The sequence below is a fragment of the Musca autumnalis genome, unplaced genomic scaffold, assembly GCF_047663935.1.
Source record: "Musca autumnalis isolate F117 unplaced genomic scaffold, ASM4766393v1 scaffold_3, whole genome shotgun sequence".
In the NCBI taxonomy this organism is placed as follows: domain Eukaryota; kingdom Metazoa; phylum Arthropoda; class Insecta; order Diptera; family Muscidae; genus Musca; species Musca autumnalis.
Genome location: NW_027411866.1, coordinates 127,427,284 through 127,571,462, shown reverse-complemented (window position 1 = coordinate 127,571,462; position 144,179 = coordinate 127,427,284). Strand labels below are relative to the sequence as shown.

The 144,179-nt window shown below is 34.3% G+C and overlaps 3 protein-coding genes across 34 annotated transcripts in view; 1 reads left to right on the top strand and 2 right to left on the bottom strand.

Moving 5' to 3' along the window:
* LOC141397704 (sperm-associated antigen 7) overlaps positions 1–2,615 on the top strand; it is a 3,167-nt gene extending 552 nt beyond the window's left edge. The window contains exon 1 of the mRNA XM_073974340.1: positions 1–2,615. This exon is cut by the window's left edge and continues 552 nt beyond it. Coding sequence (XP_073830441.1) covers positions 1–658 — 658 coding nt within the window. The 3' untranslated portion in view covers positions 659–2,615.
* A 4,925-nt stretch (positions 2,616–7,540) lies between these two features.
* Positions 7,541–11,179, bottom strand: LOC141400067 (XK-related protein 4). Its single transcript, XM_073979483.1, has 5 exons — positions 10,484–11,179; positions 10,243–10,404; positions 9,762–9,892; positions 9,546–9,698; positions 7,541–8,366 (listed from the first exon to the last, which is right to left on the bottom strand). Exons 1-5 carry the CDS (start codon positions 10,906–10,908, stop codon positions 7,918–7,920), a joined length of 1,320 nt encoding a protein of 439 aa, XP_073835584.1. The 5' UTR covers positions 10,909–11,179; the 3' UTR covers positions 7,541–7,917.
* A 30,555-nt stretch (positions 11,180–41,734) lies between these two features.
* LOC141399667 (high mobility group protein DSP1-like) lies at positions 41,735–129,417 on the bottom strand. Of its 32 annotated transcripts, none has more exons than XM_073978809.1 (7): positions 129,118–129,417; positions 127,634–128,160; positions 94,192–94,812; positions 55,333–55,857; positions 43,486–43,649; positions 43,174–43,348; positions 41,735–43,098 (listed from the first exon to the last, which is right to left on the bottom strand). In XM_073978809.1, the coding sequence occupies exons 2-7, from the start codon at positions 127,655–127,657 to the stop codon at positions 42,874–42,876; spliced, it is 1,734 nt and encodes a 577-aa protein (XP_073834910.1). In that variant the 5' UTR covers positions 127,658–128,160; positions 129,118–129,417; the 3' UTR covers positions 41,735–42,873. The 32 variants fall into 32 exon arrangements, with proteins under 32 accessions (XP_073834910.1, XP_073834935.1, XP_073834930.1 ...); XM_073978834.1 differs by having other exon boundaries at positions 55,333–55,500; positions 94,192–94,791; positions 129,118–129,367; XM_073978829.1 differs by having other exon boundaries at positions 55,333–55,500; positions 129,118–129,254.
* Positions 129,418–144,179: the final 14,762 nt, after the last annotated feature.

Below are 144,179 nucleotides of genomic sequence, written 5' to 3'. Positions count from 1 at the left end.
GGTACATCGTTCCATAATCCATGAAGTTGCAGAATATGGTGGTTTTATATGCATGAGTTTTGGCTGTGAAGATGTTGATCGCTATTCGGTGGTGTACAAAAAAGAAAATGCTCCAACAGAAGACGAAATATCAGCACGACGCAATGGTGATGGTTGGAATGAAGAGGTGGCCAAAGAATATGCTGAACGTAGGCAAAAACAAAAGGAGTTGGAGGAACAAAAAAGACTGGCCCGTGCTTCCGTACAACAGAATTCATCATCATCGAGTTCTTCCGCCCAAAGTAATAATTCGAGCAACAATAACAACAGCAGTCCCAATGGTAAAAATACCTCCAAAGAAACCGAAATTAAACCCACATTTAATTATAAAGATAAATATGCTCATCTTATTGGTCAAGAGGCAGCATTGGAGGCTGCACGGAAGACTGAAACAAATGCCTCATATGGCTTTGTACCGAGTAAGAATAAAAAAGATGTTCGTTCTATTGAACAGACGTTAGCTGATATACAGGCCAAGAAAAGGCTTAAATTACAGCAGCAACAACAGCAGCAGGAACAACAGCAACAAGGGGATCAAAAAGCCGAAGAACAAAAGTCAGCCACACCAGCAGCAGCAGCTAGTAGTACATCAACTGTATTAGAACCAAATTTACATTGATTTTTAAAATAACATCTAAAAAGAGTTCCTATATACGTATAAGGAAGAAGAATGTACTGAACATAAAAATGAGGAAAACTGATGGAAGGATGCATTTTTGTAAAAGGTAGAGGTTGAGAACTTGCTATATAGAATGCTATTTAATGACCAGTTTCTCTAAGATGATCCGAATTAAATTTTGTTCGAATTACTATCAAACTCCTATTACTGTAGAATTTTGGACATATCTTTTCTTTACCGACCCACCGCAGAAAATTATGAAAAAATTACCACAGATAGTGCTTTTCATGCCGATTCCAGCGATGTATTTTGTATTTTGTTGGGGAAATGCATACTTATCGAGCCTTAATTCGCTTCTGTCCATAGGAGAAAGTCTTAAATCACCGGCTACTTAAGAAAACTTGCGATTTAAAGGAAATTGTTGTATTTTTTCTTCGAAAGGGTCGGTAAAGGAAATTTTTTCCGAATTTTGTTTGATTTAAATCAAAAATTAATCAAACATTTAAAAAAAGAAAACAATTCGAATCGTGTTAGTGAAGGTCAAAACATTTGTTTTGGAAGATTTTAAAAAAGTAGGAATTTTTGTTTTTAAACATAATAGAGACCTTTTAAATTTTCTTTGGTACCTCTTACAGACGTTCTGTGCAGATATAAGATAATAATGTTGAAGTTCTTCATGTGGATCGATGGTAATTTTTAGGATTCATGTGGATCGATGGTAATTTAGTTGATGTTTTAGATATTTTCCATACAAACGTTTGGGATCTATCCATATAGGGGCCTTTTTAAGGTCTTCTGTAAGAATCGAAGGTCTCTCTGAGATCTCTTAGAAAAGAAGATTCTAGAGCCCCAAACCGCGAAAATCTTTTAAATTGTTCTTGGTTGCCTACTATAGGTACCTCTTAGAGATGTTATATGCAGATAGAAAATCATTTAGATGCTTTCTATATGGATCGAAGGTAATTTTTAGGTCTCCTGTGCCGTTAGAAGATGTTTTTCTTGGAGAAGACTAGTTTGCAGATAGAAGGCCTTTTGTTGACAGTGTTCTATAAAGATACAAACCATTTGAGAGGTCCCCCGTAATTTTTTTTAAATCTACTTGAAGCCTACGATGCAAATCAAAGACCTTTTAAAGCACTTCTGTCGAATTCTTCCTTATAGAACGAAGACCTTCAAGTGGCCTTCCATACACATTGTTACATCCATTACCTATTTGTGTGTTTCTTGACCTCAAAAATACCCAGCATTCGTCCCTCTTCCCAATGTATTAATATTAACAATTTCAGTACATTCTTCAAACTCTTAGGTAATAACCAAAAACAATGGCCATATAATTAATTTTTAATTTAAATACTATATAAAAATAATTAACAACAAATTGCAATTCTAAAAACAACAATTTAACAATTTTAAATTGTTACCATTTTTTTTGTAAAACAAATACTCTGACCCCTTCAATGGTCCTGCGATTCTTTTCAAGGTTTCACAATCAAATGTAATATTGGGAATGGGAATGAAAACAATGAAAGAAAAAATCAAGAACGAGCAAAGCAAAACACTGCAATATTTTTTACTCCTTATGGATAATTGTTAATTGTTGTTAATTTAAAGAAATAAAATGCAAAAAACGTAACGAATAAATTACATTACTAATATTTTATTGAAGTAATAATGGAAAATACTACAAAATGTTTCATTTTTATAATTAAGATATTTCGTTAATACTTAAATTTCCAAAAAAGGAATTTTTAGTTGATTTTAAGTTGTATAAACTAAGCACAACATACATGTTTATGTATGTATGTCAATATCATAATTTTCATTAATTTTTAAGAAATTTTATTATTTAAAAAAAAGAGATTTTCTTTTCATTTGTGTCTTCATTTTTAGGTTCTAGTTAATTTTTAGCTTGTATCAATGAAAGAATAAACAAATAAAATTTTAAAATGTAAAATAATACTAAAATTGACAATTTAAAATTTATGGGGAATATGTGTATGTATGTGAGTATATTTATAGCTCTGTTCCAGAACTAAAAAGTTTTTACAACTTTTACCACTTTTACACATTTTGCGTTCCCGTACACAAAATTTATATGAAAATCGTTTACGACTTTTACAAATTTAACGACTTTTACCACTTTATAAAGTACGGGAACAGGCCATATGTTGCTATTTGGATCCTTTGCATATATACTTGCTCCAAGATGAGGCGGCTGCATCGTCCGAATCTTATTTGGACTATACCCAGTCGTGTTTGCCTTGTCTCTTGGCATCCTTCGCCTGAGCAACAGACTCGTTGATGTAGTAGAAGAGGGCGATTGTCGTGTTCGTGGCACTAGGAAACACTGAACAATGCATGTGTGTCTCGTATTCCGAAAACGACGAAGTTGGAGACACGCTGGAAGATGTTCTTAAGCAAACAAGCAACAACATAAGTCCTAACGCAGTAATACTGGATGCAACTAAGGCCAGAGCAATCTCGCTAATGCTCCCATTTCCTACATCCATTACATCTCACCGGTGTTGGCATGTGGTGGATTCTGATAACGTAATAGATGCATGGCCCGAGGTTCTTCCTTGTCCCGCCACGTACCAAAAAAGCTCGAAGCAGGCATACCGGGATATGTTGCCGCTCCCATATGAAGACAAAAGCATAATTGTTGAGGTGACGGAGCAAGATCGAATATACCTTCGGGTCAATCCGGTACTTAGGACCGGCTGCCGTTGGATTGAACGTTCACGTTTGTACGTGCATATCAGCCATTTTAGCTGATGCCGGCAGAGTCTTTTAGTGCTTTTGTGCCACTATCTCATGAAACATGGACTTTATCCTTAAAAAATTGTACCATAGTAATTGGGGGCCGCGAATATAATTTCCGACAAGAAATACCATTAAAATGCATTTTTGCGAAAAAAAAATTAAATTTTGTTCGAACCTGATCCAAGTATGCCTGGAAGAAATATTTCGATGAGCAAAGTGTGGACCAGTTCGGTTATTGTCTTCTAGAGGGGTGCGCACTATTTTGCGAAAAATGTGGGGAGATAGACGAAGGAGTTGACCGATATGGCCCATCTTCGAACTTAAATAAGTTAACTAATATTTTTTGCCATACTTTCTCACTCTCCTACTTTAATACTTCCCGTCCTTTTTTCTCTCTCTTTTCAGATGAGAATGATAACAATGAACCGCTGGCCTACCTAAAAACTTCAAAATGCCTGAAATCGGACGGTACCGTTATATGGGGGCTTCCGTGGACCCATATACTTGTTTTGGGGGTAGAAAATGACAGACTGCGAAAATGGGTGCAAATAAATATTTTTCGGCTGATACTAATTTATAAGACAATTTGATGCATACATTAGGAACGGGCAATGTAATTTAAGGATTTTTCAACCCACGGGAACGACATAGACCCATCGAAATGATATTTAAATATTAAATTTTGTAAGATTCATTTGTCCTATGATTGTTTTAATTAACTACAGCCTTGACTTTGAAATCGGTCTATTTGGATATAGCTCCCAAATACAATTTATAAAAACATTGGCGCACGGGAATGGCAAAAAAAGGGACGCAACTAAAATGTCTCAAAATCATAATTTAAAAAATAAAATTATATTTATGAAATTATTCTTCTAGAATAACTCTGCGTACTTCATTTACATATATAATATACTAGCTGAAGCTGGTGCGCTTCGCTACGCCGACTAAGATAAAATATAAAGGAATAACTATACTTATATTAACTTTAAATACTACCATTTGTAATAGTTTAATAAACAAATAAAGGAGATAAGAAAGCGTCTCTACCCGTTCAGTGCTGTGTATGGTGCATGAAATCGGTCGGAAATATATATGGGAGCTATATCCAAATGTGAACCGATTTAATTACAATTTGGCATACTTATTTCTAGACCAAATTCTGTCACACATTCCAAATTTCGTGGAAATTGAACATACACAGCGTGATTGATGCATACAATACACGAAATCGGCCGAAAATATATATGGGGACTGTATCTGTGACCGTTCGTTAGAAATCAGCATAGAAAATCTAATTTTTTTGGATGTACCTCCGATCCTCCAAAAACTAATATAGCATATTTTATTTACAGGCGATATTGCAATATACTCTCAAATTTTCAGGATGACGGGTTCAGCGGTTTTCGAGTCCATAAATTACAAACAAACAAACGAAGATTTTCTATTTTATATATATAGATTTTGAAATATTAATCAATATCAGTGTTTTTTGAGTAAAAACGACTGGGGACACGCCACGGCAACGAGTATTTATTTGCACCATGCAACCAATTTTTTTCATATAAATATGTAGAATATTTTATTTTGATTTTCGAGCAATGTTTAAGGATATTTTGTTTTATTTATTCTGTTTCTAAGAATTTAAATGTTTTCAATATTTTTAACCCTAAATGCGTCGGGACACAGAAACAAGTCTTTTCGCAATATTCACCCATATACAGTTTCTAATAAATATGTTTTCTCAAAATGTCTTAGCTCGGCGGGTTCGGCCTATACCAGAACGTGGACTTATATAGGCAATTTTTGATAGAAATGTTTTCTAACACCTGAAAATACAAAATCCTAAATTACAACCAATTCGGTGGGCAAATGAGGTCAAGGCTACCAAAGTCGGCGCGTTGATGTGTATGCGGCATATACAGAAACGTAAAACCATATAGAAAAAAATGCTGGAAATGTTTTCTTGCACCTGAAAACACAAAATCCCAAATTACAACCAATTCGGTGGGCAAATGTTAGAGTTGTGTAGTTCCGTATCATCAACTACGTATGTATTATCTGCGAAGATCACAGCTATGAAAACACAAAAAAACGGTGAATTGAAATATCCATTTAATTATATCGGTCTCGAAAGTATTTAGAAGGGAAGAAAAACAACAACAGTTGCGCATCCTACAACCTAACTTAAGCGTATATAAAATTTTACGAGATCCAACAGCCGTACGTACATATCCAAATCGATTTCAAACTGTCTAAAACTAATTTCGTCCAAACATACTTGGAGTCTAAAACCATTATTTCTACGAGGCCAATTTTTGATCGTAGCTAAGTGTAAAGGTCTTAGATACAAACTACAAAACATATTTCACCACCCATAGATGCTGTCATTCATTCGATACAGTATACAACAACCCAGCAAAATGTTCGATGACAGATCATGAGTTGAATCATAGGTGCAAGTGACTTGTCATAGGTGCAAATTTAGGTGAATCACCGATGAAATTTACAAGGGAGTGACACCTGATTTCACCTGTTCATTGTCATGGCATTTTGCACCAGTTCATTGTCATGACATTTTGCACCAGTTCATTGTCACGGCATTTTGCACCAGTTCATTGTCACGGCATTTTGCACCAGTTCATTGTCATGACATTTTGCACCAGTTCATTGTCATGGCATTTTGCACCAGTTCATTGTCACGGCATCTTGCACCAGTTCATTGTCATAGCATCTTGCACCGGTTCATTGTCATGGCTTCTTGCACCAGTTCATTGTCATGGCTTCTTGCACCAGTTCATCGTCATGGCTTCTTGCACCAATGCTTTGGATCCGGATTTTTGCCAATCAGAAATAAAATTCGCAATACAATTATGTAATTTGTTGAATTAATAAGAATACAATGCGCAGATGATTTGTATCGCCAGATGTTATTTTTCTTTATTTTGTATGTAATTTTCAAAATTATATATTATATTAATCTGCAATATCATATTTATCTCTTCCGATGGCTGCAAGATACTTCTTTCAACTTGGGGGTTCCGTTTTTCCAATATTCGATAAATTATGTGTCAATCTCTGAACCAAGCTCATCGTTTGGGAAATCTAGTATAAATTTGAGTTCTGTTATTTTATTTCAAAAGAAAAAGCTTATCCTGTAATAGTTACCACGTTATGGTCTCTTTTATACTTATTTTACCGATCTCCTACTTTGCTTCTCTCACTTTGCATGCCATGCTTGTGATATCGTGATCTTTCCATTGGAGTTTTGTTCCCTCGGGTCGCATAACGTCAAATGGCTCGTATTCATATGCCGGTGGCATCTTTATCCATCCTGTTAACATGGCCCAACCAACCCAATAATTGCAGCTCGATATGTTTTACTATATCGGTGTTGGTCGGCTGGGGAAGCTCGTGGTTTATAGACCGGGTCTTTTTCATACTTCTTTTTAATATCCACAAAACGAAACAGGTTTCCAAACACAAAATATATTTTTCTTTTGTTTTATATCAATTTACATTGTATTTTTAATTAAAATATATAAATTTTGCCACTATCGACCACTTTCATCTGACTTTTATTTTCATTTTAACAATTACTTTTGCAAGTACACAATTATTCGGGTATATGAGTATTTGATAATTTATTGTGCGGTTACTTATCAATTTATTTGAACTCATGATAATATTGTGACAAAGATCGGATCTTTCACGACTTCAATTGCACTCATGAGAATTCGATGAAAAAAATCGGATCTTTCATGACTTCGATTGCACTAATGAAAATTCGATGAAAAAGATCGGAACTTTCACGACTTCAATTGCACTCATGAAAATTCGATGAAAAAAATCGGATCTTTCATGACTTCGATTGCACTAATGAAAATTCGATGAAAAAGATCGGAACTTTCACGACTTCAATTGCACTCATGAAAATTCGATGAAAAAGATGGGATCTTTCACGACTCCTTTCGCACTCATGCAAAAGAACCAGTGAAATCATGATTTCACATGGAATCACTTCCATTTAATTTTGCTGGGAACATCAGTTCTTTTCTCCAGAAACTTTTAATTTTAGATTATTTAATTTTTTAATTAATTTAATTTTGATTTTATTGATTTTATTTTTTTATTGATTTTAATTTTATTTTTCATATAAAAATATTTGTATATACTGTATATATATTTTGTTTGAAAACAATTTGTTTATTAGTTATTTTCTTAATATTGCCAAGGCCATGATTACTGTACCTTATTAAATATCACTAAAGAATTCAATATCTTGAAAAATATAAATAAACACATACATATGTATGTATTTCATTTGAACACCTTTTTAATCCGGTGGATATTCAGAGCCTACAAAATATCACTAAGGTTATTAATTGCAAATTCATATCAAAATTTCTTATTTTAAATTTATTCTTAAATTCTAACCTCAATTTTTAACAAATTTCTTCTTTGTGACTCTTCACACGAAGCATCTCCTTCCTTACTTAATTATTATTTATAATACGTTTCGATGTTCGTGCCGTTATGCGAGGATGAAAATATAAATAATAGATAATCATGAATACAATGCCAATGTAATAGAATGAAAAACCCATTGCACACAACGGATAAAATAGATATCCTATAGATATTAGATCCGGAGAGGCGTATAACATGAACATGGCAATGCAGATGACATTTTCCATGGAACAAAACATGTAATAGAATAAATATTTATAACGGGTCGGAGCATCGCGGACCGAAATATAGGTGAAAATATATACAATACCCAAGATGAGGCAAAAGAAGAAATTACCCAACGATGAACGGGCAAATTTCGGACGATCTATTATAAATGTTACGAAGCCAGAGACTAGAGCATGTATCAAACAGGCCAAAACTGTCCATAGGGGGAAGACGCTAGCTACAAATGCAATGCATAAGGTACGAGAGACTGGAAATATAAAAAAAATATTATGTAATTAAAAAATATAGAGAAGAATCTTATTTTAGAGGTTTACTGCTAAAATTTTTTTAGATTATAGATGCCCTGTTCCAGAACCTGCAAGAAGCTACTACTTTTTACTACGATAACAATTTTTACTTCATGTTATCGAAAAAAATAGTAAAAATTAGTAGATTCTTACAGTTCTGGAACAGACCTAGGTATCCTATCCTTGGGTAAAATTTTCAAAAAGATGTCTGAAAAACCCTAAATTTCTTTTTTTAACGAACCTATTTTGAGAGAATATTACAATATACACAGTTAGAACTAAATTGGTTACTCGCTTCGAGAGTTGTCGAGCGCACGCACCAGCTATTTTAGTTGGTGATCTCAGGGTCATTATCTGGAATGAAAGAACTAGCACGGGCTATAAGGTATCAAGAGATGTTTTGCAGGCGGAATTCCACGAGGTAAGTTCGAATCTTCGAAGGGAGTACCCCCACGTTGAAAAGTGTTCATTAACTATCGAACTGAGGTCAAGTGAGGGGCCTACTTATGTCATTTCATATCGAGCTGTTTCGACCCGAGTACTCAAAGTTGGGATGACAACATTCGTTATCGAGTAATTGAGCATAAATATGCGAGTAATTTCTCGTAACCAAATTGGCTATCGTAAACCAATAAAATGAAACTGGGCACTCACCTATCAGTCTGTCTTTTTTTTAAAATGTATATATATATATATATGCATGCAATCATTCACCCGTTGTTTACCTCTCTCAGAGAGGCTAATGCAAAAAAACCCACCAAATTCTCGATCGAGTCTCGTCATGCCGCTTTTTTATCGTTTCGTAATCTTTTTCACGAGCAAATACTCGATCGAATCAAACCACGTAATTAGGCCCCAGGGAAACGGACATTTTTTGCCTCCAACTTTGAATCGTATTGACTTGGCTGGTTCTATCTAAAACCTGTAGTTTTTTTTTAACATTTTCCCAAAAAATCCACATTTGACGGTTCTTTTAATATAGCTTATGGATTTGACAGAAACAAGGACCCTACTTTAATAGTTCTGTTACATCTTTCAAAAGCATTTTACAAATCTTTGAAAATAATTCTTTAAAATCCACAATCTCTATACACTCTTTTTAAACACTAGAAATTAAGAACAGATTTTGTTTGACTCACCTGATATACAAAAATGCCAACAAAGTTGTAATATAACTCCATTTGTACTTATATTGTATTTATCACTTTGTGAATAACGATTGTAACGATGATAAACGGATAGGGACCACGCCATGCTTCCAAAATACGAGGCAATGGCAATAATTTGAGCATCTATATTCACAAAAATTCGAACATTAGTATGAGAACTAATATCAAAAATTCCATTAAACTTACTTGACATCCTATCTCTGTGAGCCAAGATGATGGATATGAGGAGAATTTTTTGTGGTGCCGCTTCCAAAAAGCATTCAAATAGACGTATAAAAGCAACATCACTCTCTTCGCGTATATTTAATTTGTAATATCTGAATATAAAAGTAAAACAAAATATAATAAAATAAACAAAGGAAATCTTTTGAGGAGTGGTGTATTGACTGGCATAAATTTACTAAAAAAAAATCTGAAATTTTCACCACAGATAGATCTTTTCGTCCTGATTACAAAAATTGATACTAAGAAACAATTTACAATTTAAAACAAAATTTTGTTCCCCTGCGCGAGATATGTGCCTGTCCATAGGAGATGGTCTTAAATCTCCGACCAAAGACCGGCTACTTAGAAAAAATGTACTATTTAAAAAATTCAGATTTTTCCGCCAGCTGGGAGAATAGTAAATTTGTTCCAAAAAGTTGTCAATAATTATAACCGCACTTACTTTAGTTGTGCCTGTTTATCACCAACCAATTGGGCCTTTTTGCATTTAATTGCATAAACAAAAGATTTCCAGTAGCGAAAGAAAAATGACGATACCAAGACTAAAAATAATGTCTGTATGATTTGACCACACCCATTGCTGAATTTTTCATCTTGGTAACACCTAGAAAAAATAGAACAGAAAAAAAAATTCTACATTATTGTAAAATTCCATCTATACGGACGCCCAAAGTCTTACTTACATATTTGCATGTATCAACATAGTTATCATCATTGGACATATAATACATATAACGGTCCATATAAAGTAATCTTGATGTCCTTGACGTTGATAATCAACTGCTAATTTAATATTAATACACACTGTCATTGCTCTCATTATTATCGATAAAGCAGTTGAACATATTTCCAAATAGCTGATTGTACACTGCGAGGATGCACCACCGCCTCCAGGACATATGGTATTGATCGAACTGATTTCCATACGTTTCCATTGTTGAAAATTATTTTCTTGGGGGCATTGACGTTGTTGCATTAAATGTTTATATTGTTGCTGTTGTTCATTGGCAGGCTCGATATTGCTGGAAACATTGCTGATGCTGGGTCCCACTGTATAGCCTGCAGTACTATTTAATGGATTTGTTTGTTTGGAAGGTATCTCACGCATTTCTTTTGAAAGAAAAAATTTGCCCCGATGCTGTCTCTGGATTCTATTTTATGACTTCAATATGTTTCCTTCTTTAGTTTCATACTTTAATGTGGAATGTTTGTATATTTTGTTTTAATTTAGGCGCCAACATTGATACTTTCTACATTGTTGTGAAATCTATTAATCATTTAAATAGATATATTTTATATCTTGTAATTTAACACAGATCAAAACAATTACTTTCAATCGCGCTGTATAAAATCTAAATTTGTTATATCTTGCTAGTGATGGTAAAATGGAATAAGATCGATTAAAAGTGTCATCGATAACATAAACAGCTGTTTATTCTTGGGGATGGGTGCGAGAAACATACACTGAGAGGAAATGTTGGTACAGAGGTAATACCCAGCAAAATAAATTGGAAGTAGTGCAATGTAGACTAGTTCTTTCACGGCATGTTTTTATGCAGTTCAAACGGAGTCGTGAAAAAGGCACTCCATTCCTCACATTTTAACCGCATTTGGATGCAATCCAAAGAATCACATCCATTTGTCACATTTTAATAACATTCGGGGGCAGTTCAACGGAGTCTTGAAAAAGGCACTCCAATTCCTCACAATTTAACAGCATCCGGATGCAGTGCAAACGGAGTCGTGAAAAAGGCACTCCGTTCACTACATTTTATTAGCAGTTGTTAGAGATCCCTACCTGTACATAAATCAGTTTGTACATCTCTACAGGCTGCGGAATACATTTCAAAAAAGAGATAATCGTGTTAACATTTCCAAACATTTGTTAATACAAACTATATATTATTTTAAATAATAATATTTAATTTGTGAACATTTTTCCGGTAACTCACGAGAAGAAAATTCCCCAATGCACTATAGGTAATTTGGACAGGTTTTTAGGCAAAAAGTCAATTTTTGCACTTTTAAAAATATTCAAAACTCGCGGTATAATTCGAAGTTAAAATCAAAATTTCGAAGACAAAATAAAAAATGTTAAAAAAGATTAAAAGTCAGAGCAGAATTTAAACGCCATTTGTAAGAGTTTGGTAATAATTAAATACAAAGATATGATATTCAGTGGAATGGTGGTGGTGTGTACTTTCTGTTTTAAGAAATAATTTTCTTCAAAATGTTTGTTACAGCAGAAGAAATCGTCATATAAGATACAACCTAAGAATTTTTTTTTTACAAAATTACAGTTTTATATTATAGACTTTTACAAAATTGTTCAACTATGACCGTAATTCTGCTACCGGGAATATCTTCAGCAAAGGGTTCTGAATAAACTACATAATTACTAAGGTGCGATTTTTTGCGTTTTTTGAGTTATATCACTTTTTTGAAGGTGACCTCCTTGCAGAAAAATATATATTTTTTAAATTTTTTGTTTGGTGAAGGAAATATTAAACACAAAAAAGCATCCGATTTGAACTAAAAAGACATTTTCTTTAAAGAAATATTCACCAGGTGTTCTAAAAATGTACAAGCGTGTTGTGGTCTACATTTTTGTTAATTATAGCCGTAATATGTTCTAACTAGGGATCACGATTGCGTGATTTATTTGGTCCTTTAAAAAAATAATATTTATAAAGATCTTTTCGCGAATCAATATTTTAAACATATCAACGTTTATAAAAATCTTTTGGTGGATCAGTACTTTAGTTCATTGTAACCATTTTTCTTTTGTTTTAACAGCGTTCATTGGGTTGGAACGAAAAAAATAGGTAAAATGAGAATAGGGAGTAGGAAAAAGAAAAGTTGTTCGTTATATCCGGTGTTCGTTGTAAACGAGTTCGTCTGTAAAATTCTTATTAAAGCTTACTTTTAAATATCATATGTTAAAATATTTGAAACAGTGCTTAAATTCGTCGCTATCGCTCGTGTTTTTTAAAGCGGGCCTGAAAATCCTAACAAATTGTAAAAAATTTTACTCGCGGGGTAACAATTTTTGTTTGTTATAATCGTAATCGTTTTAAGAAGTTCAATGTATGTACAAATATTAAGAAAAATTCTTTTGAAACATAAAACTTTGTTCGCTATAAACGTAGTTTCTTATAACCGATGTTCGCTATATCCGAATTTTACAATGTAATTCTTTGTTTTATCTTACTTGTACATATAAAGCAATAAAAATGTATAAAAAGCCCACATATCCACCGCTATTAATTTTTGCCTCAAAAACAGGCCAAATTACCTATAGTGCAATGGAGTGCTGTTGGAGTACATGTCGAAATCTTAACTGGTGATGGGAAGACAATATCAAACCCATTTAGCAGATGAAGCAAAAGTATTTAAGCTTGGATTAAATGAAGAGCGGAGGAAATACACATGTTTGCGATTGAATTCAAAAGAGAATTTTCATAATTTGTGTTAATTTAATAAAGGTATTAATATTTTTGTTTTACACAAATAATAAATGCATTTTATTTTGTTATTCAAAACACGTACTCTGGACTGCCTCCTATTCTACCCCAAAGGGTCAGTTAAAATGCAATGCCAAAGGGTCAGTTAAAATGCAGTGCCAAAGGTTCAGTTAAAATGCAATGCCAAAGGTTCAGTTAAAATGCGGTGCAATGGAGTGCCTCTTTCCGGGGTCACTCCCTTGTAAAACTCATGAGTGAAAATGCATAATTTGATGCACTTCCAAATCACTTGTACATATCATTTAACTGCCTCTTTGGAGGCAAACTTTTTGCTGGGTATAGATGTTGCTATGAATTATGTAGAGCGTCGTCTTAAAGCGGGGTACACACGATCAGTTATGACTGTCGATTTTTCGGAAATATCGATAAGTGTCAAACTGTCCTGATGACTGACAAAAATGAACGGCCACACTGTAGAGCTGGCAAAAAATCGATGGCACTATCGATAATATCGATTATTACTTAAAAACTGAATATCGATAGATAGTTTTGCCTATCGATATTATCGGAATAAAAACCCCTAACCTGAAATCCATTGAAATAAATAGAAATTTCGCTGCTTTTCGGTTAAGTCTGTGTAAGAAAGTAAGTCCGTAGTCACACGTACACATTTTTTCGATAAAATAAAATGTATTTTTTACATTTTTTATAAAATAAAAGCAGTTGTTTATTCTCCTTTACATTTCTGTGAAATGCTTTTGCATAATTTCAAGAAAATCATTGACATTTCCGCCATTTTTATCTCCAAATTAATGGCGATGACAACTTAACGATAATATCGATAGCAATCGATATTTTAAAACATTATATCGAAAATATCTAATGTTGGGAATATCGATGGTTTGCCAGCTCTACCACACTGGGAAGCAACCGATTATTTGAGCAAAACTGACAGTCAAAACTGATCGTGTGTACCCCACTTAACGGGTTAATTCGTGTACGTAATTGTGTGAGCGAACAGCGTAATTAAAGCACTGGTATGAACATGACATTAAGTATATACCCAGCAAAAAGTTTGCCTCCAAAGAGGCAGTTAAATGATATGTACAAGTGATTTGGAAGTGCATCAAATTATGCATTTTCACTCATGATTTTTAATTCGGATATAGCGAACATCGGTTATAAGAAACTACGTTTATAGCGAACAAAGTTTTATGTTTCAAAAGAATTTTTCTTAATATTTGTACATACATTGAACTTCTTAAAACGATTACGATTATAACAAACAAAAATTGTTACCCCGCGAGTAGAATTTTTTACAATTTGTTAGGATTTTCAGGCCCGCTTTAAAAAACACGAGCGATAGCGACGAATTTAAGCACTGTTTCAAATATTTTAACATATGATATTTAAAAGTAGGCTTTAATAAGAATTTTACAGACGAACTCGTTTACAACGAACACCGGATATAACGAACAACTTTTCTTTTTCCTACTCCCTATTCTCATTTTACCTATTTTTTTCGTTCCAACCCAATGAACGCTGTTAAAACAAAAGAAAAATGGTTACAATGAACTAAAGTACTGATCCACCAAAAGATTTTTATAAACGTTGATATGTTTAAAATATTGATTCGCGAAAAGATCTTTATAAATATTATTTTTTTAAAGGACCAAATAAATCACGCAATCGTGATCCCTAGTTAGAACATATTACGGCTATAATTAACAAAAATGTTGACCACAACACGCTTGTACATTTTTAGAACACCTGGTGAATATTTCTTTAAAGAAAATGTCTTTTTAGTTCAAATCGGATGCTTTTTTGTGTTTAATATTTCCTTCACCAAACAAAAAATTTAAAAAATATATATTTTTCTGCAAGGAGGTCACCTTCAAAAAAGTGATATAACTCAAAAAACGCAAAAAATCGCACCTTAGTAATTATGTAGTTTATTCAGAACCCTTTGCTGAAGATATTCCCGGTAGCAGAATTACGGTCAAAGTTGAACAATTTTGTAAAAGTCTATAATATAAAACTGTAATTTTGTAAAAAAAAAATTCTTAGGTTGTATCTTATATGACGATTTCTTCTGCTGTAACAAACATTTTGAAGAAAATTATTTCTTAAAACAGAAAGTACACACCACCACCATTCCACTGAATATCATATCTTTGTATTTAATTATTACCAAACTCTTACAAATGGCGTTTAAATTCTGCTCTGACTTTTAATCTTTTTTAACATTTTTTATTTTGTCTTCGAAATTTTGATTTTAACTTCGAATTATACCGCGAGTTTTGAATATTTTTAAAAGTGCAAAAATTGACTTTTTGCCTAAAAACCTGTCCAAATTACCTATAGTGCATTGGGGAATTTTCTTCTCGTGAGTTACCGGAAAAATGTTCACAAATTAAATATTATTATTTAAAATAATATATAGTTTGTATTAACAAATGTTTGGAAATGTTAACACGATTATCTCTTTTTTGAAATGTATTCCGCAGCCTGTAGAGATGTACAAACTGATTTATGTACAGGTAGGGATCTCTAACAACTGCTAATAAAATGTAGTGAACGGAGTGCCTTTTTCACGACTCCGTTTGCACTGCATCCGGATGCTGTTAAATTGTGAGGAATTGGAGTGCCTTTTTCACGACTCCGTTGAACTGCCCCCGGATGTTATTAAAATGTGACAAATGGATGTGATTCTTTGGATTGCATCCAAATGCGGTTAAAATGTGAGGAATGGAGTGCCTTTTTCACGACTCCGTTTGAACTGCATAAAAACATGCCGTGAAAGAACTAGTCTACATTGCACTACTTCCAATTTATTTTGCTGGGTATCTATCGGGTATGTTCTGCGATACACATCACCTCTCACTTCACGCCTAAACCACTTTGTTCAACCAATTTACGCTTAGGCCATGTTTATATTACAGCCTTTTGCAGGGTTAACCTTCTTTATGAGGATTTATTTGAAATATAAGCGATTTAATTGGCATTTGAAACCCAGTGGGTTTGTTAAATCTGGTTATATGTAAACGTACTATTATTTTTCGAGTATTTATGGACGAACTAGGGTGTCGTCTTCTTTTCAAATACGCTAAGGAATGTTAGCACCAAAAAAATCGGAAAAATAGAAGTAAATGGAACAAAATACTTGAGGCGTGAAGTGAGAGATGAAGTGTGTCTCAGAACATACCCTTATGAGTTCATAGGTATCTACCTGCCCGTTTACCTAGGATTGAAATTACGGGCATTATACTATCAGCCCTATACTGAATATTCCCATGGGAACTGTTTCCCATGGGAGCGAAATTTCCCATTCCCACGTTTTCCATATTCTCAACGACGTGGGAACAGCAAAAGATGGGAGCTGAAATTTCGAAATCAGTTACACCAAATTATTATAGCATACTTTTGGGGGATGTAATTTTATTTTGTAATACAAAATGCCTATTTGCATTGAATTCGCGGTTTTTGAATTAGATTAGCAAAGCACAACTCACTTAATTCAACAACCGTGCATTGATTTATGGATTTTTTAATTCAATGGAGTCAACGATGTGTGGTGTTGTTCTAATAAGCACATTTTCTTCAGAATTTGCGAATTGGTGTAAGCATTTTTTTAATTAGTAGGTAAACATAAGTTTTGTGTATAAAGTAATAGGAACTTTTTAAGTTTGCAACGAATTTAAACATTGTATGTTGATTCGGAATAATTTTAGTTAGGGGTTTAACGCGTATATCGCTAGTTTTACTTATTCCTAATGATCGCTAGAACTCGTATTTTGCATATTTGTAAAAAAATTCAAATAGATAAATTCGGATATTTTTCTCGATTATTACATATTTCAGAAGAAGTATCTCAAAAAAAAAAAATAAATAAATAAAATACGTTTTTGATTGAATCTAAAACTAAAACACATGCCCTTGCAAAATTTCAAGCTTCTACGTTCAAAAATAACGATCCTATTCAAGAAAAGGCATTTCGGAAAATGGTATAGCATTGCAATAATTTAGCATATACACTGGTGTGCGAAATAATAGAGCCACTGAAGTTACAACGCAATAAACGTTTCTAAATCGCTTCTGAAAAGTGTGTTATGGCGGAATTTGAATTTTTATAGTGGAACATTATCCCATAAGTGAAATTCAGTCAACATTTGTCCACTTTGGGGGTTGTCCTTGTATTAGGCAGGGCAGAGCCTGTAAGGAGGTGTGCGAAATAATAGAGTCACTTTAAGTAAATAAGAAAATTTCTTAAGGAAATTAAAATTTTACCGTCAAAATCATAAGGAAAACTTTAGTTTTCCTTCCTAACATTATTTTACTAAATAAACCTGCACCAAAAACTAAATTTTAACTCCCGTTCCAGAGTTAATGGGGCTGAAACCCTATATGGGCCTAGAATCAAAGATAATGCCCCATAAAGACCTCCAATATACCGCAAATATCAAAAATATTTGTGATTGTGAAGAAAATGTGCTAAACTACTATCAAAAATAAGCAAACATCAAAAACCGGTCGAAAAAAGGTAATCAGCCCAATCATGAATATTGTTGCGGAATGCAGTTCTCGCGGAATAGTTTTTTCTCGAGAGAACATTCCTCCTATCATGAATAATTGAGGAAAAATAATCATTGAATTTGGCAGCACTGAACGGTCGTTTTCATACCTTGTGTGCCCTAATTGTTGTGAAAACAAAGAGAAAATGTTAAATGTTTGTGTTTTTAGACAAAATAAACAAATTTAATCAAATAAATTAAACTTTTACACATCAAAGATATTCAGAAGATGTTACTTGTTATGAAAATCATCAAATAAGATTGGAAAATTTCAAGGAAACAGTGTATTGTGCTATGGAACTGCCACTATCATGAGTGTATCAAAAACAAGTGTTTTTTTAATAAAAAGGTGGCAAAAATTGAAAAAAATATGAATGTTGAAACAAACATAATTTAAAATATGCATTTATCCAGTGTTTTTCAACAATAGCGAAGCGGTGTTTTGTATATGCAAAATTCTGCCGTCCCTTCATTGATCGGTACAAAAAGTTGAGAGTGACCGAGTTTGCAAACTAATGTTATTTTGTGAAATATGTTCATTTTTTAATAAATTTCCAACCGCGAATTGAAGATTTTAGTATAAAAACCCAACAAAACTGTTTATTTTGCATGTTTTGTACAAAATTTTTGGGAAATACCAACTTTTTTTGTAATCTCCCTTCAGTTTTGCAAGGGAGATTTTTTTGGAGGAAAACACATGTTTGAGAGCGTTCATGATACCTACTTTTTCTCCATCGGAATTTTTTTCCGTGCGGATTTTTTGTTTGTGATAGCAAAGAAGGGAAAAGAGAGAAATTCCGCACGGAATTTCCATTCATGATTGGGCTGAATATTTTTATGATTTTAGCGCAAAAAATGGGGGCTCCTGCAAGGAATATTACCCTTTGTAGCTCCTCTGCTCCAATAAAAGAGTAAATTATTGATTGCTATCAACTCTAACAGATCTTAGGTGTTATTTAAAAACAGTCTAAAACAATTTGTGGGTACAGAAACCACGAATCTTGGGGGTCGATCATCGATAACAATTATCGTTGAGTGGCGTTGCCAGTTGTCAAAATTGATCCACGTATGGCAACTCTCAACTGAAGTTGCGAATCTCAGTTGACGAAGCGGCTGTTTTTCAGCAACCACCAATTTTCAGTTGCAGTGAACATTTTCGAAGAAACAAGAAATAAAATAGAAGGAAAAATAAACATTTTGTTAACAATTATTGATTCTTTGCACCATTAATTAATTTTGTGTATCAATATGGTGAAAATAACGACAAAGCAGCAGTTCGAAATATTAATTGATAAACTGAGTGAAAATACAAACTTAGCCCGAGGAGTTCGGGAGTTTTGGTGAAACCAAAGCCACAGCGGATGAAGCGTGGAGGTCCATTTCGGACAGTTTAAACAGCCATGAACCTCCAACACTAACACCTGAAGAGTGACAGAGTCTGGATTCAATTTAAAGCAAAGTTGAAAAAGAAAATGCCTCAAAATAAAATAAACTTCAACGACACTGGTGATGGTCCATCACAATAAGTGAATTTATCGCCTTTGGAGCGGACAGCAGCAAATCTTTTGCAAATGAATTTGGTGACAAATACAGTAGGTTCAGTTTAAGTACAAATGACGAACACCCTCCATCTATATAGTCAATTACACCAGGGAATTTCGTTTTTGAATAAAAATGGTTTTTATTTTGCCTTTTTTCCTCCTCTGTCAACTTCGAAACGATCCAATTTTGGCACAATTTGTCCTCTATCAAGTGGACAACTTCTTTCAATACTCACGACAATGTAGATTGAGCCATGCAATTGTTGAAATCATTGCCATGGGACTTGTGGAAACTTCCGTCCTCCAAGAATCGCAACGCTGCGCACACTTTTAAAAGTGGGGGTATTGCTGTTGATCTGTAACTTACTTTGAAGTCATCCTTTAACGTTTCCACAACGTAAACTACGGCATCCTCTGGCAATCGAAAATACGCCTTAAACCTGAAATAATTTACTGATTATACAGATCTTTCCACATGATCATCAGCTTACAGTGCAGATGGCAATTCCAATGGATTCGACTTGTCCCTCAGATTTCTTCTAATAGATGCAATGCCCTGCACATTTTCTTCATCATCAAAAAATAATTCCACCGAACTTATCATTTTTTGGGACAGCCAATAAAACTTGACGATCCGAAGATTCGATGGGCGGGTTATATTCCAATCTTAGGCTGTTTTCCAAATTTGCTCGAAAACTCAGCCAAAATGTTAAAATATTGTCCAGAATACACAAAAGAGTTATCCAAAGTGCAATTATTTTTAAAATGTTTTTTTTTGCGAATAAAGGTCACATGTTTGAAAAAACACTGATCGATAACATGTTTATCGACCACCCAGTTGAGTTGACATTAATGGTACAACATTTCGTCTCAGTCGCGCAGACAACTGACAACGCAACTCAAGTTTAGTGGCAATACAAGATAGACCCATTAAACATAAAGGCAGAGTATGTTTACACGTGATCGTAGATGAATGCGTGGGTTGGCCTATGATTGAACATTTTCCTTGGCAGGCGGTATAAAATTTATTTAATTTGAACGGGCAGCTTCGGTTATCATTTTCGTTCACCACTTTTAGCCTTGGCAGTTAATAAAGCTAACCTCGATGTTTTATAAGGCCAGAAATACTCAGCAATAAAGGAGGTAGCCACAGATGGGTATCCTTGGAGAACTGTTATAAATATACTCTGTCTTTATGTTTAAGATTCGTGATTTCTGTACCAATAAATTGTTTTAGACTGTTCTTAAATAATACCTAAAATATGTTAAAGTTGATAACAATCAATAATTTACTCGTTTATTGGAGCAGCGGAGCTACAAAGGGTAATATTTCTTGCAGGACCCCCCTTTTTTTGCTCTAAAATCATAAAAGTATTACCTTTTTTCGACCGGTTTTTGATGTTTGCTTATTTTTGATAGTAGTTTAGCACATTTTCTTCACAATCACAAATATTATTGATATTTGCGGTATATTGGATGTCTTTATGGGGCATTATCTTTCATTCTGGGACCATATGGGTTTACAGCCCCATTAACTCTGGAACGGGAGTTAAAATTTTAATTTTTGGTGCAGGTTTATTTAGTAAAATAATGTTAGGAAGGACAACTAAAGTTTTCCTTATGATTTTTACGGCAAAATTTTAATTTCCTTAAGAAATTGTCTTATTTACTTAATGTGACTCTATTATTTCGCACACCTCTTTAGAGGCTCTGCCCTGCCTAATACAAGGTCAACCCCCAAATTGGACAAATGTTGACTGAATTTCATTTATGGGATAATGCTCCACTATTAAAGTACAAATTGCGCCATAACAAACTTTTCAGAATGATTTAGAAACGTTTATAGCGTTGTAACGTCAGTGGCTCTATTATTTCGCACACTAGTGTATGTATGTATGTACGTTTGTGTGATCGTTGTCGTGTCGTTGAGGAGACTAACACGTTTTCAATAGAACGTTAGTCGTCTGATTTAAAAAACCCGAAGGTTATATTACGAAAATGAATAAAAGTTGTAAAGATTGTATATATTATGGTTATTTTCCAATATATTTTAATAATTATTGCCAAAAATTTTGAAATTGATTTGTTTTTACTTGCTGTGCTGCGTTAATAGAATCAACCATGACTCTTTTTCTCGTATTTCAATAAATATGGTATGTTCCAGAACTGCAAAAATCTACTAATGTTTGCTACTTTTTTTGTTTTGTTCGATAACATAAAGGAAAATTTTTTTATCGGTGTGTACATGTTAGATTCTTGCAGGTTTTTGTATCATATAAGAATATGCAAAATCCGAAGTCGTCTAATGACATATTTTACAGTACATTTTGTATGCTTTTATTAAGCAAACACATGGCGATTATAAATATTATAAATATAATTTTGTCGTGTAGATGTCTTAAAATATGAAATTTCATAAAAAAATATGAAATTTCTTAAAATTTTTTTTCAAACTCCCACACTGTTTGCTGTGGAGATTTTTCCCACAAAAAGACACAAAATTCTCCCACAATTCAAGATAGAGAATGTATACTTTTTTCCCATGGGAACAAATTCCCAATTCGAACTTCATTCAGAATGAGGGGAGATGGGAAATGGGGAAAAAACTCCCACAAAATTTTATTCAGAATACGAAAAAATTCCTAACTCCCATGCGTTCAGAATAGGGCTGAAAGTAATTTTGACAACTTGCAAGTCCACTCAACGATAATTGCTATCGATAATCAACCCCATAGTTCGATTACCGGTTACTATCGAAAAAATCTATAACTTTGGTTGAACGTTTTCGATCGAGACTCTTCACGCCTAAACCATTTTGTTCAACCAATTTACGCTTAAGCCATGCTTATATTATAGCCTTTTGTAGGGTTAACCTTCTTTATGAGGATTTATTTGAAATATAAGCGATGGAATTGGCATTTGTAACCCAGTGGGTTTGTTAAATCCGGTTATATATAAATATACAATTATTTTTCGATTATTTTATGGACGAACTAGGGTGTCGTCTTCTTTTTAAATAAGCTAATGAATGTTAGCACCAAAAAATCGGAAAAATAGGAGTAAGTGGAACAAAATACTTGAGTCGTGAAGTGAGAGATGAAGTGTGTCTGAGAACATACCCTTATGAGATCATAGGTATCTATAGGTAACTACCTGCCCGTTTACCTAGGCGTTGAAATTACGGGCATTACACTTAACACATCCTTCAGACTAACCTTAAAAAATAAAACACTGTTACATTTTTTTTTAATTTTATTAATTTTTTTTGGATTTTTTCTTTTGTAATTATTTTTATATATTTTTTTTCTTCATTTTCTGTCATTATCTTCTTACGTTTTTTCGTCTTCTTCTTCTGATCTCATCTTACATCTGTACGTATTTTTAATTTACTTACTAAAACTTCATTCTGATGTTGTTGCTTTTTTACTATTTTATGCAGTTTAATTTATGTTGTTGTTATTGTTGACAATCATCATTCTTTTTCTTATGTTGTTAATGTTGCAAGGATCTATTTTTTGTTGTTTGTATTTTATAAATATATTTTACTTTTTTGTTGTTGTTAATAATAATATATACTTTCTGCTGCTGTTATTTGTTGTTGTTTTAACACTAAAATGTTGTATATATGTATATGTATAAAGAATGATGCATAACTATGCTTTTTTATATTTTATCGTCTTTGAAGTGTGTGAGTGTGTGTGAGGAGTTAGTGTGTATGTGGTGTTTTTATATTGCAATTCATGAGATTGTATAGAATCTGCTGCTGCTGTTTCCTTGTGAGTTGATTTTATATATGAGGATTCCAGTGTTTTTTTTTCTTTCTTTTGTATGTAAATATATACTAGTTTTATTTTTTTATTTAATATTATTTGCCTTCTCATCCTCTCTCTTAACTTTTTGTTTATTTTTTAGAATTTAAAATGTTTTCCTTTTAGTACGAGGAGTGATCTTTTTTTGTTATAAACAAAAAAATATTTTTTATTACTTAATACAGTTTTTGTGTTTCTTTTTACCTATTTTATTTCAAAAGAATGTATATTAAATCCTAAAGAATGTACACAAGACTTTCAGGGGTCTGCAAGGTTTTTTTGTTATAATTATTATTTTTATTTATTATTTTTGTTGTAGGGGATTATTGTTTATAATTAATCTAATTTTAGGCCTAAATATTCAATTTTTATTTTATTTATTTATTTTTTGTGTCTTAACCATAACCTAAAATATGCAAAGTTTTTTTTTTAATTCTTTAACTTTGTTGTTAAAATAAACTTAATTAAATTAATAATTTCACATGTTGTTGTTTTTATCTTTATGGTTCTATTTTGTTCTTTTAGAAAAGAAAAAAAAAAATGAAAATTTATAATATAATTTCTTTTTATATTTAAAAATTGTAATTTCTCGTTTAGGTTATGTTGTTGTATACAAACTATTTTTTATAGTTTTAATACTAAGAAAATCTAAATTAGGTTTTTATAAAAACATATTAACGATCAACTATTATTTACTTTAAATTATTTAAAAAATAATTTAATTAATTTTTATTTTCTATGTTCTAATATATTCTTGTTTGTTATTAGAAATTACTCCGGTTTTAAATTATTTTCAAAAGAGAAATGTAAAAAATTGTGAAAAGAAGGTAACCTAACCTTAAAAATTAAATTAAACATAAAAAAGTTTTGTTCTTTTTATTTTAACTTTTTGAGAGTTTTAATGAAAAGAACAAAAAAATTAAAAATAAAAATGTAAATATGTGCTATGTAACCTCAATTCGAAAGCATTGGAAACCCTAACAAATGCTTTCCGACTTTTCTGGGGGGGGGGGGGGGGGGGGGTACCAGCCGGGAAATTGCGACATTATGGGAGGCATGAAGGCAGATGAACTCGCTGCTGGACATGGGTCACAGTCAACAAGTCTACCACCCCGCTGACTCCATCAAACCACCCTCGTATTTGCCACTTATTTCGAACAATTGAAACACTGGGGTTAGAAAAATAGGGAAGTCAAATAGGAAAGTATGGCTGATATTCGTGAATTCGGAAGTCGTGCTCAAATTGTAGTTACATAGCATTCATTTATAATGCCTAAGTTGTTGCTTTTTTGAAGGGAGATGATGAAAAAAAAAAAAACAACAAACCAAAAATTTTGTGAGTTTTCTTAAAGAAGCCACTATAAAGTTTAGGAGCAGCAAAGGGGTTAATGGGGATCTGTAAACTAAATTAGCTTTTTATTGTTTTTATATACTTTTGTTGTTTTTGTTGTGGAAGTTTCATTTTGTTTAGTGGGGGGTATATTGGTTATTAACAATAATTGCATTTGTTTGTATATTTTTAGGTTATGTTTTTTTCATTTATTTTTTTTTTTACTTATTTTTTACAATATTATTAGCATATATTGGTGTTACTAAAGAGTTGTTTTGTTGCTTTTATCCACAGGAATATAAAAGGGATGATTGTATTGTTATTTTAATTTCTATTTTTTACCAAAATTTCTCTCACATAATAAAACAAATTAAAATGGACTTTTTTAATAAAGAGAAATTATTGAAATCCATGCGAGGCCTTGCTTTTTGCTAAAAATGTGAAAAATATAGAAGTTGAAGTGATTCAAAGCCATAAAAATGGCTTTGTGGTGAATAAAAGAAAAAGAAGGGGTTTGTCCTATCGATTTTTTATCGGTCATTATTACAAATTACAATCAGGGCAAAAATGTATAAAAATTCCGTGCGGAATTGGTTCCCTTTCCCAATTTTTTTTATTTCCATATTTATGTCCAAAATGGGAATATTTTTGTCGATTCGGCGAGAATATTCCATGATTATTAGATTCTAGTGGTTTCCAATATTTTAAAAAATAAATTTTTAAAGAATTTCACTTTTTAAAATTTTTTCTGAGCGGAATATTTGTTTAAGCCGTTTCTAGTAAAAAATTAAGGGCCAGCAGATTATGTCAGATCTTACTCAAATTATGACAAATGCTCTGTAGAGGGCAACCTAAGTCGCACTTCTCTATAACGAATAATTATGTGTAAGGAATTGTTTTTAAGGATTTGTGCTTCCGTCAGTTCTTTGCTTCTTTACCAGAAATGACTTAATGCCGTTTATGTACATACATATCTTAGCCCTTAAGGACTGATGATTTTGAAAACCTATCCATAACATGTAATTTGTAATGAAGGCCGCTTCATCTTACAAATATTTTATTTGGAAAAATATAGATTTTGTAACTTTTACCACAATATTATTCAAAATGATCTTTTTTTAATAAATATTTTTTTGTATATAAAGTTTTTATATTTTATATCATATTTTGAATTTTTTATAAGTATTTATATGTATATTGTATATTTATGTCAGTATAATTTATTTTTCTTAAAATATTTGTTTTTATTTTTTATTTGCATTTTTAATAGGAATACTTTTTCGAGCCTGAAATTGTTTACGTTTTTTTTATTTAACAAAAATATAGCATTTTTATAAAAGAAAATTGAAATAATTTTATGCAAAAAATATTTTTTTTTTGAAATTTCTATAATTATAATTAAAATTATAATATTATTTGTGATATAAGTAATAATGAAATGTAAACACAGCAGATTTTTATGACAAGCAATAAGTTTTTAAAGAGTTAGATCAAAAATACAGATGGTTATTCTGAATGAAAACTCCACCTTGAGTTTTCTCACTCTCGCCTTTAAGTTGAAGCAGCAGGGAAGCAAAACTTACGGTATGTTTTCATTCAGAATAACACCCATAATTATTCAGCTAGACCTTGATATTAACGGTTGACTGTCATTTTAGGGGTCGATTACGGATTGCAATGGATATTAATAATCATACAATTAAAATAAGGACAGACATTTTTGTCAAATTCATTCATTATCAGGGTTTTGAACCTTCAGCTATTTGGAGTTATTCTGAACGAAAATTCCCGGTGAGTTTTTTCATTTTCTCGCTTAAGTTGTAAAGGCGGAGAAGACAAAATTCACGGGGAATTTTCGTTCAGAATAACCCCCATTAATTTAATTGTAAAAAATACGATTTTCAATGGAATTGGGTTGCAATGCATACTCGACCTATTATTATGGCTAATGTGTTTTCAATTCTTATCACTTGTATCAGAAATAATAATGAATAAAATAGCGAACACTTTTTGTTAGTTCGTCCTTTCTTTATTATTTTGTTATGAAAAATAAGAATTTCCTGTAAATTTGTTTAATTTCATTTGTTAAAAAACTTCATTATTTTAATTATTAAAGGATGTGTCGTTAATATTAGGTTTAATTTGTAGATTAACCATTAACAAACAAATATCTGACTATTTGAGAATGAAAATAAAAATAATAATTGTTTTATCTTTCTTTGTTTGCCAAAGTTTTATTTTATTTTTTTTTTTTTTTTTTGCCAAAAAAATGAAAAGTGTTAAAAAATATTTTTTGCATAAAATAGGTTTTTATGTTTATATGTATGTATATAGATGCTTATTTATCATTCCTTTTTTAGATAATGTATTTATTTACAATGAAATATTTATTTGTATATAGTATGTACAAAATTAAATGATGTAAAACATATTGTGGTAATTAAAGAAACATTTCGATGATGTATCAAAAATCTAAAACCGAAACTGTTCATATATTTTTGAGAAAACAGACCCGGAATTTTGGTCATACATTAAATAATTGAAAAACTTTTAAAAGGACTTGTAAATATGTTATAAATTTATAGAAAATTCGATTTAGCACTGAAATAATTAATGGCCTGTTTCTATAAGACGATCCGAATAAATTTGGTCAATCCACTTTAAAACAGGGATAGGCGATGTGCGCTTACTGAGATCAAGTGAGCATACATTTCAATGCATTTTACATTGAAGTTTTCGCTCACTTGCTCTCAGTAAGCGCACATCGCCTATCCCTGCTTTAAAAGCATTTTTTGTAGAAAGTCCAAAATAATTGGTCTGTTCCAGTACTGCAAGAATCTACTAATTTGTACTATTTTTTTCGATAACATAAAGGAAAAAATGTTATAGTAGTAAAAATTAGTAGATTCTTGCAGTTCTGGAACAGACCAAATATTTTTTATTGATATAAAATATGTACTCTTTAATTTGAGAGAATTCCCCCTTTGTCCCTTTGGCAATGTTCGTTCGTGGGATTTGTTTTTCTTGCATTTAATTTATTTTTATTTCTCACCAAAACTAGCCAATCCACAAAAATAATAATTTATAATTAATATAAAATATGTACTGATTAATATGAGAGAAGTTTCCCTGTCCCTTCGGGGATGTTCGTGTGACACTTTGTTTAATTTAATTTCCCTTTGATCGATTTTCTACCACCACCAACCAATTGTTAAGGTAACATCAATTTTAGTTGTTTTAAATTAAAGCATACTTTTAGGCGTTTAACTAATTATCCGCAAACCTTTGTTATTGTTACAAGTTTTTGATCGATTTTTATCTTTTAAAATAGTTTGATTTATAAATACATAAATATCAAGCAAAAACTTGTCTTGCAGGTTCTGGAACAGAGCAAAAGTTGTGAATATATTCATTTTGAACCCATTTATTTATTTATTATATACAAATTGAATGTGAATAGCTGGTCAAGAAATGTTCCTCACAAACTATTTATCTATGAAGAGATTTGTAGCCTGCTGGTTATCTTAAAGTTGAAACTTTTAATTAAGAGTAAAAGTAAGATTTGTTAAAGTGTCTAAATGTGTTTATTTAGTCTTTTAAAATCGAACTAAATAGAGTAGAATCCGAAGACTCGTAATCCAAGGGGACGGGCATATTGTACAAATGGTTTTCGATTTAGTGGGATTAAAATTCGAAGGAAACGGCATGAAGGAATTCGCAAGATAGTACAGTCGGACCTCGATTATCCGTGATGGTCGGGACCGGAGGCATTACGGATAATCGATTTTCCCGGATAATGGAGGCAATGCTTTTACGCAGTTTTTGAACATATCTTTTAAGTAAAAACGACATAATATTGTACAATAATATGAAAATCGACAATTTTTATTAAATTCGTCACGGTAATCCACCAAATTTTAGAAGGAAACATAATATCATCATCATCAGATTCGTCTGAATGGGCTTTGTTCCATGGTTTTTGTGATACCATAAATACACAAAATGTGTAATACGGGAGAATTTTCAGTTTTCGTTTGTGGAAAAGTGGTATCTAACATAAAGCAATTTTCGAGAGATGATTGCTCTTTCTTTTCCTCTGTATACTGCCGACCTTTAGATCCCCGTGGACTAAAAATGGATCGAATGGATGGATTTCCCTAAAATAACAAACTACGACGGGGAAGAAAAATAAGAGGAAAAAACTTACGGTGCAGAGTTTAAATAAACCAGTACCGGCGACAAGGGTTAGTGTAACGAAGAGCCGTATGTAGTCAATATCAAGCTATAGTAATCCGACTGTATTAGGTGTGTACGCCTTAAACCTACGTACAATTTTACTTGCTGTAAGTGCATTAAACATTAGCTTTGTTCCTTTACTTTTTTAATGTTAAGGGTCGTAAAAGAGAAAAGTGTCAAAATTGCTTTCTCATGAACATTTTTACCAGAATAGTAAAGGAACGGAAAAATGGTAGATGTGGCAGCAATGTCAAAAAGAAACATAAAAAAATTATTTTTCGTCTTTTATTTCACAGTTTTTAATTTAGTTTTGTCAACGTTCGACTTTTTCTTCTGTTTTTCGTCCATTTTCTTTTTCATTGTGAAATAATCGTCAAACAAAAGTCGAAAAATCAGTCTGCCATGCCATTTTTTACCTGTAGACATTTTGCTGGTAGCCTGTGGAAGAAGAGAAAGCCATTTCCGCTCTCTCTCCACTCTCACTCTCTTAAAAATAGCTTCCAGTTTTGCCACTTTTCGGGGTTAAGGAACGCTTTGCAGGTTAAAAATGGTAACCTCAGGTAAGTAAAGGAACACAGCTATTAGTAATATAATAGATCGTCATCTAATGTTCTCTTGGACAACGATGATCTCTTTTGACAACGATAAAGCCAAGATTGATGCAAACCACCGACAGAAATTATGAGGCGACCTAACAAGTTAAGACTATAGAGAGTAGCTTAGATAACCAAAGTAGGGAATTCCTCGACCAACTGGAAAGTACGCTATGTGTTTCAAATTTCTTCTCTGTCTTCTATTTAAAATTGATGAAAAAATGAAGATCAAAAATGTAATACCAAACTACTGTTCGCTTCGTTTGCTCGGTTTATCCTTCTATAGATTGACCAAAGTTATCTGGTACCAGATACAGAGACCACATCTCCAAGCTATTGGTTTCCGCTAGTAGAGATGATAAATAAGCAACAGAACTAATCTCAGAAGTTGGTATTGAATGTATAACGCACAACAAACCCCAAGCCAACTGAAAAATAACAAGACCGACTACTAAAGCCAGCCAAATTGTTTGAAAGACTTCTGGCAAAATACTCTAAAATATGAAACCAAAATAGTATTTTATGGTCCGATCATACAAAAGTCGGCATTCCAAGTTACTAACTGGGTCTTGAGACTTTTAGTCCTGATCCATCGACCATTACCAAGACCTTTTTAATTTTTACTCCTCTTGGTAGCTTCCGAAAACATCATTGTCATTGTTTTCATTTTCCCAGACATTAACATTACGGCAAATTCTGGAGAAGAGTCAAGAGAAGCAGATCTATACTTACCATATTTTTGTCGACTATAAAGCAGACTTGTCCGCAATGCTCATAGAGCTTTGCAAGATTACATTAACTGACACGCGGTCTTTAATTTCAAATAGAAAATAATATCTACGAACAGTTCTGTACCTAAGTAGGTTTTAGACAAAGAGACAGGTAGGTGAAGGTTGTGCTAGATGTAAAAAAATGAATTGAAATAGCAAAACACTCGCGTATGCAGACTACTAGATCGGCCTTGTGGCGGTTGACCTAAATATAGAGATATCCGCAAATGCTGATTAGCTCAATCATATGGAATCTACTTTCTATAGCAGTGTCCGAACAGCGTATCTTAAAACACTAACTACATGTAGAGAATTTTTACATAGCTGAAATGCTGTCAACATTACGCTGAGGGATATTTTTGCCACCGTTGAAGAAAATGTGATGTTGTCTGGCTGGGAGTGGAACCCTGGCATTCATTGTGCAAGGTGCGCGAGTTTAGCATTGCACCACGGTCTCATTCAACAACAACATATGCCTTTGGAAAAGTCGAGAAAGAGGAGTCTGCTAAAGTTGATGTGTTGTCGCTGATAAAACCAGCTATGTGGTGTAAACACTCAAGACGTCCAATGGACTGGAATCAACAGGGAAATTTAAAAATTAATATTATGAGGTAGTCAATGACCTAATATACATCAAAAGATCTACGGGGTCAATCTTCATTGGCGATGAATATCATTATTGTACGAAACACCGGCTATATCAACAATAACTTTAATTTCAGAATGAATGAAGCTCCGAAAGATAGAACGGCATACAAAAATAATACGTCTAGTAACGTATGACGCGGTAGGGGGAAAACATGAAAACATGTTGAATGTGCTCAAAAGGACTTTTACCTTATTACGTTTTTCATAGCAGAGCTAGAAGAAGGGAAATCTAAAGAGGGGGAGAAATCAAAACACATATGAAATTGGAAAGCGCGACCCAACTCAACATTTGTTGGTATACTATTCAAAACAAGTTCAAAAAGTGATGGAAGTGATGCCAATAATTTGGTCTGTTCCAGAACTGCAAGAATCCGCTAATTTTTAAGGAAAAATTGTTATCCTAATAAAAATTTGTAGATTCTTGCAGGTTTTGGAACAGACACATTGTTTGCTATGAACTCACAATGATCGTTTCGACGCATTGATATCCTTCACTTGTTACTTCTTTTTGGAACGACCGACAACTGTGCCCTTGGGTGGGACATAGTTTTGTATTTCCAACTGACAGCGGACGGCTTTGTCTTTTTAGCCAATTGAAGACATCGGTAAAAAAGGCTATCTTTCAGAACTGTTCATTTGTGTACATTGGAAGATGATCATCTAATTTTTTTTCTCCCCTTTTTTGTCCAAAAATTAAGCCCTACTAAAGTTAAAAAATCTAGGTAAAAGCTCACTTTTGGGAGTTTGAAGTTTCTCATGAAACTCTCAAAGAAGTACCCATTATCCATCTCTTCCCTCTCTCTCCTTCTTCTTCTCTCTTGTTTTACTCGCAACCGAAAGCATTACAAAATTTGGATACGTTACAAAATTTGTGTTGAAATAAAAACGCCATATCGTTTTTCGTTTTAATCTTGTTTTCTATAAAAAAAGTTCACTTTACAATATTTATATATATATGTATGTAGTAGTATAGTTCAATTTAAACAATATATATATCATAATGTTAATATGTATGCCGTTGGGTCGGAGAGTATATGATGATTTTTTTTTTTTGTTGAGTAACCTAAAAAATGTTTTAGATTTTAAATTTAAATGTTTGTTTTTGTTTTATCGATTTTTTAGGTTAGGAGTTGTTTTCAGTTTATCTTCTAAATAAAATATTTATATAACTCAGTTACTAATCTTGGAAAATTTGCAAAAAAAAAACTTGTTTTGTTTCTTTAAAAATAAAAATTACACAGTAATTTTTCATTTTTTCATCATCTTTTCTTCTTCTTCTTGTTGAGTTTCACAAAAATTAAAGCGTATAATTAGTAAAAAAAAAAATAAAACAAAAGAAAACAAAAAGTTGCATTTTCTTTCTTCTGTTTTGCATATGAAAAAATGTTGATGATGGTCAAAAAATGGTCTTTTTGTTTTTGTTACAAGTCAATAAGCAGAGCACAGGGTAACAAGTTGGAGAGTTCAATCTTTACACATACATACTTGTGGTACATACATATATTATTTTTAAAAGGTTATGAAAGAAATTGAAACGAAAAATATTTTAAAAATTAAATTTTTTGTTCAAATTTCCAAAGAACGAAAAAATTGTTACCCTGTGTTGTGGTTGTTGTTGTTTTTGTGGTTTCTAAAAATCTACTGAAATGTGAGAGAAAAAGTGGCATTGTTGTGGGGTGATTGATTGGTCTTGTGTTTGTGGGGGGATGGGAGTGGTTGTTAGATTTCAAAAATAAAACAAGTGAAAAATTTACAAAAATAAAAATAATTGTCTTTGGGGGATGGGGTAGGGGTTCTGAACTGGCTTAGGAAAGAAGTAACGTGTTGGTTATGGAAGTGTGGAATTAGTTTTTGTTTTAGTAATAAGAATGCTGGAATTTGTTACTTTTTTGCTTGCAATTATTCTTTAATTGTCTTGAATAATATTTGTTGTTGTTGTAGGTTGGTTGATTGATTTGTTGTTGTGGATGTTGTTGGGTTTTTTGTTTTGTTTGTTTATCTCATAAGCAACATTTGGGCATAATATTAAAAAATATTAAATCTACTGATTTTCATCATCATCATTAACCTTCTATATGAGGATTTATTTGAAATATAAGCGATGGAATTGGCATTTGAAACCCAGTGGGTTTGTTAAATCCGGTTATATATAAACATAGAATTATTTTTCGAGTATTTTATGGATGAACTAGGGTGTCGTCTTCTTTTTAAATACGCTAATGAATGTTAGCACGAAAAAAATCGGAAAAATAGGAGTAAATGGAACAAAATACTTGAGTCGTGAAGTGAGAGACGAAGTGTGTCTGAAAAATACCCTTATGAGTTCATAGGTATCTATAGGTAGCTACCTGCCCGTTTACCTAGGCGTTGAAATTACGGGCATTATACTATGTTTACATTTACGAAATCCACTCGATTTCATCTGTCAATTCCTTTGTGTATACGTCAAATGAGAACTCATCTGAAATCGATTGGATTTCATTTGACGTTTGAGCAATGAAATTGATAGTTGAAATCGAGTGGATTTCGTAAATGTAAACGTAGTCTTAAACTTAACACATCCTTCAGACTAACCTTAAAAAATAAAACACTGTTACATTTTTTTTTAATTTTATTAATTTTTTTTGGATTTTTTCTTTTGTAATTATTTTTATATATTTTTTTTCTTCATTTTCTGTCTTTATCTTCTTACGTTTTTTCGTCTTCTTCTTCTGATCTCATCTTACATCTGTACGTATTTTTAATTTACTTACTAAAACTTCATTCTGATGTTGTTGCTTTTTTACTATTTTATGCAGTTTAATTTATGTTGTTGTTATTGTTGACAATCATCATTCTTTTTCTTATGTTGTTAATGTTGCAAGGATCTATTTTTTGTTGTTTGTATTTTATAAATATATTTTACTTTTTTGTTGTTGTTAATAATAATATATACTTTCTGCTGCTGTTATTTGTTGTTGTTTTAACACTAAAATGTTGTATATATGTATATGTATAAAGAATGATGCATAACTATGCTTTTTTATATTTTATCGTCTTTGAAGTGTGTGAGTGTGTGTGAGGAGTTAGTGTGTATGTGGTGTTTTTATATTGCAATTCATGAGATTGTATAGAATCTGCTGCTGCTGTTTCCTTGTGAGTTGATTTTATATATGAGGATTCCAGTGTTTTTTTTTCTTTCTTTTGTATGTAAATATATACTAGTTTTATTTTTTTATTTAATATTATTTGCCTTCTCATCCTCTCTCTTAACTTTTTGTTTATTTTTTAGAATTTAAAATGTTTTCCTTTTAGTACGAGGAGTGATCTTTTTTTGTTATAAACAAAAAAATATTTTTTATTACTTAATACAGTTTTTGTGTTTCTTTTTACCTATTTTATTTCAAAAGAATGTATATTAAATCCTAAAGAATGTACACAAGACTTTCAGGGGTCTGCAAGGTTTTTTTGTTATAATTATTATTTTTATTTATTATTTTTGTTGTAGGGGATTATTGTTTATAATTAATCTAATTTTAGGCCTAAATATTCAATTTTTATTTTATTTATTTATTTTTTGTGTCTTAACCATAACCTAAAATATGCAAAGTTTTTTTTTTAATTCTTTAACTTTGTTGTTAAAATAAACTTAATTAAATTAATAATTTCACATGTTGTTGTTTTTATCTTTATGGTTCTATTTTGTTCTTTTAGAAAAGAAAAAAAAAAATGAAAATTTATAATATAATTTCTTTTTATATTTAAAAATTGTAATTTCTCGTTTAGGTTATGTTGTTGTATACAAACTATTTTTTATAGTTTTAATACTAAGAAAATCTAAATTAGGTTTTTATAAAAACATATTAACGATCAACTATTATTTACTTTAAATTATTTAAAAAATAATTTAATTAATTTTTATTTTCTATGTTCTAATATATTCTTGTTTGTTATTAGAAATTACTCCGGTTTTAAATTATTTTCAAAAGAGAAATGTAAAAAATTGTGAAAAGAAGGTAACCTAACCTTAAAAATTAAATTAAACATAAAAAAGTTTTGTTCTTTTTATTTTAACTTTTTGAGAGTTTTAATGAAAAGAACAAAAAAATTAAAAATAAAAATGTAAATATGTGCTATGTAACCTCAATTCGAAAGCATTGGAAACCCTAACAAATGCTTTCCGACTTTTCTGGGGGGGGGGGGGGGGGGTACCAGCCGGGAAATTGCGACATTATGGGAGGCATGAAGGCAGATGAACTCGCTGCTGGACATGGGTCACAGTCAACAAGTCTACCACCCCGCTGACTCCATCAAACCACCCTCGTATTTGCCACTTATTTCGAACAATTGAAACACTGGGGTTAGAAAAATAGGGAAGTCAAATAGGAAAGTATGGCTGATATTCGTGAATTCGGAAGTCGTGCTCAAATTGTAGTTACATAGCATTCATTTATAATGCCTAAGTTGTTGCTTTTTTGAAGGGAGATGATGAAAAAAAAAAAAACAACAAACCAAAAATTTTGTGAGTTTTCTTAAAGAAGCCACTATAAAGTTTAGGAGCAGCAAAGGGGTTAATGGGGATCTGTAAACTAAATTAGCTTTTTATTGTTTTTATATACTTTTGTTGTTTTTGTTGTGGAAGTTTCATTTTGTTTAGTGGGGGGTATATTGGTTATTAACAATAATTGCATTTGTTTGTATATTTTTAGGTTATGTTTTTTTCATTTATTTTTTTTTTTACTTATTTTTTACAATATTATTAGCATATATTGGTGTTACTAAAGAGTTGTTTTGTTGCTTTTATCCACAGGAATATAAAAGGGATGATTGTATTGTTATTTTAATTTCTATTTTTTACCAAAATTTCTCTCACATAATAAAACAAATTAAAATGGACTTTTTTAATAAAGAGAAATTATTGAAATCCATGCGAGGCCTTGCTTTTTGCTAAAAATGTGAAAAATATAGAAGTTGAAGTGATTCAAAGCCATAAAAATGGCTTTGTGGTGAATAAAAGAAAAAGAAGGGGTTTGTCCTATCGATTTTTTATCGGTCATTATTACAAATTACAATCAGGGCAAAAATGTATAAAAATTCCGTGCGGAATTGGTTCCCTTTCCCAATTTTTTTTATTTCCATATTTATGTCCAAAATGGGAATATTTTTGTCGATTCGGCGAGAATATTCCATGATTATTAGATTCTAGTGGTTTCCAATATTTTAAAAAATAAATTTTTAAAGAATTTCACTTTTTAAAATTTTTTCTGAGCGGAATATTTGTTTAAGCCGTTTCTAGTAAAAAATTAAGGGCCAGCAGATTATGTCAGATCTTACTCAAATTATGACAAATGCTCTGTAGAGGGCAACCTAAGTCGCACTTCTCTATAACGAATAATTATGTGTAAGGAATTGTTTTTAAGGATTTGTGCTTCCGTCAGTTCTTTGCTTCTTTACCAGAAATGACTTAATGCCGTTTATGTACATACATATCTTAGCCCTTAAGGACTGATGATTTTGAAAACCTATCCATAACATGTAATTTGTAATGAAGGCCGCTTCATCTTACAAATATTTTATTTGGAAAAATATAGATTTTGTAACTTTTACCACAATATTATTCAAAATGATCTTTTTTTAATAAATATTTTTTTGTATATAAAGTTTTTATATTTTATATCATATTTTGAATTTTTTATAAGTATTTATATGTATATTGTATATTTATGTCAGTATAATTTATTTTTCTTAAAATATTTGTTTTTATTTTTTATTTGCATTTTTAATAGGAATACTTTTTCGAGCCTGAAATTGTTTACGTTTTTTTTATTTAACAAAAATATAGCATTTTTATAAAAGAAAATTGAAATAATTTTATGCAAAAAATATTTTTTTTTTGAAATTTCTATAATTATAATTAAAATTATAATATTATTTGTGATATAAGTAATAATGAAATGTAAACACAGCAGATTTTTATGACAAGCAATAAGTTTTTAAAGAGTTAGATCAAAAATACAGATGGTTATTCTGAATGAAAACTCCACCTTGAGTTTTCTCACTCTCGCCTTTAAGTTGAAGCAGCAGGGAAGCAAAACTTACGGTATGTTTTCATTCAGAATAACACCCATAATTATTCAGCTAGACCTTGATATTAACGGTTGACTGTCATTTTAGGGGTCGATTACGGATTGCAATGGATATTAATAATCATACAATTAAAATAAGGACAGACATTTTTGTCAAATTCATTCATTATCAGGGTTTTGAACCTTCAGCTATTTGGAGTTATTCTGAACGAAAATTCCCGGTGAGTTTTTTCATTTTCTCGCTTAAGTTGTAAAGGCGGAGAAGACAAAATTCACGGGGAATTTTCGTTCAGAATAACCCCCATTAATTTAATTGTAAAAAATACGATTTTCAATGGAATTGGGTTGCAATGCATACTCGACCTATTATTATGGCTAATGTGTTTTCAATTCTTATCACTTGTATCAGAAATAATAATGAATAAAATAGCGAACACTTTTTGTTAGTTCGTCCTTTCTTTATTATTTTGTTATGAAAAATAAGAATTTCCTGTAAATTTGTTTAATTTCATTTGTTAAAAAACTTCATTATTTTAATTATTAAAGGATGTGTCGTTAATATTAGGTTTAATTTGTAGATTAACCATTAACAAACAAATATCTGACTATTTGAGAATGAAAATAAAAATAATAATTGTTTTATCTTTCTTTGTTTGCCAAAGTTTTATTTTATTTTTTTTTTTTTTGCCAAAAAAATGAAAAGTGTTAAAAAATATTTTTTGCATAAAATAGGTTTTTATGTTTATATGTATGTATATAGATGCTTATTTATCATTCCTTTTTTAGATAATGTATTTATTTACAATGAAATATTTATTTGTATATAGTATGTACAAAATTAAATGATGTAAAACATATTGTGGTAATTAAAGAAACATTTCGATGATGTATCAAAAATCTAAAACCGAAACTGTTCATATATTTTTGAGAAAACAGACCCGGAATTTTGGTCATACATTAAATAATTGAAAAACTTTTAAAAGGACTTGTAAATATGTTATAAATTTATAGAAAATTCGATTTAGCACTGAAATAATTAATGGCCTGTTTCTATAAGACGATCCGAATAAATTTGGTCAATCCACTTTAAAACAGGGATAGGCGATGTGCGCTTACTGAGATCAAGTGAGCATACATTTCAATGCATTTTACATTGAAGTTTTCGCTCACTTGCTCTCAGTAAGCGCACATCGCCTATCCCTGCTCTATCGTAGTAAAAATTCGTAGATTCTTGCAGTTCTGGAACAGACCAAATATTTTCTATTGATATAAAATATGTACTCTTTAATTTGAGAGAATTCCCCCTTTGTCCCTTTGGCAATGTTCGTGGGATTTGTTTTTCTTGCATATAATTTATTTTTATTTGCTCACCAAAACTAGCCAATCCACTGTAAAACCAATCCACAAAAATAATAATTTATAATTAATATAAAATATGTACTGATTAATATGAGAGAAGTTTCCCTGTCCCTTCGGGGATGTTCGCGTTACACTTTGTTTAATTTAATTTCCCTTTGATCGATTTTCTATCACCACCAACCAATTGTTAAGGTAACATCAATTTTAGTTGTTTTAAATTAAAGCATACTTTTAGGCGTTTAACTAATTGTCCGTAAACCTTTGTTATTGTTACAAGTTTTTGATCGATTTTTTTTATCTTTTAAAATCGTTTGACTTATAAATACATAAATATCAAGCAAAAACTTGTTTATAAAGATGTGAATATACGAATTGAATGTGAAAAGCTAGTCAAGAAATGTTCCTCACAAGATTTGTAGCCTGCTGGTTATCTTAAAGTTGAAACTTTTAATTAAGAGTAAAAGTAAGATTTTTAAAGTGTCCAAATTTGTTTAATTAGTCTTTTAAAATCGAACTAAATACAGTAGAATCCGAACATTCGTAATCCACAGGGAACGGGCATATTGTACAAATGGTTTTCGATTTAGCGAGATAAAAATTCGAAGGAAACGGCATGAAAGGATTCGCAAGTTAGTATTATTATCGATTGATCGAGTTTTTTTTTCTAAACATAACCATCCCCAAGGGAGATGTCATTTTCATATTGGGTGTGTCTTCTTGGGTGACAAATGGCAAGGTGGTTCTTGTGATGTGTTGAATCAGAACTGTCCGAGGGCAACCTCTGGGCTTATTTGATTCAACATGTCTAATTAATTTGGGCATCGGATGCTTGGGTTAGAAAAGTTGTATCGGACATAAAGCAATTTCCGAGAGATGATTGCTCTTCCTTTTCCTCTGTATACTGCCGATCTTTAGATCTCCGTGGACTAAAAATTGATCGTTGTATTTCCCTAAAATAAACAACTACGATGGGGAAGAAAAATAAGAGGAAAAAAACTTACGGTGCAGAGTTTAAATAAACCAGTACCGGCGACAAGCGTTGGTGTAACGAAGAGCCGTATGTAGTCAATATCGAGCTATTGTAATCTGGCTGTATTAGGTGTGACGCCTTAAACCTACGTACAATTGTACTTGATATAAGTGCATTAAACATTAGTAATACAATAGATCGTCATCTGATGTTCTCTTGGACAACGATGATCTCTTTTGACAACGATAAAGACAAGATTGATGCAAACCACTGACCGAAATTATGGACGTGCGACCTAACACGTTAAGAGAGTAGCTTAGATGACCAAAGTAGGGAACTTCTCGACCAACTGGAAAGTACGCTATATGTTTCAAATTTCTTCTCTGTCTTCTATTTAAAATTGATTTTATTACAATTTGTAACCCCGGGAAATCATCAAAATGAAGATCAACAATTCTAAGTAAAAAAGTAACACCAAACTACTGTTTGCTCGGCTTATCCTTCTATAGATTGACCACAGTTATATGGTAACAGATACAGAGACCACATTTCCAAGCTATTGGTTTCCGCTAGTAGAGATGATAAAGAAGCAACTGAACTAATCTCAGAAGTTAGTATTGAATGTATACCGCACAACAAACCCCATGCCAGCTGAAAAATAACAAGACCGACTACTAAGCCAGCCAAATTGTTTGAAAAAGTCTTCTGGCAAAATACTCTAAAATATGAAACCAAAGTAGTATTTTATGGTCCGATCATACAAAAGTCGGCATCCCAAGTTACTAACTGGGTCTTGAGACCCTGAACTAATCTCAGAAGTTAGTATTGAATGTATACCGCACAACAAACCCCAGGCCAGCTGAAAAATAACAAGAACGACTACTAAGCCAGCCAAATTGTTTGAAAAAGTCTTCTGGCAAAATACTCTAAAATATGAAACCAAAGTAGTATTTTATGGTCCGATCATACAAAAGTCGGCATCCCAAGTTACTAACTGGGTCTTGAGACTTTTGCCAAGATCATTTTAATTTTTACTCCTCTTGGTAGCTTCCGCAAACATCATTGTCATTGTTTTCATTTTCCCAGAACTTAATATTACGTCAAATTCTGGAGAAGACTTAAGAGAAGCCGATCTATACTTACCATCTTTTTGTCGACTATAAATCAGACTTGTCCGCAAAGCTCATAGAGCCTTGCAAGATTACATTAACTGACACGCGGTCTTTAATTTCAAATAGAAAATAATATCTACGAACAGTTCTGTACCTAAGTAGGTTTTAGACAAAGAGACAGGTAGGTGAAGGTTGTGCTAGATGTAAAAAATGAATTTAAATAGCAAAACACTCGCGTATGCAGACTACTAGATCGGCCTTGTGGCGGTTGACCTAAATATAGAGATATCCGCAAATGCTGATTAGCTCAATCATATGGAATCTACTTTCTATAGCTGAGTCCGAACGGCGTATCTTAAAACACTAACTACATGTAGAGAATTTGAATGAGAATGCACCACAGTCTCATTCAACAATAACATATGCCTTTGGAAAATTCGAGAAAGAGGAGTCTGCTAAAGTTGATGTGTTGTCGCTGATAAAACCAGCTATATGGTGTCAACACTCAAGACGTCCAATGTACTGGAATCAACAAGGAAATTTAAAAATTAATATTATGACGTAGTCAATGACCTAATATACATCAAAAGATCTACGGGGTCAATCTTCATTGGCGATGAATATCGTCATCGTACGAAACACCGGCTATACCAATAATAACTTTGACTTCAGAATGAACGATGAAGCTGCGAAAGCTAGAACGGCATACAAAAATGAGTCTAGTAACGTATGACGCGGTAGGGGACATAACACTCTGAAAAAAGAGGTACAAAGGTACTTTTACCTAATTACGTTTTTCATAGCAGAGCCAGAAGAAGGGAAATCTAAAGAATATGAAATTGGAAAGCGTGACCCAATTCAACATTTGTTGATATACTATTCAAAACAAGTTCAAAAAGTGATGGAAGTGATGTCAATTGTTTGGTCTGTTCCAGAACTGCAAGAATCCGCTAATTTTTAAGGAAAATTTGTTATCGTAGTAAAAATTTGTAGATTCTTGCAGGTTTTGGAACAGGCACATTGTTTGCTATGAACTCACAATGATCGTTTCGGCGCATTGATATTCTTCGCTTGTTACTTTTTTTGGAACGACCGACAACTGTGAGGTGGGACATAGTTTTGTATTTCAAACTGATAGCGGGTGGCTTTGTCTTTTTAGCCAATTGAAGACATCGGTAAAAAGGATACCTTTCAGAACTGTTCATGTGTGTACATTGTAAGATGATCATCTGATTTGTTTCTCTCCTTTTTTTGTCCAAAAATTAAGCCCTTCTAAAGTTAAACAATCTAGATAAAAACTCACTTTTGGGAGTTTGAAGTTTCTCATGAAACTCTCAACAAAGAAGTACCCTCTATCCATATCTCTTCTCTCTCCCTCTTCTTCTCACTTGTTTTACTCGCAACCGAAAGCATTACAAAATTTGGATACGTTACAAAATTTGTGTTGAAATAAAAACGCCATATCGTTTTTCGTTTTAATCTTGTTTTCTATAAAAAAAAGTTCACTTTACAATATTTATATATATATGTATGTAGTAGTATAGTTCAATTTAAACAATATATATATCATAATGTTAATATGTATGCCGTTGGGTCGGAGAGTATATGATGATTTTTTTTTTTTGTTGAGTAACCTAAAAAATGTTTTAGATTTTAAATTTAAATGTTTGTTTTTGTTTTATCGATTTAGGTTAGGAGTTGTTTTCAGTTTATCTTCTAAATAAAATATTTATATAACTCAGTTACTAATCTTGGAAAATTTGCAAAAAAAAACTTGTTTTGTTTCTTTAAAAATAAAAATTACACAGTAATTTTTCATTTTTTCATCATCTTTTCTTCTTCTTCTTCTTGAGTTTCACAAAAATTAAAGCGTATAATTAGTAAAAAAATAAAACAAAAGAAAACAAAAAGTTGCATTTTCTTTCTTCTGTTTTGCATATGAAAAAATGTTGATGATGGTCAAAAAATGGTCTTTTTGTTTTTGTTACAAGTCAATAAGCAGAGCACAGGGTAACAAGTTGGAGAGTTCAATCTTTACACATACATACTTGTGGTACATACATATATTACTTTTAAACGGATATGAAAGAAATTGAAACGAAAAATATTTTAAAAATTAAATTTTTTGTTCAAATTTCCAAAGAACGAAAAAATTGTTACCCTGTGTTGTGGTTGTTGTTGTTTTTGTGGTTTCTAAAAATCTACTGAAATGTGAGAGAAAAAGTGGCATTGTTGTGGGGTGATTGATTGGTCTTGTGTTTGTTGGGGGGATGGGAGTGGTTGTTAGATTTCAAAAATAAAACAAGTGAAAAATTTACAAAAATAAAAATAATTGTCTTTGGGGGATGGGGTAGGGTTTCTGAACTGGCTTAGGAAAGAAGTAACGTGTTGGTTATGGAAGTGTGGAATTAGTTTTTGTTTTAGTAATAAGAATGCTGGAATTTGTTACTTTTTTGCTTGCAATTATTCTTTAATTGTCTTGAATAATATTTGTTGTTGTTGTAGGTTGGTTGATTGATTTGTTGTTGTGGATGTTGTTGGGTTTTTTGTTTTGTTTGTTTATCTCATAAGCAACATTTGGGCATAATATTAAAAAATATTAAATCTACTGATTTTCATCATCATCACCCTCTGCATCATCTTCATCGTGATCGTCATGATGTACCGCTTGCTGTTGTTGTTGCTGTTGCTGCTGTTGTTGTTGTTGTTGCTGGGCCTGTTGGGCCGCAGCCACAGCCAGTAAGGCAGCCTTTTGCGCCGCTTGCTGTTGGGCTTGCATGGAGGGGGCAGACATGGCAATTTTCCCACTTGTCTTGTATTCCGTCATTTCCTGCAATTCGCAACAAACCACAATTTATTTAGAAACAACGATACAATTTTAAATTTGCTTTTCTTCGCAACTTACCCTTTCATATCTTGCCTTATCCTTTTCAGCCATTAATTCATATTTTTGTTTAACTTCAGGTTCAACATCGGCCCATTTACGACCCAGCTCTTTGGCAATATCGCCAACACCATATTCCGGATTGAGGGCTTTAACCTCATTACGTTTTTCATTGCAGAACCAGAAGAAGGCAGATCTAAAGAGGAAACAAAAACAAAACCCAAGTGGAATTAGTAAAGCAATATCCAAATGAATATTTTTTTGTTATACAAAATTCAAAACTATTTCAAAAAGTATTAGAAAAAAGTCTAAGATTGTTTGCTACGAACTCACAATGATCGTTTCGGCGCATTGGGATCCTTCATTTGTTTCTTCTTTTTGGAACGACCCACAACTGTGCCCTTGGGTGGCACATAGTTTTGCATTTCCAATTCATAGCGGGCCTTGTCTTTTTCAGCCATTTCATGGAAGCGTTTCTTCTCCTTGTCAACCATTGTCTGAAAAAAATAAATCGAACAAACAAAATATTTAAAATATAAATGTTGGTAGCTAATTCTAATTTTCGTAATTTTTAAAGCCGAGTCTTAATACGTCACTTGTTTAGAGATGTTTTATATGGCTAAAGTACTCAGGAAATGTATCCAACATTACATTGAGGTGTTCTATAGACAACAGAATATCTCTTGAGTTCTGCTATATGTAACAGAAGAACTCTTGAGGTTTCCTATAGGAAACAAAATACCTCCTGAGGTCTTCTATAGACAACAGAAGACCTTTTGATATCTACTGTAGACAACAGAGGACCTCTTGGATCCTCCACAGACAACAGAAAACCTCTTGAGCTCTTCTATAGACAAGAGAAGACCTATTGAGGTCTTCTATAGTAGGCAAAAGAAGACCTCTTGAGTTCTGTTATAGACAACAGAAGGTCCCTTGAGGTCTTCTAAAGGGAATAAAAAACCTCCTGAGGTCTTCTATAGACAACACAAGACCTCTTGAGGTCTGCTGCACTCAACACAAGACCCCTTGAGTTCTGCTATATGCAAAAGAAGACCTCTCGAATTCTGCTATAGACAACAGAAGACCTCTACAGGTCTTCTATTGAAAACAAAAGACGTCTTGAGGGCTTCTATAGACAACAGAAGGCCTCTTTAGGTCTTCTAAAGACAACAGAAGACCTCTTGAGGTCGTCTATAGATAATAGAAGGTCTCTTGAGTTCTGCTATGGACAACAGAAGACCTCCTGAGGTCTTCTATAGAAACAGAAGACTTCTTAAGGACTTCTATAGACCACACAAGACCTCTTGGGGTATTTTATTGACAACAGAAGACCTCTTTAGTTCTGCTGTAGGCAACGGAAGACCTCTTGAGTTCTGCTTTAGACAACAGAAGACCTCTTGAGTTCGGCTATAGGCAACAAAATACATCTTGAGGTCTTCTATTAAAAAAAATACGTATTGAGGTCTTCTATAGACAACAGAAGATCTCTTGAGGTCTTCTATAGGAAATAAAAAACCTCCTGAGGTCTTCTATAGACAACACAAGACCTCTTGAGGTCTGCTGCACTCAACACAAGACCCCTTGAGTTCTGCTATAAGTAACAAAACATCTCTTGAGGTATTCTATAGGAAACAAAAAACCTCCTGAGGCCTTCTATAGACAACAGAAAATTTCTTGAGGACTTCTATAGACCACAGAAGACCTCTTGAGTTCTGCTGTATACAAAAGAAGACCACTTGAGTTCTGCTATAGACAAGAGAAGACCTCTTGAGGTCTTCTATAGACAACAGAAGATCTTTTGGGGTCTTCCATAGGAAATAAAAAACCTCCTGAGGTCTTCTATAGACAACACACAACCTCTTGAGGTATTTTATAGACAACAGAAGACCTCTTGAGGACTGCTATAGACCACAAAAGACCTCTTGAGTTCTGCTATTGGCAACAAAATTCCTCTTCACATCTTCTATAGGAAACAAGACCTACAGAGGTCTCCTATAGACAACAGAAGATTTCTTGAGGACTTCTATAGACAACAGAAGATCTCTTGGGGAAATAAAAAACCTCCTGAGGTCTTCTATAGACAACACAAAACCTCTTGAGGTATTTTATAGACAACAGAAGACCTCTTGCGGTCTTCTATAGGAAGTAAAAAACCTCCTGATGCCTTCTATAGACAACACAAGACCTCTTGAGGTCTGATATAAGTAACAAAACATCTCTTGAGGTCTTCTATAGGAAACAAAAAACCTCCTGAGGCCTTCTATAGACAACAGAAAATTTCTTGAGAACTGCTATAGAACACACAAGACCTCTTGGGGTATTTTATAGTCAAACACAAGACCTCTTGAGTTCTACTATATGCAAAAGAAGACCTCTTGAGCACTACTATAGTCCTCTTGAGGTCGTCTATTGATAATAGAATGTCTCTTGAGTTGTGCTATGGACAACAGAAGACCTCCTGAGGTCTTCTATAGACAACAGAAGACTTCTTGAGGACTTCTATAGACAACAGAAGATCTCTTGGGGAAATAAAAAACCTCCTGAGGTCTTCTATAGACAACACGAAACCTCCTGAGGTAATTATAGACAAAAAAAGAGCTCTTGAGGACTGCTATAGACCACAAAAGACCTCTTGAGTTCTGCTATTGGCAACAAAATTCCTCTTGAGATCTTCTATAGGAAACAAAAGACCTACTGAGGTCTTCTATAGTCAAGAGAAGACCCTTGAGGACTTCTATAGACAACAGAAGATCTCTTGGGGTCTTCTATAGACAACACAAAACCTCTTGAGGTATTTTATAGACAACAGAAGACCTCTTGAGTTCTGCTATTGGCAACCAAATTCTTCTTGAGGCCTTCTATAGGAAACAAAAGACCTACTGAGGTCTTCTATAGACAACAGAAGACTTCTTAAGGACTGCTATAGACTACACAAGACCTCTAGGGGTATTTTATAGGCAACAGAAGACCTCTCGAGATCTTCTACAGACACCAGAAGACCTCTTGGGGTCTTCTATAGAAAACAGCCACTGATGTTATGCCATAAAACGTTTCCCTTTCAACTTCAGAGTAATCCATAGGCCTCATCAAGTAGCTCTCCTTTTGCTAAATCCATTCAATTCGCTCAAATTCCAATAAATTTTTTCCCAATTTCTTCTAATCAAAATCTTTAAATTTCTTTTTCATCACCTTGAGGTCGGTCAAGTTAAAGTTGAACTTTTATTGTTTGCCAAGCCAAATGAGGAGGAAAGCAGCAATGCAAGAGAAGAGAATACCAATTAATTTAACGCCCCTAAAACCCCCTATTTTTTAATAAATTTTATGTTTTTCCTTTTTCCTCATGCCCCCATCCTTCTTCTCTGCCGTTTTGCCTTCATCACATATACATTTTAGAACATATACCACCACTACGTCTTCTTCGTCTTTGCTTTCGTTTCCTATCCTAATGGCATACAGTGCAAAAGCACAGAGTACATGGATTGCTGAACTACTGCTGCTTGCCTGCCTGTCTGTCTGCCTGCTGCTGTCCTTCTGTATGTAAACTTGTGTTTGTATATAAAATATTCTTTACATAGTGTAGAGAAGAAGAAGAAAAACATTCAAACATACATACACGACGATGAAACATAACATCGTATGTTTTAATCTTCTAAAGGGAAGTTAGTGGAAGGGCGCTGCACAAAGTGGCAGCCGGTGCCAATCAACAACGAACGCATGGAAGCGCTTGCAAGAAAAGCCACCATAGGAAGGGGGGGTTATTGTATTCTACACTATGGTTAAAATATTGTGAAAAATTGCAAGAGCTGCCAGCAATAAAAAAATAGAAAATAATACCTTGGATTATTGAATAAGTTAAATTACTTTACATATAGTCAACTGAAGACCTCTTGAGGTGGTCTATAGACAACAGATCTACAGAGCTGGTCTATAGACAACAGAAGACACCTTGAGGTCTTTATAAACAACAGGAGACCTAATGATGACCTCTATAAACAACAGGAAACCTCTTGAGGCGTTCTATAGAAAACAGAAGACCCCCAGAAGTCTTCTATAGACAACAGAAGACCTTTAAAGGTCTTCTATAGACAACAGGAGGCTTCTTCTAGAACACAGAAAGCCTCTTGAGGTTCTCTATAGACAACAGAAGGCCTCTATACACAAGAGAAGACCTCTTGAGATATTCTTTAAACAACAAGAAAATTCTTGAGGTGTTCTATAGACTGCAGGAGACATCTTAAGGTCTTCTATAGACAACAGAAGACTTCTTGAGATCTTCTATAGTGGACACCAAATATAATTCCTACATTTCCCTCGAGGCTCCACTTTTAAAGTTTGCTTCTTTTAGGATACATCCATTCCCCAGCCTTAGAGCAATACGGGCTGCCTGAAATTTAATGTTGAGTCCGTCTCATAGGCCTTCCGTACGGCCTATGAGACGGCCTCAACTCAGCATTGTATTCAGATCCGCTTTTGGAGTACTTCTCAAATCCAATCTGGCAACCATATCTGTTGGATTACTTGTGGGCCAACAAAAATGCCAATACAAAGCAGCACCAGACCAGCAGCAGATCAGCAGTTTAAATAAATTGCTTGCACAACTTGCAGACTGCAATCATACAACCCTCCTTCCCATCCTTACTTCCTTCCTACGATAGCATCATAATCATCAATGACGACAACCGGTTGTACTAAAGCACCAAACAACCAAGCAACCAGCCAGCCATCCAGAGCTAGTCCATATGACACCAAGCAATTTTTCTCTTCCCTTTCACCACCGCATCCCCGCCGTCCCTTTCGCCATGCTCAAACTTGCCATTCTTTATCATCAATGTCATTTACCCTCAACCACATCAGAGAGGAGTTTTATGTACCACCACCATCACCACCAACCAACCCCTATTACTTTGGCCATCTTTGCCCCGTGTTATTCTCCACCACGCGCAGACACATGACTAGCACATGAAATAACATAATTTATTTAATCACGCCTGAACTATTCACAGTGAGAGGAGCTCCAAAGTGGAATAATAAGAAAAATTGTATTTTTTCGGTTTTTGGGTTGGATGGAAATTGATGGATGATGTGGGTTAAGGGTAAAGGGCAGTGAGACTGTATCATAATGTAGTTGTGTATCAAATATGGGATACTGGACTTGAAATTTGAAGAATAGCTAAAGGTGGAAAATGGGGGAGAAACTTGATTTTGAGCTTGACAGGTAGAAAAAAAGTCCCTATAACTACTTTGAACCCTAGTAGAATAAATCTCATTCAAGTAATAAAATAATAACAATATCTTTCATAAAGGTGTCGTTTTTTTAAATACTTTATCAGTCCGTGAACCCCACAAAGTGCTCAAATTTCCACTTCTAGCGTGAAAAGAAAAACAAATAAAGCGAAATATTTCCAACATTCAAAGATGTTACAAAGCAAAGTTTTACGAGTGGCAAAAAAGAGTGAAAGTTCTTCAATTTGTTTTTCGTTGTACTTATAAATGTTTGTAGGTTTTCACAGTTTCTGAAGTGGGTCTTTTTATAACAACGCATTGTCCCTGCAGGAATGAGTATAAAGCAACATAAAAAACACACACAATAAACAATAACTTTCAATTTTTGTAAACAAAAGGAGACCTCGTTATGTCTTCTGTAGACAAAAGAAGACCTCTTGAGGTCTTCAATAGACAAAACAAGACCTCTTGCAAAATTTTATACATAAAAGAAGATGTCTTGAGGTCTCCTATAGACAACAAAAGACCTCTCGAAGTTTTCTATAGCAAAAAGAAAGGCCCTTTGTGGTCTTCTGTAGACCATTTGAGGTCTTCTATAGACAAAAGGCCTCACGAAGACTTTAATAGAAAAAGAAGACTACTTGAGGTGTTCTATAGACAACAGAAGGCCTTTGAAGGTTTTCCATTGACAACGGAAGACCTCTTGAGGTTTTCTATTGACAACGGAAGACCTCTTGAGGTCTTATATTGCCAAAAGAATACCTCTTGAGGTCGAGAAGTCTTCAAGAGGTCTTCTATAGCCAACAGAAGACCTCTAGAGGTCTAACAGAAGACCGCTGAGGTCTTCTCTAGACAAAAGAACACCTCTTGAGGCCTTCAATAGACAAAACAAGACTTCTTGAAGACTTTTGTAGACAAAAGAAGACGTCTTGAGGTCTCCTTTAGACAACAGAAGACTTCTCAAGGTTTTCTATAGCAAAAAGTAAGACCTATTGTGGTCTTCTGTAGACCACTTGAAGTCTTCTATAGACAAAAGAAGACCTCACGAAGTCTTTAATAGAAAAAAGAAGACTACTTGAGGTGTTCCATAGACAGCAGGAGGTCTTTGGTGGTTTTTTATAGACAACAGGAGACCTGTTGAGGTCTTCTATAGTCCAGATAAGACCTCTTGAGGTCTTTTATAGCCAACATAAGACCTTTAAAGGTCTTCTATTGCCAACAGAGGACCTCTTGAGGTCGAGAAGTCTTCAAGAGGTCTGCTATAGCCAACAGAGGACCTCTAGAGGTCTTCTATAGCTAACTGAAGACCTTGTGAGGTCTTCTCTAGACAAAAGAAGACATCTTGAGGTCTTCAATAGACAAAAGAAGACTTCTTGAAGACCTTTATAGACAAAAGAAGACGTCGTGAGGTCTCCTATAGACAACAGAAGACCTCTAGGGTCTTCTATAGGAAAAAGCGAACTTCTGTGGTCTTCTGTAGTCCACTTGAGGTATTCTATAGAAGACCTTACGAAGTCTTTCATAGAAAAAAGAAGACTACTTGAGATTTTCTATAGACCACAGAAGACCTCTGAAGGTGTTCTATAGACGACATAACATCTCTTGAGGCCTTCTATAGGCAACAGAAGACCACTGGAGGACTTCTATAGGAAAGAGAAGAACTCTTGAGATCTTCTATTGAAATCAGAAGAGATCGGGAGGTCGTTTATAAACAAAAGAAGATCCACAGACAAAAGATGACCTCCTGAGATTTTCGGTAGACAGCAGAAGACCTTGTGAGGTCTTCTCTAGAAAAAGAAGTCATCTTGAGGTCTTCAAGAGACAAAAGAAGACTTCTTGAAGACCTTTATAGACAAAAGAAGACTTCTCGAGGTCAAAAGAAGACCTCTTGATGTCTTCCATAGACAGAAGACCTCTTGAGATCTTCCAAAAACAACAGAAGACCTCTTAAGTTCTTCTATAGCAAAAAGTAGACCTCCTGAGGTCTTCTACAGACCTTACGAGGTTTTCTACAGACAAAAGGGGATCTCTTGAGTTCTTCTATAGACAAAAGAGGACCTCTTGAGATCTTCTTAAGCCAACAGAAAACCTCATGAGTTCTTCTATAGCAAAAAGAACACCTATTGAGTTCGTCTATAGAAAAAGAAGACCTCTTGAGGTCTTCTATAGACCACAGAAGACTTCTAAAGGTGTTCTATAGACCACAGAATACCTCTTGAGGACTTCTATAGACCACAGAAGACTTCTTAACGTGTTATATAGACAACAGAAGTCTTATGTTAACAACGGAGGACCTCTTGAGGTCTTCCATAGAGTCTGGAAGTCTTCTACAGACAACAGAAGACCTATTGAGTTATTCGATAGACAAATAACCTATTGAGGTCTTCTATAGGCAAAAGAAGACCTCTTGAGGTCTTCTATAGACAACATAATGACTCTTGAAGTCTTTTATAGACAACCGAAGACGTCTTGAGATCTGTTATAGAGAACACAACAACTCTTGAGGTCATCAATATTCCACAGAAGGCTTCGTGAGGTCTTCTATAGAACACAGAAGACTTGCTGAGGTCTTCTACAGACTAAATTCTTTGGTTATTTTATCAACTATCCAGTTTCTGATGACAGATACTTAATTCGTGTTATTTGGATAATCAGATTCATCGTCTAAGGTCTTTGGCTAACTTATCATTGATATTTGTATAAGTTACATACTCTTACCATGTTTCTAGATATTTTATCCCTGATATTTGGATTAATATAAAAACTTATACAGGTGTCGTTCAAACATCACGTTCAACAACGCGCTTCCATATTCCCTTCCCTCTATCATTTTCAAAACCAATTTATTTTGAACCAATATTCTTCACATGGAACATTGGGCAGAGTGTTTCTTGACATTTTTTTCCTTTATAAATAATAGGTAAAACAATAACGGACGAGACGTCTATAACGTCATCTTAGATAAAAAGCAATTTATAAAGTGCCAAATTACTGCCACGACAGGCGAATTCAATAGTGAATGGAGGAAGAAAGGGGAGAGAGAGAAAGAGAGCGAGACGAGGGGTTATCATAATGAAGAACCGAAAGACTGCGAAACGTTAGTTTTGCTTGGCTGACTAAGTTGCTTGGTCGGTCGTTTGGTTGGATGGGATTGCAATGTTTCTTGCTAAATGTACCAAGAAGACATAATACAACATACAAACTACACACACACACGAACACATACATTTTGTATGTGTTGCCGCATCCGCAAAACCCAAAATATGCAACAAAGCGTAGCGAAAATATTAAGGTTCTTGGGAAATTCTCAGTGAGGTGTGTAGGAAAGTGTGTCTATCTAAACTATATTTTGTGTAATAATGTATATTAGGGTGGGTAAGTTTACTTTTGAAGGGAAATGAGTAAGAAGAAACAGCTGCTTCGAAAAACACCGAAATGTTGCAGAGGTCTATCGAATTTTCAACTTGGAAAAAGTAATAATGCAATCAATCCATTATTTAAAAAATCATGGAACTTCTGACAAGCCGAGAAAAACTACTCCATCTGATAATTCGTTATGTTGAGTAAATACGATTCATGTCTCACAGGGATTAGGGATCAGCCGTCGCTTGAAACAAAATTCATTAGATGGAGAAATTACTCGACGTAAACCCCCCCTCTGGAAAGGCGAGTAAGGATACCGCGGAACATAGTGCTCTGCAGACTACGTGCTCATCTGTAAAGGCGAGTGAGGATAAGGTAAAACCTAGTGCTCTGCAGACTCCCTGCTCGTCCACAAAGGCGAGTAGGGACACCGCGGAAACTGGTGTTCTGGTCCAAGCTCGTCTGTGAAGACGAATAGGGAAAATTCAGGATCTAGTGGTCTGGAGATTCCCTGCTCGTCCGCGAAGGGGAGTAAGGACAACGCGAAGCCTGCAGCTCTGTAGACTCCTTGCTCGTCAAACCCGAAGCAGGATGACATAGCTGCTCGACGGATTGTCCCAGGTGAGATCCGGCTGGCGATCATAGACAGGACTGATCCCAATGGGCGTATCAGTGACCGTCATTGGTTGCTAGTTGAGGGTCGTCTTCGGGACATCCTGATCTCGGACGTGGTTGAACAGGCAAATGTGCGGTTGGGCCAGTCTGCTCTTTACAAGGGAGTCAAGGCAATTAGCTGTGAAAACAAGGAATCGGCAGATTTCCTTATTAAAACAGTTAATGACATTGGCTATCTTTGGGAAGGTAGCAATCTGGCGCTTGTACCCTTGTTTGAGATACCATTTATATTTATTTCTTTCAGTGAATGCAATTTCAAACCCCAGGGCCGATTATAATTAAATTGCAAATTGAACTACTCCAAGTTACATATAACAAGTAAAAAAGTATCAGTCGGCTTTGCCGACAGAGATATACCCTCAGCCTTTGCAAATTGAAACACCTTTTTCACAAAAAACTTATGTATTTAGGGGGTTTCAAAATTTTGGTCGTATGAACCGACAAAAATGTTGATTAGGATTAAAGTTAAAAATTTTGCGGAAAAGGCACTTAAATGGAATGGCACCCTTGGGGGTGCCATAGGGGGTTTTCACACCCTTCGGGCTGTTTTCTCCAGAAGTATGGACTTGCCCCTAAAACAACTTTTACCATCGCAATTGAGGCAGCGAATGTAAGTTGCTTCAACAAAAATATAGCAGGTCTTAAAGTGAACTTATCCAAAATTTTGTATGGGAGGTACGGGATGGAGTGGACAAATATAGTCCATATTCGAAACTGATCTATATCTGGTAGATATTATGAGAATGTGTAAAGTATGGACCAAATCGGTCACTCCCATCAAGAGTTATCGTGCGCACAATATTTCCGAATATTTTTATGGCTTATCTACAACTTAAAGTTCGTTTGGAAACAATATTACGAAGGCTAAATTTTGGCCGGAATCGGCATATCCGTTCGAGAATTATCTTGCGCTTCCACCCATAAACATGGTGTCATAGGGTTTGTTTTTCAACTTTCAGGCTATTTTTTCAGGAAGTATGGACGGACTTGCGCCTGAGGAAACCTGTACCTTCGTAGAGGAGACAGTGAATACAAGATGTTACAACAAAAAGCAAGGCGTTTCGAGAGCAGGTCCTAAACTGAACTTTTCCGAAATTTTGTGTGGGAGGTACTCGAAGGAGTTTGCCGATTGAGTCCATATTGGAAACTCATCTAAGTCTGGTAGAAATTTCATAATGTGCAAAGTATGGACCAAATCGGTTACTCCCTTCAAGGGTTATCGTACGCACAAATTTTCCGAACATTTTCGAACTTTTGTGGGGGAGGTACCGGAAGGAGTGGACCGATATAATCCATCTTTGAACTTGGAACTAAGTTTAGACAAAATATTACAAAAGTCAAATTTTGGACCGAATCGGCAGATCCGTTCGAGAGTTATCTTGCGCTCCAACCACTACACACGGTGTCATAGGGTTTTCTGTAACTTTCAGGCTATTTTCTCAGGAAGTATGGACTTGCCCCTAATGAAACTTGCAGCGTCGTATAGAGGACGGCGAATACAACTTGCGTAAACAAAAATCAAAGCGATTCGAGACCAGGTCCTAAACTGAACTTTTCCGAAATTTTGTGTAGAAGGTACCCGAAGGGGTGGACCGATTGAGTCCATATTGGAACCTCATCTAAGTTTGGCAGAAAATACACGATGTGCAAAGTATGGACCAAATCGGTTATTCGCTACAAGAGTTATCTTGCGCACAATTTTTGCGACAATTTTTGAACATTTGTGGGGGAGGTACCTGAAGGAGTGGACCTACATGGCCCATCTTCGAACTTAAATCGAATCTGGACAAAGTATTTCGATACCCAAAATTTAAACCGAATCGATTGATCCGTTCGAGAGTTATCGTGCGCACCAGCCAGACAGACGGACAGACGGACGGACATTGCTAGATCTACTCAAAATTGTCTGAAACGGATATCGTACAAACATACTTGGGGTCTAAAACCATTATTTCGATGAGGCACATTTTTGGTCGTATCAAAGTGTAATACCCTCTTTAGCCTAAAGGCTGAGGGTATAAAAATATTAATATCTTAAAAATAAGTTATAGTCCAAACATAAGGAACAAAGTCCGCTTATATTTGCGATGTACAATGCTTTTTGAATTTTAACTTTCGTTTATTAAATTCCTTTGTTCCTTATGTTTGTGTTTTCCAGCGTACGTAAAAATACTTTAAACAACATTTCCAATCGTTTCGTTTCGTATTTTCCATAGGAACAATACAAAACGAAACATAACCCACGTTGGCCGAGCTCGCTTTTTAGTTTTGTTTTGATTACATTCGTGAGTGCAAACAAAACGAAAAGCGAAAAGTACTCAACTCCACAAGAGCAGATAGAAAACGGAATAGTACTAAACAAATGTGAATAAATCAAAAACGTTGGGTGGTTGATAAAATTCACTGTGGTATGCTTGCTGATGCTAACTTATAGGGTTGTTAAGCAATCACATGTGCGTGTGTCTGAGTGTGTCATTGACAATATGCACGGGAAACGTTTCCCAAAAATACTTTTTGTTTCGGTGGTGAATGAAACAACTCGGCAAAGCATAGCCGAAGATACAATACAGCAATCGTACGGTTTCTATCTTTTTACATTGAAAAGTTTGTGTTTTTGTTTTGGTTGTGAGAATGAAACGATTCAGAGAAGCTGAAAAGTTTGTGGCTTTGTGTGATTGGTACGGGAATCGTTTTGTTTGTTTCCGTTCATTGGTGTTTTCAATAATAAACATATAAATAAACAAAAAGAAAAATAAAAAAAATATATATAATTTTAAAAAATGTACTGAGGGGGGCTTTAGTTTTGGCCGACACTGTTTTTTAAGATAAGTTATCCCCTTTCTTTAAGGACCCCATTAAAATTCGCACCTAAGGCGCCTTATTTTCTAAAATAATGTCAAAAAATCATTTTGGACTTACCTTCCATCTTTCAGCACACTTTCTGGAGAATTCAGCAAATATAACCGTCTCATCGGGATGTTTTTTCTTGTGTTCTTCGCGGCATGTCTGTACAAAGTAGGCATAGGCTGTCATACGACCACGTGGTTTAGCTTCCGGTTTACCAGGAGTACGCACTACCATATTATTCTGTGGAGGAGGAGGATAACAACGATGAAGATCAATATATGGTTGTTGGTGTTGTTGTGGTTGGGATGATGGATCATTAGTATTAGAGGGAGCGGGATTCATAGTTGAGGCAATAATGGTAGTAAGAATATTATTATTGTTGGAGGTGGTGGTGGTGGTTGTAGTAGAGCTTTTAATGGAAATAGATTGTTGTGGTTCCACATGTTGTTGTAGCGTTTGTTTTCCAGTTTCATTTTCTGTTGGATGTTGTTGTGATGGTGTTTGTTGTGTTATTAGGGTAGTATTATTTTGATCCTTGTGATCCCTATTGCTACCACTAGTACTACTACTGCTAAAGTCTACAACTCTAGAATCATTCTATATATAGAGACAGAGAGTGGAGGAGGAGATTACATTTCGTGAGAGGCATGCATCACCATTCATAATCATCATCATCATGGAGAGACCGACCGCGTAAGCAATTCAGTAATCAACAAGTGTTTTATTTTGTACCATTTGAAGAAAAAGAATCATGTGGATGGTGTTGAGAAAAAAGGGGGATAAAAGAAATAAAGAACAAGAAAAAAACTTTGTAAATATTCCAACTTTTTTGTAAAAAAAGTTAAAAAGAAGAAAAAGTTTTTCTTTCACCCAAACACAAAGTTATGCCGTGATGATGATTGCAATGGTGGTGAAGGTGGCAACACTGGTGTATAAAATGAGAGATGAAAAAAAAAAACAAATGAATGCCACAAATATATGAATGTACGTGAAAATACAAAACACAAATGTCAGTTATAGAACAATGGGCAACAAATTAAGCTGCAATATTTTGTGAATGCATTCATTATTCTTTTTTGGATGTGATTCTTCTCCAGAAGGGGAACTGACTTGACTACAACACCAGGCACATATACATACATAAAAACACAAACAAATGTATCCAAACATCCTAGTGAGGACCTCAAGAGTAGGATGCCAGACAATGAGAACAAATGAAACATTCATCGATACACATACACACATATGGACAACATATACAGGTATACAAATACACAGAGAAACAGGCAAAAATAGATTCGGTTGTGCCAACTTTTATGTCGCACAACATCCACATCCACCTAAAAGGAAAAAGGGTGACGAACATCACAAGAGAATGGGGGAAAATAAAAATAATGATGACAGTCATCATGATTGATGATGATAATGATGGGGAGAATGATGACGACGGCAATATTTTTTGCAACTATGGTTCTGCTTGGTTGATTACAAAGTCGTGCATTTTACATTGTCACCCAGAACGAACTGCTGCAGTACTTTGCAGGCTGTCAGGCAACAGCCTCACAAGGCAACGGCGCTGTTATTGTGCTGCATTACTGACAGTAACCGAGTGGAACACAATTTCCAACAACAACGAGGACGAGAACAACAACAATATAATTGGAATTCTTTTGTTGGAAATGGAAGAAAAAAAAATCAATATATTTTTCTTTTTCGGCAGAAGTTAGGCCGCCATGGTATTACAAGGCCACTTTGTCTTTTTTTCCAAAAATTTAACCGAATCATTGCTGCTATATTTCCTAGTTTGTTTATGAGAGAAGGGGGGGGACACAACAGAAGATCTCTTGAGGTCTTCTATAGACAAAGAAGATTCCTTCAGATATTCTATAGACTACAGAAGACCTCTTTAGTTCTCCTATAAGTAACAGAAGACTTCTTGCAGTTTTCTATAGACAATAGAAGACTTTTTAAGGTCTTCCTATAGGCAACTGTAAACCTCTTGAGGTATTCTATAGGCAACAGAAGACCTCTTCAGGTTTTCTATAGATAACAGGATATCTATTGAGGTCTTCTATAAACACCAAACGTTCTCTTGAGACAACAGCAGACTTCTTGAGGTCTTCTATAGACAAGAGGCCCCTTGAGGTCTCCTATAGACAACAGAAGATCTCTTGAGGTCTTCTATAGACAGCAAACGTCCTCTTGAGGTCTTCTTTTATAGATAACAGCAGACTTCTTGAGGTCTTCTATAGGCAACAGGCCCCTTGAGGTCTCCTATAGACAACAGACGACCTCTTAAGGACTTCTATATACAGCAAAAGTCCTCTTGATCTCTTCTTTTATAGACAATAGCAGACTTCATATAGGCAACTGTAAACCTCTTGAGGTATTCTATAGGCAACAGAAGACCTCTTCAGGTCTTCTATAAATAACAGGAGATCTATTGAGGTCTTTTAAAAACACCAAACGTTTTCTTGAGACAACAGCAGACTTCTTGAGGTCTTCTATAGACAACAGACGACCTCTTAAGGACTTCTATATACAGCAAAAGTACTCTTGCTCTCTTCTTTTATAGACAATAGCAGACTTCTTCAGGTCTTCGTTAGACATATAGACATATCTTGAGGACTTCTATATACAACAGAAAACTTTTTAAGGCCTTCTATAGACAACAGAAGACCACTTGAGGTCTTCAATAGACAAAAGAATACATCTTGAGGACTTCTACAGACAGAGAAATCCTCTTAAGCTATAGACAACAGAAGACCTCCTGAGGTGATCTTGAGGACTTATATAGACAACAGAAGATCTCTTGAGGTCTTCTATAGACAACATAAGACCTCTAGAAGTCTTCTATAAACAGCAAACGTCCTCTTGAGGTCTTTTATAGACAACAGCAGACTTCTTGGGGTCTCCTATAGACAACAGAAGGCATCCTGAGGTCTCCTATAGACAACAGAAGATCTCTTGAGGTCTTCTATAGACACCTCTTGAGGACTTCTATAGACAACAGACAACCTTCTAAGATCTTCTACAGATAACAGAGGACCTCTTGAGAACATCTATAGACAATAGAAGACCACTTGAGAACTTCTATACACAACAGACGACGTCGTGAGATCTACAGAAAACATAAGACCTCTTGAGGACTTCTATAGACAACAGAAGACCTCTTGAGGACTTTTATAGACAACATAAGACCACTTGAGGGCTTCTATAGACAACAGACGACCTTTTGAGATCTACAGACAACATAAGACCTCCTGAGGACTTCTATAGATAACATAAGACTTCTTGAGGACTTCTATAGACAACAGAAAACCTTTTGATTACTTCTATAGACAACATAAGACCACTTAAGGACTTCTATAGACAACAGAAGACGTTTTGAGGTCTTATATAGAAAACAGAGATGTTCTTTAGACAACAGAAGACCTCTTGAGGACTTCTATAGGCAACAGAAGACCTCTTGAGGACTTCTATTGACAACAGACGACCTCTTGAGGACTTCTATAGACAACAGACGACCTCTTGAGATCTACAGACAACACAAGACCTCTTGAGGACTTCTATAGACAACAGAAGACCTCCTGAGGACTTCTATTGACAACAGACGACCTCCTGAGATCTACAGACAACACAAGACCTCTTGAGGACTTCTATAGACAACAGAAGACCTCTTGAGGACTTCTATTGACAACAGAAGACCTCTTGAGGACTTCTATAGACGACAGAATACCTCTTGAGTACTTCAATAGACGACAGAATACCTCTTGAGGGCTCCTTTAGAAAACAGGGATCTTCTATAGACAACAGAAGACCTCTTGAGGACTTCTATAGACAACAGACGACCTCTTGAGATCTACAGACAACATAAGACCTCTTGAGGACTTCTACAGACAACAGAAGACCTCTTGAGCACTTCTATAGACAACAGACGACCTCTTAAGGACTTCTATAGACAACAGACGACCTCCTAAGATCTTCTACAGACAAAAGAGGACCTTTTGAGGACATCTACAGACAACAGAAGACCTCTTGTGGACTTCTTTAGACAACAGAAGACCACTTGATATCTTCTACAGACAACAGAAGACCTTTTCCGATTATTGCAGACAATAGGAGACCTCTTGAGATATCTATAGACAACAGAAGACCTGTTGAGGTCTTCTATACACAACAGAAGATCTCATGATGACATTAATAGACAGCAAAATATATCGTGAGGTTTTTATAGACAGAAATAGACCTCTTGAGACCCTTTAAGACCACGTGATTCTCACTTGAACTGATTAAATATTGTCATCTTATACTCATATGCGAATTCGATGTAAACCAAAACCAACATTTTGAATAAAGAAATTAAAGTGAAAAAAACCAATATTTAATTAAAACCATCTGCTGATCTACTCCTCCTATACCAATTACAGGCGGCTTGGGGTGTGAGGTGTTTACATTTTTACACATTCATTGATTAAAGCATTTCCGAATCACAGCTGTTTTTAATTGCAAAATACCTTTAAAAGGCAATACAAGATAGCTGCTAAGGGTATCGCCACCAAATCCGCTTTAGTTGTGATTCATACGAAATTAAACCGGAATATAAAAATCAATATTAGAAAGTATTTCACACAAAAGCAAAGAGGAAAAAAATGCCAACAAAAAGGTAATAAACACAAACCAACAAAAGTCAAGAGGAGGAGGAGGAGGAAATTTACATTTTTGTGATGAAATTCAACAGCAAGTGAATCACACCTCACAGTGGGATTTGTTGTCGTCAATGCATGAATGAATGAATTGTGAATTTTCAAGTGAAAACAAAATGGAAATTGTATACAGTCGAACTGCTCTATAACCAACCATTAACTACCTACACATATAAGGAATCATTTTATAAAACAAACATATAATTAACACACCAAATAATCTCTTTATAATGATGAATCTTTTTGTTCATAGGTTAAAGTTTACGTTTATTTTCTCTAAAAAATCTAAAATTTGTTCTGTCTTAACCCAGATATGCCCATTGCTTGATCGTGATCATTTTAAAAGTATTTTTATATTATTTTAGAAGCAAATGTGAAATAATAACAGCATGTTTATATGTTTTTTAAAAATTTGTTGAAAAAAGTGGTTTTTGAGGTCACTTTTGGACACAGGGTTTTATCATATAACTGGGAGTTATGGGACACAAAACATTTGACATATAGTCCAACGACACCTTTTCGGCATCTAGTTAACGTTTTTTCGTAGTAGGCTCCACATCGTGTATGTTTTCGTTATAAAATTACCCAATAATTAATCGGTCATAACGCAAATCATTGTAAAAACTAAGCGATCGGTGGCAACTTCGATGAACTAGACCTCAAAACTCAAAAATAGTAGCTCAAAATAATGGAATCACATAATATCCCAAGAGCTACAGATGTGTACTGAGTATATCACCTAAATAAACGGTACTTTGATAAACATAACATATCAAATTAGCAAGAATTTTGTGTGTCCTATATATAGGACGCTGTGCATATCTGGGTTAAACACATTCATTTGTTTCATTTGCTTTCCCTAATATAAGAATATAATTTAAATATATATTCATTTTCTCTAATAAATATGCCTAATTCTGACAAATCTACAACGCCATTTGCGTAATTTGATTAGTGTCTCTCTTTATCTCCCATATGTTACAGCCAGTGAGTGAGAAAAAGCACGACTCATTTTGGCGCCAAAAATTAAATGACATCATAATTATATGAAAAGGGTATTATAGGTGTGATTATGTTTGCATTTTAGAACCCAATCAAATAGCGGACAAAAGAAAAACAAACAGACCAACAAAACGTTAATTATTTAATAACCCTTAACGGTTAACTGTGTTTTTGACCATACATTTTCTAAATTCCAACTACCCTGACGCAGAGACTGAATCTAAACATTATTTAATATGCATCACATGACGCTCTAAACGTCAAATGCTTATTATTATTAGTATGCCTCTAAATAAGCACCTCATACACACAACAAATGACAATAATAACGCCGCTAATCCCTGCCAGCAATTGGAAGTGAGTTTCGCACTCCCTCGCCTAAGAGGTCACTCCGGAGACACCCCAAGGAAGATCGTCGGTGAATTACACAAACAATTTCTATATCCTTATTGTGATTACGTTTTATCGCGTATGCCGACACTTCGGAGTGACTTCCATGGCGATTGTTTACATTTATTTAATGATTCAACACATTTGAACAAATATAGAACATTTTCTATGTGATGATTATATGAAACGGTGGTGCAGTGGTAAGCACACTCGCTTTGCACTCTGAAGGTCCGGGTTCGCTTCCCAAGTCAGGCAAAAAAAATCACATTTTTAAAATGACAAAATTAATGTAGGCGGAAATTGCAAAGAAAAATTTCTCTAAAATAGAAGAGAAATAAAAAATAAATAAATAAAAATAAATAAAAATATTAAAAAAATAAATAAAATTAAAAAAATAAAAAAATTAATTAAAAATAAATAATTTTTTTTCTTTTAATTTCTAGAACTATCGCGGAAATGATCTTCTAGAAGTGTCGCTGGAGTGACTTCCAAGACGACACCCCGGCGTGGTTCATTTCTTCACAACGGAGGTCACTTCAGGGTGACTTCTGCGACTATCGCCGCGACTGTTTTCATCGCCCTGGGCGACACGCCTAAGTCACTTCCGCGATAGTTTTTGCTTGCAGGGATGGGAAAAATGTCAATAACCCCTTTATTTTGTTATTCTAAAAATAATAACAACAACAAAAACTATAGGCACAGATAAATAAATGTATGCATAGGTATAATAATAATAACAACAACAATTTTATAATAATTCTAATTTTGTTTGCTTTTCATTCAAATGCGAGGCAGTGCGTAGTGCTCTAACGCTGCATGAATTGAATTTTCGGCACGACTGAACCTATGATATGGGCATGGATGTATCGTAATGGAATTAGGAGCAAATTTTAAAGTGAATAATCGAAGGAAATTTAGCGACTATATATTTGAATATAATGAGCTCGGTATTCCAAGTAGAGATGACTGGCCTTCTATAATACACAATTCTGCAAGATGGAATATGGTACTGGTGCTGGAGTCTATTATGAAAGGCTACGACTATAGTGTAATCTAAGCTGAGATTTTGCGATTAAGAAGGCAGCAGATCTGAAAAAGTCTGACTGCCGAGATCTTTGAACTGGTGTGGATGTCAAGTGACTCTTAAAGCCATCGTGGCTTTTAGCATCAAATCTGACGTCGTCTTTGCAGAACAGCATTGGAAACCGTAACAAATACTTTTTGACTATGTTGGGTAACATGACATTGCGGCATTATGAGAAACGAGAAGACAGATAAAGTTTCCAGATAAAGATCACAGTCAACAAATCTAACAACAACTGACTCCATCAAACCACCTATATGTCACGGCTTTTGAAGTCCTCAAGATGCCTTATGTTGTGTGGAAAAAACCTTAAGAGGGTTGTCTATAGAAGACTTCAAGAGGTCTTTTGTTGTCTATAGAAGTCAAGGGGTCTTATGTTGTCTATAGAAGACGAGGGGTCTTATGTTGTCTATAGAAGATATCAAGGTCTTCTGTTGTCTACAGAAGATCTCAAGAGGTATTCTACTGACTATAGAAGACCTCAAGAGGTCTTATGTTGTTTGAAAAAAAAAACCTTAAGAAGTCCCCAAGAGGTCTTCTGTTGTCTATAGAAGACCTCAAGAGATCTGTTGTATACAGAAGAGGTCTTTTGTTGTCTATAGAAGACCTCAAGGGGTCTTCTGCTGTCTAATGAAGATCTCAAGAGGTACTCTACTGACTACAGAAGACCTTTAGAGGTCTTATGTTGTTTGGAAAAAAACCTTAAGAGGGTTTCTGTTGTCTATAGAAGTCCCCAAGAGGTCTTCTGTTGTCTATAGAAGACCTCAAGAGGTCTTATGTTGTCTATAGAAGACCTCAAGAGGTCTTATGTTGTCTACGCAAAACTCTAAGAAGTGTTCTGTTGTTTATAGAAGACATTGTCTATAGGAGACCTCAAGAGATCTGTTGTATACAGAAGAGGTCTTTTGTTGTCTATGGAAGACCTCAAGGGGTCTTCTGCTGTCTATGGAAGACCTCAAGAGGTCTTCTGTTCTCTAAAGGAAATCCTCAACAGGTCTTATGTTGTCTATAGAAGATCTCATGAGCTCTTCAAGAGGTCTTATGTTGTCTATAGAAGATCTAGAGGTCTTCTGTTGTCTACAGAAGATCTCAAGAGGTATTCTACTGACTATAGAAGACCTCAAGAGGTCTTATGTTGTTTGGAAAAAACCTTAAGAGGGTTTCTGTTGTCTATAGAAGTCCCCAAGAGGTCTTCTGTTGTCTATGGAAGACCTCAAGAGGTCTTCTGTTGTATACGGAAAACCCTAAGAAGTCTTATGTTGTTTATAAAAGACATTGTCTATAGAAGGCCCCTAGAGGTCTTGTGTTGTCTATAGAAGACCTCAAGAGATCTGTTGTATACAGAAGAGGTCTTTTGTTGTCTATAGAAGACCTTAAGGGGTCTTCTGCTGTCTATGGAAGACCTCAAGAGGTCTTCTGTTCTCTAAAGAAAACCCTCAACAGGTCTTATGTTGTCTATAGAACACATCAACAGGTCTTCTTTTGTCTATAGAAGACCTCAAGAGGCCTTATGTTGTCTATAGAATACCTCAGAAGATCTTCTGTTATCTGCAGAAGACCTCAAGAGGTCTTCTGTTGTCTACAGAAAGCCATAAGAAGTCTACTGTTGTCTATAGAAGACATTGTCTAAAGGAGATATGTTGTATATAGAAGGTCTTTTGTTGTCTATAGAAGACCTCAAAAGATCTCAAGGGGTCTTTTGTTGTCTGTAAAAAACACAACGCAAATCATCAAATCAACAGCAACCTAACCTAACATTCCCCCAACACCTTTTTCCCTTCTCATTTCACATTACAGCTACCTTGACTTTGTATTAATTTCATTGACTTTGGCTAAACATTGCTGCGATGATGGCTATTCATCATCATCATCGGAAGCTACTGAAGGTGTAGTATTTACAGTCCGTCCATTCGCCAATGCCCTCATCCACGTCACAGTCATTTGTTTGACATTTTTGTTGTTGTTTTGTGCGTCTTTTGTTTTCTTTTTCTGTTTGTTTAATTCATTCCGACCATTCATTCACACTTGTTGTTGTCACACATTATTATTGTTCATTCATTGATTTTTTTCTTCTTTGAGGCAAATGAAGAAGGGAGGAAAATGGGTGAAATGTATTTGAAATGCAAACCATCAAACGAAGTGTTGAATGGTTCAACAACATCTGGTTAACAACAAATAAACTATTGGGAAAGAAGGGAAGAGAGTAAGGAGAGGTATTTGTTTGATGGTTAAATGCAAAAAAACTTGTGGTGTGAGGGTTCTGTTGCGGTTGTTGTTCATTTCGTTAAACCTATGACTAGTTAAAAATAAACACCGACGTTTGCTTAGCTTATGATTTGGAAATCAATGAAGTATTCTAATCAAAAGTATCATTGGGGCCTTGAGATGAAAGCTGTTGAAGATGAATCTCTGTTCTTGTTACAGAAAATAAACAAGCCATTAAAAAGACCTTTTGATAATCTATAAGAAGGCCAGCACAAACCATCAGTAATATTCCTAAAACTTCTTCTTCCTCATCATCTAAAGTTCAACTATCAACAGTCATAAAAACTCTCTCTTCATGATCTACAAACCTATCCAGTATGAAGACAATGAATCAAAGGTCTACGAATAAAGCATTCTCTACACTATTAGATGACTGCGCATCCTTAAACCTAACCTACTTTAGTGAGATCATCTGCTATTCTTTACCTATAAAATAAAAAAGAAAACAAATTGCCATAGAAATAATTCTCCTAATTTCCCAGGTTAAAACTGGTTTTAAAAGCCATAGACCTAAAAAAAAAATCATGTTCTGCTAATTATTCGACAACAAAAGATTGTAAAAAACAACAACATCATCATCATTTAAAGAAACCTAAACAAATAGGTTAAAAGAAAACGAAAGAAATCGTAAAAATCTGCTGCCGCTTAACTACTTAACAATAAAAAAATGGCAGCGCCATGTCAGAGAAAGGAAAAAGAATCCCAGCACAGAAGTACACAAACTTATAAAATCACTGATCTACTGGCCTATCTTTGCTAAATAATGCCAAAATGTGTGGTGTGCTTTAAAAAACAACAACTGAAAGTTAAAAGACACAATAGAAACCCAACAAGCACAACAATTCACATATGGTACATATTTTGAATGGACAGCCAGCCAGCCAGGTTGGCTAGCTTGCACTTTGTAGTCATTTGTTGTTAGTTACCCACCACACAAAGGTGCCAAAGTGCTGCACCTCTCTCCATAACATAATGAAGCAATAAAGCCAACACATTCCTAGCCACAAGACATACAACTTGCATTCTTAATAGTTTACCATACAATAAAATAAAGCGCAGCTGTTTTTAAATGCCATTTACGTGGTCTTCATTCTTTATTCTTGTGCTTTGTTGTATAATAACACCTCTTTGTCTTCTTCTTCCTAGAAACATAGGTAACGCCACAGTCAAATGGAAGGAAGCTTGGCTGCTAATAAAGGTTTGTGGTGCTGGAGTAGCAAACATTACATCGGCGGCCATCAACTTTAAATAATGACTTTAAACTATATTTTATGTAAGAAGAATCTAAACTCCTTGGTGCTTAGTATGCAGCAGACAGCAGCATGGAGGCACAATATGTGCCTCAAGCACAAAACATTAAGAACTGGTATCATAGACCCATAACTAACAACGACTGGTGGTGGTATGTCATAACATTTAAAGGCACAGCAGATGTTGTTACCATAAAAACCAGTGAATAAGTGTTAGGTTTTATTTGAAAAAATGAAAAAATTTCAAGGTAAGCAACGAAAATTATTAAATTTCTACCAAAATAGAGGTATTACTATTATTTCGAATTCAACAAAATTTGTAGCCAATTTTAACCGGGGGCCTTCCCTGTACATTCCCTGGCAATTTCAGAAAAATCGGTTGATACAATCACATTTTTAAGGAGTTTTTGAAAGATTTTTGAAAAAAAGGACAAAAAGATCCCTTTGATGAACCGCACGAGGATTAACATTTTTAACAAAAATATTGCCCACATACTCCTCCGAAAAGTTGCCAAAGACACTATATACCTGAAATGCAAGGATTCAAAGATATCTTAACTCGAATATTTCGAAAAAATTAAAAATGGGCGGGACTTGCCCCGCCTATTTTGGTTACTTTCCGAGGTAAACTTTTAAAACGCCGATGCACGTGTCTCATATTTTTAGCTCTACTTTCATAATCTACTCGATTTTTCTCGTCATTTTTTTTTTGTCGCACAGTGTTATTATTATTATACCCTCAGCCTTTAGGCTAAAGAGGGTATTTACACTTTGATACGACCAAAAATGTGCCTCATCGAAATAATGGTTTTAGACCCCAAGTATGTTTGTACGATATCCGTTTCAGACAATTTTGAGTAGATCTAGCAATGTCCGTCCGTTTGTCTGTCTGTCTGTCGGTCTGTCTGGCTGGTGCGCACGATAACCCTCGAACGGATCAATCGATTCGGTTCAAATCGAAATATTTTGTCCAGATTCGATTTAAGTTCGAAGATTGGCCATATATGTCCACTCCTCCTTCAGGTACCTCCCCCACAAATGTTCAAAAATTGTCGCAAAACTTGTGCGCACGATAACTCTTGTAGGGAATAACCGATTTGGTCCATACTTTGCACATCGTGTAATTTCTACCAAACTTAGATTAGGTTCCCATATGGACTAAATCCAAATCGGTCCACTCCTTCGCGTACCTCCCACACAAAATTTCGGAAAAGTTCAGTTTAGGGCCTGGTCTCGAATCACTTTGATTTTTGTTTACGCAAGTTGTATTCGCTGTTTTCTATACGATGCTGTAAGTTTCATTAGGGGCAAGTCCATACTTCCTGAGAAAATAGCCTGAAAGTTACAAAAAACCCTATGACACCGTGTGAAGTGGTTGCAGCGCAAGATGACTCTCGAACGGATCTGCCGATTCGGTCCAAAATTTGGCTTTCGTAATATTTTGTCCAAACTTAGTTCAAGTTCAAAGATGGATTATATCGGTCCACTCCTTCCGGTACCTCCCCCACAGAAGTTCGAAAATGTTCGGAAAATTTGTGCGTACGATAACTCTTGAAGGGAGTAACCGAGTTGGTCCATACTTTGCACATTATGAAATTTCTACCAGACTTAGATGAGGTTCCAATATGGACTCAATCGGTAAACTCCTTCGAGTACGTCCCACACAAAATTTCGGAAAAGTTCAGTTTAGGACCTGCTCTCGAATCGACTTGGTTTTTGTTGTACCATCTTGTATTCACTGTCTCCTATACGAAGGTACAAGTTTCCTCAGGTGCAAGTCCATACTTCCTTAAAAAATAGCCTGAAAGTTGAAAAACAAACCCTATGACACCATGTTTATGGGTGGAAACGCAAAATAATTCTCGAACGGAAATGCCGGTTCCGGCCAAAATTTGGCCTTCGTAATATTGTTTCCAAACTTAGTTTAAGTTCGTAGATAAGCCATATCGGTCCACTCCCTCAAGTACCTATCCCACAAAAGTTCAAAAATATTCGGAAAAAATGTGGGCACGATAACTCTTGATGGCAGTGACCGATTTGGTCCATACTTTACACATTCTCATAATATCTACCAGATATAGATCAGGTTCGAATATGGACTATATTTGTCCCGTACCTCCCACACAACATTTTGGATAAGTTCACTTTATGACCTGCTATTGAATCACTTTGATTTTTGTTGAAGCAACTTACATTCGCTGCCTCAATTACGATGGTAAAAGTTGTTTCAGGGGCAAGTCCATACTTCTTGAGAAAACAGCCCGAAGGGTGTAAAAACCCCCTATGGCACCCCCATGGTCTATGTCGGTCCATTCCTTTAAGTACCTTTTCAGCAAAATTTTTGAACTTTAATCCTAATCAACATTTCTGTCGGTTCATACGAGGCCAAAATTTTGAAACCCCCTAAATACATAAGTTTTTTGTGAAAAAAGTGTTTCAATTTGCACAGGCTGAGGGTATATCTCTGTCGGCAAAGCCGACTGATACTTTTTTACTTGTTTTTATTATTTATTCTTTATTATTTATTTTTACTGTTATTTTTTATTTTTTGTTTTTGTATTATTTTTTCATATTATAATTAATTTTTTTGATAAATTATTATTATTTATTATTATTTTTTCATATAATTATTAATTTATTAAAAAATTTTATTATTTTTTAAAATTATTAATTTTTTATTATTTTCTAATATCATTTATTTTTTATTATTATTTATTACTTTTTATTTATTTTCTATTATTTTCATTTTTTATTGTTTATTAAAATTTATTTATTTTTTATTGTTTATTATAATTTCATTTTTATTTATTATTAATTCTATTATTTTTTTTTTTATTTATTTATTATTAATCCTATTACTTATTTATTATTCTATTATTATTTGTTTTTATTGTTATATTTCATTTCTTATTATTAGTAATTTTGTATTATTTTTTATAATAACTAATTTTTTTTAATTTTTTTTATTTTATTTAATTTTATTTTTATTATTAATTTAATATTTAAATTTATTTTCTATAATTTTCTTATTTTTTCTTATTTTTTTTTTTTTTGTTATTTATTACTAATTATTTATTTATTATTATTTATTTTAATTATTTTTTCTATTATTTTTATAATTATTTATTATCTTTTAATATTACTTATTTTTATATATGTTTATTAATGTTATATATTTTTATTATTATTTATTTTTTTATTATTATTAATTATTAATTTGTATTATTTTTTATTATTAGGTACTCATTTTTAATTAGTATTTATTTGTTCATTATTTATTTATTATCAATCCATAACGCTCTCAGCAACACAGAAATTTCCTCAATCTTAGTGGAATGGTTGGATACAAATTTGAAAAAAAGGGTCATCCAATTCGCGCATAGGAGAAAGTTTCGTGAGAAAACTGAAGTAGAGGTCAGAGTTGTTCTCCAACCTATATTCTGGTTGAACTCACAAGATAACGTAAAATACCCGAATTCCAGCCTGCAGTTTGGACGGAGTTACATTGCTAATTTATCCGGAAGTAAAATAACTTGGCACAATTCCTTCACGCCATAAGTAAGGGATGAAACATCAAGGTAGGATTTATTACGGGATCACTGTAGGGTTTGATCTCTAACGTCAAAATACGATGACAGTGGCACGGATTATTCAGATTATGAGAAAATGCAGAAGATTGTTGTTGTAGCTTTTAGTTTCAGGTAAATCAGGTGCAAAGAACTCGGTGTTGCCCACAAGGTGACACCGATTACTGTAGGTAGACATAGATTCCATTATCCTTTTTTCAATTTGTCAAGCACCTAACATGTTTCGGCAAAAATACGACACTTCTAACTCTCTTTCAATTTCTTTCGGAAACTTTTTCTTATTCTTCATCTTCAAACCTATCCAGGATGAACACACCTTAAATCTAACCTAAGATTTTGCATAAATATTATGAAATTCAATTAACAATCCACTTAAAAAAAGAACAACAACAACAGAATCAGAAACTCATAAAAGAAATATGCATATAAAAATTGTTTAAAAATGTTGATAGTTTTACTTTTGAAATTCTCATAAATATGTATTATAAAATACATATACACTTATAAAAGTGATGTGTAGATGTGTGTACGCTCTCGTGTGTGTGTCTTGTGTAGTAATGATAATTTTATTAAATTTTTTCAAGAAAGAAGAAATATTTATTTTTTGGTCAATGAACTTTTTGAATATTAAATTTTTAAAAAAGCCAGATTTCAAGCCATGCCGAACTAACTAACCAACCAACCAAGCCAACCAAGCAGCAAAAGCGACCAATAAAAAAAACCTGGCAGGAAGGCAGCAGCATGTTTGTGCTGCTTTTTTTACAAAATCTACCGACGACTTGAATGTCTGTCCGCCGCCATACTACAACGAACTGATGTTCGTTTACCACAAAACGCCATCAGAATATGGTTGAATGGTAAAGCTAAATGGATGGTTGGTCGGTTGGTTGGTTGGTTAGCTTGAAGAGAAGAGGGGAGGGAGATTGGATATTAAGCCAAGACAAATGGTTTTTTTCTTTCCTTAATGGATGGGCAAACCATCGACCATGGCACAGACGGACATCATTCGACATGCAGTACACACCACAACGTGTTCTTTTTGTTGTGTTTAAATTAAAGAAAATCTCCATGCTTTGATTCAATATTTGGCCATGAAGAGTTGATGATGATGGTGTCTCACATAAAATACACGGGGTAACGAAAGGAAAATCAAATAGATATTTCTGGTCGAGTGAGCTTCCAAGAAAAAAAAAGATTTCATCAAAAGACAAAAAGGACAGGAGTGACCAACCAACAACGGAACTAAAAACAATCGCCATCTAAGTCTAAAGGAAGAATAAACATTTTGGAAGCACAATTTTTATACCCTCAGCCTTTAGGCTAAAGAGTGTATTTACACTTTGATACGACCAAAAATGTGCCTCATCGAAATAATGGTTTTAGACCCCAAGTATGTTTGTACGATATCCGTTTCAGACAATTTTGAGTAGATCTAGCAATGTCCGTCCGTCTGTCCGTCTGGCAGGCTGGTGCGCACGATAACTCTCGAACGGATCAATCGATTCGGTTCAAATTTTGGGTATCGAAATATTTTGTCCAGATTCGATTTAAGTTCGAAGATGGATCATATAGGTCCACTCTTTCAGGTACCTCCCCCACAAATGTTCAAAAATTGTCGCAAAATTTGTGCGCACGATAACTCTTGTAAGGAATAACCGATTTCGTCCATACTTTGCACATCGTGTAATTTCTACCAAACATAGATGAGGTTCCAATATGGACTCAATCGGTCCACTGCTTCGGGTACCTCCCACACAAAATTTCGGAAAAGTTCACTTTAGGACCTGGTCTCGAATCGCTTTGATTTTTGTTTACGCAAGTTGTATTCGCTGTCCTCTATACGACGCTGTAAGTTTCATTAGGGGCAAGTCCATACTTCCTGAGAAAATAGCCTGAAAGTTACAAAAAACCCTATGACACCGTGTGTAGTGGTTGGAGCGCCAAGTAACTCTCGAACGGATCTGCCGATTCGGTCCAAAATTTGGCTTTCATAATATTTTGTCCAAACTTAGTTCAAGTTCAAAGATGGATTATTATATCGGTCCACTCCTTCCGGTACCTCCCCCACAGAAGTTCGAAAATGTTTGGAAAATTTGTGTGTACGATAATTCTTAAAGGGAGTGACCGATTTGATCCATACCTTACACATCCTAATTTATCTACCAGATGTAGAATATGTTCGAATATGGACTATATTTGTCCACTCTTTCAGGTACACCCCACACCAAATTTCGGATAAGTTCACTTTAAGGCCAGCTCTCGAATCACTTTAATTTTTCTTGAAGCAACTGGCATTCGCTACTACAAATGCGATGGTAAAAGTTTTTTTTTCAGTGGCAAGTTCATACTTCTTGAGAAAACAGCCCAAAAGGTGTAAAAACCCCTAAGTCACGATATGTAGTGGCTGGAGAACACGATAACTCTCGAACTGATCAAACGATTTGGTCCGAACTGAAAGTTTAAATTCACATAGGCTGAGGGTATATCTCTGTCGTCAAAGCCGACTGATACTTTTTTACTTGTTATTATTATAAATTTTTTATTATAATTTTTATTATTATTTACTTCTATTGATATTTACTTTTTACTGTTATTTTTATTACTATTTACTTTTTATTATCATTTATTTTTTATTTATAATTTATTTTATTTTTTATTATTATATACTTTGCATTATTATATACTTATTATTATTTATTTTGGAACAACTCTGGTTTAGTAAAAACTCTCCGATTTTTTTGAAATTTTTTTCAGAGGTAGATATAGTTGCGCTGATCACGAAAATGTATAATTTTCTTGGGGGACGGACCCGGTTACCCAGTTATTGGACCCGAAAATTCGGGTAGAAAACCCGGGTTAGACCCGGCAAAATGGGTATCATTGGAAAGTTTATCGAAATACCTATCCAACAAGTGGTCATATGATGGGATTATTTTCAGGTGGTCAGTTGATATAACCCAAAAACTGATTTTTGGACCCGGATTTTTCCATAAAACCCTCAAAAAGTCGAAAATGGGTCCATTTTGGGCGCCCGCTTAATGTATGTCAGATGATAGCTCGCATTTTAACCTTTCCAAAATGGTGCTATATGTTGTAATACCTTCTGTGATCAGCGCAAAAATATCTACCTCTGGAAAAAATTTCAGAAAAATCGGAGAGTTTTTACTAAACTAGAATTAAGACTTTATTTTTTTTATTATTTGTCATTATTTACTTTTTTATTATTTATCTTTCATTACTATTTATTTGTCATAATTTATTTTTTTGTTACTATTTATTTTTGTTGTTTATTTATTATTATTTATTTATTTTATTTGTTATTATTTATTTGTTTTATTTATTTTATTTATTATTATCTATTTATTACTTATTTTTTATTTTTATTATTATTTTTATTATAATTTATTTATCATTATTTAATTTTATTACATATACTTATTATTTTTTATTGTTATATACTTGTTATAATTGTTTATTTATTATTATGTATTTTTATTATTTATTTTTTTATATTTATTTGTTTGCATTTGTTTTATTGTTATTTACATTTATTTATTTTCTATTACACTGTGTAACATTTTTAAGGTGATCTTGTGCAAACAATTCGAACTGATGATTTTTTGAAAGTACAGGCCCAAACGACAAGAAACCCTATTTGGGTTTTGTTGTGTCAGATCCAGCTCGGATTTTATGGACCCATCTAAACATGGTTAAATATTGAGTTTTTAAAGAAATTCGTGGCTATATCTTTGAAACCAATGCGAATCTTCTTCTGACCTCTGAAGCAAGTTTGTAAATAAGGACAAGAATAAAATATTTGGAGAAATAATGAACTCGAAAAACTACATTTATTGCCTCAAATTTCAAAATAAATGCATAAATTCCAACATTTTTATACATTTCGCACCGTATGTCCAAAACCATTAATTTTTTCTGAATATTTTCTTTTAGAAAAATATTCCCTGGAATGTAATACAAAACTCTTCAGAACATGTCATTGTTGTAAAATACCTCTATGCCGTAGTTTTGAGTACATTTTTCAACGACGATTTAATAAAAATGTCAATAATGTAGTGAAATCCGAAAAGCGAGAATAAACTGTTGGTGTGAACTGCGTTTGAAATACGTGTTGTAAAAGATATGATGCAAAATACCACTGAAACAACATGAAGTAAGCATTTTAGAGTTTCAGAATGTTCTAAAGAATTGTTGAGAACATTATTTGGAAGATTTCTGCAAAAGGTTACTTGGTTCAACTCCCAATAGTTTAGCCGATACTGACCAGAATTTAAGAAATTATGTACAATATTCTCTATTTTATAGATTTTGATGTCTTAGATGGAGTTTTTTATATGTTGTTCTTTCAAAAGATAAGTTCTACTAGTTGAGGGCTACGATATTGCTAAAGACAGCAAGGCCAAATTCCTATTTGTTTCTGAGATAAAGGCCTGACTATTGCAAAAAAGTGTAGATTTAGCCCGGTTTAGATGAGACCATAAAATCTGAACTGGATCTGATAGGACAAAACCCTACTAGGGTTTTTGTAGTCTAAATATGTACTTTCCAAAAATGCACACTAGAAGTTGTTTGCATTTTCAGTGTTGCATAGTGTTATTATTTATTTTTTTTTTTAATTTTTATTTTTATACATTTTTATTATTATTTATTTTTTATATTATCTTTTTATGTTACTTATTTTTTATTATTATTTGTATTATTATTATTTTTATATATTTATCATTATTCTTTTGAGTTTGACACAATTTAAATCCAGTGAGCTAACTAAATCCAGTTATATGTAAACATACTGCAACACAAATCATTTTACAAATCTAATTTCACAATAAATATTTAAAAATACCACCATCATGTAAAAAGGTATTACAAGTTCCGACTACAAATTTGACACAAAACAACAACAGAAATTAGGTCAATTTTCAACATCATCTACATTCTCCATATAGTTAGTTTTGTTGTTGTTGTTCTCTGTTTTACACAATTTGTTGTTGGCATTTTTTCTCAACCTCGCTTTTTTAATACCAAATGAAGTGAAAGTTATAAATTACTTACAACGGCGACGAAGACGACGACGAAAAGGCAAAACAAAATGAGATTAAAAAATTATGCCTGACTTTATTTCTGTTTTCAAAACCATTATCATAATTCGTTTTTGTTGGTCTCAACCAGCCAGTCAGCGTCCAAACCAAACAAGTTCTTGGTATTTTTGAATTGTTTTTTTTTTTTTTCTACAAATTTCTTCAAGTGCCAGCACAAAGAAGAACGTGTCTTGTTGCTTAAATTTCTGGAGCTTTTTGAGTTTATCTTAAATTTTATTTGTCGTTAGAGAGCGACAAGGAATTTTTATCGCCATCACAAAAGACGAGGAATTTTGTAAATGAATTAAGACGAATTACGTACACAACAAACATTTATGCCAAAAGTGGCCATTCATAGTTCCCATCAAACCAAATGTCTGATGTCCGACACGTCTGAACAATTTCGGAAGCAAAGTCGTTCAGATTTCGTTCCGATTTCTAAACGATTTTTCGGAGAGGAAATAGTTCAGATTTTGTAACGATTTCGGAACGAATGTCGGAAAGAAAATTCCGAATTTCCCAAGGATTTTCTTCAGATTTCGTTACGAAATCGGACCGAAATCGATCCGATATCGCTCCGACATTACGTTCCGAAATTATTTCAAACACTTCATACAACTTTCGTTAAGATGTCGTTACGATTTCGGATCAGTAGTGGGATTCTGTAACTCATTTTTGCTGTTATCGATAATCGTCGGTAAAATTAACATGCTTATAATTTCGATAATTAACGAAATTTTTCGGTAAGTTAACGATGAGTAGAAAGTAGTCGCTAGCCTCTACCGACACAAACAGTGATGCCAACTTTTTTTATGTTTTTAGTCATAATTTTGCGATTTTATTTTACCGATTTTTGTCGGTAACAGCAAAAATGAGTTACAGAATCCCACTACAGATATCGGACATATCGTCCGAATTTTGTTCCGATTTCGTTACGATGTCGGTACGATTGGTTTGCTGGGTTGTTCGAGGGGGGAATGTCATTGACCTGGTCATTAATACTTTTTATTTTTAGAAAATAATCAAATGAAATGGGCTTGAATGAGGTTAGTGGCACTATGAATTGGCCAAAAAAGCTATTTTCTAATGAAAATACATGCGAGCATTTGAACGGAAAGTGAAGCTGCAGTAGAGATAGAGACTGTCGAACATCAACTTTGTAGGTGCCCCCAGTTACACACACAAAGACAAACCCACTACTGGATAAATACGAGATAGATACTCTCACCTTCCCTATCAGACATAGATCCCTTTATCTTTCTTTTTCATCATCTTCAACTCTTTCCAGGATGAATACTATTAGATTGCGGTGTAACCTTAAGCCTAAGCTAACCTACTATTACCTCATAGGGGAAACAGATAAAGTCAATAACTTAATAAAAAATAACCATTTAATAATTAAATGACAAACCGGATCCAATTAATTCAAGGTTATGCAAAAGGATCCAATTTCCTCACCAAAATTGCTTCCCTATGCTATTGTTCTACCTATATTTCATGGTAGAAAAAAAACGACAATCACCTACAATTATAAACAAATTCCACCAAAGACAACACAAATTTTTGGCGCCAAAATTACTTTTGTTATTCTCACATGTCTGAAAGACAGAAGAGGGAGGTGAGTGATGGTGTCGCTCATCAAAATACAAAATTGAATGCTTAGACAGCAACAGAAAACAACATTCCGTCGTTGGGTAATTCAATAATTGTGACACTGTATGGTATATAATTTGTTGTTGTCTTAATAGACAACAAGTTTCCCAGCTAACAATTTTTTCCGAGGGCTCTGATATCAGATTTTTTCTGAGATTTTCTGAATATTTTTTAGAATTGTGACCGATTTCTCTAATATTTTCCTAGAAATTTGACCGATTTTCTATAAGTTTATTTTTAGAATCTCTGCACATTTTCTAAAGAATCTTACGAATCGTCATTCCGAATTCGTTCCGATTTCTAATGGAATTTCTAAGTCAATTTTTTTTCGTTTGATGTCGAAAAACAAAATGGCTGGTCATAAAATTCGCATATACAATTTTAAAATTTTTTTAATATAAATGCTACATATAATTAATCAAGCTAGTGTTGATAGCTTCAACAAATATGTAGAAGTATACTTGTTCTACTGTTAATCATAAAATGATACCAACAGGCAAAATCATTAGAAAGTTTGAAATTAGAATCTTCCATAAATAGCACATTGAAAGAAAATTGTCTCTGAGTGGGGTTTGTTCTGTACAGTACGACACGTGGCGTCAGCATCAGAATTGTTTCCGATTTTTTCAGAAAATCTGAACTTTTCTCCGAATTTTTCCAGAATTTCTTTCCGAATTCGGACGGATTTTCTTAAGAAAATCTAAATTTTTCATCGAATTTTCCAGAATTTTCTTCCGAATTCGGACCGAATTCTGTCAGAAAATCTAAATTTTTCTCCGAATTTTCCAAGAATTTACTTCCGAATACGGACGGAATTCGTCGCGAAACTCTAATATTTTTTAAGATTTTCCTTAGAAAATTCTTTCCGAATTCGGTGACCACGTCCATACAACTTTCGTACCGAATTCGGTACGAATTCGGCATCAGAATCGGATATTGTTTCAGAAATTCTGTCCGAATTCGAAACGAATTCGGAAAAAAATGTTAGCTGGGTTGTTGATTAAATTCCATAGAATTTTTATAGATTTTTTATTTACATATGCAGCACGCGAGAATAAACCACATGACACCCCCACCCAAAACAGCGGTTGGTAGATTGATGGGAGGACAGGGTAAGTGTTTATTGCAGATACAATTGTGTATTCGTGTGTGTGTGTGTGTGCATTGCCCCAGTATTATATACAAGTTAGGGAGAAAGTTTGATAACAATTCAAAATGTTTCTGTAAATTGTTAAAAAAAACAATTAGTGGTACACGTGCCGACGCGGGAGAAGGGTATAATACATAACGAATTAGACAGATGTGAATTGAAAGAACCAAAACAACTGCAGGCTATTGGAACTTCATAATATTTAATGTAAAAAAAGAGGAAACATCAAAACCTTTTAGATGTTCTAATCCACTTTCAGGCGACGAGGGCGGTTTTAGACTTAGAGAGTCAGGATCGTGGCGGTTTTAAAATTTTCCACATGCGAAGGTCTTAAAACTAGTGTTGAGTAATCTAATTCCTGGTTCACGGTACTAGTTCCAAAACGTATGAGTAACGTCATAAAATCTAACGTGTGATATTAAGTATACGCATTTTGTTCATACAAATTATGTGGGCCATTGGAACTAGTTCATTTGGTACAACTCTATTTAAAACTTAAGCTTTGTTCCAGAACTAAAAAGTTTTTACCACTTTGACACATTTCACCCGGGAAAGGGTTTTCGTTCCCGTACACAAAAAATTATAAAATGTTCACTTCACTAAAAATGGCACTGAATGACGCTCTCTTCAAAAACTTTTTACACGACAAATTTGAGTGTGCAAAAAGTACTAACATGGTTGCCGCTCTCGGATTGGCTGGTAGGCTGACTTTGACATTTGTTCCAGCGTTTTTTGACGTTTTTTCCATATTTTGGGGGTATATTAAGTTTGTCACTACGTTTGTAACTACTCGAAATAATTGTAGACCCCACAAACTGTATATATTCTTGATCAGCGTGCAATTAATTCTACATCGATATAGCCATGTCCGTCCGTCTGTCTGTCTGTCCGTCTGTGGAAATCACTCTAGCGTCCGAACGGATTGACGTAGGTGGATGAAATTTTGGGAAAATTTATTATTTGTACGTAGGACTTTTGGTATTGAAAGTGGGCTATATAGGTCCACGCTTTCGTATAGCCCCCATACAAAATGACGCGTGACGCGTCGTCGTTTTATGGAATTTTTAAGATATTTGTCCCATTTTACCACCGAATTGGTTGTAATTTGGTATTTTGTGTCTCCAGAGGCCAAAAACATTCCTACCAAAGCTGGTTTATATAGGTCCACGTTTTGGTATAGCCCCCATATAACGCCCCATATAAAGTACGCGTCATTTTAATATATTTTGAATGTATTAGTCCCATTTGACAACAGAATCGGTTGCAACTTTGTATTTTGTGTTTCCAGAGGCTAAGAAACATTTCGACCATAAAATGTTTATATAGGTCCACGTTTTCATATAGCCCCCATAGGACGATATCTCCCGATTTTCGGTATTTTGAAGGTTTTGGCCTCATTGGGAGTATAAAAATTTGTGGTGGAGGGTATAAAAAGTTCGGCCCGACCGAACTTAACGCTTTTCCCACTTGTTTTTGAATAAAGTCGAATATTTTGTCTCATTTTTCACAGTTCACTCTTTTGCTAGAAAAAGTACGGGAACACACATTTAATTGATAGCTTGAATCGAACGACAGGGATCGCGACTCACTATACGTATATTTTTTCAAATAGGGGCATTTGGGCTGGTGGTAAGTCTTCGCTAGACGGCCTACCCTCAGCATTTAGGCTAACGATACGACCAAAATAATGGTTTAGACCCCAAGTATGTTTGGACGAAATCTGTTTCACACAATTTGGAGTCGATTTAGCCATGTCTGTCCGTCTGCCTATCTATCTTGTTGGAAGGAGCTCACGATACCTCTTGAACGGATAAGTCGGTTTCGACCAATTTTTGGCCTTCGTAATATTTTGGTCAAGCTTAGTTTATTTATTTATTTATTTATTTATTTATAATGTGTATTGCGATGAAGAAGCTAGCAAGCCTATATGTATCGCAACGCTCAAACTACTACAAAATCATACTTCATAGCATTACAAAACAGCCTTAAACTCATTATTAACACTTAAGTAATATTTCTAAACAAAACTATGATGAAAAAAGGCAAAAAGGCTCCCCAGCCAAATGTATAAGTTATTCTGTTTGTAACCTATTGTTGATAATATCAAGACATTAAAATCAATACAGATCGACCATTATTCAAGTCAGGCTTCTACCGATTGCATAATGTTCAAACTTCTCACGAAATACTTTACGCGAAAAATAAAATTGGCGCAGCTCAGGGGGAAGATGATTCCATAAACGTACAGAGCGAACAATAAATGATCTTTCGTACAACGTTGAGGAAAAACGCGGAAAAATTAACTGCACATTCCTCGTATATCTGGAAAAAGATAGTCGTTCTCGTAACAAGCCAGGCAGGTCTAAAAGGACAGATTTATAGAGGAATGAAATAACACGCTGTTCTACAAATATCTTAAAAGGCACTCCTAAAAAATTGGTAGCATGAACAGAAATATGTTGTGACCTACGCAGATTATAAACGAATCGGACAATCATATTAAAAAGTTTCTCTAATTTAATCAAATTTTCGTCTGTTGTTCCTGATATGACTTCTATACCATAAGAAATTAATGATATTAGCATAGAATACGCTAGATTTCTTTTCACAAAGAAGGGCAAAAAAATATTTGTGGCATACAATTTGCGAAGCATATTTATCACTCTAGGATATAAAGCATCAATATGTGCAGAAAAATCTAGTTTAGAATCAATAATAACTCCTAAACACTTTATTTGATCAATAAAATCAATCGCCAAACCATCAATATGTATGTTCAAACTACTATCAACACGACAAATAGGTCCAAACAGCATAGCTTTGGTCTTGGAAACATTAACTACCAAATGATTGTTTTGCAACCAACTCGAAACAGCTCGTAAGGTATTATTCACATTTAACTCTAATTGAGAAACAGTCTTACCACTGAAAAATAAGTGAATATCATCCGCATACAAAAAAGGACGACATTCATTGCTAACAATACAACTACCAATATCATTCATATAGAGAATAAAAAGAAGTGGGCCCAAAATGGATCCTTGGGGTACGCCACTATATATATTACGCCTTCTGGAAGCATTATCGTTAAGAGAAACATACTGGGAACGTCCTGTTAAGTAAGAGGAAATCAATTTGCATGATGTTAGATCAAACATATATTTAGTTCTTAGTTTCTCAATCAGCGTTGAATAATCTACTCGATCAAATGCTTTGGACAAGTCCAAAGCAACGAGAATACCACTGTCGCCTCCTTCAATTGTCTCCCTAACTAGATCCGTGAGGTCAACCAAAAGAGAAGTAGTGCTGAGACCACGCCTGAAGCCATATTGACAGTTGTAGATAATTTTACGGTTATCAAGAAACATTTGAATTTGTTCTTTAATAAGGTGCTCCGCCACCTTAGAGAGCGCTGGTAATATACTTATGGGTCTCATGTTTTCAATCGTATGAAGTCCTTTAACTTTAGGGATAGGAACAACTCTTGCTACTTTCCACGCATTGGGGAAGACGGAAGTAGTAAATATAGCATTAAAGAAATGAGTCATATATCTTGATATATATGGGAAAATGAGTTTTAGAAATTTTACAGGTATGCCATCTACACCAACTGATTGTGATTTAACACGCTGTAAAGCATCAAAAACATCAAATTCAAAAACGCAGTTAAATGAGAAAGTATGTACTTGCCCATCAACATCAGCAAACTCTAAACTACCTACATCTCTATCACCATTACTTTCTGTAAAAAAATCGTTTAATGCATTAGCGTCAAAATGAGCATCGTGATTGTCAACACCAACTACACCACAAGCACGAAGATGACTCCAGATTTGTGTCGGTCCAAGCCTACCAAAAAATTGCATATAATACTTCCTACGTACACTTCTAAGTACAGACTTGGCCCTGTTTCTAAGGCCACAGTATGCTAACCAATTTGATTGGGTAGGATAACTCAAATAGTGCCTATATGCCATATCTCGTAGTGATTTCGATAACATAATAGATCGACTTTTCAACCATGGTTCCGAACCGGAAGAGATGCGTTTTCTGACAATAGGAACAAAAGAAAACAGGTTATTGACAAGAGCATCTAAAAACGACAGCAACGCATTAACGTTTGAAGATTGACCAATTCGGTACAGTCCTTCGTGTACCTCTCCCACAAAAGTTCTAAACGTACCCCTGCACCATACACGATAACTTTCCAAAGCAATAACCGATGTGGTCCATACTTTGCACGTTGTAATATTTATATGAGGCTTCAAATATGGACTGCCCCCATTACAAAGGTACAAGTATTTTTAGGGACAAAACAAGACTTCTTGAGGTGTTTTATAGACAATTGAAGAACTCTTGAGTTCTTCTATATACAAAAGAAGACCTTTTGAGGTCTTCTATAGACTGAAGAAAACATCTTGTGGTCTTCAATAGACAAAAGAAGGTCTCTTAAGGTATTATATATACAGTAGAAAACTTCCTGGGGACTTCTTTAGACAAAAGAAGATATCTTGAAGTCTTCTCAAGACAAACGAAAACCCCCTAAGATTTTCTATAGACAACATAAGACTTCTTGAGTTCTACTGTAGATAAAAAAAGACCAACAACGTCTTTAGCACTTCTAAAGACAACAGAAGACCTCTTGAGGTCTTCTATAGACAACAGAAGACCTCTTAGGGTTTCCTACAGACGAACAAAGACTTCTTGAGGTCTTCTATAAACAAAGGAAATCTTAAGAGATTTCCTATAGACAAAAGAAGGCCACTTGAGGTGCTCTATAGACAATAGAAGTCTTCTACAAAGTCTTCAACACAAGACCTCTAAAAGTCTTCTACAGATAGCAGGAATCGTCTATAAACACAAAGGACCTTTTAAGGTGTTCTATAGACAACTAAAGGCAACGAAAGTCTTTTATAAACAACAGAACGCCTCCTCTTAAGTTCTTCTTTACACAGTAGGAGACCTCTTGGGGTCTTTTGTAGACAAAAGAAGACCTTTTGAAGTCTTCTATACATAAAAGAAGACCTCTTGTGTATCCGGTATTCGAACACAAATTTGGGGCAGAGATAATATATCCTGGAGATGAAAGCCCTTGGTCAGTATATTAAGAACCCCGAAGGACAGATCCGCCGTGAGTCGAACTTCCACGTTATGGCGTGGTGAAGTTTTTGCTAGAGACCCTGTAAGCCATCAGGAATTAGCGTTATATCTGTGTTCTCTGTTGATTTAGCTTATTTTTGAGATGACATCTCTTCGGTCAAATCGAATGAGGATTATTTTCGTAGAGCAATTCGACCTTCTAACTCGCTTTCTTCAATGTCCTTTTCGACTCACGGCGGATCTGTCCTTCGGGGTTCTTAATATACTCACCAAGGCCTTTCTTCCCCAAGAGGAATTTTCCGTGCCCCACACTTTCACCTCCATTTTGTTGCACAGTGCTATTGGTGCACCTACCCTATTCAAAACAATTCATCAATATTAAATGTTAATATGTCAGTGTATCAATTGCTCCCTTACTCTTGAGATATCAAATTAAAGGAGACAATATGAGAGCTAGAGTTCATAAACCACCTGTTATTTTCAAACGTTAAGTATTTGTATAGTAAACGTAAATATGCACGTGCTCTATACAATTCACATTTAATGACGTAATGTTCTTTTCTATTTAATAGCTTTGTTATCCGACGAAACACAACACAACAAAATTATTCTAACAAATCCATCCAACTACCGGCATCTAATATACAAACGACCAGACTAACCAACCACCAATAACATAATTATACCTATCAGATATCAAAAATTAAATGTAAATGTTGTTATTGTTTTAAAAACTACAAATAATAGCAATTATTACTGCTATAGAGAATGTCACTGCAACTCACTCAGGGACGTAGCCAGATATCCATCTTGACACCATTTCCAGGGCCCCCAATGAACAAAATTTGAACTTTTGCAAGGGTATAAATCGTATGTAGGTCCAGGATAGGCAATGTGCGCTTACTGAGAGCAAGTGAGCATACATTTCAATGCATTTTACATTGAAGTTTTCGCTCACTTGCTCTCAGTAAGCGCACATTGCCTATCCTGGATGTAGGTACATAATTATTTTATTATATGTATGAAAAATCATTACTGTTACTATTATTTTTGTTATTCACCCCAATCGCACATACTTGTTGTTGCTTGCTGCTTGTTTAAATATTAAACTGTTGCTATTTTACATGCATAATCCTACTCTACCTACATACATATATACATATTACCTATTTACACACTATACAAAACAAAAATTAAAACTTTTTTAACTTTGTGATTGTGATTGTTATATTTTTGTACATTTTGTTGATTCAATGTCAATGTCATTTCCATTGGTAACACAGTAGTGATGTGATAACACAACAATAGCAACAAGAAACAAAAAACAACAACAGCAGCAGCAGCATACTACGCTACTACTCGGAGGAATAAAAAACAACAAAACATAATGCTGCTTTATGCAATGTTGTCACCTTTTGTTGTTGCTGCTGCTATTATTGCTGGGTTTGATATGAATATTTGGTTGTGTTATTTAAGGCAGCGACGACGGCGGCAGCACAAAATTTCTTTTCTGTCATTATATCGTTCGGAATGCCCCCTATGTTGGTTGTTTGGGTGTGTTTGGAGTGTTTTATTTTGACATCATTATTATTATAGTATACCTATGTTTCTTAAGATTTTTCCATAAACTTTGAAAGAGAAAGGAAAAGCACACAAGAAACAATTTCCCAAGACAACAACAATAAAACAGTTGGGCAGTAAAATTCATTCAATCTGGTGAGGAGGAGTAAAAAGATTACAAAAGGCATTGTGACGTTATATGTACTGTCTGTTCTTTTTCAACCCACAACAGTTCACCATCAATAAACAAAGCAACATACACGCATCTTATAAACACACAGGCGGCAGACATAACGACAGACAATTTTGTTTTCTTGATGTTTTTTGCCCATTCCACACATTCATTCAAATTGCTGCTGAGCAACACATTTGCCGGTTGTCATTATCATTAAAATCACGAGACTCTGATAAAGGCAGCAATTTTGCATTATCATGACAACAACAATGAACGAACGGCAAATGCATACTCCGTGGGGAGAAGACCATAAGCACAGGTGTATCCAGTCTTTAGTTGAGAGTATTAATAAAAAGATAGCCAGTCTCAATCATAAATGGTCAAAAATTATTCTTAAATAGAATTTAAGGCAAAATTAAAACAGCGTCTTTGGTAAGATTTTTTATATTTTTTCATATTTTTAAAACACAGACTGCAATCTAAACAAATATAAAAATTATTTTATTGAAACAAAATTACAAAACGAAGCATAAATGTTTATTTATGTTATAACAACGAAAGAGAGAAACAAAACACAGCAACTTTGGGTGGCGTGCGGAAAAGGCCATCTATCAAGGCGAATTTATTGCACCATGGTCTCAATGGTGTAATTTGAGGTCGTACATTTAACACCAGCCGTTGTTGTTCCAATCCCAGAAAATGCATCCTTTTTGCAATTTAATTGCAATGGGCTCCGATGTAAGATCGATGAAATAGTGTACTTTATGAATCGGAAGAAGATCAAGGTTGCGGCAGTGCAGGAAACCATGATGAACGAACACAGCTCAGTACGTTGTGATGGTTACAACGTAATAAGGAAGGATGGCACCAGTCTGTTCAATACAGACCTCCATATCTCGCTTGAGCCTGCCTCTAATGACCCGTAAATGGAATGTATGGGGGTAGCAGTCAGGTATGGAACTGTATCTCAGATTATAAGCCTGAAATTAGCCCGCTTTTGGAAGGTCATAATCGTCTGGTCCTGGGGGACTTTAATGGGCATCGTGAGATGAGGCATTCGACCCTTGGAAACGACCAGAGAGGTATAGCGCTGGCTGAGCAGATTGAAAGCTCTACGTTTTGCTCGGTCAATGAGGACGCCCCTACCAGAATTAGAGGAGCATGTCACTGTTCGCCAGACATAACCATCGTGTCACCTGGTCTGACAAATGACGCCACCTGGCAACTCGTCATTTCCCTTGGATCAGACCATCTCCCCATAATTGTCTCCATCAGCAGACCACCCGATTTCATCGCCTCTGAACGCCGCACATTCGTCAATCATGGGAAAGCTGATTGGCCGAGGTTCAGAAAGTTAACCAATCACCGCTTCAGAGAATTGCGTTCCGAGACATCAATGCTGCAGCCGCTCGCCATATACCTGTTAGTCGCATACCCGAAGTAAGACCAAATTTCCAGCAGAGGCGACGGGATTAGCAAATGAGCGTGATGAGCTTCGTCGTACCAACCCCGACGACCCCAGAGTCAGGGAGCTGACACTGAACCAGGCAATGATACCTGCAAAGACGAATCGTACAGGCCGATTTCGCTTTTGTCACCGGTAGCGAAGACCCTTGAGGGCTTAGTCCTCCCCAGCATTAGAAATTGCTATCAAGTTGCCGATCATCAGCATGGATTCCGTAAGCAGCACAGCACGACAACAGCGCTGCACGCTATCTCCACTCATATTTGTCGAGGACTCAAGCATGAGCGGCCGTGTGATAGAACAGTGATGGTGGCGCTTGACTTATCAAAAGCCTTTGATACTGTCAAGCACTCCACGCTGTTCGAGGACATCGAGCAGACAACTCTCCGGCCAAGTCTGAAACGTTGGATAATCAACTATATGTGTGGTCGCCAGTCGTATGTGGCATTCAGGAACAAGAAATCGAAGCTCCGCCCTCTCCAGACGGCATTGAGATTGTAACGTATGCAAATGATTGCACGATTCAGGTACCTACACTGATGACATCTGTGAGAGACTGAACTCCTATTTAACCGATCTTCCCACCTTTTTCCACGCGAGGAATATGCAGATATCCGCACTAAATCGACGGCCACTCTGTTCACTACATGGACGGCGCAGTATAGAAGAGAGTTGAATATCAGGGTCGATGGTAGCAGAATTCCGACCACAAACTGCCCCACAATTCTAGGAGTCACATTCGACACCACTTTCACGTCGTCCGCGCATGCCACAGCTATCTGCAATAAACTGAAATGTAGGAACAAGGTCCTCAAGTTCCTAGCCGGCAGCACTTGGGGAGCAGATAAAGAAACCTTGTTGACCACGTATAAAGCGATAGGCCGGTCTGTGGTAAGATATGCGACGCCAGTTTGGTCCCCGAATTTATGTGACACGCAGTGGGATAAGATTCAAATTTGTCAGAACGCCGCCCTGAGAACAGCAACAGGGTGTCTCCTCAAATCTACAGTGGTCAATTTACATGAGGAGGCAAAGGTTCTTCCAGTACGACAGCATAATGAAATGCTATCGTTGCAGTACTTGCTCGGGTGTAACCGTGAGAGCCATCCCAATCACCATCTGCCTGCCACCGATAAACCCAGGCATATCAAGAAGGATATTCATGCTCTAGAGACGACGGTCCAACAATATAGGAGATCAACAGGCATATCAGGCAGGTTTGAACAGCATTCACACGGACACAGTTGCTAGGATCATAAGCAATTATTGTGTGAATGCAGTCATCGGAGCACATCCCTCATCTATCGCAGCTGAAGAGCGTCAGCTGCCACGACAAACCAGAGTAGTTTTGGCTCAACTACGCTCGGGATATTGCAGTCGCCTAAATTCCTATTGGGCGGGAATCGATCGCACCGTGCAAGACATCTGCCCAGTATGCGGCATGGGCCCGCACGATACTAAGCCCCTATTCAACTGCCCCGCCAAGCCTACTCCTCTGACTCCAGTGGATCTGTGGTTACATTCCATCGAAGTAGTCAACTTCCTGGAACTGGAGATAGACCCAGAGCCAGATTGAACAGGAGAACGAACATACAAACATAATAATAAAACATTGTTACTACAACAACAAGCGATCGCGAGCTTATCCGTGTTGCACGGTTTGCAGTGAGGTTACCAACTGCATTAGAATGGAGCTTGGTTGATATCTGGGTGTCTCAATGTAGTATAGATTTAATGGTTAAGTTCTTGCCATGGTACTGAGGCCTATGGTGGACCTAATTTTTCCCACTAAATCAATGACTAATGGAACGGACTAGTAAAAAACATAAAAGCAATTTCAAAACCCGTCTAGTGCCCAAACCGAAAGGTATGGTGATGAATTGACTCCACGCCCACAAATGTGAATTATTCTTTTAACGATAACACACTCTTCAAAGGGAGGCTCTGCCACTACACAGACAGGACACACCTCAAAGTTTAAGGATGTGAAGTAAAAGACTATGAATCAATCAACCCCAACCCTTTTTCATCAAAGAACACGGTGATGGATATTAGGTCAACAGAGGAACCCCACCGAGTCTGGACTCCAAACCTTTCACCTTCTCTGCATGCCATCAAAAGATTGAGAGAGAGCAGAAAATACCACTCAAAAGCCAACCTGAGCCCCAAGATATCTTCCGGACATCCTCTCACGAGTATCAGCATTGATGAACTACGAGTAGCAGTTATAGGTAGAGCTGATCCTCATAGGATGGATGATAGATCAGGGACAATTGATGGCTGTTTATCAATGATAGTCTGTGCATCATTATGTTCTCTGACGAAAGGAAACTTTTCAAACACACGCATTGAAAATTTAAAATTTCTTGGAAAGGGGTGGTGTTCTACCCCTTGAGAGACTAAAATGCCAAATTAGAGCCAAATAGATTGGAAAATTGGAAATACCTAAAATCAGGAGGTACCTTTATATGGTGTTACACCGAATCATGAACCGTCATTGAAAATTTCCAGCGAAACCCCCAGAGAAACCAAAATGTCACATTATAACCAAATCATTTGGAAAATGTGGCCAAGGCCATCTAAATAGCTACGTGGTCTCTGCACCAAAATATTGAACATTTTTCTGCGAGAATGTGTTCTACCAGCTGAGAAGGCAAAATGCCAAATTAGAGCCAAATCGATTGGAAAATGAGGCCAATACCTCGAAAGAAATAAAATCAGGAGATACCTTTGTATGGACGCTAAACAGAAGCATGGACATTTTTTGCAAAGAGGTGTTTTACCCCACCTGAGAAACCAAAATACTAAAATGGAGAGTCAAATCGTTTGGAAACTGTGGCCAAAACCACCGAAATAGTTAAATTCAAAAGGTACCTTTATATGGGCCCTAAATAGAAACATGGACCTGCTATGAACATTTTCTGCGAAGAGGTGGTGTTCTACCCCGGAGAAAACAGAATGCCACATTAGAGCCAAAAATATATGAACATGTGGCCAAGACCCTTGAAGTAGCCAAAATTAGGAGATACCTTTATATGTGGGTTACAACAAAACCTAGACCTATATTCATGATATTTTTGCAAGGAGGGTTTCTACTCACTGAGTACCCAAAATACCAAATTTGGAGAAACTTGTTGGAAAATGTGGATAAAACGTGACCTGAATCGGGGCCATAGGATAAAGTGTTCCGATGTCCAAATATGTTCAAAAAATGTATAAATATTTGTTTTTAATGTGGGGAGCGGGCCAGAGTACTACTAGAATGAATACTTGCAGTAAAATTTTCAATTTTTCTGATTGCAGGCCTGAAACTAAATTTTAGTCTTAACTTGTTTCCAATCCACTACCTCCCTCACTCCACCAAAAAATGAGGAAAAAAAATGTTGGTATTTATTTATTTCGAGTATGTCACATATCAATCAATCAAACAATCAGTGTTTGAGACATGTTTTGAAATTATAATCACCACCATGAAGAAGAAGCACTAGCATTGTTGCTTCTGGCCCCAACATGTGGAAGAGGGAGAGGAGGTTGGAGGCGGTGACAGCATTCAGAAAAAAATACCATACATTATTTTATGTCACAAAATCAAGAAACACGAATACAACAAAAAGATTGATAAAGCGCCAACGAAAATTGAAAAAAAAATAACAATGAAGCACATGCTTGCTTTTCTAGCTTTGCTTATCAAGAGGGGTCTGTGCCACGTTCTTTACTCAATTTGTACACACATGTTTCGGAATGTACACAACAGCAGCAGCAACAAGCATATCTACATAGCTACTACTTTAGTAGCCAATTGTTTTGGGTATGGGGAAAGGTGGATATCCTTTATTAAGCGACACTATTGAAACATGAACATCCTCAAAGGGGATGTAGTGTGATGATAGGGCGGTCAACTGATTACCTTTTTATGTGCAATAATAATCACTGCAACACGGCAATCTCTTTAGGAAAACTAGTTTTTCATTTCGATTTTCTTTCTTCTATATCAAGAATAGAAAAAGGAATTAATTTGATTTCAATATAGGTACAAATTTGGATTTTTTGATATGAAACGAGTGAGATGTTGTTTCAACAGATGTCAAATACATATCCGTAATTTTTTGGAAACTGAAGCTAACTCGTATTCGTACTTGCTCTGCAGTGTCTGGTTTCTTAATTTAATATTCCAAACACTCTGCGTTCTTTTAACAGATGATACTAAATGGATGAAATAATTATCCACCTTTTTTTAATTATGACTCACAACACTGTGACGCCGGCAGAGCTCTATGAGTTCCTCATTTTCTTATCAGCCCCACTGCTCGTATTTTAGCGCAAATATTTGACACAATATTTGAAATACCATGTGCTGAGGAAAAAAGAAGAAGAGATAAACGGTGCGCGCATATGACAACCAACAACAGTTTCAGAAAAAACTCAAGTTTTATGGAGGTACGTGCGTAAGCGACTATAAATTGTATTGCTGTCGGCAACATAATGATAGGGGAGGTATGGAAACAAAAAAGAGTAAATTATCCATAAAAAGTAGGTCTATTGCTAACACGTGAATAAATATGAAATATTAAGATAAGATTAAACTATGTAACATATTTGACAAGGGACAGATATGAAACAAGACTCTCGAAATAGCAAAAATCATGAGGTACTTTTATATGGATACTACACCGAAACATGGACCTACATGAAAAATTTCTTCGAAGAAAAAAAAAAAAGGAGATACCTTTATATGGACGCTACGCAATAGGTGTTCAATCCACCCAGCTAACATTTTTGTCATAATTCGTACAGAATTTCTGAAAAAATATCCGATTCTGATGCCGAATTCGGTACGAAAGTTGTATGGACGTGGTCACCGAATGCGGAAAGAATTTTCTAAGGAAATTCTTAGAAAATATTAGATTTTCGCAACGAATTCGGTCCGAATTCGGAAGTAAATTCTTGGAAAATTCGGAGAAAAATTTAGATTTTCTGACAGAATTCGGTCCGAATTCGGAAGAAAATTCTGGAAAATTGGATTGAAATTTTGATTTTCTTAAGAAAATCCGTCCGAATTCGGAAGGAAATTCGGAGAAAAGTTCAGATTTTCTGAAAAAATCGGAAACAATTCTGACGCTGAAGCCTTTGATATTGACGCAACACGTGTCGTACTATACTGAACAAACCCCACTCAGAGACAATTTTCTTTTAATGTACTATTTAGGGAAGATTATAATTTCAAACTTTCTAATGATTTTGCCTGTTGTTATCATTTTATGATTAACAGTAGAACAATGTGCAGAAGTATGTTGAAGCTATCAACACTAGTTTGAATTATTATATGTTGCATTTATATTAAAAAATTGTAAAATTGTATATGCGAATTTTATGACCAGTCATTTTGTTCTTCGACATCAACCGAAAAAAAAAATCGCTTAGAAAATCCATTACAAATCGGAACGAATTCGGAATGACGATTCTTAAGATTCTTTAGAACATGTGCAGAGATTCTTAAAATAAACTTATAGAAAATCGGTCCAATTTCTAGGAAAATATTAGAGAAGTCTGCCATTTCTAAAAAAAAATTCAGAAAATCTCAGAAAAAATCTGATATCAGAGCCCTCGGAAAAAATTGACATACACACATTAAACATTTTCTACGAAGAGGTGTTCCACCGTCTGATAAACCAAAATATCAAATTAGATTTAAATCGTTTAGAAAATATGGCCAAGACGCCATAGTAGCTAAAATCAGAATGAACTTTTTAACGCTACATCAAAATATGGACTTACATTGAATATTTTCATGTCTTCTACTCCGTGAGAAATAAATCAGAACGTAGGCCAATATTGATAGTATATCACAAAATATTGGGGCCCTTTGTTTCTCATTAAGGTCATATATAAAAGCACTACAAAGGCAGAATGCCGCTGGAACATTGACTAAGGACAGATCTGCCAGAGAATTTAAAGATACACAGCACTACAAACGTGCTGTGAAGTATCTTCACAAATTCGAAGATCGAGATCGGAATTTGCATTCCGAGAAGGAGGTCTTAGGAGATCCCAGTTGCTTCTAGGCCCGATTCAACACGAAAGGCAAGAATAGAGCGGAGGGACAATCTATTCTAGAAACTTCCACGTTTTTGGCCCTATGGATTCTCATTTATAACATAAATTGAATTGAATTGAAAACCCCATAATCTTCTGCAAAGATGAGCAAAGCTCCGTAGCTAAAAACTGTGAAAAGTCTTTTCTCTTCCGAAAGACCTCAGGCTTCGTCCAAGAAGACGATGATTTCTCAGACAGTCAACCCATCGACCTCGTGTCATTGACCAGAAATCCAGAGAGAAAAAGCCCAGAATTGAGAAGGTAGCTACCTCAATGGGAAAAGCGACCTTCAAGGCGCATGGACAAGAACGCAAAAAAACCTTACCGGCCCCAATGATGCCAACTTTCGACTTTAAGAGTGGCTATTATTGACAGAGCTGACAGTCATTGTTTCTGTGATGAAAAATCAGGGTGACGGTCAGTTCGGCACAGTCATAATAAGAAATCGATAGATTTCCTAGTTCAGGCTGTTAATAGCATTGGTGAACTCTGGGAAGAGTATATATAATCTTCCTATGTCTCAAATACCATCATCCAGAAAGGTGTTACTTAACCCACTTAGCGCCGAAAATTTTTTTTCCGAGAAAACTTAAAATTGTTTATGAAAAATATATTTTTGAGACTTTTTAAGCATTTTTTAAAAAATAACTTTTTTCTCTAAAACGTAGTTTTCCTGCAATCGGGCCTTCTTTTGAAAGTGCCAAAAACTTTGGAGGGTAATATTGGTGTATCCATCCTTACATGCCAATCCCTTGGATTTTGATTGAGAAAATACTCTTACTATATTCCTAACAAATCCCTGACTTTATATGATTCTAACATTTATGATTAAATTTGTATCGCATATTTAAATTTTTCATCAAAAGTCGAAAATTACAAAAAAGTCGATTTTTTTGAATAGCTTGGATTTTAGGCCAATTGCGTGGAAAAGCGTAGGTCAAATGAAGCGTTATAAGCGTGAAATGACAGATAACAGACAATACTTTAACAAAATGCAAAAAACTCCACAAAAATATTCTAAAAACCAGAGTTTTACATCAATTTTTGCAACCATTTTTTGTGGCGTTTAAACGACCAGTGGCTTTATCTGGGTTAATTTAGCTTTGGCTCCATTTCCTAGACTAGGAATGTGGCGGCTTCGAGGGAGTTTATTAAAAGGCCTTCTTACTGTCTATAGAATACCTTCTGTCTGTAAAACGCCTTAAAAAGTCTTCCTATGCCTTAGAATACCTCAAAAGACCTTCCTCTGTCTATACAAAACCTTAGAATGCCTAAATTATCTTATAAGAGGTTCTTCTGCCTATAGAATACCTTGAAATGTCTTTCTCTGTCTATAGAAGACCTTCTGTCTGTACAACACATTAAAATATCTTTCTCTGCTTATATAATACCTTGATAGATTTTCCTTAGTCTATAGAATACTTTAAAAGGCCTTCTTCTATTTATAGAAGACCATATCAGGTATTCTTCTGACTATATAAGACCTTAAAGTGCATCCTTCAGCCTATATAATTCCTTAGAAGGCAGAGGAATGTCTAAAGAAGACCTTAGAAAATCTGTGTTGGTTTAAAGTGCCGCAACTCCAATTAAAAATTTTAGACGTTTAGTTTGGACTGATTATGCTTAAACTGATCAATACCGGACAGCTTATCCATTTTCAACGTTGGAGCCGGTGTATACTATGAAGAATTGGACATCATCATTCATAAAGAAAACTTTAGAACTATTAGTGAGAGTGATGGAGTTGGCATCTAGAACGGTATATGTAGGTAGCAAGAATGCTGTAAAGGGCTAGTCTGTGAGCATTTTGAAATTTTCCTCAAAAGTAGTGCCTTCGTGAGCCCAACCACAATGTTATATGTAGCAGTTTTCTTAAGAAAGTTCATAAGAGGACACCAGAAGTCCGGAAAAACTCTGTGAAAATGTTGATGTTTATGAGATACCGAATTCCGAGATATGCAACTCCAAAACATTCCGAAAACACTATAAAAACGTCGATTTTAAGCTTTTAAATTCATAGCTTCATCTTCAGATTTAGACAACTCATTGTTAGACGGAAGAAAATGTCACTTTGGATGAGGTGATGATGCAATTGTATCAAAAAATTTAAGCTTAATATCCAATATACTTCCTATAAAACAACAACAACTTTTATAACAAAAAAATGAAACTGGAGATTAAAACACAAACAACACTCATATTTTTGGTGTGAATTGAAAAATGAAAGTGGAAAAGTTTTGAGGGAGGACATATACCACCATAAAGGAGAAATGGAAATTGATGTATTACAACAACACAAGGCTATATTGTAAAAGGAAAACAAATAATGAAAACATTTGAAAAATTCGTACTTACCGCATTCTGTTGTTGCTGCTGTTGCGCCTGTTGCTGCTGCTGCAATTGCTGTTGTTGCTGCTGATGCTGTTGCGCTTGCTGCTGTTGCTGTGCCTGCTGTTGTTGCTGCGCCTGCTGTTGTTGCTGTGCCTGCTGTTGTTGCTGTGCCTGTTGTTGTTGCTGTGCCTGCTGTTGCTGTTGTTGCTGCTGCTGTTGTTGCTGTTGCAATTGGGCGGCTGTATTGGCATCGATTTGTCCCTGATTGGCGGCTGAATACCACCATTGTGAACCGGGCACAGCAGCGGCTGCTGCTGCCTGGGCCATATTCAAGCGATAATCGTAGGCGGGTGAACCGGCTGCATTGGAGGTGGCAACAACTTGGGCCATTGTTGTGGCTGGATTGGGAAAACTACTGGCCATTTTGTATGTGAAAAGCTGTTGGGTACCAACACCAGAAGTGGTGTTGGCATTATTTTGATGGGCTTGCTGTTGATTCTGTTGGACGACAACTTGTTGTTGGTGCTGCTGTTGCTGCTGCTGCTGTTGCAATTGTTGTTGTTGTTGCTGGACAGCAGCGGCTGCGGCAGCGGCCTGTTGTTGTTGCTGGGCAACCAATTGTTGCTGATAATGTTGAAGAGTTTGCTGATCAATGGTTTGTTGTTGTTGTTGCTGTTGTTGTTGTTGGTGTTGTGTGGCTGCCGCAGCGAGTGCACCGGGCCACCATAAGGCAGCCTCGGCAGCAGTCGCTTGGCGTTGACCCCAAGCGCTATGTTCTGACATGATTTTTTATTATGTGTATGGAGATGATCTAACCTAAAGATTCGTCTGAAGGAGGAATCTTGGAATTTTGAATTTTATTGTAAAGAAGTTTTCACTTGATTCACGTGTTGGTTTAGTTAACTTTTAACCAGGCCGAGGGCGGGAAGGGTATTTTATTTTTCACTTTAAATTTATGTTTTGTTGCTATTGCTAAACTTATCAGTGATATTAGTACTTCCTCGTGTTTCCGAAGTATTCTGAAAAGTTGGCAATTTTGTCGTCAATATTACTTATGGGTGAATTTTGTGAAAAATAGGATATTCTAAATTTCTTTTCCCTTTGCATTGGTAAAAGAGGTTGTTAAACTTGGTTATATTCGGTAATTTGTTGTTTTGTTTCGTTTACGTTTTTCTCCTTTATGTTTATTTTAATTTCTTTTATTTTCCAATTCACATTTGTTTGCTTTGATGTTTGTTATAAATCGCGCGCGCAATTGATTACGTTTTTCTCTCCGTATCATACAAAACAATGCACTCTCGCTCTCTCATCCATTAATTTTTCTTATTATCTTTTCTTGATAAATTTTAGTGTAATTTTTCTTTTTGCAGACAATTTCCTTTTGTTTTGCGTAAATCATTTGTTATTTAATTCACTTTGATATCTCTGTAAAATAGATTTTATTTAATATAATTATTAAATTTTTTTGATGTGCACTCTCTCTCTCACACTACCAAAAAGAAGAAGAACCACTCTTGACATGCATGAAACAGCAGCCGGCCGTCATTAAATGTTTTAAACGTCAAATAGATGGTAGATAAAAACAACTCTGTACAACAAACGAAACAAAAGGGAGGAAAAGTCAGTCACAGGGAGAGGATGCGTCAACAGACTAAACACACATACAATTATTATTAAGAAGAAGAGCCAAATGTATACTAGCGGCGTTCGTTCAGTGTGGCGTCTGTTCAAAAAGAAACAAAAGACCATCAAAAAAGACAAATGACAATAAAAGACAATGGGGAAATAGTAAGCCAATAAACACAACAATGTTGAATAATCTTTAAATTGAAGAATATATAAATTTAATCAATTATTAGCAATTTGATAACGAGATCATATGTGCAATGAACACAGGGTTGCCATTTGTTCAGAAATAATCAAGGGTCAAGGCTGACCAGTTGGTTTGGTCGCAATTAACTCAACCAATTAGTATTAAAAGAAATTAAAAACACTTAAATCTAACTATTGTTCTTTGATTTCTTACAGGATATATGGGTGTGATCTTAGGCAAAAATTCATTGCCAAAAGCCCCAGAATTCGAGTCAAGTCTTTAGAGTTATCTAAAAAACATCATCTTTAGATAAAAGACATTCTATTCGTCTTATGTAGAATAGTTCCTAATGATCTCTTTAATATATGTATACACAAATACTGCGCTTGGGGAAAAATTACCAGTACTCACTGTATCATGAAATCAAGCGTTTAGAACACTTGCAGGTCAATCCCACGACAGCGGGTTCATTCGTACCGGATTGACGCGAAACTATTGCGTTTCGGCTGCCAACCCAGCAGAAAACCTATGCTACTACGTAGGTTTATTTGCTCCTTCAACAACAAAACCATTTGTAGGTATTACAATTAAACTGTAATTTGTCATCTCATATTCTTCTTTGCAGGACACAACGGCCTTCTAATTCCAAATCATTTGCCTTTTATCAGAGGTATTACATGAAACCCAATAGGTTTCTTTGGCATATTCCTGGACGTCGGTTATCTTAGGCAAGAATTCATTGTAAAGTTAGTAGGCTTTACTTTATTAAAAATTGATGCGAGTCAAGCCTTTGGAGTGGTCCTAAGTAAGTCTTCTGTAGTTAAAATACTTCTTGTCGTCTTATATTACTCAGAATATATTTTTATGGACTCCAAAAGGTCATCCATACCTTAATACCCCGTTGTTTAAGGTTACCATGAAACAGCTACTATATATCTCAGATGTGGTTATTTGTAGCAGTTTGACACCTAACGTGTTGTAACTTTAGAAAGATCAAACCTTCCTCATGTATCCCGAGTCCTGCTTGATTTATTATACAACTTATTGAGCTAGTGGAACTGTTCTAGATTCAACAACAAAAATGTCAACTAGAATCGAATGCTTTTTTAAAGCTTTACAAAAATACGGAATAAAATTCGGAAGAATAAAATGGTGGTGGACCCTTTTACAATAATGTTCAGATTTTTTGTCGGACTATCCTTCTTTATGAGGGTTTATTGGACATATACCCAATGGAAATGTCATTTGAAATTCAGTGGATTTATTAATATGGATATGTAATATTAAAAAGCTGTTTCAAAAATTGTCATTCTTAGAAAAATGGCATACCCAATGTCCCCATTGTACCCGTTCGAGTACAGCTCTAAAAACCTACTTAAACATTTGTTCTTTATTTTTTGTTTTTTTTTTTCTACTTAAGTATAAATAAATGAATTTCCTGATTTTCTATTTTAAATTGCCTTGGGGTTTAATGGGTTAAAGCTCTTCAATATCCAGAAGATCTTTCTAAAGCTAAAAAACTCTTAATTAAACTCTGAGGTTTTTTACAACTAGAAGATCGGCTAAAGCCCTTCTTTATACAGAAGACTTCATGAATCTCTTCTAGGTCAAAGGCCCCACGAAGTCCGTTAGAGCTATAAGATCTCCTTTAAGGTCATTTTGCATTCTTAAACCTCATATAAAATACCTTCTATGACCTTCTAAAGCTTGAAGTCCTCATATGGCCCCCTAAAGAAGTTAGAAGCCTCCCTAATTAACCTCTTGAAGCTCTTCTAGGTCAAAGGCTAAAAGCTACCTATAAGATCTCCTTTAAGGTCCTTAATTAACCTCATAAAGTTCACCTCAGTTAAAGGCTTCAGAAGACCTTTTAAAGGTATGCATGAAACCCCTAAAAGTCCTCATACCAATAAAGGACTTCATAAAACCTAAAGCTGGAAGTCCTCTCATTGGACCTCATAAGACCTTCTAAACCTAGAAATTCCTTAAAGGTATCTTTATGTTCAAGAAATCGTTCCTGTTTTGGTTTTCCCTTCTCTCGAAATAGCCGGTGAAAGTTTTTTTCCGTTTTGTTTTGCTCGTTTATGACACGAACCAAACAACAAAAACATGGAAAACAGGGTTAACGAATTGTTTGTTCTTGTTGTGGTGGTTGGGTTGAATTGCAGCAAAAGAAACAGGCCAAAAGGAAAATATAAAATATTGTTTCTACTCCTTTTTCATCCAAAAATTGCATTCCAATAATTGGCCCAGAAAGGGAATCACTCAATATTCCATAACACTGCATTCTTGTAGAGACCCATTGCAAACAGGGAGTGGGAGGAAGGAGGGGTGTCTTGCACTACTTGTTAACTGCATCATTTTTAAATTTTTTATTTACTTTTATTACTCTTTTTCATCTGTAAAGATTTTTCTTTATGTCATTGCCTTTTTTCATATTCAACACATACGTACGCACATACACACATCCTCATACAAACCACTGGACATTGCAAAGAAATTTGGCACTTAAAGATTTGATAACAAAAAAAAAAAGTTGGGAAATCCCTTTTGCATTTCCATATTCTCTCAAACGAGGCTGATGTTGCTGTTGTTGTTGTTTGGTTACCAAACTTTGATTTCATTTCACACGCAAGCAAGGAAAAAACAATTTCTTTGTAACCAAAAAATGCAAAAGGTAAGAACAAAAAAAGAGCAGCAGACAACATTCAAAAAAATTTTTTTGCACAGACGAAAGACGACACACAGAGCCACCATACCAAGAGTTGGATACACAACACAATTACACACACCCGCAAAAAAGTTCCCATCATTGCATTACATTTGTTTGTTGTTCCTGTTTGTTCTTCTTTTTTTCACATAGTACTTCTGTATTATAATACAAAGTATTATGGCTTTGCTCTCTTTACCTCCCGATGATAACCACGACCGACCGACCCGTACAACCGATGACAATGTCAAATAGTAATAATAATAATACACACTCTTCTTCTTGTTTGTATTTTACGTGTAGAAATACTGTACTCCTCCTCTTCTTCACTATGCACTAAACAACACACAAATCATATAAAATACACGGTAGCTAAGTACGGGCTGCTGCTGTTTCATGTTTTTTTTTCTGGTTTCGTTTGTTTTCGGAAAAAAAGATAAAACACACACACTCACTCGTTAAACAACGTTAAGAAAAACTTTTTTCTGTTTATTTTTTTCTTTTTTCGGTTGGTTTTTGTATTATTATAGGGCGCGCTTTGAATTTACGACACAAGAGGAACTTCTTCTTTGGTTTTTTTGTGCATGCACAATGGCTTGCTTGGGATTTTTACTTTTAGCTGCTGCTGCTTCTTCTTCTACTACTTCTTGTACTCCCATATAATACATTTGTGCACAGAGACTGCAACGACGACGGCGACGACGCAAAAACACAGAGCCGCCATACAAAACAAGCCTTATGGAGTACAGTGTGTGTTCACAATCTCTATTGTAATACACACAATGGCCTGGCTGGCTGTTTGGTTGGTTGCATGATGATGGCAATGGAATACGAAGAAGAAGAAGAAGAAGCAGAATAACAAGAAGGGAAAACCAAATAATAAAAAACAACACAAACAACAAGAAGACTCAGAAAAAAAGGTACAACACTCACTATACACACAACACAATATTATTCACACAATGCAAGCACAATGTAAACCGAACGTCGTTTCTTCTTTACCGTATGTTTATTGCTTGCCTGCCTACTACTGCTGCTTGCTGCTATACTACTAGCCCTTGGCCACTAATACGTTTGCCTTTACCATCCATATACCCAACATGCAAGCCAACCATCCATCTATACCAGGCAAACGACGGCGACGTTGGCAGAGCTGCGCAGCACAAAAGTATGTTTTTCTTATATGCTGTATTTGCTTTGGCTAGTTATTGGTGGATTGTATTATGTGTTGTTGTTTTGCCTTGTGTACTCTCTCTGCTGGCAGAGCTGTCAACTTCCCTTTCCCCTATTTTTAAGGTTTGAATGTTAAATGTGTGTGTGCGACGGTTTGTGTGCGCGCGGAAAAATAACGTTTTTTGTTGGTAGGGTGTGTGAATGTGTATGTATTTTATGTTTGCTGGCTGGAGTTTATGTGGTATTTCTGTCTGTCCGCAGCATAACACAATCATCATAATAAACTTCTTTTTCATTATTACCTTTGACGTCATCAAACGACGTTGACAACACTATGTTGATCATAATGATGTTTACGGCGGCAAAAGAGAGTCAACAGTGTTGCCAATGTAAAAAATGTATATAAAGTTTGTTTTTTGTTAAAATTTCTTTTTCCTATAGATATATTTTATCATGGTGTAATAAACAAGGTGTAGTGACCACTAGTGGAATTCTGTAGCTCATTTTTCGAGTTACCGACAAAAAATCGGTAAATTTAAAACGCAAAATTATGAATGAAAAGTTGTAATTTAAATTGACAGCAAACTTAACCCAGATAAAGCCACTGGTCGTTTAAACGCCACAAAAAATGGTTGCAAAAATTGACGTAAAACTCTAGCTTTTTTGAATATTTTTGTGGGTTTTTTTGCATTTTGTTATAGTATTGTCTGTTATCTATCATTTCACGCTTATAACGCTTCATTTGATCCACCTATTTTCACGCAATTGGCGTAAAACCCACGCTATTCAAAAAAATCGACTTTTTTGTAATTTTCGACTTTTGATGAAAAATTTAAATATTTGATAAAAATTTAATCATAAATGTTAGAATCATATAAAGTCAGGAATTTGTTAGGAATATAGTAAGTCCCAATTTACATTAGGCGAGTTTACTTGCGGCAATTGTCAGTTTGTGGGTGAGAGAGGGTGTTGAGAGGCAAAGGGTTACCATATACCTCACCTCTCTCTCCATCAAACTGACAATTGCCGCAAGTAAACTCGCCTAATGTAAATTGGGACTAAGAGTATTTTCTCAACAAAATACCAAGGGATTGGCATGTAAGGATACACCAATATTACCCTCCAAAGTTCTTGGCACTTTTAAAAGAAGGCCCGATTGCAGGAAAACTATACGTTTTAGAGAAAAAAGTTATTTTTTAAAAAATGCTTAAAAAGTCTCAAAAATATAATTTTCATAAACAATTTTAAGTTTTCTCGCGAAAAAAATTCTCGGCGCTAAGTGGGTTAATATCGATAGTTCTTAACGACAATCACCTTTTTGTCGCTGCAAATGGAAAGATTCGAATTAAAAATAGAAAAATTCCAATTATAAATAGAAAAATTCGAATTACAAATAGAAAAATTCCTAGAATAGAATTTTCGAATTTCAAATGCTTATGATTCAAGTTACAAATGAAATTCTCGAATTAGGGGTCGATTATGGATAGCAACCCAACTACAAGTGCGTTGCCGAGAGCAAATTTAATAATAGAAATTTCCATTTCCGCACTGAAATTCATACTTTTTTACAATTAAATTAAATGATTTTTGACAAAATTTTCTATTGTTTCTCTTTTATTTTACTACCATTTTCTCTTCTGACAACGCAACTACAGTTGAGTTGCTACCCATAATCGACCCCTTAAAAACGGAATAACTCGAAATACAATTGAAATGCTTCGAATTACAAACGGAATTCTTGAATTACAAATAAAGGCCGACTTCGGTATTGTCAGTTGCTTTGTATTCGCCCATGAAACTAGGGGTTCTTAAATCGAGTTCCATACTAAAGTAATTTTATGAAATTGCAGTAGTGGTGAAATCGATTTAAGAACCCCTAGTTTCATGCACGAATACAAAGCAACTGACAATACGGAAGTCGGCAAAAATGTTAAGAATTAAATTTAAAAATATTCGAATTACTTCTGAAATTGTGTATAAAACTTCCTAAAGGTATTTTTGTTCGAAAACCCTAGATGTCTGATTACATAAAAATCCTCATATTAAAAGAGTTCGTAAGACCTTCTAAAGCCAGTCAGTCTTCTAAGAAGTTGTCCAGAATGGTCTACTACTTTTAAAATTATGAGAATTTGTTTCCTTTATAAATTTGTAAAAAAAAATCAAAAAACAGTACATTCTTGCATTTTCTGGAGCAGAACAATCATTGAATTGTTCCATTCATTCATTTATATCAATAATCCTATAACTTGGACTTTATATATTGCCCCATAGTTTTGGTCAATTAATAAAAATGGAATTAAAACGCTAAATTGGCAACACTGTTTGCAGAACAACGAACAGCTATCCAGAGACAAATAACACAAAACCTTAAAACCGATGAGACAACAGTAAAACAAAAACAACAACATTGTTGTCGCGTCACTATACAATACATAATATTTTTATACTCATTTCAATTAAATAGCTGCAGAAGAAGAGTGTAGATGGTGGTTTGTGTGTATGTTCGTGGTTCGGTGGTACTGTTGAGAATGATGATGATGATGACGGTGGTTCGTTCTTTCAATGTGATGTTGAACTTCGTTGTCGTTTGTTGGTTCATACAAAAACGAAATTCCATTTATTTATGCCATAGCCGACCAAGAAGAGCGAGCGCTTAAATTGTTTATGTGTGGGTAAAATTACACTGACAGAACAGGGTGATGATTTTCATATTGAGTGTGAAATGAAAAATATATTGTTGGCGCGTTCGCTTTGTATGACTTAAATTAAAAATAATATAAATAACTTCATAATTTGAAAAGTATTTTTCTTCATATGTTAATTTTTTTGAGAGAAAAAACAAATTGTATATAAAAATGATTTTTTAAGACTTTCTAAGCATACATACATTTTTTATTGTTGCATTGCAGACGAGGCATTCTGCGTCATTAAAAATATTAATACAAAACAAAAATCATTTTCAAATTCTTCCCTCCACATATTTGCTGTACAACTGCAAAATCTTTTCTGTGTACCCAAAAATAAACAAATAAAGCGGCATCAACCTGCTTGCATGAAATTCAGTACAAGACTGAAGTAAAAAAATCAAAACATTTGCTCTCTTACTTTGCGTTCGGGTCGCGTGTGTGTGATTTGCCGAAAAACTTCGTAACCAAATCAAGTCCCACGAACGGCCATGATTTATGCACGTCTGTGTGTACGTTTAATGCATACATACTGACTGGCTGCCTGCTTGGTTTCTTTTTTTTTTTCTATATACACAATGAGAAGATAGGTTGACGCCTCGGTTGACGTTATTGTGTGAAATTTTTTGTGTGTTGCTCTCTCTTGTCTCTTTGCACGCCACATTGCCCTTCTCAACACAACAACAACAATGGTTATATATAATAGGGTGTGCGTATGTTTGTGCCATGCATCTACAATTTTTATGTGTTTTTTTATAATTTCTTTATTTTGTCGTCATTATCTTTTCATACGCCCGCCGTTAATAATGACGTTTTCGTTTAGAAATAATAACAATAAGAAGCCTATTTGGCAACAACATGTGTTGTTGTTGATATTTGTTGGTTCTTGCAAAAAAAAAAATATAATGCTGTTGTTCTTTTGAGTTTCTGTTTCATCGGCTGTAGTCATAAAGAAGAAAGGGGCTCAAAAGTGTAAAAAATACAAATAATTGACAGCAATAAAGGAAGAGACGAATAAAAATCGACCGGTATTGTTGTAGTACATACAAAAGACAAACGAGTGCAAAACTTTAAGCAGATTGTTCAGAGTTGCCAATTGTTTTGAAAATGGTAGGACCAAAGTACACAAGTTCTTGGTTATCTTTTTACATATTATGGTACGTTTACATTTACCAAATTCACTCGATTTCAATTGTCAGTTCCATTGCTTAAACGTCAAATGAAATCCAATGGATTTCAAATGAATTTTCATTTGACATACGCAAAGGAATTGACAGTTGAAATCGACTCGATTTCGTAAATGTAAACGTACTATTACAATTAGGTTAATAACACACAGATTTTTAATTATAGTATGTTTAGATCAATGAATAAAAAGTATATTGGGCTAATGGCTCAATAAACAGCAGATGATTTTAGCTGTCAAAATACTTTATTGTGAATGACAGTTCACAACGAAACGTAGGTAGAAAAATTTGACATTTAAAGTCGCCTTGATTTTTCGGGATTGGCGAAAACCCAGAACTTTTGCAAAATCAGTGTTGTCAATTGGTCATGAATAGACATGGGGTTTTGCATATTTTTCAAAAATGTAAATAGGAATATTTTGATATTACGTGATTTTGAATATATTTTGCCACATTTTTACATATTTTGTCGTATTTGCATTTAGCAAATATGTCAAAAATATATAAAAAATCTCCCAAAAATATCAAAAATTTTCTATTTGTCTAGTCACAGACATTTTCCCCCATAGTTTATACAGGTCTAGGCGATCGCCCCGTTAATTTTAGTTGTTCCACCCTCCCATCAATCTAGAAATCCATTTAGCGGAAGACCCACTCGATTATGTATGAACTTTTTTGGGTGCTTTTTAGAACCCTTTTCTAAAAAGTGCTTTTTGGAACCCTTTCCTAAAGAAAGGTTGCTTTATAGAACCCTTTCCTAAAGAAAGGGTGCTTTTTGGAACCCTTCCCTAAAGAAAGGGTGCTTTTTAGAACCCTTCCCTAAAGAAAGGGTTCTTGTTAGAAGCCTTTCCTAAAGAAAGGGTGCTTTTTAGAACCCTTTCCTAAAGAAAGGGTGCTTTTTTGAACCCTTTCATAAAGAAAGGGTGCTTTTTGGAACCCTTTCCTAAAGAAAGGGTGTTTTTTAGAACCCATTTTCAAGAAATCCTTTGGTGTAAATGCGTTATAAGAATATAAAGATGTAATGTGGCAACACTACACTTTAAACGGAGAGTATTATACGTTGGTTGACCTTTATTAAGAATGTAACTGCAAAACACAAACAGTTCATACACACACATTTACACTAACGATGAGGAAAATATTGTGGAACTCTGAAAAACTATAACCCCAAACAGAATACACCATCATCCATATAAAAAAATAAGAATAAAAAACCCAAAAAGCATACAAAAATATTATCAAAACAAAAAATATTTGCAGGCATTTGAAAAGGGTTAGGAATTTTTGTTTGCGTCTATTACAGAATATTTTATTGTGGAAGAGGGGGAGTGGTTGGTAACCAACAAAAAAAAAAAGATGCAAAACATTTTTTACACAATTATTTAACCTTGAAAACATTTACCTACATTGTATCTATAAATAGCAAGCAACGGCATGGTTTTTTATGCATACAAAACGAATGGCAGCAAAAGTTTGCACAACGAACCCAACACACACGGAACTACCCTTGTGTATGCGTACAAGATACAAAAAGAGAAAAAAAAAAAAAAAATAACCAAAACCCTTTATTAAAAAAGTGTTTTTTTTTTGTTAGAAATATAAACATTGTTGAATATTAGGAAATAACCACACTTTCATTCACAGCAAACGAAAGAAAAAAAAACATTAAAATCAACAACAACAAAAAAGTGGAAAAACGCAAAATGTGACGGAATATCGACAGAAGAACTTCATGAATGATTAAACACAATACACGGCGTCAGCGACGACGACGACGGCGCCTAGTCTATTATTATGATGATGATGACGGCGTCAACGGTGTTGGTTTGTTATGATTTTTTGCGGCAGCCAACCAGACAGATGTTTTTTTCTTCTACTGAATTCTTGCAAAAGTAAACATTATTTTTTCATTTGAAATACAATCATCATAATTTTTATGACTTCATGACGTTGAATGTAGTTGTTGTTCTTGGCGGATGATGATGCTGTGGTCTGTTGTTAGGTTGACTGACAGGGGATTAGAGAAAGAGAGTAACCAAAGGATTACACATGCAAGTAACTTGCAGACAGTTGTGTATACATATTATAGTCGAAACTTCAATTTTTTCGAACTGACACTTGCATGTGTAAACGTTCGGTAAAAAATTGAAGTTACTTTCAAAGCACTTACATTGATTACTGACAAGGAAATTTTGTCGGCAGTGAGGTTGTTAGTTGGTGTGGCAGTGAATATGTGTGAGTGTATTGGTATTTTTCGAACTGCCACTTGCATGTGTAAACGGGGGGTAAAGAACAACACCGCAATGTAGCCTCCTTTTTTATGTAAGGTTTTTTTTTGGGAAATGAAATGACGACGAATTACGAAGTGCATTTGGTGTATTGTTTTGTTGTTTACAATCTATTGTTATGAGGTTTTTTTACAAATTAGACGACCTTTCACAGAATTTGTACCGTATTGCAGCATCTTGTGTATTTATGTACGACTTGACAAAAGTTCAATGACTTTGGGTATTCAGTTTATGTATTTTTTGTTGTTATTGCTGTGGGTTGATGTTTGTCAAATAAAAACGGTAAATAAAAGAACAATCACTCCTCCAACATTGACCTAATTAAATAAATATGAAGTGTGAACTTATTTATAATAATAGGAGAACAAGTAGGAAAAGAGAATAGGTATAGAATGCAGAAACCAGGGAAAATAGTAAATTATTTGCCAATATACAGTCAACCAAAAAAGTCTACATACACCCTATAAATCTCGGGGTTTAAGGGTAAGGAAGCATTTTTATGAAAATCCAAGTAGGTACATAGTTCTATCTCATATCCCTAATAAACAATATTACATACAACAAAAATAAGCATAAAAATGCTTCCTTATCCTTAAAACTCGAGATTTATAGGCTGTATGTAGACTTTTTTGGTTGACTGTATGAGATTTTATACGGGATCCTTTAACGTTTAAACCTGTGAAATGAGTGGAACCTTGTGAATATTTATAGTACGTTTAGACTGTATGAAAAGCTTTAACCTTATGATTTTTTTGGCATGTAAAAGCATATTTTCTCGGTGACCAATTTCAAGAAAATTAAGGGCGGTTTAGCCGTAATTTTTGAGGAGATTCCTTTACCATCCCTCCCAGTCCCAGGCTTATGTGTCTCACGAGCTCTATTATTTTTATATTTTCGTGACTTTTGCACATGATTACAATGTAATCCAAGGCCTATAAAAGGTCGGCCATTCAAAGTTATATTATTGTGATTTGAGTTTCTTTGTATTTTAAATCAGAATAATAGCTTCGTTCCAGAACTAAAAAGTTTTTACACATTTTGAACATTTTCCCTCGAAATGCGTTCCCGTACACCAAAAAAGTTGCAAAATGTTCACTTCTTTTTGAACAAAAATGGCACTTTAGAAATTTTTTACACGACAAATTTAAGCGAGCAAAAATGTGCAACATGTTTGCCGGGTTCCGATTGGCTAACACACGCCAACTTTCACATTTGTTCCAGTTTTTTTACGTTTTTGCCATTTTTCCGTTCCCGTGTGTGCGTTGAACACATTTTTGCCGTAACTCTCTTTTGAACATTTTACCATTAAAAAAAGTATTGGAACGGAGCTAATGTTTTTGAAAACAAACATAATAATCAGGTGGGCTTATTTATTATAAATAAAATAAATTTTAGTCCATATTTACATTAGACAATTTTCCTTGCGGCAATTGTCAGTTTGATGGAGAGAGAGGTGAGGCATGCCTCTCAACACCCTCTCTCACCGACGAACTGACAATTTCCGCAAGGAAAATTGCCTAATGTTCCTTCCTTCGTTTCAATTAAGCGGATTTCCCTGTAAAAATTTAGATTAGTAACTTTTTTATTACTAATAGGCCGTTTATATATAACAAGGTTAACCCAGTGGGTCTAGGTTTCAAATGTCATTTCCATTGTATATACTTCAAACAAATCCTCATAAAGAAGGTTAACCCTGCAAAAAACTATAATATAAACGCCGTATAAAATACGGAAACGGAGCTTCGGCTGTAGCATAATACAGTAATTTCTGGTTACCTGCATTATTCATAGCTGCATTTTGGCGTTACCTGACCAAAAATCTGTTTATAGGCAATTATTCTCTAGATTCCGTTCAATATATTATGTTTTAGTGGACATTCAATAGCTGCATTTTCGGCATAGCTGCATCAAAATTATGGTGATTTTACTTCAATTTTGTTGTAAAATTGACATATATCTGCACAAGAAAAAATTTAAATTTTTTTGCGAACTCAAAACAAGTATAAAATTCAACCACTCTGATTTTGCCCTGATAAGAAGTGTGCAAAACAAATACAACACAAGAAAAGATAATGAATTGTAAAAAAATGTAACGTTTTCTCTCCCGAACTTGAAATGTCTCTAACTTTATTATTTCAACATTGCTTATAGCTGCACATTATATGCACTTAAGTAATATTGAAGATATCGGCCTTGTTGGGCAGGTAAGCGAATTTAAGCTTTCTGCATTTTGGGGATTGCTGCACAAGAAGTCGTGCAATTTCTGATTGTGCAGGTAAGCAAAAAATACTGTACATATCATGTTTACATTAGAGCTTTTTGCCGTATGAACCTCCTTTATGAGAATTTAGTTGACGTCTCTACATGCAATGGATTTACATCGACTGTTTTTACTAAATCTAATTACAATGTAAACCTACTATTTTACTCGTTTATAAATGCTACCCTCCTTCTCTGACTCTTCATTGCAATTAAGCGGATTTGCTTGTAAAAATGTCAATTTGTAGCCTTTTTATTGCTATTTGGATATGCGCAATGCAAAACACCTGGTTATTTTTTGTTGTTGTTACCGACATTTAAACAACACCAATAACACGCATAAAGCAAAAAAGTCAATATTATTTACGAAGACGACGGCATTTCTATGCACACCACAATGCAGGCAGGCGAGGCAGCACACATTGGCTTTGTTCCTTTACTTTTTTAATGGTAAAAGAGAAAACTGTCAAAATTGTTCTCTCATGACCCGTTTTTACCAGAAAAGTAAAGGAACGGAAAAATGGTAGATCTGGTAACAATGTCAAAAAGAAACATAAAAATTCTTTTATTTCACTGTTTTTAATTTTGTTTTGTCAGTGTTCGCTTTTTTCTTTTATTTTTGTTCATTTTTTTCTTCATTGTCAAATGTCGAAAAATCAGCTGTATGTATCATTTTTTACCCGAAGAAAATTGTCTGGTAGCCTTTGGTAAAAGAGAAACCCATTTTTGTTCTCACTCTCTTAAAAATTGTTTTCAGTTTCACTACTTTTTGGGTTTAAGGTACTGGTGTGCACGGCCATCCACTGGTGGATACTTTAAAAAAATGCTCTTAATTTAATTAATTCTAGAACTCTTGGGCGTTTAAGTATTTTTTGTAATTATTCTTTAATAATTCATTTCTACAACGATTTTAGACAACATAAATGGTTAAAAATGTTGAAATATGTAATGAAACAACAAGAAAAATTAAATATTAATTCTCTCTTAAATTTTCTCTTTTCCTATTTTGCTCACCATTGGTTTAAGGAACGCTTTTAAGGTTAAATAAAAATTGTAAGAAATGGTAAAAATGGTAAGTAAAGGAACACAACTATTGTCGTCATCGTCAGCTATTATTTTAGTAGTCATCGGACCAATACACACAATTTGTTTCTGTTGCGTTTTTTTATGGGCATGAGTCAAACAGCAAAACAGAAACGCCGATTATCATCCATTCATTCATTCAAATTATGCCAGCAAACAAGTGCAAATGGCAAAAAGCTAGCCAGCTTGGCGCACAGATTATTGGTTTTGGCATTTGCAGGCTTAGTGTGAATTAACAGAATTAACAACAAAGAATGAAAAATAATAATCCAATAAATTAAACATTGTGGTGCATGTTTAGACGTGTGTGTACAAAAATGCACATGATTTTTTCGGATTTTTAACTAATTTTTAATCTTCTAATAATTCCTTATCCTGTCTCTGTGCATCAGAGCAGCCAGCAAGCATTCATTATTGCATTGAGGAAACCTTTTATGGCCTTTAAAATGAAATTTGGCAACGTAGCCTTAAAAATTTTATTCTATATATTGAGCCTGATTTATAGTATATGGTTTTTTGTTGGTATTTTCATCGTGTTTTTCTATATAAAATTGAAAACCGGTTTTCTACTCCTTCCCCCTTTTTTTGAATGTAGATAGAGCATGAAAATCATGGGGGAAAAGGGACAACGACGGCGGTGTATTTATTTTTGTTTGTATTTGTCATATACGAGTTGATTGTGTACATAACGGCGGAACCGAGAGAGAAATATATTACTCAGAGAGCGAGGCATTTTTAAGGGGAAATGTGGCGTTATATACATCAGAGAGTGAACGTACGAGTTGAGGGTAAACATATCTCTCTCTCTCTGCATGATTTACTTCCGACCGAGCTGTATGTATCTTTTTCAGGGTTTTGTGTACATTTTAAGGGTTACTTTAACGATGATTTTTTTATTTCGATGTTTAGATTTTTTCTTTTTAATTTATTGTACAAGAATGAAAAACCTGCTTGAAATGAAGGAATGACAAATAAAATAAGGATTTAAGTTCCATTTGTTGTTCTCATAGGCCATTGTTGCCTGTTTCATAATCATTGTCGCGTAAGAAGGGCATGTGCATATGTTATAAAATTGAATGTGGGAGGGTGGGGGCATATAGGGATATATGCAACAGGTTTGTTTCCTGATATCCATTTTGCTGGTGTTGTATTCGTCAATTTTATTATCTGTTTATTTGTATATTATATTAAAATACAACATTAGTCGTCTACCTAGTAAGAAGGAGGATGATATGAAGAGAAGAAAGGTAGGCAGAGGATGTCATTCACAGCGATTTCCTATTATTTTGTTGACATTTTTCTGCCACTCTCTCTCTGTAGGTACCACACATAGTTGTAATTTGTTGTTTGGTTTGTTGGGGACGGCGCCGCCGCCGCCTTCAACAACATCAAAGGTTTTTTTTGGTATTATTGGATCTTTGCATGAAATTAAATGAATTACTAAAAAATCTGTGTATGCTGTTATGGATGAATGTGAATATGAGTAGAGTTTAGTGAGTGGTGACACAGTCTTACTTATCGTACATGACAGAAATTATATTTTTTCTTTAATCAGTTATAATCTGGTAGTTGAAGTGTTCAGATGTTTTCTCGTTTTTCCTTCAAATGTGATGGAATTTTTCCTAATTAATGGAAGAATGTGAGATTTTGCAAGAGGGATTGAATAAGCGTCATCATTCGTTTAGTGAGGTTATAGGGGAAAATTTGAAATCGTGAAAGTAACATATTGGGGGTTATATTATGAATGAAATTTCCCCGTGAGTTTTGTCTTTCCGCCGTTGAAACTTAAGGGAAAAAGTGAAAAAATTCACGGGGAATTGCCGTTCATGATAACCCCCATTGTTTTTATCAAAATGTCTCTGTTCAAATTTGATTTTGATGATTGCACGGTTTTAACAAAAATTTAATTAGTAAAAATTCAACATTTATTCACAGGCTACTTATATTCAATGATTGGGGATCCCACAGACCAAAGGCCTTTTTGAGGCCTCAGTGATTGTTGCGTTTTTTAAACTTCAGACAAAAAAAAAATAATGACGAAACACAACAAATGGAACTTCCAATTGTTACAAAATCGAATGTCTTTTATTCGAGATCCGATTTTTGACGTTACCGACCAATTTCTGCTGGTATTACCTACAAAAATCGGTAAAATTAAAACGCAAAATTATGAGTAAAAAAAAAATTGAAATAGAAGTTGACAACACATGCGGTATAGGTAGAGGTTATTTCGGACGGTAACTTTCTAAAATGTTGTTAATTGCCGAAATTATTATACCTATTATATATTATGGGTTAGAGAATCGTACTACTCAAACGTTTCGTGGTGTAACGCCGTCATGCTTATATTATTAGAGCTTTTTGTAAGGTGAACCTTCTTTATGACGATTTATTTGACGTAAACGCAATAGAACTGACATTTGAAATCCAGTGGATTGAGTTATACCGTAGACATACGGCAGCGTTAATTTGCATTAACTACCTTAATTCAATTAATTCGTGCATTATTCACATTCTTAATGCACATAATCAATATGGCAATACCGTAAAAGAGAACCCATATTCATATGAGGGAAAGAGCATATCCATGCTCCGAGACACAAGGAAAACAGAAAATTACTGTGCAAACAACAACAAAACAGCAATCAGCTGTTTCTGTTGCAGAAACTGTCGTCTGTCAAGGTAAAATTATATGCAGATCCTATGTAAACATACTATTAGGCCGCTTCATCGAGTGAAAAAGTTGGCAATATTGTGCATTGTCACATTGCACATTAAGCGGCGTGGTCACATGGCAAACTAATACCCCGTTTAGACTATGCTTGGTTTAGCAAATCCAATAAATTTACGTTGTCATTTTCATACAATAAATGCCAAATAACTTAATCATCGTATAAGTACATATCGTCACCTTAAATGCACGAAGTCGTATCTCCAAAAAAGTCAAATATTACTTTGATTGAAACTAATACATAATACTAAAATACACGCTCTTGCAAAATTTCAAGCTTCTTCTTTAAAAAATTACGATCCTATTCAAGAAAAGGCATTACGGAAAATGTGAGAACATTGCAGATTTTGTTGTAATGATGGATCCCAAAACCAAGCGTTTCTTCGGTTTTGGTTTTATTACTTACTGCCATTCGTATATGATTGATAATATTCCATATACTCGCCTTAATAAGATTAACATTCCATAAAAAAGTAATTATTTTGTTAGTTACGACTTTTGGAATTTATGATAATGATATATGGTCTGTTCCAGAACCTGCATGAAGCTAATATTTTTACTACGATAACATTTTTTCCTTTATGTTATCGGAAAAAATAGTAAAAATTAGTAGATTCTTGCAGTTCTGGAACATACCAATAATAAACCAAGTTTAATAGTCCGTTTACATACAACTGGATTTAATAAATCCACTATGATTCAAATATCAATTCCATTGTAACTTATACATCTTCATAAAGAAGGTTAACACGGCATAAACCTCAAATGTAAATGACGTTTAACCGATTCTTTCGAGTTTTCTTGGATTTTCTGTATGGGGTTGTCAATTCCACTGCATATACGCCAAATAATTCGTCATCATAAATCCAGTGAATTCTATTTCAAGGATACGCTATGGAATTGACATTTGAGATCGAGTTTTTCATATGTCTTAACGTACTACAACCCAGTACACAAAATCCAAAAGTAATCAATTAGTTTGCCATGTGAGTAAAAATTGGCTAGTATTTTTGGAACTATGCGCCCACGATTTGGCGTAAAAGCAATAAATAAATAATTTTACGTGCATTGTCCGAATTCACCAGTAATCATTTTTCGGTAAAATAAGTTGTTTTTTTCTTCCGAAGGTCTCTTTAGGTGTTATATAGACAACACAAGGCCTCCATAAACCACACAAGACCCCTTGAGATCTTCTATAGACAACAGAAGACCTCTTGAGAAATTCTTTATACAACAGAAGGCCTTTTGAGGTCTTCTATCGACAACCAAATGCCTCTTGAGGTCTTATATAGAAAGACTTTTAGATGTTTTCTATCGACAACAAAATACCTCTTGATGTCTTCCATAGACAAGAGATAGGTGTTGAAAGCTGCTATAGACAACATAACTATAGCAGAAGTCAGAAGAAACATAGTAGTACAATGGTATGCACACCTGCCTTGCACTCTGAAACCCCGGCCCGATTCCTAGGACAGATAACATTAAATTTTCGGCGGTGGTAGACATGTGAAACTTCTCTACAAGTTGTGTCTCAAGACAACGCCGTTCGGACTCGGCGATAAAAAGTAGGTCACATATTATTGAGCTGTCATGAATCGGGGATCACTCATTAACATGAGAGAAACACCCAAGGTACATTGTTGAGCAAAAAATTTACCCCACACGTCCACATAACGTAGTGTAAAAAAGTACATACATCCTATTTCCTTCAAAATGATGTAAATAAACAATAAAAGATCACGAAACATACTTATCTACACTATTTTATGAAAACATTGAACATAAACATAGTAAAAATAATAACAACACATGAATGGTGTTTTTTCCCGCCATATTTTAATTAGCCCGCTAGTCTATTTGTTTTGGTTTTTTTTGTTGTTTTCTTTCTTTAGTTTATAAACAATAATTTACCGCTATTGTATTTTTTCAATGTCTCGTCGTCTCTGCAGCTGAGAGTTGTTGTTTTGTGCAATCTGAATGATTAACGAAAAAAGCGCGCCAACTTTCCATCCATTTTAATATTATAGGTTGTTTAGTCTTTTTTTTGCTTTGTTTATAAACAAGTTTTTTCTCTATATTGGGGCTTGCATAGTATACAAACGGCAACACTGTTTTTACAGAGAGAATAAGCGACAAAGCATATACGAGAAAAAAAACTGAGAGGCATTTCTCTCAATAAACATGTTTTCGTTATTATATAAATGAGGGAGTGAGAGAGACATATATGAAGAGTGAGAACACCATATAAACAACAACTCTCAAAACCTGTCTCGTCAATCTGGCAATTTTTGCGTGGATACTGTATCTCACTCTCATTCTCTTAATGATTTTGGTGATGTCAACTGTTACAAATTCTACAAAGCGCACATAATATAATTCTAAATTAGTGTTAACTTGAAACGTTTTTATGTAGAAATATAAGGGCTGTTCGATAACTTCGTAAGTAAAAAGTATTTGCAAGTACTTGCAACTACTCATTTCTCTTTTACTGAACAAGTTTGTTATCGAACAGCATTTTGTAAAAATTTGTACAAACTTTTGGGTTTTTGAACTGACCTATAATTAGAAAAAGACATTTAATTAAAACTTCTTCTTAATTGGAAGATAGTAAATTCACTACACACCACTCGGATCCTTTTGTTCCATTGTGATCATCCAGAAACTAAGGAAGGAAGTAAGAGGCGATAAGAAATCGGTCAATACAAGATCTTTCTGATGTTATTGATGGTAAGGGGTTCCATGTTTAAATAAAACGTGAAACTTGGGGGAAAGTGAACACTTAGGATGTCATGCCGCTTGCGCAAAATCATTACCCTAATGGCTGATTGCTTCTATAGACAACAGCAGTAGTCATGGTAGAACAAACAAGGTAAAGTAAATACTACCAAAAATACACATCAACAACAACTACATAGAAAATAGTTTTTGTTTGTAACCCTGGAAGATTGTTCGCTCAGATTAACGTTCTGTGACTCCCAACGGCGATCATTGGATGATTGTTTACATTTGTTTTCTTAGATTTAGATAGAATAACAGAATACTCTTCTGGAAGACCAACAGATGATTGTCACTGACATTTTTGTTTTGGTTGTATATAATTCTCATATACACTTTCGACAGAACTTTGATATAAATGTCACGCATTATATTATGAGAATTAGAGTTGGGTAATCTAGTTCCTTGTACTAGTTACAAAACGTATGAGTAACATCATGAAATATAACGTGTGATAGTAAGTATACGCAGTATGTTCAAAGAAAAAATGTGGGCCATTGGAACTGACAAGTGAACTATATAGTTCCATATAGTTCCTTTGGCACAACTCTAATGAGAATTGACAAACACAACGCATGCCCAGGATTTGCCAAATTTAACTAGAAAGACAACAAAGTGAATGAGGAAGCAGTATAACTAACCACCAACAACATAAGGAATAATTAAAAATCATAACAAGGCAGAAAAGAAAACAAAAGGGGGGTAATAAAACTCAAAGAATAATAATTCTATTCTTTTGTACTTTATATTTTAATCTTCTAAAGATCTTCCAGATGCATGGTAGAACAAATATAAGGTAAAGTTAATACTACAACAAATACAACTCGAACAACAACCACAAAGGAATTTGTTTTTGTTTGTAACGTTACTGCCAGTTGTATTTGTAAACAAAACAATGAAATGTCTATAAATTATTGGAATTTAAAAAACTAATAATTTTTCACATTTGGTTCAATATTTTGGAAAACATGAATGAAAATTCGTTACATTTTCAATTTTTATGTTTCCACATCATTCCACTAAATGCATAAATTCTCGCAGAAAGTAGAATTCTCGCAGAAAAGTTTGGGGTCGCTGGAAATTCATAGAAAAAGGAGAAGCTGTTTCAATGTTTTGTTTTAGAAATCAAAGAAGCACATGTTTATTAGGGCTTTATTTTTTTAAATTTTAACAAAATAACTCACACATTAACAACCGTTGTATCGCCTCTACAAGCGGGGATTTACTGCGCGGCTTATCGTTCGAACTTAGAGGAGGTTACATATCATTGATATGAAGAAGTCTTTCTGGGAAATGGTTTTTTCCGAATGATATATTTTTTTTCTCAAAAAATATATGTCCCTAATGTATATCGGAATAGAAATAAATGTATAAAATGTCATAAGAAATTTGACACTAACGTTACAACCCAGTTCAGTCAGCTGTGTATTGCTGCTACCTTTTCTTATTCTACCATGTTCCAGATGTTTAATTTGTGATTCTTCCTCGGGATTCGCTTCCCGGACACAGTTACTTTATGTTGGGAATTTGCAGAAGACATTTAGGTGCGCTCTTCCGCGATTGAATTGATCATCCCCGCGAATCCCAGATTATCGTTAAGCGATCGAAAATTTTCAAAAATGTTGGCAGGGAATGTTATTGTCTCCGGTATACTTATGTAAACAAAAGGAAATGTCCACATTGAGTTGTTTTTGAAATCAAAAGGCACATGTTATTAGGGCTTTATTTTTTCAAATTTAACAAAATACCACACATATAAACAAATGTTGTACCGCCTCTGTTGTGGTTTTAGTGTGCGGCACGTCGTTCGGACTTGGATAAGGTTACATATCCTTGATATATAATGTCGTACGGAATTTGACACTAACATTACAGCCCAGTTCAGTCGACTGGGTATTGTTGTTACCTTACTGCTATGCCTAAATACGACCGTATTCCAAAAACGTATGAGGTGAAAAAAGTAGAACACATGTGCTTTGTTCCAGAACCTGCAAGAAGCTACTACTTTTTACTACGATAACATTTTTTCCTTTATGTTATCGAATAAAATAGTAAAAATTAGTAGATTCTTGCAGTACTGGAACAGACCAATGTATTCTTATGAGAACTACCGAAATACGTCGAGCGTACACTTTTTTAAGTTGAACATTTCCAACTTTGACAGAACGTACGATATGTTTATTGTATGTATGTGTTTTGTATTTTGAAAACAAAAGCCCAACAAAACATGAAATACAATTTATTGCAAATGAAAAATGTTTGTTTTACGAATGAAAACATTTAATAAAGTTTCTGTCGCGGTTTTTGTGTTTTTAATGGGATTTCGGATTCAACGTATTTGGGTAATACGGACGCTCAGAGAGGGTTGTGTGGTAGGTAGGTGAATATTTTTTGTACGTCACGACTTAAATTAGGTATAGCTGTTATATTGTTCTACCATGAGCAGGCCTCTATAGGCAACAGAAAACCTCTAGAGAATTTCTATAAAGAACAGAAGATCTCTTGAGGTCTTCTATACAAAACAGAAGATTCTCGAAGTCTTTTATAGACAACAAAACACTTAAGATTTTCTATAGACGACAGAAGGTCTCCTATAGACAACAAAAAGGCCTCTATAGGCAACAGAAGACTTATGAGGTCCTTTATAGACAACACAAGTCTTCTTGAGGTCTTCTATAAACAACCAAAGATCTGAATTTTTCCATAGACAACAGAACACTTCTTGAGGTCTCATATGGACAACAAAATGACTCTTTAGCCCTCCATAGACAACAGAAGACCTACTGAGGTCTTCTATAGACAAAAGAAAACCTCTTGAGATTTTCTATAGACGACAGAAGGGTCCTATAGACAACAAAAGGGCCTCTATAGGCAACAGAAGACTCAAGAGGTCTTTTAAACACAACTCCTAAGTTTTTTCCATATACAACAAAAGACCTCATGAAGTCTCATATAGACAACAAAAGTATTCTTCAGGCCTCCATAGACAACAGAAGACCTATTGAGGTCTTCTATAGACAACCAAAAAGATTCTTTAGATCTTCTATAGACAATACAAGGCCTCTGTAGACAACAGAAGACCTCTTGAGGTCTTTTGGTCTTTTGACACAATGCACCTTTTTTCATAATGCCATAAGTCATTGCCTCTTTAATCAAAGAACGTTGAAATTGCTAGACTTGTTAACTGTGATCCATGCCTAGCGAGTTTATCTGCTTTCACGGTTCCCATGTCCCAATGTCCTGGAAACGATAACATACTCAGAAAGTATATGTTAGAGTTTCCAATGTTGTTTTCCACTCAAGGACGGCCTTAGATTTGGTGTCTTTAAGAGCCGCTTGACTATCCACAAAGATACGTCAACGGTTCAGTGACTCAGCATCCAGACTTTCTATCTATTCTGCATCGTTCCTGATCGCGAAGATCTTAGCTTGAAATACACTACAGTCGTTGTCCAACTTGTATGAGTGTTCAAGATCTAACCTTTCTCAAAAGACGCCCCATACCTTCTTCCATCTTGGAGCCGACTGTCCATGGAACTTCGGTTCCAGTCATCTCTACTTGGGATCTTATAATCTGACGACAGATAACCATTTTCACCAATACATTCATAATTTTCTTTATACATATTTAAGAATTTATAAATGTATTTGTAAAAGAGGTTTGTATTTTTGCTATTGTCTTGCTAATACTGGTATTTGTAAACGTAGGGTTAAGGACACATCAATGCCCATAGATTTCTTCTAGGTATCCTTAAGTACAGTACACATTGTCAGTTTTGAATGACGATGTTTTGCAATTATCGATAACTGTCCAACCGTCCAGCAACCACAAAATATTTTGTGGTTGCATGATGAATGACAAAACTGAAGGGCCACACTAGCAAGCAACAACAAAGTTGTCATTTAAAACTGACAATGTGTACCCAGCTTTATGCTTGGTTTACATTCGGCATCGTTTCGTGCTTCGTAATTTCAGGCAAATCTGTTTTTGCCTAAAAAACTACCAAAAATTGCAACACTTTTCAGGTATCACAATAAACAAGGTAGTTGGCGAATTGCTGCAACACAAATATCAAAATTTTTAAATAAAGTAAAAAAATTAAATTGCTTTGTTACAATATTAATTTTTCATTGTATTCCTGTACTTTTTTCGTGGTAACATTAAACGCATTTTACACTTGCACTTAAAATATGTGTTTTGGAAGTTTACGTCATTTATTTGACAGATATTATATGGAATTAACAATATACATAAAAGATGCATGTTTTGTAAAACAAGTTAAATGTAAAATGCATTTTAGCAAATGAGCGAAATGTCAAATGATACTTTCCTATACAAATTCGTTCAAACAGTGCGGGAACGGAAAAATGGCAGAATTTGCAAAAACTCTAGCAGAAATGTCAAAATCAACGAATCAGGTAATCAGATGACAGTAAGCAGATAATTTTATTCTGCTCCATTTTTGTTTAAAGATAAGTGCGAGTATATTACGGGAACGCGTTTCTGGAACAAAACGAGACAAAAATAGTGCATGTAGTATTAGTTTGCGTGTTCTGGAACACAACTTTATGACTGTTCCAGAACCTGCAATTTTTCCTTTAGGTTATCGAAAAAATAGTACAAATTTGTAGATTCTTGGAGTTCTGTAGAGGAATTCTGTAACTCATTTTTTGAGTTACCGACAAAAATCGGTAAAATTTGCAAAAACTTGTTTTGAAAATTCATGTTCGATCAGCTGCACATATGCATCTACCTTGATTATTGGATATGTTTGAAATCAACAAAAAATAAGTGTAAACAACGGGTGTATTCAGGATTTCGTGAAATCCAGTGGATTTCGGAGCACAAGTATAAACCAGCTTTTACATGCCAAATACATTCGGTCCGTTGAGTGTCGTAGGAAATTGTAGGAGGTGTCCGGTTAGAGGTTTGAGCCAATGTACATTTTCAGACAAAAAAAAATCAATTTTTCGAGTTTATTTCTTTAAATATTTTCTCCATGCTCTTATCAAAAACTTTGCTACAGAGGATAAAACAATATTCGTAATGGTTTCACTGATATAACCCAAATTTGCTCAAAAAAAGTCAATGCGTGGTAGAGCTAGCAAAATATCGATATTCCCAACATAAAGTGCAGTACACATTGTCAGTTTTGAATGACGATTTTTTTGAAATTATCGATAACTGTCCAACCGTCCATCAACCACAAAATATTTTGTGGTTGCATGATGAATGACAAAATTTAACGGTCACACTAGCAAGCAACAACAAAACTGTCATTCAAAACTGATAATGTGTACCCAGCTTTAAGAGCAGTACACATCGTCAGTTTTGAATGTCGATATTTCGCAGTTAACGATAACTGTCCAACCGTCCATCAACCACAAAATATTTTGTGGTTGCATGATGAATGACAAAAATTAACGGCCACACTAGCAAGCAACAACAAAGCTGTCATTCAAAACTGACAATGTGTACCCAGCTTTAGATATTTAGATATTTAGAAAAAATCGATTACTATCGATATCAATTGTTAATTTGTCATCACCATTGATATGGAAATGACAATGCCGGAAATATCTCTGCTTTTGTTGACATTTTGTACAAGTATTCACAGAAATATAAATAATAAAAATACATTTTACTTTTCCGAAAAATTTGTACGTGTGAGTAGGGACTTACTTCCTCACATCCACCAAACTGAAATGCCGCGAAATTTCTATTTATTTTAATGAATTTTAGGTTACTTCAATGAATTTTAGGTCTACGGATAATAAATTTTTTTAAAAAAATCGATATTATCGAGTATGCCATCGATTTTTTGCCAGCTCTAATATTTAGCCATGTTTAGATGAAGTCATAAAACCTAACCTCCATCTGACAACACAAAACTCAACTAGGTGCTGTTTTACATTTAAACGATTTGTCTTACGATTTTTTGTCTACTCTTTGCTCATCTTCGTAAATTTCACATACAGGGTTGCATTTTTTTGTAACATGGTACCAAGTGTACATTTTGTTAAAAATTCTTAATGTAAAAAAAACGGTATTTTATAAAAATATGTTATAAAAATTTTAAAATTCTTATAAAAAATAATCATTTTATGCTTTAAATGATTTTTTATGCACAAATTTCATTGCAAAACTAAATTTTGTTTCAATTTCTCTTACTATGTTTTGCAACTCTGCCTAACAAGAATAACCACCACAAAGAGGAGACAAAAAATCGTAAGAAAAATCGTTTAAATGTAAAACAGCACTAGGTTTTTTTTTCGTTTGTGTCGGTGAAAGAGGTTTGTATGTTTGCTATTGTCTACCAAAAATTGTCCATTGTAAACGCAAGGTTTATGTACAATTTGCTCAATTCACGTATTTTTTCACATGTTTCATCTGTATTTCAATAAAACCTCGCGATTTTTTCAGCTAAATTGACAACATTGATTTGCCTTTTTTAAAATGGTGCCAAAATGAGAGAGACGCACACGAATATGGAAAAAGGGTGAGTAGGAGAGAGAATGGAAGCATGAGAGAGAGAGGAAAAGTGTGCCACCATATGCTTAACAAGACAATGTTATGTAAAAAACAACAATATGGTAAATTTGTCAAAACACAAAATTCTTCATTCGCTAACATATACAAATAAATTTGAAAATTTATAAGAAATAAATACAAGAACAACAAAACGACGACTCCTACAAAAAGCATGTGCTTTTTGTTCCAAGAAAAACTAATCACATTATTTTGCCAAAAAGAAAAGTATACTGGCAAAAGATAGATTAGGGTGGGGGAGTAAGAGGCATAGTGGACAATGCGGAGAAAGAGAACGTTTGTTTGTAAAAAAAGAGTGCAGTGCATGTGTACGTTTCATGTGTTCGTGTGCCATTTTGTCACTGCGTCGTAATATTGGCAAAATTTAACAACGAGCGGAGGCGACGACGGCGACGAATTGCAATAAAATCCATCCATGTCGCATATGGTGAAAAGATTACGCAATTTATCATTAGCTTAGGTTGATGGATTTGGTTTTAAAAAAAATATATACAATTTCTTGTTGTTTTGTTTTTTTTACGCGGCGGCATTATTGTTTATGGTTTAAGAATGAATCACTCACTTTTTTGTTTAGTAGAAAATGAAATAGTAATTAGAATGCACTTAAAAATGTGATTCGGCGGGATATCGTTGAACGTAGACACCATGCGTCGTTGTTACATTATGTTCGATCGTTGAATTTTATTGCTTGTTTGGGGATTTATTTGGTTATGAATGAGCCCCGTTTGTTTTGCATTCACACTCACCTTTTCTTAGAATGTGTCACATTTCTTTTAATTTGTTTATTATTATGTTTGGTTAATTAAACACGTGAGAACTTCTTTACAATATATAGTATAATTTTTTCAGGACTTTTTTTATAGATATTAATCAGAACATCGCGCTTATAAAGGTCAAAACTTAATATACTAAAGATCCAACAATTCAAAAATGCGTATAATAGGTATATGGCTATACAGGTTAATTAATAAAGGCAAAACATTTCTATTTAGTTGATCAAAATTTTTAAAAACTAACTTTCATCCATTTGTAACACTTTGAATTCATTTATTGTGCCCTTTCATTTCAATGTCATAAAAAAATGAGGACTCTCATACTGAATGTTAGAAATAAGCAAAATATAATAATTAATAAAACTCCGTGTAAACATAGCAAAAGTGTTTCTTTTATGGTGCGATTGTCGGTGTAAACGTATCTAAAGTGTTTACGTGTGTAAATTATAAAGCGGCCTAGCCACTTATCAAATTTTAATGTACTGTTTCTTTTATTTGCCCGTTTTAACTTGGTAAATTGTCAGAACATAATCAAAATGATCTCATAGAACCCGGCAGAGATAAATGTGAATAAAATACTGATACTGAGTGTCAAAGTTCAAAAAAAAAACCCTAAAAAATCTCAATTTAATTAAGTTCGTCATTCCGTTTTTAACTAATCGAAATAATCATTTTAGATTCCACAAAGTATATAGGTATATTATTGATCAGTAGTTGGATTCTCTAGGGCATTTTTTGGTTACCGACAAAAATCGGTCAAATTTAAACGCAAAAATAAATGAAAAGTTCAGATAAAAGTTGACATCACTGTTGCTATCGGTAGAACTTGGCGAGTACTTTTTATTGGTCGCTAACTTACGGAATAATACCGTTAATTACCGAAATTATAAGCATTTTTATTTTAACGACTTTTGTCGATAACCAAAAAAAATGCGTTAGAGATTCCCACTAGCTTGGCAGTCTACATCGATATGAAAATATCCGTCCGTCTGAGAAAACCACTTTCATCTAAATTAGAATTCAACATACAAACGATCACACCATGTCCATGGTTCGTGTAAACGTATCTAAAGTGTTTATTATAATTATAAAGCGGCCTGGTCATTCATCAAATTTGAAGGAAGTGTTCTCCAATTGTGTCGTTTTAACTTGGTATGATGTAAAAATGTAATCAAATTAATCTCGTAGAACCCGGCAGATATAAATGTGAATAAAATACTGATACTGAGTGTCAAAGTTCAATAAAAATGCTAAGGAAAACTCCATTTAATTAAGTGCGTCATTCCCTTTTTAACTAATCAATATAATCAGTTTAGATTCCACAAAGTATATATATTCGTGATCACCGTGACATACTACATCGATATGAAAATGTCCGTCCGCCAAAGGGTTGAAGCAGGTGAATGGCAAAAATTTATTGTAGGTCCCTACATAGATTCATGTGTTAGCATAGCATCGGCTTTATGGACTGGATGAAATTTCTACAATTGGTAAAAACTATGGAAACATATGTTCTAGATCACTAAATGAATGTTTTGCTTGGTTTACATTTACGAAATACACTCGATTTCAACTGTCAAATCCATAGGTTAAACGTCAAATGAAATCCAGATGAGATTTCATTTGTCGTTTGAGCTATGGAATTGACAGTTGAAATCGAGTGGATTTCGTAAATGTAAACTTAGCATTAGTCTTGTTAGGTCGCTGGAAAATCGATTCGAAGATTTATTTGAAAATTTTGGATTTTCCATCGCCTCGACATAGACCGAACGTGTGTTTAAAAAGCCTTTCAAATTGGTTCTAATTTGGGATTGTGTTTCCACCAAAAATATTTTTTCTATAAAACCACGTTTATGGTTTTGCCACCATTTAATGCAACGCCTCCATTTGATATTAGCTATTTTTTGTGTAGTACCTTTATTATTGTGCCATAATATGAATGAAATAAACGTTTATCCTTCAAACCGAATGCCATCACTCAACCAAATCTCAAAGAAAACACAATAATTGGTGTAAACATTGCATAAGTGCGTTTCTGAGTAGTTCGCACTAGAGCGGTTTCAAATGTCATGATATTAGGCATTTTCAGATCGAGTTCGACACTGGAGTAATGTCATGAAATTAGTATAGTGGGAAACTAGATTCAATAGCGCGTAACATAAAACTATCCTAGTGTTTCCAAGTCCACACTAGTGGAAGCTTCCAGGCGAACATTTTGACAAGGTTCTTCTACTGTGTATCAATCATAGCGTGTGCGCTACAAAGGTTACAATCACTTTTCAATAATAGGCGGGGGATTAAGGATCTCATCGCCAAACGGGAACACAATAAAATTTTTAGGTCGTTTCTGGTGAAAGAACGACAAATTCCAACTTAATTTTACCAGAAATGACGCAAAACTTTACTCAAACGTTTAAACCGTAAACACGTCCAATCCGCGCGTCATTTTTGATAAAAGAAAAAATCAATCTATCTTGCCCTTGCTCTTTTATTCTTTCAGTCTCGGGTCCACACTAGCGCGATTTGATTGAAATAACTCTAGTGAGGACCGGGACTTAGCAGAAATAAATAAATCCAGTAATATGTAAACGTAGTGTTATAATTGTTTTCAGAATTGAAGTGGCCAGGTCATTTTTCAAATTGGATAGACTAACTAAATAACTACAATGGCAAACAATATAAGAATATATTCATGGTTATAAAATTTCAAAATTTTGAAATTATGGATGTTGTAATGTAGTGCTGTGTCCATTTACGTAATTTATGTGTTAAGACCTCGGCACATACGATCCGTTGTGAGCCGTGTCAAAAACAACAGCCACATGAAAAATGTGTAAGTAATGCCAAGTTTGTTCTTGAAGTTTTCATGTGGTTGTTGTAACGCAGCACTCAACGGACCGTATGTGCCGAGGCTTTTAGTCTCTAGACCTTTAGAACTAGATCCTAGGCCTTTAAAACTAGATTTTTTACCACAATAATGTTTCAAAGTGTTACAAACGTCGGTAACAGAATAGTCAATTTAGTTCAATTATAGCGATTGTGATTTGTTGGATCTTTCCAAGGCATAAAAATACTTATATTTGAAAATTGAAAAAATATATTCATATATTAAAATGTAAAAAAATATATTATTTATACTTTAATTAGCTGAACTTTATGGTTGCACTTTGTTGCTTGGGTTTTCAATAAATAGTTGTATAGAAACGCGAATTTAAATATTACAATGCTATAAACTAAAATGTAATCAATCGTAATTTTCTGTATAATATGCCTTGGAATTTGCAATTTGTTTTTGTATAAAAATTGTCATTGATTTTTGTTTCTTTTATTATTGATATTTAATCAAATGTGGGGTTGAATCTTATAAATAAATGTGGTTTATAATATCTTCTAAATCAACGAAACTAAAATACCATTGCAAAATGGTATTTACCATATATAAAAATTCTTTCTCATTTTTCGGTTTGAATTTTTAAAGATGTTTTAAGCATGAATTGGTTGTACTTTTTCCTCTTGACTTATAAAACATTTACATCAGAGCTTTTTGTCGAGCTAAACTCCTTTATGAGAATTTTTTTTTCGTTAAATCCACTTGGTTTAACCAATTCAAATGCTATTATATTTGAGACAATATAAATATAATACATACACATTATTTGATGATAATCATATAATATTATGCTTTCATTAGAACTTTTTGCAAGATTAACTAACCTCCTATACAAGGTCTATTTAACAGATCACGTAATGATTGAAACCAATCAGCTGCCCGTTTTGCGTCACATTATTTCATTATGCACCTATATCAGTATTTATTTGACGTAAATTCAATGGAATTTAAGCCATGTTTACATTCGAGCTTTTAACCAATGGATTTGAAAATAGAAACCGACTGGATTTACTAAATGCAGTTATATATAGACGTACACTTTAAATCCATTGGATTTACTAAATCCAGTACATCGTGATTAAGGACTAAAGGCCTAGCTACATAAGTTGCCTTGCTTGCTTCTGATAAAAGAATAAAAACGAAAAGGGCAACCCAGTTCGAAATTTTCTCGGCCTTCTTTATTCTTTTATATTTATTATGTCAGAAATGCAGCAGAAAATCAAGGCAATCAGGCAAGGCTGCTTATGTACCCAGGCCTTAATGAATTTTAGGTTAAAGCTTTTTTAGACAATACATTTAAGCATGGTTTAGACTATACACTTATACGAAGGTTAAGGGCACTATCTCGATTTATTTGTTTAAAAAAAAAAATAAAGAAAAAAAAACCGCAGATGTAATCAATTAATTAGTTTGACATGTGACCAGGCCACTTCATTGATTAAAAAGGCGCCAATATTATACCCCGTTTGCACTTAACCGAATTTAATAAACCCACTGGATTTCAAATGTCAATTCCATAGCGCAAACGTCAAAAAAATCCTCATAAAGAAGGTTATCCCGGCAAAAAGCTCTAGTTTTATATGTGCCTGAAAGATGCTTTTTTGCAAAGATTCCCCTATTGTTTGATTTGATTCTTTACAATTTCCGCATTAACTACTAAACATATTAATTAGGCCATTTAGATATGAGTTCATTAGCAGGATTTAGCACATTATCAGGATTTATTTGCTAAATCCGACCATAATCTACTAGATTTCCCTTACAAAAACAGATCCTTGTATTGGGCCGATTTGTTTTAAATCCGGCATAAATCCTCGTATACAACTCTGTTTTTTGAAACATGTTGCTATAAAGTATAAAAAGTTGCAAAGATGCATCGGTGAATTGCTACAACAACAAAAATTTTAAATGTAAAAATTTGTAAACAAAAAAATAAATTAAATTTACTTTGATATACAAGGTTGATTTTAATCAACCAAGACTATTATTTACGATGTCTAAACGATAAAATAATTCATTACTTGCTCATTATATAGCATTAGTAAGTAGCATAATATTCAAAAATTTTCAATATTAAACAACAAATTTGAATTCAATTTACAACAACTTCTCTTCACGTTTCAAATTCTATCAAATGCGCTGATGCATCTACCTTGGTAATTGTGCTATGAACAAAAATCAGCTGATTGCCATTTAAATCCTCCAAAGGTATACATATCTAAATGCAATGAGAATTGTACTGGATTTATTAAATCTAGTTGTGAATTTATGGCTAGTCTAAATGAGCTATATCTTTCGTCACTGGCGTTGCCATATTGTTGGGTTATCTAACTAGAATTTGCAAACAAGAAAAAGATCACCACTGTTTGTTGTGGCGATGTAGTAAAACTCTGGCCAAAACCACTTTAAATTCGCAAAAAAAAAAAAAAAAAAAAAAAAAAAGATCACCACAAACCACATTTGTATTGTATGGGTATAGGAAAATGTAAACAAAAAATTGTATTACTTCGAAGAAACAAAAATCAATACAACATAATGAAAAATTCAACTCACCTGTATTTGATGAAAATGTTCCATGATGATGTTGGTTGTTTGAGAGGTATATTATTTAAAATAAATTTCTCTTATATTTGCTGCATGTACGCTGATGTAATGGTAACTGCTCTCACTCACTTGTCTTAAAAGATGATGATGACGCTGACGACGAACGGGTGGGTGGGGGGTAGGTTGAGTTAACTAACCCAAGAAATTCAATTCAATTGTTTTTTTTATTAAGGAAGGAAGGGGGGTTCTTTAATAACCGTTTAAGTTCAAGATTAAGAAACAATACTTGTTCCTTTTTTTTCATTTAAATTCACTTTTTGACTGGCGACTTCTTTTTTTTTGCTTGTTGATTCACCAACACACTTAATTTAAATTAGGTATTTTTAATGAAATTTTAGGCGCGCTTTTTCATCCAACAGTGTGGTGTCTTTTTGGCGGCTTGGTATACACGACGTTTGTAGAATTCAATATAAACAAAGCTTGCGTTGTGTAGCATATAATTACGTTTTCTGTTAGAAATCACTTATTATTTTTCACTAGAAAAGAAAACAAAAATACAAAATTTGTTAACACTGGGGGTACATTACACAAAAAGAACCAAAGTAATCAACAAGAGAAGAAAACACGCAGAAATGCACAAGAAATACAAAGAAAAAACGATCACAACAACAAGGGCACATAGTAGTGTTGATGGCAAGAAATGTCATCAAATCAAATTGCAATAATAAGAATTACACTAAACAACTCATTACAAGAGATTTCCGCGCGCTCCTCTCATTCACATTAACTTTTTTTCACTTTTAGTTTAATCGAGATTTCCCATTACTTTTCTTTTATTATTTGTTGTAGAGTTTTCATAGAAGAAAATCCTATCAGACTGGCAGGTTGACTGATGTTGTTATTGTTGTTGTGTTTGGTGATAATGGTAAAAGGCGGGGTTATTGGTTAGAGTTGAAAAGAATAAACATCAACAACATAAACCCTCTCCAATTGTAGTTGCCTTTAATTTAATAGACAACTTACTGCTATGACTTTACTGTACAATACTATATGAGGTACAATACACAACACTCGGCACCGCCGCCATATAGGAGACAGGAGTTAAAGCACGATACAACATGAAAAAAACAAAACAACAACAAATCTTCATCTTCTTTGTCGTCGTCATTCACAGTGTGGTGTGAATATTTGTTGTTGTTGCTGCTGGTTTCATATGGCAACACGATGTTGTATTGCCAGTTACTGATGTTGTGTTCGCTTTTAATTTTTCTCGTTTTGCCTTTAACTTTGCGTTGTTATATTTTTTGTGTATTTTTTTGCAATTGAAATTTGTATGGTATGGCTGGCTTTGCTGCTAATTCTTCTTCTTGTTGTGTTTTCTTTTTTCTGCTTCTTCTTCACTCTTTTTTGTATCACACACTGTGTTGTATATATTATAATGCTCTGTGTTCCGCAGTGTATATTTAAACAAAACCACTGTATGTTGTACGTACCAACAACGAACGAAGCTATATTGCCTTTACAAATGCTATTGAATTGAGTTTCTTTATGCCTTGACTTGTATAGCTGCCATTTGCCTTAAAAAAGAATGCTGCTGACATGTGTATGTGTGTGTGTATACATCGGGTTTGTTCGCATCCGTCATGCAAGTAAATAAAAATGAGCAGTGGGAGAGAGCAATAAAGAGTAAATTCTCTCATTCTCTTTTATTGCTATCTTCTTTTGTCGTGTGTATTTGATGGCCGCTGTCTCTTTCTTCGTTCCCGTTTTATATACGTAGTATTTTTCCAATTGACATTTATATATAGTTGTTTGTGTACCCAGAGTTTTGCAAATCATTGTCGCATGGGTTGCCGTAGTTAGAAATTTTTGGCAAACATTTCCCTAGTTTTTATATTAAAGTTAAAACGCCTGTAATGTTAATTTACATACAGTTAGTCAACTATATTATTGCAAACGATGAATTGTTAAACATTTTGATTTTTAATTAGAAATTACTACAAGAAATTCTTTCAATAATGTTGGGTTTTTTTGTACATTATCTGTTGATTTACCTGTTAATGACAACATCCAGCCAAAAAATGCAGACATCGGTCGCAAATTCCAAAAACAACGAGCAAAAAGTATAGGTACCTGGTTTTTGTGGTGTCAACTAAATAATTGCAAACTGAATGAATGTGCAATAAAATCGTAAGATTTTCCCAGCGATTTTTTTCAATTAAGGATTTTTATGGTATGTGGACATGTAAACCCATAATTTTTGATCATTATTGTTCTGTGTGTAACATCCAGAAAAAGTGAAAGTCAGGTAAACGGATTTCGAAAAATATGCTACATTTGGTCTATTCCAATCATAATAATGGTAAATCCGCAAGAGAAATCGCTAAAATCACCTCTCATAAGCTGATAACTATATGCAACATTATATACCGCACCGAGAGAGAAGGCAGGTTCAAACTAAAGACGTCACATTGTAGGCCAAAAGTAGTAAATCCACGAATTGGCAGGAGACTGATTAAAGAAATTGACGAAAGACCCCAAAGCAGCACCAGATAATTGACTTTTCTAATCAAAATAGAATTCGAAGTGTTTCACATGGAAAAGTCAGAAAAGTGCTACATAATAACAAGCCTTCATCATGAGTGACTAGGTAAAAACTATTGCCCTCCCAGCACAACATATAGAAACTATTCAGACTTGTTACAGACTACTTTTCATGCCATCTTAAGTATTGAGATGACGTTATATTTTCTGATAAGACTAAAATTATGTTGTACTATCACGATGGGCCTCAAAAAATACTGCGAAACCCCTTTATAGCCATGGAAACAAGAATTTAATACATACCGCAAAGTTCGGAAAACTCTCAATTACGGTATTGGGTTGTATACCAAGCAGTGACGTTGGTGACATCCAGATTTTGAAGGAAACAATGACAGAGTACGTTTATTTTCGTGTTTTAAAAATTATTTAACCAAAAACGTCAAGAAATTTGGACCTGTTGACCCTGAAAATGCAAAAAAATTGCAATATGAATACTACCAAGACAACGACCTTTTCTCATAAATCGTATTTATCTAGGACTTGGTTGATCGACAATTCATGGGTACACCTAAAGAAAAAAGTCGGGAACAGGTCGCCCACTAACCTGGGGTACTAAATAAAATACAATAAAGAAGAATGGCTAAAAAATACCATTGGAATATGGCATTCCGTAACTTATTTATTAAATTCAGATACGTTTACAAGCTGTTTTTGATGCCAAATGTGGGCATAGGAAATATTAAAACCAACTTTTCGAAAAATACCGTGAAAAACTGAAAAGTTGTGAATTTTGCAATTCTTTAGTTGACAGTGCAAATAATGAGTTGTAGTCATTTTTGTTAATTTTAAGAAAATGTTTAGTGAAATTTAGCTACCTTTTATTTTATTATATTAATAAACATGTGTAAGAATTGTATTGTTAACAAAAATAATAATAATGATATTTATTTATACCAATAAAATGATGTTCTTTTTAAAATTTTCTAATAATTTTGGTTTTGCAATAATTTAGTTGACTAACTGTATATATGTGCTGTCACTTTGAATATACATTTTGTATTTAAAAAGTGACAACCCATATGTAAAATATCATATCGTGTAAAGTTCCCATTATACTATATACGTATAACCTGTATAATTGCATTATCTCGATTTATTTGACATACATATGATTTGCTAAATCAGCATAGTCTAAATGGGCTATTATAGCCCATATAGTAAGTTTATGTCAATTCCTTTGCGTATACGTTAAATAAATCCTCAATAAGAAGGTTAACCCTGCAAATGGCAATAATATAAACAAGACACAATGCTATATCAGATATGAATGTTTCTTATAGTACGTTAATATATAACCGGATTTAACAAACCCACTAGGTTTTAAATGTCAATTCAATTGATTGTATGTCAAATAAATCCTCACAAAGAAGGTTACCCGGCAAAAAGGCTCTAATGTCTACGGCGTTTTATAGGAAAAAAAACCTTTTTTAACGATCTAGCAGGTCTGTCTTCTTTCGAAATACAGAAACGGGCTGTCAGTTAGTTCTACTTCTACGAAATAATAATTATTGGAAGAAAGAATAATTATTATTTCGTAGAAGTAGAACTAACTGACAGCCCGTTTCTGTATGTCGAAAGAAGAATGTGTGCGAATGAACCACGTCCAAACTCCTGTGTGTTTTTCAAATTTGTTTTTTGTTTTGAAGCAAAAGCAAAGGTAAAATTATTTCGAAAACTAAAGTTCGGACGTGTTTCATTCGCACCATGGTACAATAAGAAAGGTAGATGCATCGGCGAATTGCTACAACAAAGCAACTTTTTTTGTAATGTAAACTGTCAAAATTTTCGCCAAATGGTCTCTTATTGTCTCTTTTTATCGCTTGTGTTTGCCTATAAAGTGTAGACATGCTATCTCTTACTTACCGAATCATATGGTTTTTTGTTTTGATTTTTCATGGCGAATTCCTAGTTTTTTGACGTTTTAGATTCGATCAGCTGGGCTGAGGCATCTACCTTTCTAATTGTACCATGATTCGCACACATTCTTCTTTCGACATACAGAAACTGGCTGTGAATTCAGACTTCTCGCTATGGAAACACTAATCGGCACTTTACACGATATTTATTTTACATATGTATGTTGTGCTGTCACTTTGCATATACATATGTACATCTTGTATATAACAAGTGGCAACCCATATGTAAGAAATAGAGTAAAAAATAAAAATCACTTCAGTTATGCTCCAGAATATTATTGCTAGAGAAGAGTTTCAAAAATAGCAAAAGTTGTACCCAAAACTTAAGACAGCGAAAACAAAAATTCCGTTCTCTTATTTTCTACTTGAAAAATTTGGTTGATCTAACATCGTGATAGCTGGCATCCGATTTGCAGATACGGCGACATTTCAGCTAGATATTTTACAATATTTACAATTTTTTCGTTCACGTACTTTTAGAACAAATTTCAATAAATGTCAGTACTTGACAAATCGTTCATTCGCAAGTATTATGGCATATTAAAAAATCAACAATTTTTTTTTTTTTTTTGGCCACTCGAATAAAATTTCTTGTCCTTTTTTTTCAATTTTAAGATATAGGCCCGTTATTACATCTGCGCCCGAGAGTATGCTGCACCAAAAGCAAGAAAAAATTGTCAGCAAATTCAAATCAACCAATCAGATTTGAGTAAATTATATGTATACAGACTTTTTTGCTTGATATTGCCACATTTTTACAAAATTTAACATTTATATTAAATGGAAGATGTAATAACAAATCCCTGGTAATGCGAACTTTATTCTTTACATTTCTTAAGGTAAGGTATAACTAAAATGGACTTTAATGACAAGATGTAAGAACGGGCCATAGTGTTAAAGCGGTTTTTTGTTGGAACAATTCACCGATGCATCTACATTTACTTTTGCATAATGTCAACAACAGTAAAAAAATTCAACCCTGTTTTGACAGAGGCCATAACAAGAAACAAATTGTAATCAGCTGTTATATCCCGGTTACACTTAACCGGGTTAACCCAGTGGGTTTGGATTTCAAATGTCAATTGCATAGCGTAAACGTCAAATAAATCCTCTCGAAGTGGTTTAACCCGAGAAAAACCTCTATTGTAACCGTACTATTAGCTGTGGCCTACATTATACATTAGGTCTGTCTGGTTACTTTCCCAGCAAGAATTTTCTCAGAGAGTAAGGAGTTTTTATTCTCTTTTGCAAGAAAATTGTAAATAGTAAACAGGCACCATCCAAGCAAGCATTCAGCTGGCTTGCAAAAACAGAACAATTTGTCCGCCAATAAAGGAAGCAAAAGTGTTGTATTTTATTTACAATAAAAAAGAAAATGACCCAAAGGTGAAATATTTGCACTTTGTTATCCGAAAAAACAATACAATTAGGCTTGCTATTTCCACATAAAAAGAATGCATTATTTCCTAGGACATGCTCCGTGTTAACAATAATGAATTCTGGAACCAATATATCACTGAATTCCAGAATGCATTATTGTTAACACGGAGCATGACCTAGGAAAATAATGCATTCTTTTTTAAGTCCAGAAGAAATTACTGTGTAATCTACGAATTGTCTGTGTACTGACTCCATTACCATTGGATTTGGGAATGCAGTAGGTAATTAATGTGCAATTTTTTGGTCATTTGCATTGTTTTCTCGATTACAAAGGTAATGCATTTTAATTTTATTGTATGTATCACCTTCATTCTTGCACCATGTTAAACATGCACATTTACTTAAAATTTTATAAAACATGCATAATTGAATGGTCAGTTTCTTTACTTTTGAAAATGGTAAAACCGGCAATATTAGTAAAAAGTGGTAAAACTTGAAGATTTTTGTGTGTAAAGGGACAGAGTTTAATACAGTAATTTCTGGTTACCTGTATCATTCATAGCTGCATTACCTGACCAAAAATCTGTTTATAGGCAACTATTCTCTAGATACCGTTCAAGATATTATGTTTTAGTGAACATTCAATAGCTGCATTTTCGGCATAGCTGCATCAAAATTTTGGCGATTTTACTTCAATTTGGTTGTAAAATTTACATATATCTGCACAAAAAAAATTTTAAATTTTTTGCGAACTCAAAACAAGGATAAAATTCAACCACTCTGATTTTGTATTGATAAGAAGTGTGCCAAACAAATACAATACAAGAAAAGATAATGAATTGTAAAAAAGTGTAACGTTTTCTCTCCCGAACTTGAAATATCTCTCACTTTAGCTGTGTTCCAGAACTAAAAAGTTTTTACAATTTTTACGACTTTTACACATTTTACTCAAAAAAGCGTTCCCGTACACAAAAAAGTTGTAAAATGTTCACTTCTCTTTAAACAAAAATGGCGCTGAATGACGCTTTCTTTAAAAACTTTTTACACGACAAATTTGGGCGAGTAAAAAAATAGTAAGATGGTTGCCGGCGTCTGAGTGGCTGATACGCCGACTTTGACATTTGTTCCAGTTTTTTTTGACGTATTTTCCATTTTTCCGTTCCCGAACTATTTCAGAAAACTTGTGTGTAAGAACAAATTTTTTGCAGTTCTCTCTTTTACGAGTTTTACCATTAAAAAGTACGGGAACGAAGCTTTTATTATTTCAACATTGCTTATAGCTGCACATCATATGCACGTAAGTAATATTGAAGATATCGGCCTTGTTAGGCAGGAAAGCGAATTTAAGCTTCCTGCATTTTGGGGATTGCTGCACAAGAAGTCGTGCAATTTTTGATTGTGCAGGTAAGCAAAATACTGTAGTACGTTTATATATAATCGGATTTAACAAACCCACTGGGTTTCAAAAGACAATTCATTTGCGTATACGTCAAAGAAATGCTAATGGGTACTTTACACGATATGTTTTTTACATATGAGTTGTCACTTTGCATATGCATTTTGTATGGGAGAAGTGACAACTCATATGTAAAAAACATGCCGTGTGAAGTACTTATAAGTTGTCAATTCCATACAATAGGTCTGTACGATAACTTTCCTAGCATTAATTACTCAGCAAGTTCCAGCAACTTCTCTCAGTGAATTTTACTCTCTCAAGCAAGAAAAATTGCAGAGAGTTATCGAACATTTTGTAAGAACTTGCAAGAAAATCAACTGTTTTCTAAAGTGTATGAAAATTGGCCGATATCTTCAATATTACTTAAGTGCACATCATATGCACTTAAGTAATATTGAAGATATCGGCCTTGTTGGGCAGGAAAGCGAATTTAAGCTTCCTGCATTTTGGGGATTGCTGCACAAGAAGTCGTGCAATTTTTGATTGTGCAGGTAAGCAAAATACTGTAGTACGTTTATATATAATCGGATTTAACAAACCCACTGGGTTTCAAAAGACAATTCATTTGCGTATACGCATGGTACAATAATTCATAGGTAGGCCAGGTATGAGAATCGCCAAAAAAATACAACCCTGTCGCTATGGCTTAAAACGTCAAAATTGTTTTGATGAATGATAACGGATGAGTAAACAAAGAAGAAGAAGAACGAAATGTTGGAATGAAAACAAAACAGAGTTGAATTTGTTGATCAATAATAAATATCAACTCTGCATGTCAACTCGGTTTTGACAGATTAAGCCATAACAAAAAAAAAATGTAATCAGCTGTTAGCTGTGGCCTACCTAAGAATTATTGTACCATGCGTATACGTCAAAGAAATGCTAATGGGTACTTTACACGATATGTTTTTTACATATGAGTTGTCACTTTGCATATGCATTTTGTATGGGAGAAGTGACAACTCATATGTAAAAAACATGCCGTGTGAAGTACTTATAAGTTGTCAATTCCATACAATAGGTCTGTACGATAACTTTCCTAGCATTAATTACTCAGCAAGTTCCAGCAACTTCTCTCAGTGAATTTTACTCTCTCAAGCAAGAAAAATTGCAGAGAGTTATCGAACATTTTGTAAGAACTTGCAAGAAAATCAACTGTTTTCTAAAGTGTATGAAAATTGTTTTTGTTTCTTTTGATATTTTAAACCAAATGGAACAAAATCATAAATTTGAAAATTGCATTTTACTTATTTAATGCAATAATCCTATCCACAACGCTATAGAATCTAAAAAATGTAAAATTGTGAAATTTTCTTAGCCAAACATTTTAACATTTCAAGTTGTTTACATTGAACAGCTCACTGAAATTCAGCTGGCCAAACTTACAAATTTCACAGGACACATTTTCCCAGCAAAAACAGAACTGTCAAAAGATCTCTCCCAACTCGCTCTCATTTACTGGACAATTTTGTTATCGAACAGCATTCAGTAAAAAATTTGTACGAATTTGAACAAATTTTTTGGGTTATCGTACAGACCTGCTATCTGTCAAATAAATGACATAAACTCCCAAAACACCTGTTTTAAGTGCAAGTGAAAATGCGTTCAAATGTCAATTCGAAAACATTGAAGTTTCGACTGCAATGCTAGGTTTGCATTTACGAAATTCACTTGATTCCAAAGGAATTAACAGTAGAAATCGAATAGATTTCGTAAATGTTCTATAATATTTATCACGGTGCAAGAAATATTAAATTCGCCTTGATATGTTTACCAGACGTTTACACAAGAAATTCTGTCTGCAAATACAACTTTGGTTTACTAACACATACATACATTGGTCGGCTGTCTCCCAGCTGTCCATCATTCTTTGACAGACTGCCGGGTTAACAAATTTTTGACATTTTTTGTAAAAATAAGTGAGTTAATAATTAAAATGTGTTAAAAACAAAAGAACATGAACAAAAACAAAATAAGTGAACGGTAAACAAAAAGAAATCGACGATTTTCAAATCGAGTGGATTTCAATTCCTTTGCGTATGCGTCAAATGAAATCTAATTTAATGAACTAAACATTTTATATACAGTGAGTGTCAAAAATATTCGGTTTTAAATTTCACCAATAATAACACCTCAGTATTTTAGAAGCTCATACCGAATATTCAAAAAACCAAATACTTAAAAAAATGTTGGTCCTGTGGCAATTAAAAAATGTAGGTAACATGGATCCGTGGCAACCCTATAAGCGAGAATAACAAAGAAAATGTTGTTAACCCTGTTTTCTATGCGTCAAAAATATTCGGTTTTTGTAACTTTTGTTAAATATTTTGACAAAAAACCGGTCAATATCGAACTTTTTCTGCAATATTAGTATAAATTTCAATAATTGCGAACAGAATCTTTGTTCCTGTGTGCAAAAATATCAGATTTCATAGCAAATTATCAAAATTTAGGGCTAAGGAAAAACGCTATCCTAGAAAAGAGAAAACTGTTTATATTTTATTATAAAAACGGCAGAAATGAAGGGAATTTTTGCTTATTTTTGAATAATTAGTCGAATATAGTTGAAATAATGTGCAAAAGTCACGAAAATACAGAAATAATAGATTTCGTGAAACACATAAGCCAACCAAACCAAGGACTGGGAGGGAAGGTAGAGGAATCTCCTGAAAAATTACAGCTAAACCACCCTTAATTTTCTTGAAATTAGTCACCGAGCCCTAAATGACTTTCAGAAGATAGAAAATATGCACTTACATTCCAAAAAAATCGTTAGGATAAAGCCTTTCATGGCCTTGTAACAGATCACACACCATCGGCTTACTTACATAACCAATAATGTTGTATAAATTTCGCCTTGATGTGCCTTCAAAACTTCATGTACATCAGAAAATTGGTGAAAAGGAGTTAGTTTTGAATGTCTAAGCAGGAAAATCAGTATACCACCAAGTTTCCGGCCTTTCTGTATACTCCAACAAAAAAAGTACGAAGGAGCTTCTAGGAGGCATGTGTTTATCAATGACTTATGATGTGTTACAAGGCCATGAAAGGCTTTATCATTACGATTTTTGTGGAAAGTAAGTGCATATTTTCTATCTTCTGAAAGTCATTTAGGGCTCGTTGACTAATTGCAAGAAAATTAAGGGTGGCTTAGCCGTAATTTTTCAGGAGATTCCTCTACCTTCACTCCCAGTCCTTGGTTTGGCTGGCTTATGTGATTCACGAAATCGATTATTTCTGTATTTTCGTAACTTTTGCACATTATTTCAACTATATTCGACTAATTATTCAAAAATAAGCAAAAATTCCCTTTATTTCTGCCGTTTTTATAATAAAATACAGTTTTCTCTTTTCTAGGATAGCGTTTTTCCTTAGCCCTAAATTTTGATAATTTGCTATGAAATCTGATATTTTTGCACACAGGAACAAAGATTATGTTCGCAATTATTGAAGTTTATACTAATATTGCAGAAAAAGTTCGCTATTGACCGGTTTTTGTCAAAATATTTAACAAAAGTTACAAAAACCGAATATTTTTGACGCATAGAAAACAGGGTTAACAACTTCTTCTTTGTTATTCTCGCTTATAGGGTTGCCACGGATCCATGTTACCTACATTTTTTAATTGCCACAGGACCAACATTTTTTTAAGTATTTGGTTTTTTGAATATTCGGTATGGGCTTCTAAAATACTGAGGTGTTATTATTGGTGAAATTTAAAACCGAATATTTTTGACACTCACTGTACATAGATGCAGAAGGAAGATGGTTGTGTTTCCTTCTTAATTCCACACACATTTCTTGTCCATTATTTCAAAATCGCGTAAAAAATCAGAAACAAAAAGGATACAAATAACTGAAAGTCTGTATACAAAAACATTGTTTTGACATGTCTCTCTCTTTAATTTTGAAAATAGAAACATATAAAAATATATTGAAAATATAAAATTATTCAGCATTTATGGAAAAAAAAATGAATGAAATGTGTTAAATATAGAAGATACATTTGAAGAAAAGTCTATTGCTTTTCCTATTCATTTAATGTATATTTTATGTGTTTTCGGTTCAAATTTTCGTGAAAACAAGGAAATAAAAATGAAGGAAATTTTGTTTATGGTTCTGTTAATTACGAATGGTGTCGTGGAAAGGGGTTAATTCGTATACGTCGTTCGACAGGCGAACAACGTAATTGAAACGCTCGTGTGAACATGACATTAGTGAAACAGACCATAAATGAATTCGTTGAACAATAGGTCTGTCTTTTACAAAATGCTGTTCGATAACAAACATGTTCAGTAAACGGGAAATGAGAAGTAGTTTCAGGGACTTGCAAGATCTTGCAAGTACTTTTTACTTGCGAAGTTATCGAACAGACCTAATACCTTGGGTAATAATTTCGTTATGAAGTTGTGCTAGAAAAATGTACGAAATTATTTTTTTAAAACTTGTTGACATTGTTGTAAAGTGCAGTACACATTGTCAGTTTTGAATGTCGATATTTCGCAATTATCGATAATTGTCAAACCGTCCAGCAACCACAAAACATTTTGTGGTTGCATGATGAATGACAAAAATGAACGGCCACACTAGCAAGCAACAACAAAGCTGTCATTCAAAACTGACAATGTGTACCCAGCTTAACAGATTGCTAAAGCATCTACCTTAGTAAATGTAAGGTTAGTGGCGCGAATAGGTTTTCATAGTTCGATTTTTCCATTCACGAGCAAATATTCGATCGAATCGAACACCGTAATTAGTTCCCTGTATGATTGGGTCATGGCGATGATCTTCAAGTTTCTTCATTCTAATAGTACGTTTACATATAACCGGGTTTAATAAACCCACTGGGTTTCAAATGAAGGTCATAAAGACCTCGCAAAAAGCTGCAATATAAACAGGTAAAGCTAAAGCTATAATATAAACAGGCTATTACCATGTTTTATTTCGCAAATTTGAAAACTTGTAAATTTTTGTTTACAAGAACCTGTATTCATCTCGATATATAAACGTATAAATCCCCATTTAAGTAAAAATGGGCAACCCTGTGACGTCTTCACTAACCATTAATGGCAAATGGCGCATTATTTTAACCAAATAAATGAGAGCGAGAGAGTAACAAATATGAGAGATATTTGCTATGGCAAACGGACCATTCCATCGGCAATATATTTACTATATACCGTAGAAGTTGTTTTTGTAAATAAAAAAACACAAAAATCATGAGACCAATATACAAATATTAACTACAACTACGATTTTCTCACGCAATATTTTTGCGCTTTCATATTTCAAGTAAAACTACTCACACATTTTGTACTGTATATTACGACAAATAGCAATAACAACAATTCCTATTTCCCCCAAAGAGAAAGTAGTATTTTGTGTGGTTTACACATAAAACTCATGTCATCACAAACGACGCCATGCATTAACCCAGCCATTAAAATAAACCTCAAACAAAACATCACATTCATCCGAATGAGAGTTTTCATTGCTGCAAATTTTTCGATTTTTCGCTTAATTTGAAAAATACTTCGGACTCGAGCAGGTTTACCAAATAGACGGATCAAAAATTTTTACTATAGGATTCTATTTGAAATTGGATGTTATTGTTGGTGATTTGTGTGTGATGTAAATACCAATAACAAAAAGAAACGGGATATTAATTAAATTATTTACGGAAAAATTAGTGTTACATTAGTTAATTTTTCGTGGTTATAGCCAATGTTTTTGGGTGTTTTTCTTCTTGCAGTATGACTGTACTTTACGCGCCTTTTTTGTTGTTGTTTTTTGTTATTGGCCCAAAAGAGACGCGAAAAACTGTAGTGTATGTATCTCATGCTTCTGTTTGTCTGTCCCAATATGATTACCCCTCCGTTTTGCTGTTTGTATACACGCAAATACATAGTTTTTGAACAGCAGCAACTACAATTCTTATTTGTTGTTGTTTTCTGATAGTGGAATTTTTTTTCGATTTGCAAACTATGTATTTTATACATCGTGGACGAGAGCAAGGACAATTTTTATATTGATAAATTTCCTTGAATAATATCAACTATTGGAAAGTGGTTTTATAAGATTTTCAGAAATGTTAGGCTACATTTTTAAAATAACTCTTGGAAATAAAACAAACGAAACCTTGACCGCTGGTTTACCCTCCATTCGTAACTTAATGTAGGGTCGTCGTGGTCCCATAATGAACCCTGGTTGATTGGTTGGACGACGACATTTTTTTTGTACTTTTACCCTGCGTTTACACATAACAGGACAAATGAAAAAAATGATGAAGGAAATATTTTTCATAGAACAAGAATCCAGCCCCTGGACAGTTGAGTTCATGTATTGATTGTCAAAAAACCCAAAAATTGCCTGCGTGACGTAGGCGTGCCGACAGCTGCAAAAACAGTTGTGAATGAAAACCATCGATTTATTTTTGTTTTTGGTTCAAGTATTTTGTTTTTGTTAATATTCTTTTGTTTTCAACACATTTCAATTATCATCTCACTTCTTTGTAATCGTTGACTATCTTTGATAGTCAAGCAACAAAATACTTTTTTTCTTGGCTCAACCGGCACAAACAGATTAATTATATGTTGCCCTTGAGAAGATTAACAGCCAGTTTCTGTATGTCGAAAGAAGAATGTGTGCGAATGAAACACGCCCGAACTTTAGTTTTCGAAATAGTTTTACCTTTGCTTTTGCTTCAAAACAAAAAACAAATTTGAAAAACACACAAGAGTTTGGACGTGTTTCTTTCGCACACATTCTTCTTTCGACATACAGAAACTCTCTATAAGGGCCTGTTTCACTATGTCGAAAGAAAATGATTGCGAACGAAAAGCTCCTAAACTTTGGTTTTCATGACAATATTGACTTTGTGTTTGTTTTAAAACAAATACAAAATTTAAAAATCATACACGAGTTTAGTTGTTTTTCTTTCGTTTTCATTTTCGTTCGACATAGTGAAACAGGCTGTAATGTCGCTCAAATATGCGTAATCTTCAATGTAAAAGGGCATGTTTACCACATTCTGTGTCACACTCGTCGTTTTTTCAGCAAAATCTTTGGATTCACTTATGAGTACTTTACACGATATGTTTTTTACATATGAGTTGTCACTTCTCCCATGCAAAATGTATATGCAAAGTGACAACTCATATGTAAAAAACATATCGTGTAAAGTACCCATTAGTCCCGGTCAACACTAGCGCGAATTTCATTAAAAATGTTCATGAAATTTGGCGTTCTTCTACTACAGCAATTTCATGATTTTCCTCTACTATGGAACTCGATCTAGAAACGCATAATTTTATGAAATTTTTTAATGAAATGCACGCTAGTGTAGAACGGGACTTAGCAAATTGCGGTGTAGAAAACTTCATGCCATTAAACCATGGTAGAACAAGAAAAGGTAGCAGCAATACCCAGCTGACTGAACTGGGTTGTAGTGTTAGTGTCAAATTCCATTCGACATTTTATGTATTTATTTCTATGTTCGATGTATATTAGGGATATATATTTTTGAAGAACAAATTTATTCATCAGAAAAAAAACTATTTCCCATAAAGGCTCCTTCATATCATTGAGATGTAACCTCCTCCAGCTCCGAAAGACGTGCCGCACAATAAAACACCGCTTATAGAAGCGGTACAACATTTGTTAATATGGTGTGGTATTTTCTTAAACTTGAAAAGAATGAAGCCCTAATAAACATGTGCTTTTTTGTTTTCAAAAGCAAATGATTGAAACATCTTCTCTTTTTTCAATGAATTACCAGCGACCCGAAACATTTTTGCAAGTATTCTACTTTCTGCGAGAAATTATGCATTTAATTGAAAATCTAACGAGTTTTCATTCATGTTTTCCAAAATATTCAATCAAATGTGAAAAATTATTAGTTTTTTAAATTCCAATAATTTATAGACATTTCCTTGTTTTGTTTACATTTACGTTGACACTAAGGTTTACAAACAAAAACAAATTCCTTTGTGGTTGTTGTTCGAGTTGTATTTGTTGTAGTATTAACTTTACCTTGTATTTGTTCTACCATGCCATTAAACCTTATTTACACTTGCACCTAACTAGGCGTTTACACCAGACAGTTTGTCTTCAAATACAACTCTGATTTACTAACACATGCATACATTTGTCGTTTGTCTCTCAGCTGTCCATCAGTTTTTCACAGACAGCCGGGATGACAAATTTTTGACATTTTTGTGAAAAAGAAGTGAGATGATAATTCAAATGTGCTGAAAACAAAAGAATATGTACAAAACAAAATATGTGAACGGAAAACAAAAAGAAATCGGTGATTTTCATTCATAATTTTACAACTGTTTTCGCAGTTGTCTGGACGCCTACGTCACACAGGCAAGTTGTGGGAATTTGACAATCAATACATGAAGTCAACTGTCCTGTCATTTGTAAACGCAGGGTAAAACAATTTTTTGGGGTAAGTAGGCAATTTATTTGACAGATATTCAGTGGAATTGACAACATATGGTCCCACGGCAGCGGGTTCTTTCGTACCGGATTGACTCGGCTAGCAGCTGTCAACCCAGCATCAAACCCGTGCTTCACGTTGGTTTCTATCATGGTACAATAATGCAGGTAGCATTATCATGCCAGCTGATGGTAACATAATGTGTCAATTGCATTGAATTTATGTCAAATTTTGACACTTATGTTACCAACAACTGCCGATGCGGTTACCTGTGTATCTGTACCATGGTTTCTATGCTGCTACAACAACAACATACGACCTGTTCCTTTAAGAGCTGTTTACACCATCTATCAATGTCATATGAGCTGTCATTTCTTTCACCCATTCGACATTCTCTATGTTTGTCAAAATTGACGTCATCCATACAACTTTCAATTTGTGCGTTCATACCTCCAAGTGTTATTTTTGTATGACATAACCTACAAATATAAAAACAGCTGTTTTTGTCATTGTTTACATTGATTGTTGAGTTACAAATTTGCGCAAATTGTTAATTTTAGTTGAAGGAAAATGAATATATAGCATGTTTGTTGTGGCAGAAAAGGTTTTTGGGGTTATAGAGGCATTCATGTTTTGCCACAAAGCAATAATTTCCAACACTGCTCCTTTCGACCAATCGATCTGAAAATAACATTATAAACACCCTTTATTTACTTTTCTAAATACTTAAATATATGTACATAACTTTCCATTTTC

Excerpts from the sequence above, each read along its gene's own strand:
- LOC141400067 (XM_073979483.1), bottom strand. The coding sequence starts at position 10,908 with ATGCGTGAGATACCTTCCAAACAAACAAATCCATTAAATAGTACTGCA. Across the intron at positions 9,699-9,761 it reads TCACAGAGATAGGATGTCAA|ATGCTCAAATTATTGCCATT; the intron begins GTAAGTTTAATG and ends TTGTGAATATAG. Across the intron at positions 8,367-9,545 it reads TTGGCATTTTTGTATATCAG|TCTCTCGTACCTTATGCATT; the intron begins GTGAGTCAAACA and ends TTATATTTCCAG.
- LOC141399667 (XM_073978805.1), bottom strand. The coding sequence starts at position 94,950 with ATGTCAGAACATAGCGCTTGGGGTCAACGCCAAGCGACTGCTGCCGAG. Across the intron at positions 43,349-43,485 it reads AATGCGCCGAAACGATCATT|ATCTGCCTTCTTCTGGTTCT; the intron begins GTGAGTTCGTAG and ends TTTCCTCTTTAG. Across the intron at positions 43,099-43,173 it reads ATAAGGCAAGATATGAAAGG|GAAATGACGGAATACAAGAC; the intron begins GTAAGTTGCGAA and ends TGCGAATTGCAG.